Source organism: Microcebus murinus, chromosome 14 (genome assembly GCF_040939455.1).
Source record: "Microcebus murinus isolate Inina chromosome 14, M.murinus_Inina_mat1.0, whole genome shotgun sequence".
In the NCBI taxonomy this organism is placed as follows: domain Eukaryota; kingdom Metazoa; phylum Chordata; class Mammalia; order Primates; family Cheirogaleidae; genus Microcebus; species Microcebus murinus.
In genome coordinates, this window is record NC_134117.1 from 79,786,583 (window position 1) to 79,930,761 (window position 144,179).

General features: G+C 40.0%; 2 protein-coding genes, 1 long non-coding RNA gene, 1 other non-coding gene and 1 pseudogene across 12 annotated transcripts; 2 read left to right on the forward strand and 3 right to left on the reverse strand.

Annotated features, from left to right (window-relative positions):
- The first annotated feature begins 11,001 nt into the window (after positions 1–11,001).
- LOC142875777 (U6 spliceosomal RNA) lies at positions 11,002–11,105 on the forward strand. Its single transcript, XR_012923067.1, has one exon. It is a non-coding gene; the product is annotated as a U6 spliceosomal RNA (small nuclear RNA).
- Positions 11,106–11,779: 674 nt separating this feature from the next.
- Positions 11,780–78,772, reverse strand: LOC105879010 (BMS1 ribosome biogenesis factor). Of its 3 annotated transcripts, none has more exons than XM_012778945.3 (23): positions 78,688–78,772; positions 76,687–76,896; positions 75,299–75,489; positions 73,682–73,761; positions 68,639–68,827; positions 67,602–67,744; positions 66,781–66,902; positions 66,191–66,384; positions 64,954–65,093; positions 62,374–63,143; positions 62,079–62,180; positions 60,820–60,974; positions 57,045–57,126; positions 28,902–28,975; positions 28,093–28,269; positions 25,483–25,671; positions 25,214–25,394; positions 24,946–25,004; positions 24,042–24,164; positions 22,955–23,102; positions 22,431–22,606; positions 12,769–12,930; positions 11,780–12,300 (listed from the first exon to the last, which is right to left on the reverse strand). In XM_012778945.3, the coding sequence occupies exons 2-23, from the start codon at positions 76,860–76,862 to the stop codon at positions 12,070–12,072; spliced, it is 3,864 nt and encodes a 1,287-aa protein (XP_012634399.3). In that variant the 5' UTR covers positions 76,863–76,896; positions 78,688–78,772; the 3' UTR covers positions 11,780–12,069. The 3 variants fall into 3 exon arrangements, with proteins under 3 accessions (XP_012634399.3, XP_020136026.2, XP_075866461.1); XM_020280437.2 differs by lacking the exon at positions 78,688–78,772 and adding an exon at positions 78,520–78,677; XM_076010346.1 differs by lacking the exon at positions 78,688–78,772 and adding an exon at positions 78,498–78,677.
- A 19,363-nt stretch (positions 78,773–98,135) lies between these two features.
- On the forward strand, positions 98,136–102,457 carry LOC142875609 (uncharacterized). Its single transcript, XR_012922932.1, has 3 exons — positions 98,136–98,303; positions 102,099–102,167; positions 102,375–102,457. It is a non-coding gene; the product is annotated as an uncharacterized LOC142875609 (long non-coding RNA).
- A 3,847-nt stretch (positions 102,458–106,304) lies between these two features.
- Positions 106,305–106,423, reverse strand: LOC142875697 (uncharacterized; annotated as a pseudogene).
- A 557-nt stretch (positions 106,424–106,980) lies between these two features.
- On the reverse strand, positions 106,981–136,265 carry LOC105879011 (zinc finger protein 248). Of its 7 annotated transcripts, XM_012778951.2 has the most exons (8): positions 135,813–136,265; positions 135,014–135,115; positions 134,876–134,918; positions 134,344–134,367; positions 133,404–133,471; positions 120,598–120,724; positions 120,228–120,323; positions 106,981–111,190 (listed from the first exon to the last, which is right to left on the reverse strand). In XM_012778951.2, exons 5-8 carry the CDS (start codon positions 133,404–133,406, stop codon positions 109,689–109,691), a joined length of 1,728 nt encoding a protein of 575 aa, XP_012634405.1. In that variant the 5' UTR covers positions 133,407–133,471; positions 134,344–134,367; positions 134,876–134,918; positions 135,014–135,115; positions 135,813–136,265; the 3' UTR covers positions 106,981–109,688. The 7 variants fall into 7 exon arrangements, with proteins under 7 accessions (XP_012634405.1, XP_075866462.1, XP_012634400.1 ...); XM_076010347.1 differs by having other exon boundaries at positions 134,876–135,115; XM_012778946.2 differs by lacking the exons at positions 133,404–133,471; positions 134,344–134,367.
- Positions 136,266–144,179: the final 7,914 nt, after the last annotated feature.

Sequence of the window (144,179 nt, forward strand, 5' to 3'; positions counted from 1 at the left end):
TTGGATATAGGCATTTATGGAAATAAACTTTCCTCTCAGGACTGCTTTAGCTGTGTCCCACAGGTTTTGGTAACTTTTGTCACCTTTGTCGTTTAGTTCAAAGAATCTTTTGATTTCCATCTTGATTTCCTCGCTTATGAAGTGATCGTTCTGGAGGTTGTTTAGTTTCCATGACTTTGTGTAGAAATGAGGACTCCTATTAGGATCAATTTCTACATTTATTCCATTGTGGTCTGAAAAAATACATGGTATAATTTCAATTTTTTTAAATTGTTTGAGACGTGCTTTGTGTCCTAGAATTTGGTCAATCTTAGAGAATGACCCATGAGCTTATGAGAAGAATGTATATTCAGTGGTTTTGTGGTAAATGTCAGTCAGGCCCATTTGTTCTAGGGTTCTGTTTAAGTCCATTATTTCTTTGTTGATTTTCTGTTTGGAGGATCTGTCCTGTGCTGTCAGTGGAGTGTTAAATCTCCAACTATTATGGTGTTGTTGTTTATCCATTTGTTTAGATCCAGTAGAGTTTGATTTATGAATCTAGGTGCACCAAGGTTGGGTGCACATATATTTAGAATTGTTATGTCCTCTTGTTGGACTGTACCCTTCACCATTATATAGTGACCTTCTTTGTCTTTCATTACTTTTGTTGATTTAAAAACTAAGTTATCGGCCGGGCGCGGTGGCTCAAGCCTGTAATCCTAGCACTCTGGGAGGCCGAGGCGGGCGGATTGCTCGAGGTCAGGAGTTCAAAACCAGCCTGAGCAAGAGCAAGACCCCGTCTCTACTATAAAAATAGAAAGAAATTAATTGGCCAACTAATATATATATATAAAATTAGCCGGGCGTGGTGGCGCATGCCTGTAGTCCCAGCTACTCGGGAGGCTGAGGCAGCAGGATCACTTGAGCCCAGGAGTTTGAGGTTGCTGTGAGCTAGGCTGACGCCACGGCACTCACTCTAGCCTGTGCAACAAAGCGAGACTCTGTCTCAAAAAAAAAAAAAACAAAAAAATAAAAAATAAAAAAAACCCACTAAGGGGGCGGAGCAAGATGGCGGACGAATAACACCGCCAGACAGAGGGTCTCTGCAGAAAAGACCGATTCTAGCAGAAACTAGAGGAAAGAAGCAAGAAGACGAGCATACAGCGGACAAGGGCCGGAAGGAGGGGTACCTGAGACCCCGGGAGACTCCACGGGAGGAGGCTGCGGAGGAGAACTGGAGGCTGAGACCACCGGAGCAGCCCGGAGACCAGCGGCAAGGGTAGGTGGATTTGCTGTTCCCCCTCCCCTGCATTCGGGACTGCTGGTGGGCTCCCCAGCGGGTGGAGAGACCTGCGGACATCAGCCCAGAGACTGCCGCCGCCTGCCAACGGTGAGCCTGTAGCAGACGTGGCACCAGGTTCCCAACTTCCTCCGGGCACCTCCGTGTGCACGGAGAGCCGCGCGGCAGGCGCCATATTGCCTCCTCCTCCCCTCTGCCGACCCTACCGCGGCTGCCCAGAGAGACAATACAGCCACCAGCCGGAGGCACCTCCAGGGAACGGGACCTTCCCGTTTGGGACCCCGCCCGCCCTCCCAGGTGCTGCTGGCACCGTGTTCCCAGGAAAACGGTGCCGACTCAGAGGCTGAGAGACATAGACCCAGCTTGGGCTCCCTGTGGGTGAATTAGGACCGGAAACCCTCTCCCTGGTGGGAATACAGTTTGAACTCTGGGACCCAGAGGTCGGACCTGCAGACCAGATCCCCTGCACCGAGGGCTAGCATTGCCCGGGGCACAGAAGGATTATACGTGAACAGCCTACTGAGGTCTGTGTGCCTCCAGGGGCGGATCGGCGTCCTAGAGGTCTGTGTGCCTCCAGGGGCGGATCGGGCGGAACGGCGTCCCAGGAGGAGGCTGTGCGCCCAACCCAGGTGGCGTTCCTGTGCAGGGAACCTCCCCGCCGGCATCACAGTCCGGGGAGGCCTGGTGGCTTGTGGTCTGGCCTGCTGGCAGAGGCTCAGGAGTAGCTGCGGAGTTGGGGAGGGTAGAAAGAAGCGAGGCCTGCTGCAGACTGTGGGTCTCAGACAGCCCCACCCCCACACCCAGACTTTCTGGCTGAGCGGGACCATTCCAGCCCCGCCCTGACAGCAGAGAACAGAACTTTGACCCCTGCTAACGGCCTGAGGGCAGGCTTACCCAACCCAGCTCCGCCCAGAACGAGAGCTGATAACAGGACTCAAAATCAACACCATAGCCTGTTCCTCCAAGCAAACGCCACCTACTGACAGGGACAGCATCTTGCACAGCCTTTCCACGGCACCCACTGACTCAATATACAGGGAGTGGTCCAATTTCACCCACAGGCACCACCTAACGCCTCAGAAACTAAACAAGGTGTGTGAATACCCAAACAATAACCTAAGGAAAGAAACAACAACTGATCGACATGGGAAGAAATCAGCGAAAGAACTCAGGAAATATGAAGAACCAAACGGAAAACACACCCCCAAGGAGGAGCACCAGCCCCCTAGAAACGGACACCGACCAAAATCAGGCAACCAATATGACAGAAAAGGAATTTCGTATGTGGATCATAAGAACACTCACCCAGCTGCAACAACAACTCAATAACCAACACCAAGAAAACACAAAAAACCTCCAAGAAATGGAACAAAGGTTCAACAAAGAGATTGACACAGTGAAGAAAACTTTAACCGAAGTCCTGGAGATGAAGAATCAACTCAGAGAACTACAAAATACTGTGGAAAGTCTCAAGAACAGGGTAGATCAAGCAGAAGAAAGAATCTCAGAGCTTGAAGATAACACCTTCCAATTAAATAAATCAGTCACAGAAATAGAGCAGAGAAACAAGAGAAAAGAGCAAAGTCTACAAGAGCTGTGGGATTATGTGAAAAAACCTAACGTGAGGGTCATAGGTTTAGCCGAAGGGGAGGAAGACAACACTCAAGGGCTGGACAAGCTTTTTGAAGATATAATAGAGGAAAATTTCCCAGGTCTTGCTCAAAATCTCGATATACAAGTTCAAGAAGCCCAGAGGACCCCTGGGAGATTCAACGCAAACAGGAAGACGTCACGTCATGCAGTCATCAGACTGACCAAAGTATCAACTAAAGAGGCCCTTCTAAGAGCTGTAAGACAAAAGAAGCAAGTGACATACAAGGGAAAGCCAATTCGAATAACATCAGACTTCTCTAATGAGACTTTACAAGCAAGGAGAGACTGGGGCCCCATTCTCACTCTTTTGAAACAAAACAATGCCCAGCCTAGAATATTATTCCCTGCAAAACTAAGCTTCATATATGAAGGAGAAATAAAAACATTCGCAGACAAGCAAAGGCTCAGAGAATTCACCAAGACAAGACCAGCCCTACAAGAAGTACTTAAAACAGCGTTATGCACGGAACATCATAATAATAATCCACGGATATAAAAACAACCAAAACCCAAAGATATTAAAGGCCAGATATTACAATGGCTCAAGACACAAATCATAGCAACAACATCCAACCCAACAGAATGATCAGTAATCTACCTTACCTATCAGTTCTCTCAATAAATGTGAATGGCTTAAACTCTCCACTCAAGAGACATAGGCTGGCTGAATGGATAAGAAAATACAGGCCAAGTATATGCTGTCTTCAGGAAACACATTTAACCTGCAAGGATGCACATAGACTAAAAATAAAAGGGTGGAGATCAATATTCCAAGCAAACAGAAGCCAAAAGAAGGCTGGTGTGGCAGTTCTAATTTCAGACGATTTAGTTTTTAAGCCAACAAAAGTAGTAAAAGACAAAGAGGGTCATTATATAATGGTGAAGGGCACAGTCCAACAGGAAGAGATAACAATTTTAAATATATATGCACCCAACTTAGGTGCACCCAGATTCATAAAGCAAACCTTACTGGAGCTAAGCAAATGGATTAATAGCAACTCCATAATCGCCGGGGATTTCAACACCCCACTGACGGCACGAGACAGATCCTCCAAACAGAAAATTAATAAAGAAATAATGGACTTAAACAAAACTCTAGAACAATTGGGTCTGACAGACATCTACAGAACATTCTACCCAAAATCCACTGAATATACGTTCTTCTCATCAGCTCACGGGACATTCTCTAAGATTGACCATATCCTAGGACACAAAGAAAATCTCAAGAAACTTAAAAGAATAGAAATCATACCATGTACCTTCTCAGATCACAGTGGAATAAAACTAGAAATCAACCCTAACAGAAACTCACATTTCTACACAAAAACGTGGAAATTAAACAACCTCCTACTAAATGATTACTTCGTAAATGAAGAAATCAAGACGGAAATAAAAAACTTCTATGAAGAAAACGACAATGGAGAGACAAGTTATCAACTCCTCTGGGACACAGCTAAAGCAGTTCTGAGAGGAAAGTTTATCTCCATAAATGCCTATAACCAAAAGGCAAGAAGATCACAAATAGACAATCTAATGAAACGACTCAAAGAGCTGGAAAAAGAAGAACAGACCAACCCCAAACCCAGCAGAAGAAGTGAAATCAACAAGATCAAATCAGAACTAAACGAAATTGAAAACAGGAAAGCTATTCAGGAGATTAATAAAACAAAAAGTTGGTTCTTTGAAAAAATAAACAAGATTGACACGCCGTTGGCTAAGCTAACGAAAAGCAGAAAAGAGAAATCTCTAATAAGCTCCATCAGGAATAAAAAAGGAGATATCACAACTGATCCCAAAGAGATACAAGATACAATTTATGAATACTACAAAAATCTTTATGCACACAAACTGGAAAATGTGGAGGAAATGGACAAATTTCTAGAAACACACAGCCTCCCTAGGCTCAACCAGGAAGAAATAGATTCCCTGAACAGACCAATCTCAACAGCTGAAATAGAAACAGCAATTAAAAATCTCCCTAAAAAGAAAAGTCCCGGTCCAGATGGCTTCACACCTGAATTTTACCATACTTACAAAGAAGAACTAGTACCTATCTTGCAGAAACTATTCCACAACATCGAGAAGAACGGAAACCTCCCCGACACCTTTTATGAAGCGAATATTACTCTGATACCAAAACCAGGAAAGGATGCAACAAAAAAAGAAAACTACAGACCAATATCCCTAATGAATATAGATGCAAAAATTTTCAACAAAATCTTAGCTAACCGAATCCAGACACTTATCAAAAAAATAATCCACCACGACCAAGTGGGCTTCATCCCAGGGATGCAGGGATGGTTCAACATACGTAAATCTATAAATGCAATTCACCACATAAACAGAAGCAAAAACAAAGACCACATGATTCTTTCAATAGATGCAGAAAAAGCTTTTGACAAAATTCAACACCCTTTCATGATACGAACACTTAAGAAAATAGGCATAGAAGGGACATACCTAAAAATGATACAAGCCATATATGACAGACCCATAGCCAACATCATACTGAATGGGGAAAGATTGAAATCATTCCCACTTAGAACTGGAACCAGACAAGGCTGCCCACTATCTCCACTTCTGTTCAACATAGTGCTGGAAGTCTTGGCTACAGCAATCAGACAAGAGAATGGAATCAAAGGTATCCAAATAGGGGCAGAAGAGATCAAACTTTCACTGTTTGCTGATGATATGATATTGTATCTAGAAAACCCCAAGGATTCAACCAAGAAACTCCTGGAACTGATCAATGAATTTAGTAAAGTCTCAGGATACAAAATTAATACACAGAAATCAGAGGCATTCATATACGCCAACAACAATCTAATTGAGAACCAAATCAAAGACTCAATTCCCTTCACAATAGCAACAAAGAAACTAAAGTACCTAGGAATATATTTAACCAAAGAGGTAAAAGACCTCTACAGGGAGAACTATGAAACACTGAGGAAGGAAATAGCAGAGGATGTAAACAGATGGAAATCCATACCATGCTCGTGGATCGGCAGACTCAATATCATCAAAATGTCTATACTACCCAAACTAATCTACAGATTCAATGCAATACCTATTAAAATCCCATCAGCATTCTTCACAGATATAGAAAAAATAATTTTACGCTTCGTATGGAACCAAAGAAGACCCCGAATATCAAGAGCAATTCTAGGCAACAAAAACAAAATGGGAGGCATTAATATGCCAGATATCAAACTATACTACAAAGCTGTAGTAATTAAAACAATATGGTATTGGCACAAAAACAGGAATATTGACCAGTGGAACAGATGTGAGAATCCTGATATAAAACCATCCTCATATAGCCATCTCATCTTTGACAAAGCAGACAAAAACATACGCTGGGGAAAAGAATCCCTCTTCAATAAATGGTGCTGGGAAAACTGGATAGCCACCTGTAGAAGGCTAAAACAGGACCCACACCTTTCACCTCTCACAAAAACCAACTCACGCTGGATAACAGACTTAAACCTAAGATATGAAACTATTAGAACTCTAGAGGAAAAAGTTGGAAACACTCTCCTAGACATCGGCCTGGGCAAAGAGTTTATGAAGAAGTCCCCAAAGGCAATCACAGCAGCAACAAAAATAAATAAATGGGACATGATCAAACTACAAAGCTTCTGCACAGCCAAAGAAATAGTCATGAAAGTAAACAGACAGCCTACAGAATGGGAGAAAATTTTTGCATCCTATGCATCCGATAAGGGACTGATAACTAGAATATACTTAGAACTCACGAAAATTAGGAAGAAAAAATCAAATAACCCCATTAAAAAGTGGGCAAAGGACTTGAACAGAAATTTTCCTAAAGAAGACAGAAGAATGGCCAACAAACATATGAAGAAATGCTCAACATCTCTAATCATCAGGGAAATGCAAATCAAAACCACAATGAGATATCACTTAACCCCAGTGAGAATGGCCTTTATCAAAAAATCTCCAAACAATAAATGCTGGCGTGGTTGCGGAGAGAGAGGAACACTCCTACACTGCTGGTGGGACTGCAAACTAGTTCAACCTCTGTGGAAAGCAATATGGAGATACCTTAAAGCGATCCAAGTGAATCTACCATTTGATCCAGCAATCCCATTGCTGGGCATCTACCCAAATGATCCAGTGACACTCTACAAAAAAGACACCTGCACTCGAATGTTTATAGCAGCACAATTCATAATTGCAAGGCTGTGGAAACAGCCCAAGTGCCCATCAATCAAAGAATGGATTAATAAAATGTGGTATATGTACACCATGGAGTACTATTCAGCTCTAAGAAACAATGGTGATATAGCACACCTTATATTTTCCTGGTTAGAGCTGGAACCCATACTACTAAGTGAAGTATCCCAAGAATGGAAAAACAAGCACCAGATATATTCTCCAGCAAACTGGTATTAACTGAGTAGCACCTAAGTAGACACATAGGTGCTACAGTAATAGGGTATTGGGCAGGTGGGAGGGGGGAGGGGGGCGGGTATATACATACATAGTGAGTGAGATGTGCACCATCTGGGGGATGGTCATGATGGAGACTCAGACTTTTGGGGGGAGGGGGGGAATGGGCATTTATTGAAACCTTAAAATCTGTACCCCCATAATATGCCAAAATAAAAAAAAAAAAAAGGTAATAAAAAAAAAAAAAAAAAAAAAAAAAAAAAAAACCACTAAGTTATCTGTAATCAGCACTGCCATGCCAGCAGTGCTGATTACAGATAACTTTCTTTTGGCTTCTGTTTGCTTGAAATATTGTTCTCCACCCCTTTACCTTTAGTCTAATTGCATCCTTCCAGGTTAGATGTGTTTCCTGAAGGAAGCAGATACTTGGCTTGTGTTTTTTTTATCCATTCAGCCAGCCTATGTCTCTTGAGTGGGGAGTTCAAGCCATTCACATTTATTGAGATAACTGATAGGTGGGGCAGATTTCTGTTCATTATGTTGGGTTGAACTTTGTTGCTTTGTTGTCTCTCTTGACCCATTGTAGTATCTGGGCTTTGATCTTTAGCTTCAAGTAGATTTACATTCGTGTTTATTGTGCTGATCCATGGGTAACACTGTTTTGAGTACTTCTTGAAGGTCTGGTCTTGTCTTGGTGAATTCCCTCAGTCTTTGCTTATCTGAGACTATCTTGATTTCTCCTTCGTATACACAACTTAGTTTTGCAGGGAATAAGATTCTAGGCTGGGCATTGTTTTGTTTCAGGAGAGTGAGAATGGGGCCCCACTCTTTCCTTGTTTGTAAAGTCTCAGTAGAGAAGTCTGGTGTTATTCGGATTGGCTTTCCTTTGTATGTTACTTGCTTCTTTTGTCTTACAGCTCTTAGAAGGGCCTCTTTACTTGATATTTTGGTCAGTCTGATGACTGGATGTCATGAAGTCTTCGTATTTGCATTGAATCTCCCAGGTGTCCTCTGAGCTTCTTGAACTTGTATATCGAGATTTTGAGCAAGGCCTGGGAAATTTTCCTCTATTATATCTTCAAATAGCTTGTCCAACCCTTGGGTGTTTTCTTCTTCCCCTTCTGGTAACCTTATGATCCTCACATTAGGTTCCTTCACATAATCCCACATCTCCTGTAGGTTTTGGTCTTTTCTCTTGTTTCTCTGCTCTATCTCTGTGACTGATTTATTTAATTATAAGGTGTTATCTTCAATCTCCGAGATTCTTTCTTCTGTTTGATCTACCCTGTTCTCCAGGCTTTCCACTGTATTTTGTAGTTCCCTGAATTGATTCTTCATTTCCAGGAGTTTGTTAAACTTTTCTTCATTGTATCGATTTCTTTAGTGAACTTTTGTTTCAGGTCTTGGAGGCTTTTTGTGCTTTCTCTGTGTTGGTTATGGTGTTGCTCTTGCAGGTCGTTGAATTTTCTTATGATCTACATTTGAAATTCCTCTTCTGTCATTTTGGTTGCCTGATTTTGGTTGGTGGGGCCCTGAGACTTCCAGGTGTGTCCTTTTCTCCCCCAGTGAGGACTATTCTGGGATTCAGTCTGGGTGGAGCTGGGTTGGGTCAGCCTCCCTTCAGGCACCACAAATGCCATTCTGTTCTCTGCTTCCGGGAAAAGCTGTCAGGGAGGGGCTGGAATGGTCCCGCTCAGTCAGAAAGTCTGCGTGTGGAGGTTGGAGCTAAGACCCACAGTATGGAGGGGGCCTGGCTTCTTTCCACCGTCCCCAACTCCGCGGCTACTCCTGGGCCTCTGCCAGCAGGCCAGACCTCACGCCACCTGGTCTCCCCTGGCTGTGATGCCGGCCGGGAGATTCCCAGTGCAGGAACGCCACCTGGGCTGGGTGCACGGCCTCCCTTTGGGAGGAGGGTTGCCATCTAGGATGCTGATCTGCCCCTGAAGGCACACACACCTCAGTATGCTGTTGGTGTATATCCCTTCTGTGTCCCGGGCAATGTGAGACCTGGGTGCACGGGATCTGGTCTGTGGGTCTGACCTCTGGGCCCCAGAGTTCAAACTATATCCCCACCAGGGAGAGGAGTGCCAGTCCCAATTCACCCATTGGGAGCCCAAGCTGAGACTATGTGTCTCAGCCTCAGGGTCTGCCCCATCCTCCTGGGATCACCGTGCCAGCAGCACTTGGGATGGCTGGTGGGTAGGGAGCTCACCGTTTGAGTTCCCCTCTGTCAGCTGTAGGGCCCCAAAAGGGAAGGTCCCGTTCCCTGGATGTGCCTCCGGCTGGTGGCTATATTGTCTCTCTCTGGCAGCTGCGGATAGGGTTGGGGGAGGGGAGAAGGAGGCAATTTGGCGCCTGCCGTGCGGCTCGGGTCTGTGCACTGGGAAGTGCCCTGCAGGAGTTGGGGGCCTGGTGCCGCATCCGCCACAGGCTTACCGCTCACTGGCGGTGGCTGTCTCTGGGCTGGTGTCCTTAGGTCTCTCTACCCGCTGGGGAGCCCACCAGCAGTCCGAGATTCAAGGGAGGGTATAGCTAACCACTTCACCTACCCTTGCCGCTGGTCTCTGGTCTGCTCTGGAGGTCTCTGCTTCCAGTTCTCCTCGGCTACTTCCTCCCGTGGAGTCTCCCGTGGTCTCAGGTACCACTCCTTCCGTCCCTTGTCCGATGTTTGCTCATTTTCTTGCTTCTTTCTTCTAAATTCTGCTAGAATCTGTCTTTTCTGCAGAGACACCTCTGTCTGGCGATGTTTCTCATCCGCCATCTTGCTTCTCCCCAATTTCGTTTTAAACAACCTTGATGTACAAACTTCTCATTTCCCTTGCTCTCCAAATATGATGAACTAAGATTTTTAATGTTAGCAGATATAATTACACATACATTATACTGTCTTTAGAAAAGACAATTATCTGCAACTGTGCTTAAACATTATTTCCCCCATTACTAAAGAATTTCACTTTTGGCTAAAATATGAGACTATACAATTATATATGCTTTATTATTTGCAATGCTTACTCTTTTAACAAATTTACTTGTATAATCTTATATAATACACTTTTTTTTCTCATTTGTGGATTCAAGTTATTATCTGGAAACATTTCTTTAGCCCCTAAGACCCTTTTAAAGTTAGGTTTCATCTGTTCTGAAGGACCCTGTAAAAGCTACCTTAGCTGCAAAACATGGTATGACTTAGAGTTCCTTGTATATTTTTAATTGAATTATAGTTTCATATTTCAAACTACAGTATCAATTATGCTATAACAATTATGCTATGTATATAACAAAAATTAGTTTTCAATTATTTTATAATTTTTATGGGTCTATTATGTATCAATCCCAGACCTATCAGTACACTGGATGCTGATATTCATAACTGCTCCTAAGGAACAAAGGAAAATTTACACGCAGAGTTCATTCCTTAGTAGTTCATTACTCTGGGCACATTCTGACTGTCCCTTCCTAGGTAGAGTGAGCCCTGGCAGAATTCTCACATTTCCATCACTTGTTATAGAGACACAAGGCTGAGCACTCAACCAATGATAGTTTTAGGTTTTTATAATCCTCTCAGACTAGGCCAATTGTGCACAACCCTCTTAGGAAACCCACTGGTTGGCCTCAGGTAAATTTTCTTTGGTCCATATGATGTTTTAAAAGGCAGTGTGGCGCTCACATTGGCAGCACACATACTAAAATTGGAACGATACAGAGATTAACATGGCCTCTATACAAAGATGACATGCAAATCCACGAAGCAGCCCATATTTTTACACACACACACACACGTGTGTGCGCATGTGTATGCCTACATACAGGAAATTTGAGCAAAATCAGTGGATTACATCAAGGTCAATATCCTGACTGTGATATTTGCAAAACATTAGCATTGGGAGAAAATAGGCAAAGTGTACAACTATATGTGAATTTTTGGTTATATCATATAGGATTAGATCATGTGTGATTATGTTAATATATAATCATAAAATATATACACCCTATACATAATAGTATGATTACATCAATAAAAGGTTCCATTAAAGAAGGGCAATGTAGGTAGGCAGGTATAATTCATGAGCATAATAAGAGCCGTCTGCTTCATTAATATATATTAATACTATTTCCTTGGTCTCTGTATCTGAGATAGCAATCTCCTGGTCTAAAGTTTTAAATAAGTATTTACAGCTACCTAGCTATTATACTAATATGTAAAACATATGAAATATGATGTAAAATGTCCATTAGAGTCAATTATCAAAGAAGACAACAACAGACCAAAAAACAAAAACCACCACACACCCTTCTCTAAAATTTTACATTAAAGCTTAGGGTTCAGGTAAACATTTCTTTCCCTTCTGGAAGACTACTCCTAAAGGTGGTAGAATAAACAACTATCCACAGTTAACTGTCAGGCATTCATCCCTAATGAAAACTACTAAGCCAAAATTAACAGAAAAAGATTTTAATGATATCTTTGTAGCACAAAATAATTAAACTGAGATAGGTAGAGGAAAGTAAGAGAATTCATATAACCATAGCTGAGAATGAACATGTGTCCTACCAGTGCTGTCTCCTCCCTCCTCCACTCTTCCTCTCAAAGGCACAGTCGGGGTGATGTATCCCACAAAGATGTCTCTCTGGGGCTCTGGCCCCCTGACTTGCTATTTACAAGCATGGTGATATTTGAAACCATCTGTCTCTGCAGATCCAGAGGACAGCCCCTCCCTTCCGAAGGCTCACTTCAATTGTTCCTCAGCCCCCTTCAGACTGGACTGCTGATTTCTTCTTTCCTTCTGACCCTGAATTCGGAAGAGCTTCTTCCTGAGGTCCTTCTGTCGCTTCAGCTTCTCCTCCTCCTCCTTCTGCTTTTCTTGGAAGTGCTCTTTATTGTGCAGGTGCCGCTGCTGTTTGGTCTTCTTCATCTTCTGGCTGTGCACTGTACTCAGAGCATCCAGCAGTGCAAGGATCTGACAAGACAGACACAGAATATTCCCACAGTCACGGCATGCTTGCATTCCATGTTTCAGTGGCTAACACCTTGGCTGATGGTATCAAAACTAAAGGCAATTCATGATCCACATAAATATTAACTCAGTGAAAACCACCCTCACCCAGGAAATCACAATAGGCATGGAGATACATGTGTGAGTGTATTTTACCTTTACCACAAAAGCACCTTGGTTAATCACTCTGTGGATACTGTGTGCAGCTAGTGAGGACAGAGCGGTTCCCTAGATATGTGCCTGTTACTCCTTATTAAAATGCACAGGGACTCTGGCCCTTCCTCTAACTTCCAATCCTATTGCCTTGAATAACTCTGGCCCTTACCCTTTTCTTGATGAAACCGAGAATGTAGTAGAAATGCCAAGTGTGCTACTAAGAGCACTATTTTCATAACTAAATGCAACATGTGCTAAGCCACCTGGCGACAGTACCTTCCTTTCGTGAGGTTCACGTATGACGGCCGGTCTCCTCCTGTCCTTCGGCACTTTGCCTGCCTTTGCTTGGGTCTTGGGCTTGTTCTTAAATGGCAATGCCTTCTGCAAAGCTTTTGGAATGTGCAATGAATTAAAATGTTTCTTTTGCCTCAGAACTGGCTAAAAAGAAAAAGAAAACAAAGACTGTGACATATATAAACTATGATATATGTACTATGTGCATTTAAAACTTTTGCATAAAATCTCATTAACTTTTCCAGAAGATCAGTAAGACTAGTCTGCTGTCCCTCAGAAACCAGGACTCAATCATTCATCAAATACAGACCACCTCAGTGAACATTCACAACTCTAAGCAAACAGAGGAACAGATTATATTTATTTATAACTTCCAAAAAATCAACTGTGCCCATTTCTTTGGCATGGAACTATGGGGTCTCAACAGAGCAAACTGAACAGATCCAAAGTTTTTGTTTGTTTGGTTTAGAGACAGGGTCTCACTCTGTCACCCAGGCTGGAGTGCAGTGGCACAATCATAGGTCACTACAGCCTCGAACTCCTGGGCTCAAGGGATCCTCCTGCCTCAGCCTTCCAAGTAGCTGGACTACAGGTGCCCACACCCAGCTAATTGCTCTATTTTCTGTAGAAAGGGGGTCTCACTCTTGCTCAAGCTGGTCTCAAACTCCTGACCTCAAGCAATCGTCCTGCATTGGCTTCCAAAGTTTCTTTTAATGGAAAATTCAGGGCATTTATCTTTGGAGCACTGTAGTGGTTGTTTTCCACCCTGACAAGAATAATCTAGCTTTTCATCTCGACTATCAAACTCTCTTGATTTAAGGACAGAGTTCTTCCTCTAATCAGTAGCCAAAGTGTCCCCATCTCTGGTTCTAATTAAGAAGTTTAACTTTATTCTGTTTCTAATAGAAAGCTGGCTGAAAAAAAGTAAGATTCAAACAATAGATGAAGGCAAAATGTTTTATACTGAATTTTCAAGGTAATCTAAATTCCGTTTAAATTATGCAAAATGACAAATATTCAGAAGCACTGTTAAAGTGGCAAGTTTTGCCCTTGGCCTTTACAAGGTCAGCATCAACTATATACAGAATATTTCTCTTATGTCTTTAAATTTATTATTAAAGACATCATCCACAATAATATTCAAAATTGTCTATTAAGAAACCCAAATTGCTTTAAAAAACTCAGAGAAATGTTCTCACAAAAGTATAAGCACTGCACCTGGATAATTAATGGTACCACATCTTGAAGTATACTTGAATAAAAATTCATGTAAGTTGAACCAAAATTTTATTAACTATTTTATAGAAAGAATAATGCCTGCTGACTTCCGTTTCTAGCAGAAGAACAGAATGAAACCTCAAACTACCATCTTATTACAAAACAACTGAATAAAATCCTGGATTAAAACAAATAAATCTTTTCAAATGCATTGTTAAGCTGTGAAGAAAGTAATGAACTTCTGAGACCAAAATCTAAATGAAAGTGGGAATCCAGACAGGGACTGAAAACCTAAAATAAAACAATACTGACTGGCCAACTATTGGCAAGGCAGTGGAAGGATGAGCACTCTATGGAGCTACGGGTCGAGGCTAAGCCGCTGTGACTCCAGAATGAGCACAGGCCTCCTGCACTGAAGCTGAGTGCACACACCCTAGAGCCCGCAACTCACCCCTGGGGATCTTCTAACAGAAGTGTGTGCACCAAAGAGCTCACACACCCAAGACCTAGTGTTCAGGGCAGCGTTATAATGGCCAAGAAATGGAAATCATTTCTATCCATCAATGGATAAACTATGACACTGTCACATAATGGAACTCAACAATAATAATAAATGAATATCTGCCATATACAAGAATATGGCTGATGCCTATAAAATCGAGTCAAAGAAGCTAGGAAAAATAGTATGTGCTATATTTTAGAAAACTCAAAATCAGGCAAAACTAATCTATATGTCAGGAGTTGCGACAGTGGCTATCATCGAGGAGGAGCTCATAGTGATTGGGAGAAGGGGCTTCTGGTATGCTGGTAATTCTATTGCTTGGTCCAGGGCATGGCAGCTTCAGTGTGCTACAATTCACTGAGCTGTACACTTACGATTTGGATATTTTTCTGTATGTTAACATTTCAATAAAAAGTTTACTAAAACATTAAAAATTTAATTAAAACCCATATTCCTTCAATAAATATGAGCACATTAACATTTTTAAAATAAATGTATATGGTGGGGGGGAAAAGCTCAAAAGAGTATAAAGTTCAAAAAAGGATACAATGAAAAGTTTAACAGGGAGTGATGTCAGCAAGATGCCAACCAGAATCCTCTTGTGCTTGTCCCCCCACCACAAGGACAACCAAAGCAACAAATAAACAACTATATTTTGATGAAAATAACCAAAGGAGAGTGCCAGCACATCAAAGGGGTGGCAAAAATCTGGCAGAACACAGAAACCAGGACGGTCACATAAAGAAGGGAAGGAAGCAACATGCCTCTGGCCTGGCATCTCTCAGTCAGGATCAGCTTGAACCTAGAGGACTGCTCCCTATAGGGACAAGGTAAGCAAGAGGACCTCAGCACTCCCTACAAGTGCTAACAGAGCCACCTGGAGTCCAGACAGCAGTCCAGACAGCTGTGCTTCCCCCAAAACCCATGCTGCAGTGCACTATGCCATCTTGGACCTAGAAACTCTGCAGGAGTGTGTCCTGCTGCAGGGGTAAATAGCCACTGCACCCTTCCATCCCTGAGGCTTTCTCACCCCATACCACCCCAACCTGGTGGTCCACCACCCCCGAGCTGCTGATACACTGTCTTAGTCCATTCAGTGCTGCTATAAAATACCTGAGATTGGGTACTTTATTTTAAAAAGATGTTTATTTGGCTCACAATTCTGGTGACTGGAAAGTCCAAGACCCGGGAGCCCATCTGTGAGGCTCTCATACTGCTTCAATTCATTGCAGAAAGTGGAAAGGGAAACAGATGCATGCAAAGAGATTACATAGCAAAGAGAAGAAGCAAGAGAGAGTCTAGGAAGCTGAACTCACATTTATAACATTGCACTCTCTGATAACTAATCGCTGGCACAATATATTCATGAAGGATCTGCCCCATGACTCAAACATTTCCCACTAGGTCACACCTCCCAAACACCACCACATTGAGAATCATTTCAATTTAAGTTTTGGCAGGGACAAACCACACCCAAACCACAGCATACATCCTATCCTGAGGGGCCAGGCTGCCATGCTCAGCCCCTCAGGGCCAGAATTGACTTGGCACCCTACCTCCTAGTAAATCTGTGCCTTGGTCATCCAGAGCAGTCACACTCCCTGGCACCAGAGCTGAAGCAGTACCCCACTTCATAAAGAACAGGTGCTCTGGCTGAGCCAATGTGCCACCCTATATCCCAGGGAAACAAAGCATTGGCTGAGCTGGTGTACCCTGCCCTTCTGGACAAACAACTACAGCACCCTGCTCCCTGGAACTGAACTGACCCTACAATCTAAACTGCTGAGGCACCCTGACTCCTCAGGGAGTAAAATGGTTGCTGTGCTGCACCCTACCTTCCTAGAGCCCAAGCCACAGCCACACTCTGCTGTTCCTGAGTACTTCCTGATGCTGCATCTGGCCTCACAGAGCCCAAGATACTGCCATATCCCTCCATTGCAGGGTCCAAAGGCACTACTATGTGGTGCCTCGTCCCCTGGGACGTATGTTACCACTATGCCCTACTGGCTCCAGTTTCCAAATTGCAGCTGTGCCCTACAATCTAGGGCCTGAAATTCCAGAGCACACTTTCCCAGGGCCAGGCCAGTACTGTGTCCTGCCCCCAGGATCAAAGTCATAGCTGCAACCCAGCTCTGTAGGCCTAAGCAGCTGGAGTCTACCTCAGAGCCAAAGGCCCCAGCTTTGTGGGATACATGCATCTACCTGTGCCTTGGAGTGAACCTGTGTCCCAAATCCCAGGTGCCACAGCAGGTTCACAAGACCCTAAGCCCAGGACCTGGACTCCACAGCTGCTCTGGGCACTGCTCTGGGCAGCTGCCCTGGAACCCAACACCACTGCAGCTACTTGTGGGTCATGTCAGATCCAACGCCCAGAAGGATCACCTAAGACTCTCATTGTGGGGAAAATGAGAATAAGAAGACCCTAAAAGCCTGTGACACTGAGGACTCTAACAGCACACACTGCCACAAACTCCTTCAGCCTAACTAAACCTCTGAGGCACCAGCCGTCATAGCTGATGTTAATCGCAGCTGAAGAATTTGCACAGAGGCAGATTCTGTACAGATGCAGATCCCATTGCATCCACTTGGAACCTAAGCCATGGCATCCTTCCAACCTGCACCCAAAGACCTCTGTGGGACAAAAGTCTCTCCCTAGGAAATACGCTCTGTAAAGTTTGGAAGACGTGACTATTCTATCAGATTTGCAGACATCAATGCAGGTGGATAGGAAACATGACACTGCTGAAGGATCACAGTAATTCTCTAGTAACTCATTCCAAAGAAACAAAAATTTACAAATTGCCTGAAAAGGAATTAAAAATAAGGATCTTAAGGAAACTCAGTGAGATACATGAGAATACAAAGAGATATTTCAATGAAATCAGAAAAATAATTAGTGATCTGAAAAAGAAATTCAACAGAAATAGAAATCATTAAAAAAAAACAACAACAAACTGAAATCTTAGAGCTATAAGAATTCAATGAATGAAATAAAGAATACAACAGAGTTTCAACATCAGACTAGATCATGCACAAGAAAGAACCTCTGAACTTGCAGACAAGTCTTTAGAAATAACCCAATCAGAAGTTGGGGGGGGGGCCTTGAAAAAAGCCTATTGAACTTATGAAACACCATTAAGTAAACAAATGTTTGCATTATTGAAGTGATGGAAAAAGGTACAGAAAGATTATTTAACAAAATAATTGCTGAAAATGTCACAAATCTTGGGAGAGATATGGACATCCATATTCAAGAAGCTCAAAGATCCCCAAACAGGTTGAACCCAAAGAGGTTCTCACTGAAGCACATTATAATCAAAATGTCTAAAGTCAAAGAGAAAGAGAATTTTAAAAGTAGCAAGAGAAAAGTATCAAGTCACATACAAGTCCCTATTGGATTATCAGTGAATGTCTAAACAGAAACCTTGCAGTCCAGGAGAGAATGGGATAATATAGATAGTCAAAGTACTGAAAGGAAAAAATCAAAAATTTGTCAACCAAGAATATTATACCCAGCAAAGCTGGCCTTCAGAAATGAAGGAAAAATAGCTTTCTAGAAAAACAAAAGCTGAGGGAATTTATCAACACTAGACCTGCATTACAAGAAATACTTAAGAGAATTCTTTGATGGAAATGAAAGGACGATAATTGCTGTCATAAAAACACATGAAAGCATAAAACATACTAGTAGAAGTAAATTTACAGTCAAATTCAGAATACTCCATTACTGTAATGGAGGTGTGTAAATGTTTCAAATCTCTAAGATGAAGATTAAAAGTCAAAATGGTCAAACATAACTATAGCTACAACAAATTGTTAAGAAATGAATATACAATATAAAAAATTATAAATTGTGGCATAAAAATATAAATTGTGAAGGGGAGGATAAAAGTCTAGAGCATTTGTACGTGACCAAAATTAAATTGTTATTGACTTAAAGTTGTCTATTATAACCATAGGATGTTTTATGTAGGCCCTCAGAGTAACCTCAAAGCAAAAAACTACAGTAGATACATAAACAAGAGACAGAAATCAAAGCTTACCACTACAGAAAATCATCAAATCCCAAAAGTATACAATAAGAAAGGATGGAAAGAACAAAGAATACCAAACCACCAGAAAACAATTACAAAATGCAGAAGTAAGTCCTTACCTATCCATAATAACCTTGAATGTAGATGGATTAAACTCTCCAATCAAAAGAGAGAGTGGCTGAGTGAGTTTTTTAAAAAGTCAACTATATGCTGCCAACAAGAGACCCATTTTAGCTTTAGAAACATATATAAGCTAAAAGTGAAGTGATGAAAACAGATATTCCACGCAAACAGTAATCAAAAGAGAGCAGGGGTAGCTTCAAGTCAGCTTCAAATAGCCTTCAAGTAAAAAACCGTTACAAAAGGCAAAGGAGGTCATTATTTAATGATAAAGGTTCAATTTATCAGGAGGACATAACAATTGTAAATATATATGCACCCAACATCAAAGCACCTAAATGTATATAGCAAATATTAGTGGACATGAAGCAAGAAATACACAGCAATACAATACTAGGGGACTCCAATATCCCACTTTCAATGATCAACCAGATAGAAAATTAATAAGGAAATACTACATTTGATCTGCACTTCAAACCAAATATTCCTACAGACTTACATAAAACTTTCCATCCAACAGCAGCAGAATATACATTAAATATTCCCCAGGATAGACCATACGTTAGGTCATAAAACAAGTTTAAACAAATTCAAGAAGACTGAAATCACATCTAGTATTGTTTCCAACCACAACTGTATAAAACAAGAAATCAGTAACAGGAGGAATCTTGAAAAATTTAGAATATGTAGAAATTAAACAACATGCTCCTGAACAACCAATGGATCAAAGAATAAATCAAAAGAGAAATTAAAAATATCTTAGGCAAACAACAATGGAAACACAACATATCAAAACCTATAGGATGCATTAAAAATAGTTCCAAGAGGAAAGTTTATAGCAAGAAATGCCTACATTAAAAAAAGAAAGAAAGATCCCAAATAAAGAGCCTAATATTACATCTCAAGAAACTAGAAAAAGAACAAAATAAACCCAACATTAGCAGAATGAAGAAAAGAATAAAGATCAGAGCAGAAATAAATCAAATAGATATAACAGAAAAACCATGGAGGGAGGAAAAATCAATAAAACCAAGAGTTGATTCTTTAAAAAATAAACAAGAATTGGAAAATATCTAGCTAGATAAAGAAAAAAAGACTCAAATAAATAAAATCAGAAATGAAAGTGGAGACATTACAACAGACGCCTAAGAAATAAAAAGGATCACAAAGGACTATTATGAACAATTATATGCCAACAAATTGGATAACCTAGAAGAATTGGATAAATTCCTAGAAAAATAACACCTGCCAGATTTAATTAGGAAGAAACAGAAACAGAAGCTTGAACAGAACAATAACAAAAAAGGCCTTCTAACAAAGAGAAGCTCAGGACCAGGTGGTTTCATGACTCAATTCTACCAAATATTCCAAGAAGAATTATTACCAATACTTCTTAAAACCTTCCAAAAACAGAGCTAGAGGAAATATTTCTGAACACATTTTACTAAGCCAGCATCACCTGTTATACCTAAGCCAGACAAAGAAACCACAATAAACTATAGCCTGATACCTCTGATAAATCAAACACTGATACAAAAATCCTCAATAAAATATTAGCAAATGGAATTCAACAACACATCAAAAATCAAGTGGGATTTATCCCCAGCATTCAAGATTGGTTAAGCACATGTAAATCAATCAACGTGATACATCAGATTAACAGAATGAAAGATAAAAACCACATGATCATCTCAACTGATGCAGAAAAAGCATTTGACAAAGTTCTGCATCCTTTCTTGATAAAAACTCTTAACAGTACAGGTATAGAAGGAAAGTTCCTCAACATGATAAAGGCTATTTATAAAAAACCCACAGCTAACATAATAATCAATGGGGAACAACTGAAAGCTTTTCTACTAAGATTGAGTGCAAGACAGGGATACCCACTCTCATCATTTTTATTCAACACAGTACTAGAAGTACTAGCAAGAGCAACCAGACAAGAAAAAATAACAAAAAACAAAAAGCATCCAAATCAGAAAAAAAAAAAGTAAAATTATCTCTATTTGCAGATGACATGATCCTCTACATAAGAAAATCCAAAGATTCCACAAAAAACCTTATCAGAACTAATAAATGAATTCAGTAAAGTTGCAAGATATTAATACAAAACCAACATAAAAATCAGTAGCATTTCTATGTACAAATAATATTATACTTAGCTGAAAAATAAATCAAGAAAACAATCCTATTTACAACAACATCAAAAAAATTAAAATATTTAAGAATAAATTTAGCAAAGGGGGTGAAAGATATGAACACTGAAAACTATAAAACACCAATGAAAGAAACTTAATAATACACAAATAAATAAAAATATCCTATGTTTGTAGATTGGAAGAATTAATATTGTTAAAATGTCCATACTACCCAAAGCAAATAGAAAGATTTAATGAAATCCCTATCAAAAGTCCAATGGCATTCTTCACAGAAATAGAAAAAACAATCCTAAAATTCATACAGAACAACAAAAACCCCAAACCACCAATGCAATAGTGAGAAAAACAAAGTTGGAGGTATCACGTTTCCTGATTTAAAATTATATTACAAAGCTATAATGAAAACTGTATTGTATTGGCATAAAAACAGAAACACAGGCCAATGGAACAGAACAGAGAGCATGTAAATAAATCCAAATACATTTCATAGCAACTAATTTTTCACAAGGACAACCAAGAGGACACAATGGGGAAGGAATCTCTTTAATAAATGGTGCTGGGGGAACTAGATTTCCACATGCAATGAAAATGGACCTTTATCTTACACCATATATAAAAATCAACTCAAAATGGATGCAAGACCTAAATAAGACCTGAAGCCATAAAACTCTTACAAAAGAACATAGGAGAAAATCCCCTTGACCTTGGCAATGATTTTTGGATATCACACCAAAAGCCAGGCTATAAATTGAAAAATAAATAAGGACTATATCAAACTAAAAAGCTTCTGCACAGCAAAATAAACAAATCATCACAGCAAAATGAAAAGGCAACGTAAAAAGAAAAAGAAAAAGAAAAGAAAAGAAAAGAAAAGAAAAGAAAAGAAAAGAAAAGAAAAGAAAAGAAAAGAAAAGAAAAGAAAAGAAAAGAAAAGGCAACCTATAGGATGGAAAAACGTGTGTGAAAACCACATATCTGATAAAGGGTTAATATCCAAAATCTATAAAGAACTCTTACAAACTGTTTTAATAGCAGAAAAATAACCCAATTAAAAAATGGGTAAAGGATCTGAACAGACATTTCTCCAAAGAAGAAATAAAAATGACCAACAGAAAATGGGGAGAATAAAGTAAAAAATATATAAAGTAGATATGTAAGATGAACAAGTCTAGAAATCTAATGTACAAGAAGACTATAGTTAATAAAAATGTATTCTATTGGGGATTTTTGTTAAATATGTACATTTTAGCTGCTCCTGTCACACAAAAAAAGTAACTATGGGAAATAGCAGATATGTTAAGTTGCTTCACGATAGTAACCATTTACTATCTATGTTTTCTATATCATGTTGTAAACTGCAAATATATACAAAATTTATTTTTTAAAAAAGTTTAAGTCTACTTTTCAATCCAGAAAAAAAACCCACTATTACCATTTTTTCATGTTCCTTTTCCAAAATATTCGATGAATATACAACTGTTCAAATTTAATGTTAGATTTTATACTTTAAATTTCAAATCACGTAAGATATTACATATAAAAACCTCTGTCTGACTCCCTATCTGTAAGAGCAGATGCTGTCATCTGCATTAACACACACACAACCTGTACCTTATACAGAGAATCCTTGTTGGGCTTTAGTCTGATGCCGTGGGCAAGCCTAAGTTGACCTGTTGTTCGCATCCCTGACCAGGTGTCTTTCTCACCCACTGGTTTCAACAAAGATGTTACAGGGTTATAGAAGGCTGGCATGGAGACAGGATACCACGTTCGCATGAAGACAATATCTGGAAGGAGAAGAAATTAACTTTTAACATTTTCAAAAGAGATTCATATCCATTTTGCCAAGGAAAAAAACCCAAAATTTCACCACAAACTTCTATACCTCGTTGCACAGTACTTGAAGAGGGACTTCACTAAGTAAATTACTCATCTATCACAGCACTTTTACTGAGGGTGACCAAGGGGCTGCAGGCGCAACGTGAATGATCACACTGCATAACGTACTCTGACCAGGGAGAGCTGGAACTGACTCTGACTTTCTAGAGATTCAAACTCCAACCTCTACTCAACTCTGGCTAGAAAACAATAATGAATAGTCACACAATCTGGAACACGCCACAAAGGATATCTACCACTCATCAGCAACTTATCCTCGAAGGTGGCCCGGAAAGCTCCTTCTGGAGCCCGGAGTGCTTTCTTGATCTGTCCCCTTATTCCACTGACAGTTCGAATCACAGCACCTTCAAATTTGGCCACTTCCAAGGTAGAATTAAACATTCCCTACAGGCATATAAAAATAAAAATACAAACACATAGAATCATATATTTTACCTCTATGTTCATAAATATAGCCTTGGTTGAAAAAAAAGAACAATTAATTTAAGGATGATATAATAATCAAAATGTATTTTGCCCCCTAAAAGTGAAATTATTACCTCAGAAAGAATACAACTCTATATTATTTTCCCCAAAATAACATTAATCAAGACTCTACTGTGGGCTCATTAGCATACTCATCACTGGTTTCTCTGTAGAAGAGAAAGTCAAAGAAGTATTTATTAGACTGAACCAGCCCAGGTAGCCTTTGCTGGCACCTCACAGGTTGGACTGCAGCTCATATCCAATTACTTAGGTGCATGCACTTATAAACTAAAAAGAGCTAGACAAACGCTGGTGGTATTATTAGGTTATAATAAAAGAACCTTTTATGATCTTAACCCTGTTTTTAATGGAAACATCCCCCCCTAATGAAATTTTCAATAAAAGCTGCTCAAACTAATCTCCCAAAATACTGCAGAACAGTGTGTCCATTTCTCTGCACTCTTGCCAAGTTTTCTATAAATTGCTTTGTCTATTTTTCTACTGAATGGTTAAACATATGATTTTTTCTCCTTTCTTAACACAAACCAAAAAAGTAGAAAATAAAACCCAGTGGATGAAATTACATATTTTCAATATCAGTTCTGCGGCAGCTTCACATGGGAGCAATAAGCAATAGCCTCAATTATTAAATATGTTTTACTTCACCTTAAGATTTTTCAGCACATTTAAGTAACACGGAGACTAACATAAAAGAGTAAATGAAACAATATTAAAGATCCAGTTTATAAAAGATTTCAAATACTTTTCTAAAAACATTAGACCCATAATTTAGAGTATTTCATTCCTCCTTTAACAATATATTCATTTATAAATATGGGAATATGGAGATATACAGACCTTAATAAATGAAGTGTTCTTGAAAATTTTATATGGAAAACCAGTTAGCTTTAATTTCTTCACAATTTTTATGGACTTATCCAGATCAAGGACAACTCCTGTGGCAGCTATCCGGAAATCAGGCTAAAAGGAACCCCAAAATTTGAATATAGGAATAATATCAGCAAGACAAAACTACAATTGTCTGTGATACAATAAATCACCAAAGTGTACTTCACTTACAATCAGTTAAGAAAGAATAAGAGAGAACATCTGAACATGAAACACAGCATTTTAACAGAAGCAATCTAAAATGTTAATACTGGTAAGCCAAACTAATGATGATGACTTGAGTACTTTCCTGAGAGTCATTTCATAAGAACTTAATTTCACAATCTATTTGGAATGAAATGGAAAATAAAAATACAGTTGCAATGTTTAAGAAGTTAAATTTTGGCCATCTAGGGCAGATTCCATCTGCTCATTATTTTGTTTTCTTCTCTTTTAAATGGGGCCAATAAAACTTGCTCTGATGGGTCAAATGAAGATGAGTGAACACACTTTGTTAAGCCAGCATGTCTAGGAGGGTCATGTCTAGCTGGTCTAGGATGATACGTATCCTCAGTACCCAGTATAGTGCTTATTAGCACATGATGAACACTGCGTAAGTACTTTCTTAGCTAAATACCTCCAAAAATGCACACTAAATTATCTTCGGTATCATTGTAATTCTTCTACTTCACCATATCTACTCCCATACCCTACTTAAAAGGATATAGGAAGATCAAAAGCAAAATGAAATTTACTTTATATTACACATTAAAAATGAGCAATCTTCAACTTAACATTTCATGTACATAATAATCCATATTCAAGATGCATTTCTGAAACAGAATCTATAAAGTAAATCATCCAAGGCAGTTACCATCATGTCACTGACAGACTGTATCGCCAAGAACCCAGTTCCCTGCGGAGTGACAGGACCTTAAAAGAAAATAGGAAAAAAGGAAATACAGTAAACCACAAATTCTGGATTCTGTCTTATATATATTTACTCCAACATTGCCCACCCCCCAAAAGGCAGAAAAATCTTATGAATTGGGATTTTATGAAAGGAAAAGAGCAAAGCTATAGTGATAACAGCCTAAAGGTTTAAATTAACCTATAAGCAAATTCTTCTAATCACATTTTACCCCAAAAGGTTGCTCCACAATGCATGTGCTGTGGGGTATATTTTAGAAGCCTTTGTCTTCCATTGTGGTCTTCAATATAATAAAGAGGTATGGTCTGAAACCTTCTCCATCCTACAGAGAAAATTATTGGATCTCGGGACTTGAGAATTTTCTTATACCAGCGATGTTTCTTCAGACGCATCTGAGAGAAGAGGAGAGTTCAGTAAGATGCCTGGTGCAGGCACATCCCAAGACCCTCAGCTGCTGAATGTGCAGCACAGGGCACCTACCTGCACATATCCGACACTGCCTTCGCTGTTGCCCAGACCACCCAGAATGACTGGGTAATGGGGGTCAAAATTCAGCACAAATTCACAGGGTACATTCTTAATCTCAATTCGGACATACATCCCAGGTCGAAAACCCTCATATTGAACTCTGGCTTCATCATCTTGATCTTCAAATTCTGCCCGATTAAGCTGTGTGTAAGGGGGAAAATTCATAATGCCGTTATTAATATTAAAAAAATGAGTACTCCCTAAGTAAGCCATGGATAGAATTATTTAGCCTTAACATATTAAAAATAACATAAATTATTTTTATATTTTATACAAATTTTATCCCTACAATTTGTTCAGAATACGTCCCAACTGTTTTCTTCTCAGTTGCTCCAACATACAGCAAATGTAAACAGCTCTGAGAGGAGCCCTGAATGTCCACACTCAAAGCTTCTCCAGTCCATGCCTTCTTTTCTTACTCTCCAAACAATTATTTCATTCTTTTTCTCGTCCTTAAACACCCAACACCTCCTCCCTCATTCTCACTCTCACCTGATGCCTGTTTCCTAACTTACCTGAAAACCTAAAGAACTCCCACTATGAATCCTGTACCAGGGTTTACACCTGTATCCAGACTCTGCGCTGCCAGATAGGGTAGCTATGTGTGGATATTTAAATTAAAATTAAATAATATTTAAAATTCAGTTCCTCAATCACACTTGCCACACTGCAAGTGGTCAACACCAACACGTGGCCAGTGGCTATGATATTGGACAGCACAGATATGCATGTCCATGAAGGCAGAAAGTTCCACCTGGCAGCTCTAGCTTAGATTATTTATCCATGCCACTACTTAATGCCAAACTAAAGCACACTACATACCAACCATTCTTGTTGGACTTTATTCCATCATACCTTCCCTCTGTTATTTCTCTCATCTTAAAACCTTCTTTTGACTCCACTTCCTCTATCAACCTCTGCTCCATTTCTCTGCTTCCTTCTGCAGCAAACCCCACAAATGTTCTCTACAGTAGCAGTCTCCAGTTCCTTTGCTCCCATTCTCTTAAATCCACGAGAATTGGACTTTCACTCACCACTCTATGAAAATGCTTGTCAAGGTACTAAAGGCCTCCACATTGCTATTCCAGTGGTTAGTTCTGTCTGCATCATGGTCAACAAACAGAACTGAGCAATGTTTCACCTCCTTCTACAGCTGGCTTCCAGCATGCCTGGCATTCTCTGGAGATTTCTTCTCCCTCTTGGGCACTCCTTGGGTCCCACTGATGCTACCTCCTCTCACCCACAGTCCTGCTCTGCCTGCCCCATCTCTGCACTCACTCCCCAAGCCATCTTATGGCTTTTAAGAAGCCATCTATATGCTGAGGACAGTACAGCTGAGTCTCTCTCCAGACTTGACACTCCACTTGTCTGAACATACTTCAAACCTACCCAACCCCACAAATCATCTTCTCAGACAAGGCTGCACCAACTAGGGGCTTTCCTGCCTAACTAATAATAATCACTCCTTCCAGTAACTTCTACTCATCCTCATTTCCTCTCACACACCCCACATTTACTCCACTAGGAAATCCTACTGATTTAGCTTTCAAATAAAGTATATCCAGATGACTTTTTGTCTCGCCGCTACTGCCATCTCCCTGGTTTGCTCCACGTCACTGAACTTTTGCCAGAGCGATCCTTTCAACGGGAAGCCAATCGTGAATATCTGGCCTCTGCTCAAAACTGTCCAAGGGCCCCCCTTCACTGAGTGAAAATTCAAAGTCTTTTACAATGGTCCATAACGCTCTAAATAACCTTAAATTGTAAATGGGCTGAAGCAAAGACTTCAGAACTAGTTTTACATTTCTTATTCACATCTGTCAAAGATCAACACAGACTTGTAATCACTAAGTTAATGACTAATCAGCAGATACTTCTTTGACTAGATGAAGGCCAAGGTTGAGCAAAGCCTTTCAACGACATTTTCACAAATCATATATTTAATTTGTATGGTCCAGCTTACAGAGATGCTTGGTGGCCCCACTAACAAAGCACAACTCAGACACTCACTATCAACTGTAAACACATCTTTGTATCTCCTTCAGGGTGAGATCATCATCTTAAACAGCCTACTCAACACCCCCAGGCAGGAAGGCCACACTATCTCCCTTTATCTCCACATCTGACCTTATACTCAATATGTCCTTCTGAACTCTGACCAAGAAGGGCTTCCAGAAAACTTCCCCTGAATAGCACTGGTGTGTGCATAAGCCACACAGGCCACACATCAGGGAGCAGCAGCTGGAATGTAAAGCCAACACTTACACTGAAGTGATAATAGACTGTCTCAAATCACTACACTGTGAGATCCTCAAAAGTGACTACCATGTCTCAGTCACTTCTCCTTCATCTGCACCTAATGCTTAGTATAAAAAAATAGGTAATGATGTTTTTCTGGTGAACTTCTGACTGAAGGAGCAATTAGATCACCGTATGAATAAACACACTCACGTGCATCTTGACCCGGGAGTTATGATGAAAGACACAGAAGCAGGCCAGAAGCAGAGACCCAAACAAATTTAGGTCTGTTACAGCCTTGAAAAGAGACTAAGAGGAACTTACCTGTGCTTGTTTCTGCATTTCTCCTTTAAGATCATCAAAATATGTGCTTTCTCCTTCATCATATTCTGCATCAAACATCTCCTTCAGTTTTCTCTTCTTATCTAAATGCTTTTTCTTGGCATTTTCCTCTGCGTCGCAGTCAATTTCTTCCTTAATGTCTTTCTCTACATCTTCAATCTTAAATTTCCAAAAAAGAAAATTTTGTAAAGTTTATGGAGATCTTTTCTTTAATGATTAAAGCAGATTTTAAAAGTTCTATTTGAGCTGCAATAATCTTAGTTATGATCATACTGAATAAAACAAAACACAGCCTTTATCTCTAAATAAAATGGTACTGCTACAGAAGACAGACACCTGCATTATGATTAACTATCATTCCTTAATCTGGCTGGGAATGCCAAACAGGAATAAAAACAATAGTAAGTGTCCTCAACTCAGATGCTCCCAGACACTGTTCTAAAGAAGTCTTAGGGAGAACAGGGAATTTGCTTTTTTAAATGATAGTTAAATGTACGAAGAGAAAGATGATGGCAAAAGGAATGGTGGAGAGGAAGACCCAGGGGCTAAAACTTCCATGAATAAAAAATCATAAGAAATTTGGTAAATGAGTATGGCAAGAAAGGGTAGTAGGTGTCGTCAAAAGACCACAAATAAAAAATAAATAAATAAACTTTTATCTGTCCCCACATCTCTACACTTTAAGGAAGGAATCTATCTATCCAGTCTATAATCTTCACAGATAACAGGTAAGATTTGCATTTCTCAATATAAGCCTCTTGAGCTGACAGCCGGCCACAGCAAAGTCATACCTTGGTATCTAGGCCTGATTTTTTCTTGTGCACATCTCCTGTCTCCAGGTCTTCAAAATCGCCGTAGAGCTCCTCTGAGAAAAGAATATCCAAAGGGTCCTCTGTGAATGGGGCCTGTAAGAGCCACCAGGACCACCTGTCCAGGCAGACAGTGTGCTCTACATCACAACCTTAGTCTTGCTGTCTCCATTACCACATATACCATGAGGGCTCTGCACTTACAAAGGCTCTTTAAAAAATTGTTAGTATTTCATCATCTGTTTAGGTAAAGTAAATGGATCCAATCTACACTTCCATACTTTATTTCGAAATCCCACTTAGCCAACAGCTATTAATGGACACTCTAGACGAGAGAGACACAGAAGTGGCAGGCACAGGCTGGCAGGTGAGTCCCCAAAACCAACAGTTCAAAGAGTGAATAGAAAAGTCCTGGCTTGGCCGGGCGTGGTGACTCAGGCCTGTAATCCTAGCACTCTGGGATGCTGAGGTGGGAGGATGGCTTGAGGTCAAGAGTTACAGACCAGCCTGAGCAAAAGCAAGACCAGGTATGTACTAAAAATAAAAAAATTAGCTGGGCATGGTGGCATGGGCATGGTGGCATGTACCTGTGGTCCCAGCTACTTGGGAGGCTAAGGCGGGAGGATCACTTGAACCCAGGAGTTAGAGATTGCAGTGAGCTATGATCAATCACTCCACTGCATTCTAGCTGGGGTGATAGAGCGATACTCTCCCTCTCAAAACAAACAAACAAAAAAGCCCTGGCTTGATAACAGCATATAGGAAGAAGAGTCTTGAAGTGAGTTCAACATAACACAACTGTGTAAGACACCTAGGGAAAATCTCAGACTCTATAAAGTATAGGAATTAAAATAAAAGCCCCCAACAGCACCAGGCCCACAGGAAGTGCTCGTTCACTCAATTCATTCCTTCATTCATTTCTGGAGCTCAGTTATAGGTCCTACTCTTAAACAGACAAATTGAAACTCCTTTAGGAAGGCAACATTTAAAGAGGTATTAAAACATTTTAACATAAGATAGAACCAAAGAACTAGGCAGAAGATATAATAGATGGGAAGCTCCTATTTGTATAATAATAAAAATTTAAATTCCTGTGAACACTTTCGGGGCAAATTGTTGGGGACTGACATTACACTTTCCTGGTTTAAGAATTAAATTTAGTGAGTAATGTACGTGCTCTGCCCAGAGCGTTTGAGAGTAATGTGTTCCAGACAGGGTGCTTGTGACAAACAAGGTTGCTGCCTAGAGGCATTAACAAAGGACCTGAGTTTCTGCAAGTAAGCAAGAGCTGCCCAGCCCCACGGCAGTGGGGATCTGGAGACCACATGATAAACACATTGCTCCTAGGATTGCTGCTTAGCCCCGTAAGATGGCTGCTTAGTCAATGACAGGTAAGATTCCTCAGGGAGGTACGAACTAAGTCAGACATAGCTGCTGCGGGTCAGCCTAGAGGAACTGGGGACGGAAAATGCCCCCCAGTGGCTGCCTTGCCCATCTTTGCTAATCTTGGTCTGTGATCTATGCCTGGTGCCTAGAGCAACCACCTGGACACCTTGAGTCAGGGGACATCTGTGTCCTTAAGGCTACATGTTCCAGAATTTATGGCCATTGCTGTAATGCCTGTGTGGTCACGTATAAGGAACTAACTTTGATTTTTTAAAGTATAAAAATAAACTGACCAGTGCACTCGGCACTAGAGTCTTGTAACTGTCTTTGTGTGTCTGTCTCTCTTTGTGTTCTGTGTTCATCCCCCATCCTGCAAACGGGCCACAGCAGCAAATAAAAAAAAAAAATTTTTTTTAAAGGATGTAATAGGAATAAATCTAACGAGAATGTGCTGGAACTTCATTTAAAAGATAAAATTAAAGTTTTAATATGCTACCAAAGCAAACAAGAAATAGCATCATGAGCTAATGCTTCCAAGTGCTCTCCATACCAGGCACTGCTTTCAGTACTTTACTTGCCTTAACTGCATTCTGCAGCATAACCCAAGGAAGTAGGTACTGTAAATATTAACTGCTGAACAAATAATGACATACTCTAGTTTGTAAAGAAAGACTCAACATCACAAACATGCCAGTCCTCTTCAACACAGTTCTAATACAAAACCACCAATAAGGATTTCTGGCTAAAAAAGAAACACAGTGTTCTCTCCTATAACCCAAACTCAAGAAATATTACGAGAGACAGACAATAAAGGAACTCTGAAAGGTAGAAAGAAAAAGATGGACTGGTGAGGGACCCTGGGACACAGGAATGACACAGTAGAGCAGTATGTTTCACAAGACCCCACCCAACAGAAAGGTGACCCAGGCCCAGTGTTTCCCAACCTCTAATCTAGCAGCAAAAGGCAACCAGGCAAGGTCATTCTTCTCCCAGATTGAAGGAGGTAAACCTGCAGCAGTCTTGGCAGGGGGACAGGGAGGCTCACTGACAACAATGGTGTAGAAGGCTCTCTTTCCCTGAGGGCCTGGGCCAACTGCCCCTTTTTTATCAAAACAGCAGGGTGGCCAAAGGTTACTGGCAAGGGCAATTCTGCCTGGTCTGATGCGCTCCTCCTGCACCCCAAAATTATGTGGGGCCAGGCAAGCCCAGCAAAGGATATCCCCTGACAATAAGCAACACCCCCCCCACCAACAGGCCAAAACAACCTCCTCCAACCCAGTCACAATAGGTGGCCCAGCCTAGGGCAGCTTGCCTATTCCCTCAAGTGGGCACCAGGAGAGACCAGGTGGAGTCCCAGTGGCACCAGATAAACCAAGCAGACCAAAATAGCACCATGAAGGCTCTAAAACTAAATTGTCATTGGAACCTCAGCCCACAAAGTAGACCAGTAATACTAAACCTAAACAGGAGTACTGCCTGTGAAAACAAAAACGTTATGTGGAGCCCAGTCTCCTAACATAATAACCACGTATGTTAAAATACAACAGAATATAACCTGTCATTACATGAACCAAGAATACTATGATTTTAATGTGAAAAGATAACTGAAGACACCTACGCTGAAATGGATAAGATGTTGGAACTATCTGACTTGTATCTTAAAGCAGCCATTATTAAAATGCTTTAACAAATTACTAAAAGCGACTACAAATCCTATGGCAACATACAAAAAAATTGAAAACTTCAGCCAAGAAACTGAACAAGAATCAAATGGAAATTAGAAAATTGAAAATACAGTAACAGAAATTAAAAATTCTCTGGATGGGCTCAATAGTAAAAGTGGAGATGACAGAGGAGATAAATGGAGAAACTGAGGCCCAATCAACAGAATTCACCCCTACTAAACAACAGAGAGAAAATAGCTGGAAACAAATGAAGAGAGTATCACAGACATACGGGACAATAACAAGAGGCCCAACATTTATGCCAAGTCCCAAAGGAGACAAGGTCTGAAAGAGTACACAAAGAAATAATGACTGAAGCTTCTCAAATTTAGTAAATGTAGAAACTTACAGATTTGAGAAGCTGAGCAAACCTCAAAGTGAACCCAAAGAAATCCACACCAATTCAAGTTTTGAACACTAAAAACAAAGACAAAATCTTGAAAGCAGCCAGAATGAAAGGTAGAATAACTGTAAGGGCACACACATTCAAATGACAATATGTTTCTCCTCTGAAATCATAGAACCCAGAAGGAGGTAACCCAACATTTTCCAAGTGCTTAAGGAAAAGAACAGTCAGCTGTGAATTCTACACCTAGCAAAACTATCCATTGGAAATGAAGAAGAAAATACATTCTCAGAAGAATGAAAAAAACTACAGGAATCTGTCACTAGCAGACCTATCCTTGAAAAATGGCTACATAAAGTTATTAAGCAGAAAAGAAATTATAAAAGGATGAATATGGGACCATGAGGAGGGGGGAGAAACAGCAGAAAGGCCAGAACTATGGATATATACATTTGACTATTCTTCTTCTTATGAGTTTTTAAAATCATATTTGATGACTAGAACACTATACCAGCATCAAATACTCAAGCCAATGATATTTAAAAGTGGGGAAGGTAAAGGGACTAAATGGAAGGCAGGTTTCCACATTTCAATGTGGTAAAATGTTGGTACTAATAGACTATTATATTACAACATGCACATTGTAACACCCAGAGCAACCACTACAAAACTACACAAAGAGACACACTCAAAACACTATAAATAAATCAAAGTGGAAGGAAAGGGAACCAGAGGAAACAAAACAAATCATAAAATATCAGACTTAAGCTATTATGTATCAATAAGCACCTTAAATGTAAATGGTATAAACACACCAAAAGACAGATTGATGGAGAGGATCTAAACACATGGCCCAACTAGACACTGTTCACAAGAAACTCACTTCAAATGTAACCCCCTAAATAGGCTGAAAGGATGAAGATTTACCATGCAAACAATTTCTTAAAGAGACAAGAGTAGCTATATTATTATCTCATGAAGTAGACTTGAGAGGAAAAAAAAATTACTATAGGGAAAGAGGGTCTTTGCTCAATTTTAAGATCTAAAATTGCGTGTGCTGGCTTGATATCTTTGAGCCTCACAGGGTGCCAAAGGCTTAGCTGTGAGTTTCCCTGCTCCTGTCAGATAGGTCCTGCACCCCCCAGCAGGAAAGCCTCCCTGCCCAGCTAGTTCTTTTCTTCACCTGTCTGCCAGCTTGTTATTCAAATAAGCCAATCACATCTTCCCAAGGGAACCAATGGTCATCCTATGTTCTCCTTGCTACAAAGCTCACCTCCCACAGCGCTTAGCTTTTCACTCTGCTCCTGAGTACAATGCCATTGTGGCCCTTCTTGGTGTGCAGTGTCACCCTCCCCTGAACTGTGAGTATATGTGACTGAAAAACTGCTGTCAATTTCATCTCTCCAGTTTGGGTGTCATGTGTTTGGGCATCTCATACTATTTAGGGCGGAGAGCCCTCCCTCAGGAGCAAAAGAGGTGAAAAGGAAGTGACCATAACAACTACATAATGGCAAAGGGATCAATCTCCGAGAAGATATAACAATACCAAATGTTGTATGCACCAACAGAGCCTCAAGTAAATGAAGCAACAATTCATAGAACTGAAAGAAAATGTAGATAAAATCCACAATTATATTATACTTTGCAACTTCAATATCTTCCTCTCATCAACTGTTAAAACTAGGTAGAAAATGAGCAAAGATACAGAAGATCTGAACAATACAGTGAACATGAAGAAATCTGACATCTGCAGAACACTCCATCCACCAGCAGCAGAATACATCAATTTTTAAAGTACCAATGGAACATCTACCAAGACAGAGCACATTCTGAACAATAAAACATATCTCAACAAACTTAAAAGAATTCGAATTCTAAGAGTAGGGGGACGATCAAGATGGAGGACGAGAAACACCGCCAGACAGAGTGTCTCTGCAGAAAAGACAGATTCTAGCAGAAATTAGAAAAAAAGAAGCAAGAAGACGAGCATATAGCAGACGAAGGCCCTAAGGAGGGGTACCTGAGACCATGGGAGACTAGACGGGAGGAGGTTGCGGAGGAGAACTGGAAGCTGAGACCACTGGAGCAGGCTGGAGACCGGGGGGAAGGGTGGGTGGATCAGTCACCTTTCCCCTCACCTGCATCTGGGACTGCTGGTGGGTTCCCCAGCGGGTAGAGAGACCTGCGGACACCAGCCCAGAGATGGCCACCGCCAGCGAGCAGAAGGCTGTAGCGGAGGCGGCACCAGGCTCCCAAATCCCATGGGGCACCTCCGTGTGCACAGACCCGAGCCACGCGGCAGGCGCCATATTGCTTCCTCCTCCCCTCCGCCACCCTACCGGCGGCTGAACAAGAGACAATATACCCACCAGCAGGAGGCACCTCCAGGGAACAGGACCTTCCCTTTTGGGAACCCACAGCTGAATAAGGGGAACTCAGACGGTGAGCTCCCTACCCACCAGCCATCCCAGGTGCTGCTGGCACGGTGATCCCAGGAGAACGGCGCAGACCCTGAGGCTGAGACACATAGTCTCAGCTTGGGCTCCCAATGGGTGAATTGGGACTGGCACTCCTCTCCCTGGTGGGGATATAGTTTGAACTCTGGGGCCCAGAGGTCAGACCCACAGACCAGATCCCGTGCACCCAGGTCTCACATTGCCCGGGGAACAGAAGGGATATACACCAACAGCATACTGAGGTGTGTGTGCCTTCAGGGGCAGATCAGCATCCTAGATGGCAACCCTCCTCCCAAAGGGAGGCCGTGCACCCAGCCCAGGTGGCGTTCCTGCACTGGGAATCTCCCGGCCGGCATCACAGCCAGGGGAGACCAGGTGACGTGAGGTCTGGCCTGCTGGCAGAGGCCCAGGAGTAGCCGTGGAGTTGGGGACGGTGGAAAGAAGCCAGGCCCGCTCCAGACTGCAGGTCTCAGACAGCCCCACCCTTACACACAGATTTTCTCATTGAGCAGGGCCATCCCAGCGTCTCCCTGACAGCTTTTCCTGGAAGCAGACAACAGAACTTTGACCCCTGCTAATGGCATCGGTGGTGCCTGAGGGCAGGCTTACCCAACCCAGCTCCGCCCAGACTCTCTCCTAGACCAGCCCTCACCGAGGGGGAGAAAACGACTCACCTGGAAGTCCTAGGGCCCCACTGACCACCTGAGGCACTAGAGTGCCTCTCTACAGGAACAAGAGCTGATAACAGGACACAAATACAACACTTTAGCCGGTTCCTCCACTAAAGCACCATCTACTGACAGGGAGGGCATCCTGCACAGCCTTCTCATGGCACCTACTGACTCATTATACAGGGAGTGGTACAATCTCACCCACAGACACCACCGAACGGCTCAGAAAATAAACAATGCGTGTGAATACCCAAACAAAAATCTAAAGAAAAGAAACAACAACTGATCGACATGGGAAAAATCAGCGAAGGAACTCCGGAGCACCAGCCCCCTAGAAACGGACACCAACCAAAATCAGGCAACCAAAATGACAGAAGAGGAATTTCGTATGTGGATCATAAGAACACTCACCGACCTGCAACAACTCATTAACAAACACAAAGAAACCACAAAAAGCCTCCAGGATCGGGAACAATAGTTCAGTAAAGAAATACAAACAATGAAGAAAAGTTAAACCGAACTCCTGGAAATGAAGAATCAATTCAGAGAACTACAAAATACAACGGAAAGTCTCAAGAACAGGGTAGATCAAACAGAAGAAAGAATCTCAGAGCTTGAAGACAACACCCTCCAACTAAATAAAACCGTCACAGAGATAGAGCAGAGAAACAAGAGAAAAGAGCAAAGCCTACAAGAGATGTGGGATTATGTGAAGAAACCTAATGTGAGGCCGGGCGCTGTGGCTCACGCCTGTAATCCTAGCTCTTGGGAGGCCGAGGCGGGTGGATTGCTCAAGGTCAGGAGTTCAAAACCAGCCTGAGCAAGAGCGAGACCCCGTCTCTACTATAAATAGAAAGAAATTAATTGGCCAACTGATATATATATAAAAAAAAATTAGCCGGGCATGGTGGCGCATGCCTGTAGTCCCAGCTACTCGGGAGGCTGAGGCAGGAGGATCGCTTGAGCCCAGGAGTTTGAGGTTGCTGTGAGCTAGGCTGACGCCACGGCACTCACTCTAGCCTGGACAACAAAGCGAGACTCTGTCTCAAAAAAAAAAAAAAAAAAAAAAAAGAAACCTAATGTGAGGGTTATAGGCTTAACAGAAGGGGAAAGAGACAACATTCAAAGGTTGGACAAGCTATTTGAAGATATAATAGAGGAAAATTTCATGGGCCTTGCTCAAAATCTCGATATACAAGTTCAAGAAGCTCAGAGGACCCCTGGGAGATTCAATGCAAACAGGAAGACCTCACGACATACAGTCATCAGACTGACCAAAATATCAACTAAAGAGGCCCTTCTAAGAGCTGTAAGACAAAAGAAGCAAGTAACATACGAGGGAAAGCCAATTCAAATAACACCAGACTTCTCTAATGAGCCTTTACAAGCAAGGAAAGAGTGGGGCCCCATTCTCTCTCTCCTGAAACAAAACAATGCCCAGCCTAGAATCTTATTCCCTGTAAAACTAAGTCTTGTATATGAAGGAGAAATAAAGATATTCTGAGATCACCAAAGTCTCAGAGAATTCACCAAGACAAGACCAGCCCTACAAGAAGTACTCAAAACAGTGTTACTCATGGAACACCATAATAAAAACTCACGAATATAAAAACAACCAAAACCCAAAGATTAAAGGCCAGATAATACAATGGCTCAAGAGAGAAATCAAAGCAACAACATCCTACCCAACAGAATGAACTATCAGTTCTCTCAATAAATGTGAATGGCTTAAACTCTCCACTCAAGAGACATACGCTGGCTGAATGGATAAGAAAATACAGGCCAAGTATATGCTGTGTTCAGGAAACAAATCTAACCTGCAAGGATACATATAGACTAAAAGTAAAAGGGTGGAGATCAGTATTTCAGGCAATTGGAAGGCTGGTGTGGCAGTTCTAATTTCAGACGATTTACTTTTTAAACCAACAAAAGTAGTGAAAGACAAAGAGGGACATTATATAATGGTGAAGGGCACACTTCAACAAGAAAAGATAACAATTTTAAATATATATGCACCCAACTTAGGTGCACCCAGTTTTATAAAGCAAACCTTACTGAATCTAAGCAAATGGATTAATAGCAACTCCATAATCACCGGAGATTTCAACACCCCACTGACAGCACGAGACAGATCCTCCAAACAGAAAATTATTAAAGAAATAATGGACGTAAATAAAACTCTGGAACAATTGGGCCTGACTGACATTTACAGGACATTCTACCCAAAATCCACTGAATATACGTTCTTCTCATCAGCTCACGGGACATTCTCTAAGATTGACCATATCCTAGGACTAAAAGTAAATCTGAAGAAATTTAAAGAAATAGAAATCATACCATGTACCTTCTTGGATCACAGTGGAAGAAAAGCAGAAATCAAGCCTAACAGAAACTCACATTTCTACACAAAAACGTGGAAATTAAACAATTCCCTACTAAATGATTACTTCATAAATGAAGAAATCAAGACGGAAATAAAAAAATTCTATGAAGAAAATGACAATGGAGAGAAGTTATCAAATCCTCTGGGACACAGCTAAAGCAGCTCTGAGAGGAAAGTTTATCTCCATAAATGCCTATAACCAAAAGTCAAAAAGATCACAAATAGACATTCTAACAAAACGACTCAAAGAACCGGAAAAAGAAGAACACACCAACCCCAAAATCAGCAGAAGAAGTGAAATCAACAAGATAAAATCAGAACTAAATGAAATTGAAAACAGGGAAGCTATTCAGGAGATTAATAAAAGAAACAGTTGGTTCTTTGAAAAAATAAACAAGATTGACACGCCACTGGCTAAGCTAACGAAAAGCAGAAAAGAGAAATCTCTAATAAGCTCCATCAGGAATAAAAAAGGAGATATCACAACTGATCCCAAAGAGATTCAAGATATAATTTATGAATACTACAAAAATCTTTATGCACACGAACTGGAAAATGTGGAGGAAATGGACAAATTTCTAGGAACACACAGCCTCCGTAGGCTCAACCAGGAAGAAATAGATTCTCTGAACAGACCAATCTCAACAGCTGAAATAGAAACAGCAATTAAAAATCTCCCTAAAAAGAAAAGTCCGGGTCCAGATGGCTTCACACCCGAATTTTACCACACTTACAAAGAAGAACTAGTACCTATCTTGCAGAAACTATTCCACAACATCGAGAAGAACGGAAACCTCCCCGACACCTTTTATGAAGCAAATATTACTCTGATACCAAAACCAGGAAAGGATGCAACAAAGAAAGAAAACTACAGACCAATATCCCTAATGAATATAGATGCAAAAATTTTCAACAAAATCTTAGCTAACTGAATCCAGGTGCTTATCAAAAAAATAATCCATCACGACCAAGTGGGCTTCATCCCAGGGATGCAGGGATGGTTCAACATATGTAAATCTATAAATGCAATTCACCACATAAACAGAAGCAAAAACAAAGACCACATGATTCTTTCAATAGGTGCAGAAAAAGCTTTTGACAAAATTCAACACCCTTTCATGATACGAACACTTAAGAAAATAGGCATAGAAGGGACATACCTAAAAATGATACAAGCCATATATGACAGACCCATAGCCAAGATCATACTGAATGGGGAAAGATTGAAATCATTCCCACTTAGAACTGGAACCAGACAAGGCTGCCCACTATCTCCACTTCTATTCAACATAGTGCTGGAAGTCCTGGCTACAGCAATCAGACAGGAAAATGGAATTAAAGGTGTCCAAATAAGGGCAGAAGAGATCAAACTTTCACTGTTTGCTGATGATATGATATTATATCTAGAAAACCCCAAAGATTCAACCAAGAAACTCCTGGAACTGATCAATGAATTTAGTAAAGTCTCAGGATACAAAATCAATACACAGAAATCAGAGGAATTCATATACGTCAACAACAGTCTAATTGAGAACCAAATCTAAGACTCAATTCCCTTCACAATAGCAACAAAGAAATTAAAGTACCTAGGAATATACTTAACCAAAGAGGTAAAAGACCTCTACAGGGAGAACTATGAAACACTGAGGAAGGAAATAGAAGAGGATGTAAACAGATGGAAATCCATATCATGCTCGTGGATCGGCAGACTCAACATCATTAAAATGTCTATACTACCCAAACTGATCTACAGATTCAATGCAATACCTATGAAAATCCCATCAGCATTCTTCACAGATATAGAAAAAATAATTTTATGCTTCGTATGGAACCAAAGAAGACCCCGAATATCAAAAGCAATTCTAGGCAATGAAAACAAAATGGGAGGCATTAATATGCCAGATATCAAACTATACTACAAAGCTGTAGTAATTAAATCAATATGGTAATTGGCACAAAAATAGGAATATGGACCAGTGGAACAATGTGAGAATCCTGTTATAAAACCATCCTCATATAGCCATCTAATCTTTGACAAAGCGGACAAAAATATACGCTGGGGAAAAGAATCCCTTTTCAATAAACGGGAAAACTGGATAGGCACCAGTAGAAGGCTAAAACAGGACCCACACCTTTCACCTCTCACAAAAATCAAGTCACGCTGGATAACAGACTTAAACCTAAGGTATGAAACTATTAGAATTCTAGAGGAAAATGTTGGAAACACTCTCCTAGACATCGGCCTAGGCACAGAGTTTATGAAGAAGTCCCCAAAGGCAATCACAGCAGCAACAAAAATAAATAAATGGGCCATGATCAAACTAAAAAGCTTCTGCACAGCCAAAGAAATAGTCATGAAAGTAAACAGACAACCTACAGAATGGGAGAAAATTTTTGCATCCTACGCATCCGATAAGGGGGTGATAACTACAATATACTTAGAACTCACGAAAATCAGCAAGAAAAAAATCAAATAACCCTATTAAAATGTGGGCAAAGGACTTGAACAGAAACTTTTCTAACGAAGACAGAATGACCAACAAACATATGAAAAAATGATCATCTCTAATCATCAGGGAAATGCAAATTGAAACCACAATGAGATATCATTTAACTCCAGTGAGAATGGCCTTTATCAAAAAGTCTCCGAACAATAAATTCTGGCGTGGATGCAGAGAGAGAGGAACACTCCTACACTGCTGGTGGGACTCCAAACTAGTCCAACCTCTGTGGAAAGCAATATGGAGATACCTTAAAGCGATACAAGTGATTCTACCATTTGATCCAGCAATCCCATTGCTGGGCATCTACCCAAAAGATCGAATGACACTATACAAAAAAGACACCTGCACTCAAATGTTTATAGCAGCACAATTCATAATCGCAAGGCTGTGGAAACAGCCCACGTACCCATCAATCCAAGAATGGATTAATAAAATGTGGTATGTGTATACCATGGAGTACTATTCAGCTCTAAGAAACAATGGTGATATAGCACATCTTATATTTTCCTGGTTAGAGCTGGAACCCATACTATTAAGTGAAATTTCCCAAGAATGGAAAAACAAGTACCACATATACTCACTAACAAATTGGTATTAACTGAACAGCACCTAAGTGGACACATAGGTACTACAGTAATAGGGTCTTGGGCAGGTGGGAGGGGGGAGAGGGGCAGGTATATACATACATAATGAGTGAGATGTGCACCATCTGGGGGATGGTCATGCTGGAGCCTCAGACTTGTGGGGGGAGGGGGGAAAAGGGCATTTATTGAAACCTTAAAATCTGTACCCCCATAATATGACAAAATAAAAAAGAAAGAAAATTCTAAGAGTATATTCTCAGAATATAATGTAATCAAACTAGAAATCAGTAATAGGAACACAAGAAGAAAATCTTAAATATTTGATAATTATCAACATATTTCTAAATAAGGCATAAGCCAAAAAGAAGTTCCAAAGTAAGTATAAAACCGCACAGAACCGAATGAGAATGAAAATGAAAATATGACACATGAAAATTTGTGCTAAGCAGTGCTGAGGGAAATTTATAGCATTAAATGTTTACACAAGAAATGAAAAAAGGTCTCAAACCAATAATCTGAGAAAATTGAAAAAGAGCAAAATAAACCTAAAATGAGCAAAAGAAAAGAAAGAATAAGGAGCAAAAATCAACAAAATTGAAAATAGGAAAGCAACAGAAAACCAATGAAAGAAAATGCTGGTTATTTGAATAAAATTAACAAAATTAACAAAATTGAACAAAATTAACAAATCTTACAATGACAAAAACAGAGAAGAGATAAATCAAGAATATCAAGAATGAAACAGGGTATTATCAAAAAGGATCCTACAGTCATTAAAAGAGTGAACATCACTCTTTTTCTCAGAATACCCAAGTTGGCCTCTTGGAGAAGACATTCAGTGGAACTTCCACTTCCCTAACAGGCCTTGAAATTCCTTGAAAATCATAAACTACCAAAATTCAGGAAAGATGAAATGGATAACCTAAATCATCCTACAATCATCAAAGAAATATTAATACAATTGTAATTAAAAGCTTCTGAACAAGAAATCTCCAAGTCCAGATGGTTGCACTGGAGAAATATACCAAATATTTAAAGAATTCAGCCTAATTCTTGGTGAACTGCTACAGAAAACAGAAGAATAGGGAACACTTTCCACCTCATATTATGGGGCTATGATGCCAAAATCAGATGAATACAGTACCCTTCAGAAAGGGAAACAAAACAAAAAAACCACTATAGACCAGTATCTTTCATGAACTCAGACACAAAAAGTCCTCAACAAAATACAATCAAATGGAATCTAACAATGAAAATATTTGTATACAAATTTTCATATGTTTATTTTCATTTTCATTCATGACCAATGTGAGATTTATTCCAGGTATTCAAGGCTGGCTCAACATTCAAAAATGTAATGCACTATATCAAAAGGGTGAAGAATAAAATTCATACGATCATATCAATTGACACTAAAAGGCATCTGACAAAATTCAACAGCCAGTCATAAAAAAGACACAAAAAACAGTGAAAATAATCAAGAACAATGTGGGAGGTCACTCTTATTCAACATAGTACTGAAAGTCCTAGTCATTGTAATAACTCAGAGGAATAGAAGGGAGCGAAGGAGAGAGGGAGGGAGGGAAGGAGGGAGGACGGGCCCCACAGGTTGAAAAGGAAGAAATAATGCTGTCGCTGTCCTTATGTCGCAGGTAACATGAATGTCTATGTAGAAAATCCCAGGCAATCCACAAAACCTCCCAAACCTCCTAGAACTAATAAGTGAGTTCAGCAGGATAAAAGATAAACACATAAAAATCAATCAAAATGAAATACTTTTTAAGTGTAAACTTATTAAATATATTCACAACCAGTATGCTGAAAATCACAAAATACTGATGAAAGAAATAAAAAACTTAAATAAATGGAGAAATATCTGTGTTCATGGATTTGAATACTTAAAATAGAAAAGATTCTCCCCAAACTAGTCTACAGGTTTAATGCAATTCCTATCAAAATCCCAGCTGAGTTTTTGTAGACATAGACAAGTTTATTCTAAAATTTATATGGAAAGTCGCAGGCCCTGGGATAGCTAAACCAATTTTGAAAAAGCATAAAGTGAAAGGAATCACTCTACTCAATACTGATGTTTGCTACAAAACAGCAGTAACCAAGACCATGAATGTGATATTAGCCAAGCGATTGTCAAATGATGTCAGAAGAGAGATCCCAGAAACAGACCCACACAAAGATGCTTAAGTTATTTTTGACAAAGGTACAAAAGCAATTCAATGGAACAAATAGTGCTGGAAAAATTATACACCCATAGGCAAGAATATAAACTTTGACCTTATTTTTTAAAAAAATCAAAATAGATCATGGACATAAACAGAAAACAAAAAACTATATAACTTTTAGAAAACAATGCAGGAGAAAATCTTCAGCATCAAAGAATAAGAAACAGCTCCTAGACTTGACAACAATTGCACAATCCCTTAAAAAAAAAACCTGATAAATTACATATCATCAAAATTAACAAACGTTTGCTCTTTGGAAGGCCCTGTTAAAAAAATGACAAGAAAAACTAAAAGCTAGGAGAAAATATCTGTAAACCATTCTAAAGTTCATGTGGAAAAATAAGCAAAATCAGGACAAAGCAAGACTATTTATTTTGACCACTTTTAATCAACACTGTACTGGAAGTTTGAGCTAGTGAAGCAAGGCAAGAAAAATTAATAAATCACCCAGATAGGAAAGAAAGAAGTAAAATTATCTTTATTCACAGATCATATATGATGGTCTTTGAAGAAAATTCTACAAAATATATAAAAAAGCCAATTAGGACCAATGAGCAATTTAGCAAGATTACAGGATACAAGACCAATCAACAAAAATCAATTGTATTTCTATATATTAGCAACACACAAATACAAATTGGTAATATCATTTAAATAACATTAACAATATGAAATACTTTGGGATATATTTGTTTAGAGTTGTACAAGACTATATTTTAAAAACACTGAAAGATATTAGAGAAGAACAAAATAAATGAAGAGATATTGTTAAGATGTCAACTTTTCCAGTTTTACAAATTCCATGAAAAACCTATCTAAATTGCAGTGAGCATTTTGTGTAGCAAATAACAAACTGATTTTAAAATTTATATGAAAATGCAGAGAAGCCAAAATAGCCAAACCAACTTAAAAAGAAGAGTAAGTTTGAAACTTAAACTACCTAATTTCAAGACTAATTATAAAGCTAAAAACTGAGACACTGTAGTATTGGTATAAAAATGAACAAATGTATTGATGGTATAGAACAAAAGTCCAGAAATACCCATATATGGTCAACCAGTGCAAGGCAATTTGATGGGGAAAAAGACAGTCTTTTCAACAGATGGTGCTGGAAAAAGTGGATTTTCATATCCCCCCCCAAAAAAAGAACCTTAATCCGTATCTAACACCATATAAAAAATTAACTCAAAATGGATCATACACCTAAATGTAAAACCTAAAATTGTAAGACTGATAGAATATATGGGAAAATCTTTGTGAACTTGGGTGAGGCAAAGATTTCTTAGATATGACATCAAAAGCACAGTCCATAAAAGAAAAATTTAATAAATAGGTCTTCATCAAAATTAAAAACTTTTCTCTATCAAAACCCTGTTAAAAACATGAAAAGATACATTCCTGGGTGACTATGAAAAAAAATATGAAAAGATAAGGCAAAATAATCGCAAATCACATGACATAGAACTTATAACAAGAATATGTAACAATTCTTAAAATTCAATAAGGAGACAACCAGATTAAAATAATGGGCAAAAGATTTGAACAGACACCATTAAAGAAGAAATAGACAGCAAATAAATACATTTAAAAATGCTCAATACCATTAATCATTAAAACCACAAGATACAACAACTTTACACATAAAAGATATCTACAAATTTAAAAGACTGTCCATATCAAGACTGGCAAGGATGTGGAATGGAACAACTGGAAGTCACATAAAGTTCTGGAGGAAACAAAAATGGTACAACCATTCTGGGAAACAGTTTGGCAATTTCTCTCTCTCTCTCTCTTTTTTTTAATCATCCAGCTCAAAATGTCAGTTTGGCAATTTGTTAAAAATGAAATGTACATCTATTACATGGCCCATTCAGTTCACTCTGGTATCTACCCAAGAAAAATAAAAGCAGTTGTTCATATGAAGACTTGTACAAAAATGTTCACAGCATCTTTACTTGTAATAGTAAAAAACTGGGAATTGTCCACCAGCAGGTGAACAGATAAATAAATTGCAGTACATCCTACAATGGAATACAATGGAATACTATTCACCAGTAAAAAAATACAACAGCATGATGAATCTCAAAATAATTACACTGAGTAAAAGAATTTAGATAAGAGTACATACTGCATGATCCCATTTATATAAAATTCTGGAGGGTACAACCTACTGGATACTGACAGAAAGCAGATCAGAAGTTACGTGGTGATGGGTGAGGACAAGATGGAGGGGTTATAAGGTGGCATAAAGACACTTAGGGAGGTGACAAATGTGATCATTATTTTGATTGTGGTGATGATATATTCATATATCAAAGCTTATCAAATTGTATACTTTAAATAGTGCAGTTTAAAAAATGAAACCCATTAAACTTCCTTTTGGAAACAGAAAAGATGATTCTTAAATTCCCATGGAAAAATAAGCAAGTGAAAATACTCAGAATTCTAAAACAGTAGAAAGGTAGTGGTAATACACAGTTTTTTAAATATGTATATATTTACTTATTTATTCTTTTTTTTTTTTTTTTTTTTTTTTTGAGACAGAGTCTCACTTTGTTGCCTAGGCTAGAGTGAGTGCCGTGGCGTCAGCCTAGCTCACAGCAACCTCAAACTCCTGGGCTCAAGCGATCCTTCTGTCTCAGCCTCCCAAGTAGCTGGGACTACAGGCATGAGCCACCATGCCCGGCTAATTTTTTCTATATATATTAGTTGGCCAATTAGTTTCTTTCTATTTATAGTAGAGACGGGGTCTCGCTCTTGCTCAGGCTGGTTTCGAACTCCCGACCTCGAGCAATCCGCCCACCTCGGCCTCCCAGAGAGCTAGGATTACGGGCGTGAGCCACCGCGCCCGGCCCTACTTATTTATTCTTGATACAAGTCCTTTATCAGATAAATGGTTTAACATATTTCCCCCAGATTGTGGCTTTTTTTAATTCTCTTAAAAGTTTTCTTGTTTTTATTTTATTTCAAAATATTAATGGGCTATAAGTATTTTTGCTACATGACTTGAGTCAGGGCTACAAATGTACCCATCACCTGAATAGTGTTCATTGTACCTGTCAGGTGGGTTTTTGTTCCTCCCCTCCTCTGCCTCCCACCTGCTTGATTTTCAATGGCTTTAACTTTCCTCTGTGCATCTGTGTGCCCAACAGTTAGTTCCAATTTATCAGAGAGTACATGTAGTGTTTGTTTTTCTATTCTTGAGATACTGCACTTAGGATAACAGTTTCCAATTCCTTCCAAATTGCTGCAAAAGGCATTAATTCATCCTTTTTTATGGCTGAGTAGTACCTCATGTAGTAATTTGCAGTCCCACCAGCAGGATATAAGCATTCCTTTTTCTCTACATTTGCACCAGCATCTACTGTTTTGGGACTTTTCTAATAGAAGTAAGGTGATATCTCATTGTGCTTTTAATCTGCATTTTCCTGATGATTAGTGAGGCTGAGCATTTTTTCATGTCTGTTGGCCATTTGTCTATTTACTTCTGAAAAACTTTTGTTCATGTCTTTTGCCCACTTTTTAATGGGTTCTTTGTTGTGTTTTTTTATTTTTTATTTTTTGCTGATTTATTTGTCAAATTCCATCAGACCTACAAAAGAGAACTGGTACCTATACTGCAGAAATTATCACATAACATTGAGAAGGAATGAAGAAATCTATGAAGCCAGTGTCACCTTGTTACCAAAGCCAGGAAAGGACACACACACAAAAAACAAAACCAAAGATCAATTTCCCTTATGAACATAGATGAATATAGATGTGAAAATCCTCAATAAAATATAAGCAAACCAAATTCAACAACACATCAAAAGAAATAATCCACCATGACTAGGAGGGCTTCATCCCAGTGTTGCAAGAATGGTTCAACATATATAAATCAATAAATGATTGACCGCATAAACAGAAGCAAAAACAAAGACCATATGATCATCTCAATAGACGCAGAAAAAGCATCTGACAAAATCCAACACCCTTTCATGATAAAAATTCTCAAGAAACTAGGCATAGAAGGAGCATATCTCAAAATCACAAAAGTCACGTATGGCAAACCCACAGCCAACATCATACTGAATGAGGAAAAGTTGAAAGCATTCCCCCTAAGAACTGGAACAAGACAAGGATGTCCACCATCACCACTTCTTCTCAAAATAGTACTGAAAGTCCTAGCCAAGGCAATCTGGCAACAGAAAGAAATAAAGGGTATCCAAATTGGGAAAAAGGAGATCAGACTATTGCTGTTTGCTGACAATATAATCTTGTACCTAGAAAACCCCAAAAACTAGGGGTTCTCTTGGTACCAAGAGACTACTGAATTGATAAATAAACTCAGCAAAGTTACAAAATCATTGTACATAAATCAGTAGCATTTCTATATACCAATAACATCAAGCTGAGAGTCAAATCAAAGACTCAACACCATTCACAATAGCTACAAAGAAAATAAAATACCTAAGAATATACTTAACCAAGGAGGTGAAAGATCTCTACAAGGAGAACTACGAAACACTGAGGAAAGAAATTGCAGAGGACACAAATGGAAATCATACTCATGGATTGGTAGCGTCAACATTGTTAAAATGTCCATACAACCTAAGTAATTTACAGACTCAATGCAATCCCCATCAAAATACCAACAGCATATTTTACAGATCTAGAAAACTAATTCTATGCTTCATTTGGAACCACAAAAGAGGCTGAATAGCCAAATCAATCCTAAGCAAAAAGAACAAAGCTGAAGGCATCACATTACCAGACTTCAAGCTATACTATAAAGCTATAGTAACCAAAACAGCATTGTATTGGTACAAAAATAGAGACATAGACCAATGGAACAGATTAGAGAACCCAGATACAAAAACGTGTACCTACACCCAACTGATAAAGCAGACAACAACTTATACTGGAAAAAAGAAACATTATTCAATAAACAATGCTGGAAAAACTGGATAGCAACATGCAGAAGAATGAAGCAGGACTCCTATCTGTCACCACTGACAAAAATTAATTTAAGATGGATAAAAGACTTAGTATGGCATGAATCCATAAGAATTCTAAAAGAAAATGTAAGAAAAACTCTTCTATTAATAGATATCTGTCTAGGCAAAGAATTTATGACTAAGACCTCACTAGCATTTACAGCAACAACAAAAATAAATAAATGGGACTTGATTAAATTAAAAGTTTCTGCACAGCTAAGGAAATAACCAATAGAGCAAACAGACAACCTGCAGAATGGGAGAAAATATTCACAATCTACACATCGATAAAGGGCTAATATCCAGAATCGACAAAGATACACAACTTTCATAACTGGTGTCTCAATAACATACAATAAAGCTATACTAATGATAAAAGAATCAAATCAACATAGACAAATGATATAAACTAGAAAGGCCAGAAAAATACATATATATGAAGAATATGACAAAAAGGGCATTTTAATCAGTTGGAAACAGAACAACTGTATTAGGAAGAACTTGCTGACCACCTGAAAAAAACTGTATCTATGCTTCTCAACTTACACCAAAAAATGTAGATAAATCAGTTATTTAAATTGAAAAATGGAATCAAGTACTAGAACAATGAAATCTTTTAATGATTTTTTTTACAAAAGACTTTTTGAAGTATAAGATATAGCCCAAAAGCCATTTAAGGTAAAACTGACAATTATAACTTCATTAGAAAAGAAAATTCCACATGAAAGAACCATAAACAAAGTTAAATAGAAATGTTAAACTAGGAGTGGGGGTGGTACCTCATATCACAAAAGGCTAATTTTCTTAATATATATAGAAGTCCTACAAATAAGTAAGAAAAAGATCAATAATAACCCAATAGAAAAGTGGGCAAAGTATATGCAAATACAGCTCATGGAAAATGAAATACAAATGGTCCTTTAACCCATGGAAAGATGTTCAGATTCCCAGAGATCCAAGATTTTGTCAGCACTCTGTTCATTAACTGTGACAAATGTACTATATGCACTTAACATGATAATAATAGGGGAAACTGGGTGAGGTATTTGGGAACTCTGTACCATAGTCACAACTTTTCTATAAACCTAAAACTATTATGAAATAAAGTAATTTTTTTTAAATGAGTAAAAGACTTAAACAGACACCTCACAAAAAGAAGATATTCAAATGGCCAATAAGCACTTGAAAAGATGCTCAACATCATTCTCATTCATCAGGGAATGCAAATTAAAACCCCAATGAGATATTATGTGATGCCCACTAAACTATTTAAATAAAAAAAGACTGATGATTACCAGATAGTGGTAAAGAGGTGAACTGAAACTCTCACCCACTGCCCAGTTCTCTTTGGAGAACTGTTGGGCAGTTTATTTTGTGGTGGCCCATAGAGACATGATGGGCCTCCCCAACAAAATTCGGTTTGGATGTTGAGACTGAGACAGTATACATGCAGCAAGAGGGTATGGGAGATTTATGACTCACATAATGAGGCTTTCTGAGGAGAGAAGGGCAGACTTCCCAGGCTAGTTCAATCAAAGAGGGAACTGGGAGGGAAAGGAGAACTTCCAGGGCTTCAGTGGATGTTTCAGAGGGTGGGGCTTACGTGAGGGCAGGTGTTTACATGGAAACTTCCTGTTGGCACAAGACGGAGCACCTGGGCCTTCTTATCAGCTTACCGGGATAGGACAGAAGGAGAAGAGGGAAGGGGCTCGAAAGCTGTCAGCAGCCAAATATTAAAGATAGAATCAGACCTTCTTACACAGTTTCTTATAAAGTTGGGCATTCATCTCCCTTATGGCCCAGCCTAGATCTTTACCAATGAGAAAGAAAAACTGATTTCCACAAAAAGACCTATATGCAACATTCAGAGCAGTCTTATTGTAATAACCAAAAACAAACAGAAATGGCCATCAAGAGAAAAGTGGATAAACAATTGTGGCATATCCATGCAACAGAATTCCACTCAGTGGTAAGAAGAAACTACAATATGAATGAATCTCAAAAACGTTATGCTATACATACATAATGAGTGAGATGTGCACCATCTAGGGGATGGTCATGATGGAGACTCAGACTTTTGGGGGGAGGGGGGAAATGGGCATTTATTGAAACCTTAAAATCTGCACCCCCATAATATGAGGAAATAATAAAAAAAAAACAAACGTCATGCTAAGTAGAAGAATCCACAAGCAAAAGAGACTATACTTCATTGTGCGATTCTAGAAAAGGCAAACCTAATCTATAGTGACCGACAGCAGATCACTGGGTGACTTGGGGCTGGTGGTGTTGTGAGGGCACCAGGGTGCTTTCTATGGTGATGGGAATGTTTTATTTCTTAGTTGTAATGTACATGAGTGTGTACATTGTTCAAATTATCCAAACTATGTTGTCATAAATAAAACAGGTACAAAATATATCTCAAAGGTGATTAAAAATGAAAACATTATGACGAAGCAAAGAACCTAGACACTGAAGAATACATGCTGATTACATTTGTATGCAGTCCAAGATGTGGCAAAACAAATCTGTGGTAATAGAAATTCTGAAGTGACTGCCTAGGGCTGCCACTGGATCTAACAAAGCAGATAATTTACAAAGCTAACTTTAAGAAAAAGAGAGGAACAAAATTGGAAATGAGAAAATACGTAACAGATGAAAGCTTTTTTATTCTATAATAAATTTAAAATTCAGTAAAACATCTTTAAGAAAAATTATAACTAATAAAAATGTTAAAATATAAACAAAAACTACAAGTACTACCACAAAAATACTCAACCTATAATCATAGAAGAAACTGAAAATGTTACCTAAAACTACCTCTAAGACAACCTTCTATTAATAGATACATATACCTGCACACCTGCCAGAAATGCTTACTTGAATCTAATCAAGCCTTCCACCCTAACATGTAGTTTACAGGAATTTGGGGAAACAGAGGAAGAACATGTTAAATGACACTAGAAGAACAAGTTAAAGGACACTAAAAGAAAACAAAGACCCAGATTGAGGGACATTTTCCAAGACAACAATGGGCCAGTTCTCTTCCAAAAGTCAACTGTCATTTAAAAAATGGGTGGTAGCCACTGGGGATTGTCTTTAATATAAAAAAAAAAAAAATAAAATAAAATAAAATAAAATAAAAAATGGGTGGGCAGTTGAGATATTGCTCCAGATCAGGGTTTGCCAAAGTTTTTCTGTAAATGGCCAAGTATTAAATATTTTAGGCTTTTCTGCAGGCCCTAGAGTTCCTGTTGTAACTACTCAACTCTGCTGCTGTAGCACAAAAGGAGCCAGAGACAATATGTAAACAAATGCACGTGGCTGTGCATTTGTTATACATTTATAACAAAACTTTACTCATAGAGACTTAAATGTGAATTTCATATAATATTCACATCATAAAATATTATTCTTTTGAGGCTTTTTAGCCCTTTAAAAGTATAAAATCCATTTTTAACCCACAGGAAATAGGTGGTAGGGTGAATTTGGCCTGCAAACCCAATTTGGTGGGCACCCACTGGAGAGGGAGAGTAAAAGACCAAGGGAGACACCAGCTGAATGTTATCATCAAACCTAATCGTATCCAATAAGAGGGGAAAAAACAGATTTAAAACATTTGAGATTGGCCGGGCGCTGTGGCTCACGCCTGTAATCCTAGCTCTTGGGAGGCCGAGGCGGGCGGATTGCTCAAGGTCAGGAGTTCAAAACCAGCCTGAGCAAGAGCGAGACCCCGTCTCTACTATAAATAGAAAGAAATTAATTGGCCGACTGATATATATATAAAAAATTAGCCGGGCATGGTGGCGCATGCCTGTAGTCCCAGCTACTCGGGAGGCTGAGGCAGAAGGATCACTCAAGCCCAGGAGTTTGAGGTTGCTGTGAGCTAGGCTGACGCCACGGCACTCACTCTAGCCTGGACAACAAAGTGAGACTCTGTCTCAAAAAAAAAAAAAAAAAAAAAAAAAAAAAAAAAAAAAAAAAAAAAAAAAAAAAAAAAAAAAAAAAAACACATTTGAGATTAACTGGAAAAATCTGAACATGGATTAAATTAAGTATTATTATATTAATAGTTAATTTTCCATACAGATATTATAGTTAGCAGGTGCCTGCAGAGGTATTAGTTTGCTATTTACTTTCAAATGGTTCAGAAAACCATGTACACGCGGAGAAAAAGCACACATAGCAAAACATCAACAACTGTTGAAGATAGATACTAGATACATTTGCGTTTATTGTACCATTATTTCAACTTTTCTATAGAAATAGGTTTAAAATATTTCATTAAAAAAATTCCCAAAGGAAAAAGAAAGCATATAATCCCTTCTACCAGAGAGAGAAGAGGGGAGGAAGGATGAAACCAGAGTTTAACCAGTGAATTCTTTCATATTTGTGATTAAGATAAACCCCTTGCCATAAAAACTTTTAGTTTACAAAAAGATTCAAAGAAAACTATTTAACTTATTTTATGAACCTATCATCTTGATATCAAAACCTGAAAAAGAATACATTCAGAAAGACACAATAATCCAACTCATTGATCGATACAGATAGATACAAATGAAATAGAATAAAGCAAACCATATGCATCTGTCTGTTACAACAATCATCCATTTGGCTTAACCCAGGAGTTTAAGGATGGTTTAATAAGAGCAAATCTATTATGCATCACACCAACAGACCCAATAAGGTAAAACACATCATTACCAATAAGGTAATAACAAAAAGGCATTTAAAAAAAATGTATCAAAATATAAAATGTCTAGGAATAACCATAATAAGAAATGTATGGTGATGCATGACACTTTAATTAGAGATTGAAAGGTTTAAATAAGGACAGACCATATTTCTGAACAGAACTGAATACTTCAAGAAAATTTCAATTATTCCCCAATTAATTTTTCAGTTTAAGGTAATACCAATTATAAAATATATATATTTTGTAATTCACCAAAATGGCTTTCAAAGTTAATTTGGACCACTGCTGGTCTATCAATCCAGCAAAACTAAAAACTAATAACATTCAGTTTTGGTCAAAATGTAAAGACAACTACTTTTCACATACTGTGGGCTGGAGTATGATATTTGAGATTCGTCTAGGGCAACTTAATTTCTATAGTTAAAATGTATATGCTCTATGACAATGTAATTCTCTATTTCTAAAAATCTACTCTACTGAAAAATCCCCACACATTAAGGATGTTCATGTAGAAGAATAAAAAAATTGAAGCAAAATTTAATGTTAATCAATGGTTAATAAATGAGGGCACATCAATGGCCATCAGAAAGAATGAAGGTGCTGTTACTGCTGCTGCGTGTGACACAGAAGAGTATCTATGACACATATTTGAGTGAAACAAGCCCACTGTAGAACAGGTTAGGTTAAACAGTGTTTTTGTTAAAAGAAAAAAATGGTATCATACTCTTTTTTTTTTTTATTTTTTTTTATTTTTTTTCTTTTTTACTTAAACCTAAGGTATGAAAGGTATCATACTCTTAATACTGGCTAGGACCCCTCCACCAACTCCCAAGCTGGGAGTAGTAGCTGGGAAAAAGTAGGATTCAGCATATTTACTGTTCAACTTTATAAATTTCTGTAGTAAAAACTTTTTTGTTTGAAAAATTTGCAAATATTGCTATTATTTAAACAAAAATATAAAAATTAAATAGAAGTTAATCTAATAAAAGCCCTTAACAATTGTAAATGTTAAGAAAATTAAGAAAACAATACAAAATGAAATGTTGCCTTACAAGGTTTTAAAAACTATAATGAAGATAACTCACAGAGAAAATAGTATGATATTGACATGAGATTAAGAGATCAATAAAAGAAGAGATGGCTTTATTTATTTATTTTTTGATATAGTGTCTCGCTCTGTTGCCTGGGCTGGAGTACAATGATGCGATCATAGCTCGCTGAAACCTCCAACTCCCAGGCTCAAGCGATCCTCCTGGCTCAGCCTTGGAAGTAGCTGGGACTACAGGCACTCGCCATCATGCCCAGATAACTTTTTTATTTTTTGTATTTCTTGTAGAGGTCTCGTTATAGGCCAGGCTGATCTCGAAGTCTTGCCCTCAAGCAATCCTCCTACCTCAGCCTCCCAAAGTGCTAGGGTTACAGGTTTGAGTCACTGCACCTAGCCTAAATGGCTTTTTAACTGACTCCAGATGTACATGTACACACACTATAAGCATGTATCACAAACCAATATTATTCAACCAACTGTGATTGAAAATGATCTGTAAATAAAATTAAGTTGATCCTTATGTGAGTTCCAGAAGGGATCAAGTTAAATGTACAAAATGAAACCATAAAAAACTATTCTAGGGCTAACCATCCAAGGTGTAAGTGCTTCAGTGATTGTGCTATAAGGATTCATTCCAAGCGTCTGGAATTAGCCTGAGCTGTTTTGCTAAAATTCCTTTAAGGCATGGACCCCTGATTAATGCATGAAATATAATTAATCAGCCTCTTGGTTTGGAGTCACAGGTACGAGTTTGGGAGCCATCTGTTCTGGAGCTTGTAAGCACAGTTCACTGATAACAGTGGGATGGAAGAGGTAAGACCTTCGGAGGGCTCTACTATGGGAGGCTGGCTATGCAGCAGATTATGCCTACAAGATAAGCAAAATGTGAAACTCCAGCCTACATTCCATTTAGTTCCCTGATGCCTGGGTGCTCAATGAAAGTGTGTCCAGCCACAGCTTTCACAAAGGGAGGATAGCTGGAGCTGCATCTGGCCTCTGTAAGCCTGACCTGGGTGGCAGCCTGTACTGATATTGCTACCTGCACCCTTTTCCTATAATGAACTATAGATTTGAAAGCACCATCATTTGGGCCATGTGAGGTTTTCTTTTAGCTATGAAAATCTGTTAAACCGCTCTAGCTAACGCAGTGATAAAAAAGGATTACTACAGAAAAAATAAAAGGAAAAAAAATCCTCCCCAAATGATTAATGGATCTAAGTATATAATCTTTTAAAATGTTTACTATAATACTAAAAAATTGGAAACTAAATGGTAAAATGCAGAACAATATTTACAACAAAGGATAAATATCCTTCAGAGAGTAACTCTTTAAAGATGAATCTTACAAATTAGTAAAAGTACATTAACACTCCATTAGAAAAATGGGCAAAGGACACAAATAAGCAATTCACCAAAGAAATGTCACAACCAATACACCTTACATAAATATTATCACTTACAAGTAATCAAAGAAATGCTAGTTACAAATGTAAGAAACCATCTTTCAAATGGCAAAAAACATTTTTTAATAGATAGTACTCAATGCTGAATGAATACAGTAAAATAAGCACTAAGATACACTGCTCACGGGCACGTAAATAAGAATGACCTTCTGAAAAACCATTTGGCAACTGAGATCCATAAAAATTACTCAATTCTAATGTTGATGAATCTATCTTACAAAAATAAAAAATGTGATCCAAGAATTATGTCAAGGTTGTTCAGGGTGGAGTTCTTTATAACATGGATAGAGTACAAAAATGCTCAAATGTCAGACAACAGAATTGTAACTTGAATTATAGGATGAAATTTAAATCACAAAAATAAAATCTTTGTAAAAACTTAATGATAAAATTCATATAAAGTATGATTATAACCAAAAGAATTTATATACATACATACAATTTTTAAATGACAAGAAGAAAAGACTTCAAAAGGTTAACAAAGGTTTTCTGCAGGTGGTGGAATTCTGGTATGATACATGCTTTTTATTCAACATTTTCCACAATGCATACTACCTTTTATCAAAAGAAAAATATAAACATTACACTTGAGTATACTTTTCATGCACACAAAATCTATATAAGAAATGGATGATAAAATTTATAGAAAGCTTCCCTCTTTTCTAAGGTCTGTATCTAACAAATCAGTTAGCCAAGGGGAGAAAATAAAATCATCAGAAAGCAAAAACCAGAATATTACCCTTACCTCCTATTGGAGTTCCCCAAAGTATTTCACTATTGGGAAATACGACTAAGAGACATGAAAAGTTTCAGAAGTTTTGCAGGGCTTTACCTTGAAGGAATCTGTGGGCGTGTTAGTTCACAGACCAAAATCTGCTTAGCAACAAGGGGGACATCTCACTGGTCAGGGGCAAATGCAAAGCAACGCCTGTCTCAAGACCTGCAGGCCAGCACCTGATGCTTGTGCAAGGCAGAGCTCGGCATGGGGCCACAGGTTAAGGACTGATCAAATAATATCAGCCCAGCAGACACCTGCAGCCAAAACCAATTAGCCTCACTGTTTCACTCCTGACCACATATCTCAGCTAATGAGAAACTAGATAAGGAAATATATGGTCTCTATATTTCTATTTTAGCTTTTCTGCTAATTGGCAATTTAATCTTTAACTGTATACTCAGCTAGGTCTGTTCTTAACTTAGGGCTTAAGAAGTTTATCTTAGAAAAATTTTGTAACCATTTGCTCACATACATAGAATTAATTAAGGGATGTCGAGAAACTTTTTGGGAGCCTTGAAATCTAAATGAATAATCTGTACACATAAATCTGTAACCACTAACAATAGCTGCACGAATAAATACTGATGGGGGATTTCACTCAGGGGCCCCAAGCTCACGGGAATGCTGAAGGACTCCTGACTCCCCCATCACTTTAAACTACACTCTTTTCTCTGTCTCTATTATTTCTCCATCTCTACTATTTCCAAATCTCTTGTGACGATCCTCCCTGGGACCTGTTCTGCTGGGAGAGTATCTGACTCCCGGCATTTCACAATTGACTATTTCTAACTTGACTATAACTTTAAATATGAAAGAAAATAAAAGTATAGAGAAGCTGGTCTTCTCTGAAGAAGGCAGCTGTTTACTTACCATCTTCTGCTAAGATCTTGGCTGCATCTTTATCATCTTCCCACTTCCCAGTCACGAAGCAATCTTTGATACTGTTCATAACCTTAAGCAGAAAAGTCGGCACTTAGCTGACATGCTCCAATCACTCAACAAAACAACTGCTATTAAGCAGTTGGGCTTAATAGCAGTGGGCAACAACTTGCCTTTAAATACTTCTCAAGACATTTTCACGGATATTCTCATTCCAAGTGGGCCTATGGAATAACTCTACCTTTGATGTAGACAGTATAACCATAAAGATAAAACATATCATAACAGCAGATAAGGAAAGTACTATTAGTCCTCTGACCTCATAAGTAAACAGATATTTACTAATTCAACCAATTTTCAAGTTTTAATAAGGTTTCCAAGGCAATGCAGTGAGACACTATTTTATTACAAAGCTGGTCTTGCTATTTGTTAATTCAAACCTATCATGCCTGTTTGAAAGCTTAATTCCTACAGAATGGGAAAAGATACTTCCAAATCATGTATCTGACAAGGAACTATTATCCAGATGATATAAATAATTCATAAAACTAAATAACCCACTTAAAAAATGGGCAAATGATAAGAAAATATTTCTTCAAAGAGTAAATAAATGGTCAAGAAGCCACTTGAGGTCACAGATTTAAATATAGCTGATGTGCTTCATTCTACTGCACCCGTTATCCTTACCGGTTCTCACACTGATCCCGTCTGGGATGGGAATCTCTTCATGTTGGCCATTTGAAGTCATACATATAAATACATGTAAATATACATAAATAGCCATATATAAATATAAATGGCCATACAAATATAACTGGCCAATAAGCACATGAAAAGATGTTCAACATCCTTAGCTACAAGGAAAATGCAAATCAATACCATAATGAGATAGTACTTCATATGCCCTAGGATAGCTATAATCAAAAAGACAGAATGACAAGTGTTGGTAAAGACCTGGAGAAACTGGAACCCATATACACTGCTGGTGGGAAAAGAGAAATGACAGAGTATATGAGAAAAGAAAACTTTAACTGTTTTCAGTAATCATATTACCCTGACATTGTTTTGTGTGTAAATGGGATAATGCAAATGAATAATTATGTGATTTTCTAATTTCATCATCTTCAGATTCAACCAGAGAATAATTCTCCAGTGGGAAAATGGACACAGATGTAAGATGTAGTCCTGATGTGAGTTGAAAATGTCTGTATGAATTCTCTTAGTTCTGGTCACTGAGAAGGCCTAGAAACAATGACCAACTTATGGCAGTAAGCTTTGCTATGGCTAGAGAGTGAGGCTGAAATACCATTTTCTCTAAAACAAATGAGGACTTCTTATGGCTGATTCCAAGTCTGGTATCAAAAATGTACAAGATGATGTGGATATCTTATCACACCACAATGCAAACAATCGATCAAAGATGACTAGGATCATGTCAAAAGCACTCAGGTGCCAACGTGAAAAGACTCCCACAGGCCACGGATGGGATCGATATGAGCATCAGTAAGGATAACAGGTGCAGTAGAATGAAGCACATCAACTATATTTAAATACATGACTTCATAATGATACTTTAAAAAAAAAAAAGGAGTCACCTTTGGAGAATCATTCCAAAAACTGATTTTTAAAAAAATCAAGCATTTACCCTTACCCTGCTTATATGGGAACTGGGTAACCAAATAGTAGATATGGGCAAGTTTCTCTTTATAGATGTATTCCGGCTAATAACAGAAATGATTGAATAGAACATCACTAGTCTTAAGAGATTAACGATGTTCTAGGCATTGGACAACAACAATTGCTAACATCATAAAAAGAGACAACTAGACCTCATGTGCCTCTTAATGATAAAACACCATCAACTATGAAACAGTGTTGCCAAAAATCAAAATCAAACCTAAATTCTATCAAACTTCTAGATGTTTTGACCATAGAGCAACTATAACCATGTGTCTATATAAGTTAATCTTAATTAAATTAATTTAAATTAAAATTAAAGTTTAAATTAAAAGTTTGATCATCCTCACTACCCATAATTAAAGTGGTCAATTGCCACAAGTAGCCACAGCTTAGATATTTATATCATCACAGAAACTTGTTAGTATTGATATGCACCAATTATAGGAAACACAGAGGAAAGAGTCTGATAAACTGCACACAGGGTTGCAATACAGAAAATCAAGAATATGAGAAACTCTACCCATCAAATACTTAATATCTTAAAGAAATAATATCTAACTTAAAAGAAATGGGGAGGGGGAGGACTGCCAATTAAGAAATTTAAAAGGCAGAGTGAAAAACAACAAAAATCAGGTAAAAGTAAACTATGGTATTTAGTGATAGAAACATTGAAGAAGAAATTATGAAGAAAAGGAAAGGATTACCCTAAGAGTCTGAATCATGGTTCCTCCCACAGGGAGGAAGAAGACACAGCTGGGGTGGTCACACACAGTACTGCTGGGTGGCAGCAATGCTTGATTTCTTGGCCAGAGTGGTGGTTTCATGGGTATTCACCTTCTAGCAATTCATTGGGTTAATTATTTTTATGTGGTCTTCTATTTCTGTAATAAATCTCACCATAAAAAACAAACAAACAAAAAACGGCCAGGCACAGTGGCTGATGCCTGTAATCCCAGCTCCTCAGGAGACTGAGGTGGAAGGATCATTTCAGTCCAATTCAAGACCAGCCTGGGCAACATAGAAAGACCCCATCTTTAAAATAAAAATTTGTAATAGTTAAATAAAATCTCATAGTGTATTAAGTGCTTCCTAGCAAATTATTCTAGGTAACATGATAATGATTTGGCCTCTCTGAGGAGAGACACCTAAACTAAACTGAATGACAAAAAGAAGACAGTCTTGGAAAGATCAGAACATTCCAGAAAAGAAAACAGGGGGCCGGACACAGTAGCTCATGCCTGTAATCCTAGCACTTTGGGAGGCCAAGGAGGGAGGACTGCTTGAGATCCAAAGTTCAAGACCAGTCTGAACAAGAGAGAGACCCCCATCTCTGCTAAAAATAGAAAAATGAGCCGGGCATCACAGTGTGCACCTGCAGTCCTAGATACCCAGGAGGCTGAGGCAGGAGCATTGTTTAAGCCCAGAAGTCTTAAGGTTGCAGTGAGCTACGATGACACCACTGCACTCTGCCCAGGGTGACAGAGTGAGACAAGACAGAGGGAGAGGGAGAGGGAGAGGGAGAGGGAGAGGGAGAGGGAGAGGGAGAGGGAGAGGGAGAGGGAGAGGGAGAGGGAGAGGGAGAGGGAGAGGGAGAGGGAGAGGGAGAGGGAGAGGGAGAGGGAGAGAAAATAGAGAAGGGGGGAAAGGTCTAAGATGGGATTTAAGCCTTGGCAAGTTTGAGAACTAAATGAATTCCAGTGTGACTAGAGAATGGTGAGCTGGGGGAAGAATGTTTATAGGTATCATAGCTTTTTTGGGTTACAAATAGTAGAAACTATAAATGTTAAGTAGGGCTACAAAATATTTCACGTGCATAAAAACTTTTGTGTGATGTTTCAAAACAAAGATTAACACTACTATCCACACTAAAAATTGAACGTCTTCCTTTCCTCCATAACACATGCACACGGCCTAACTAAAATCCGAATATTACGGCTTAGGATACACGAAATATCTACCGTAGTATTTATGAAAATGACCTGTTATCTTATAAAAATAAGAAGCCTACAACTGGTAAGCAATGTTGAAATCAGATAATCTTTTAGAACAATTCCCCAATTCTCTCATACATACTAGTCAGCCTTACCTCTTCTAAATCCCAATCATGGGGTGCCTCCACAAAAAACCTAGAGCAGTCCAAAGAGTCGGCCTTGTGCTTACACCCTCCATCAGGCTGGCTGACATGAAACAACCCTCCAAGCTCTTCTTGGGTATCACCCTCCTCTTCATTATCCTCTGTCACTAAAGAGACCACCATGATAGAAAAGTGAGAACAAAATTACAGCTCTAGAGGACTCATCATCTTTAACCACTTAAGCCACATGTCTTAGAAATCAGGGGACTAAGTTTGTGGTAGGTGTGGTGATAGCCCCAAGTGAGTCAGCTACAGAGAAAGCAGGTTAGCGACAGGGGAAGAAAGGCCAGGAAGCTACTGCTCAACATGTATAGAGGACTCCTGATCTCCTGCATTGAGGCGTGAGAATATTGGGTTTTGGAGGAGGGAGGGGATATTAAAAGCAGAGCTTTAAATTACCATGGAAGACTTTCTTTCAAGAGTTTTGAGTCTCTGATCACTAAGAGTACTTAGGCAAAACCTGAATGAAAATCAGTACCTAATAACCCTCCAATTTGATGCTCCTCACCCAAATGTCTAATCATCTTGGTAATTAGGCAGCATAATATAAAGCTCACCACTTTAAATTTATTTTTGCATTATTTTTTCCAAAAACAACCTATAGACAAGTTTAATAAAACATAAAATCAGAGGATAAGGGCAAAACAGAGAATGAATGCATTACACAGGGTTCTCACTCTCAGCAAGGAGAAAAAGATTTTTTACAGGCAAAAATATTTTCCTGGCAATAAATTCTATAAAAATTTCTCATGAAGGACTTTTAAATAGGGGTATAATATGAAATAATGGACAGTATTCACATCAAAAAATTTATAGCAAACCAGTAAATCTACTTCAAATGGTCAATTTGCAGTCCTCATGAGCTTATGATTAAAACCATCTGCCAAATGTAAGCCATGCACTGTGGCTCATGCCTGTAATCCCAGCACTTTGGGAGGCTGAAGTGGGACGATCACTTGAGCCCAGAGGTGGAGGTTGCGGTGACCTATGAGTATGCCACCGCACTCCAGCCTGAGTGACAAAGTGAGACCCTGTCTCAAAGAAAAAAAAAGGAAAAAAAGTCTGCCAAATATAAAATGTTACAGTGTGACGGCCAGGAATTATGGATGACAAAAGTACCATCACAATCCTCCAACCAACTCCTTCATTTCCCTTTCAGAAAATAATCTAAGAAACTAAAACATTTCTAGCTCTGAACCAGAGTTCTTTACCTGTCCCATAAATGAGCTTTAGGAGGTTTGGAGTTGCCTGTTGTTGCCTCAGAAAGGCCTCAGCTGCCTTTCTGGAAAGTTCTTCCTTCCACTTGAGGTCACCTTAAACGACAATGCCAGCCTCCAGTTAGGTCTGTTTACTTGTCCCCCTTCCCTTCTTCAAAACAGTCATAATGCAACATTTGAACAGTTAACAAAATCTCCAAAACAGCAGACCCCCAAATGTAGACATTCCACTTATAGCAACATTTTGAGTGGCAAGTTTAGAGTAGCAGCCAATCAATTTTAAGCATACCTAAAGTTTCTGTGGAATAGTTATTTTCTTCCTTGTAATCCTCTTCCTCTTTGAGTAAATCTTCTATATCACTGGTCTCATCAATTAAGTTCTCTGACTCCAGGTTCTGACCACTGCCCACCTGAGAAGGTTTTGGATACTTTTTCCTAAAAACATCTTCATTTTCTGAGTCCTCTTCCTCTGAACTGAGTGAGGAACTTCCTTCAGATTCATTTTCAGATGCAAATGCCTCTTCAGCTGTAGAGTGACCGGAATCAGAAGTGGGGAGAGCTGCTTTTTCTAACAGCAAAGACTTCTCCAGATTCACATGGTCACCGCAGTGACTAGCAGGCCAGAGTCCTGTTTCACCACTTTCTTCAGCCTTCGACTCCAAAATGCCCTGCTTTCCTTCTGCAGTGGCATCCTCTTCTTCACTGCTTTCTTCAGCTTCCTCCACTTCCCCTTCTTCCCCAGAGCTTCTCTCAAGGTCATCGTCGCTATCTGCAAATGCAGGCAAGTCCACCTCACTGTCTTCTTCCAGCTCTTCAAGTTTCTGCCGCTTGATGCCCTTAACTGTCACGTACTTATACTTATTAGTCATTTCAGCATCTTCCTCCTCTTCTGTTTTGTCATCACTAGAGTCATTTTCCAACCTGTCACCTTCAGATATTTCATCATCATCTTCATCACCACTATCTCCAGACTCATCATCTTCATCTCCAAAAATGGCTTTCCGACGCACTCGACCAGTTTTCAAATCCATGTGCTTTTCCTCTTTTGGCATCCACAGCCTATGTTACCAAGTAAACGCAAAATAATGCAATTTATATAATAATCAGCTAATGGAGAAATGACAATACAGTCAGTAAGAACACAAAGAAATAAAAATGTCAAGAAATAGTTTAAGATGGCATAGCATAGAAAAAATGATTTGATAAACATTCCAACACTTAATAAGCAAACTCATGCTTAGTTCCCTAACACCATACTTCAAAAGAGCTTACAGAGAATAAAGAAATCAACCTTTCTTAATCCAATTTTAGAAAAAAACTGCTCAAAAGGGAAGTTAGTGTTTAGTAGATCTTTTGGAAGGCTGATTCATTTCTAAGCTGGAAACACATGATGCTAAAGAGAAATTGGCTGACTCTAGGCCCAAAGCAGAGAGAGGACAAAGTAAACCCAGATCACCCCATTGTTTTAGAAAGCAAGAACAGCTCAAAGACTAATGGGGACATGCTGAGAGAACACATGAGACAGGCTAAGGGCTCCCACAGCTAAATCTGGGACAATATAGGCATCAGAAAGAATGACACACAGAATGAAAGTCCATTAATCAACAGTAATACTGAAATAAAGGAAGAAGTGAAGCAAAAGATCTTGCTGGCTGGGAACAGTGACTCACACCTGTAATCCTAGTACTTTGGGAGGCCGAGGCAGGAGGACTGCTTGAGCTCAGGAGTTCAAGATCAGCCTGAGCAAGAATGAGACCCTGTCTCTATTAAAAATAGAAAAATTAGCCAGGCATGGTGGTGCATGTCTGTAGTCCAGCTACCTGGGAGGCTAAGGCAGGAGGATCACTTGAGCCCAGGAGGTTGAGGCTGCAGTGAGCTATGATGATGCCACTGCACTCTAGACTGGGCAACAGAGTGAGACCCTGTCTGGGAAAAAAAAAAAAAAAAAAGATGCTAAAACCACAGGTTGAAATAAAAACTTAATGTAGCACTATGTATAAAATTACAAAAACATCAATTAGCAAAAACCAAAAATTGCGCCATAAGGAAATGGATAAGTTAGAATATACCATTAACCAAAGGATGATCGTATAAACATTGTATAAAAAAAGGAAATGCTAAGGATGAAAAAAATTTTACCATATATTATAACTGTAATTATGTTAGGAGAGTAACCATATAGACAAAAATGACTAGAAAAATATACAAAAATAAAAACAGCTAATAACACTGATTATAATAATGATCTTTAGTGGATACTTCTTGTCTGTAAGGCATCATGCTAAGTAGTTTATGCACATTATAACAAATTACATGCTAGATAATCTCAGTCATCTTCAGATTGATTTTTACTGGGAATCATAAACCAATACAACAAAACCAATGTTTTGCATCCATTATGTATAATTACAACCCAGACTAAAATATAATTCATATATTCCATACATCAATGGAAATCTACCCACAGGAGATACTATAATAGAATCTAAGTAAAACTTTCAGAGACAAGATATGTGGCTTCTGGACAGCCACCTAAATAAGCTCTAGTATTAATATTTTGGTCACTTTTCAAAAGAAAGCCAGTGGCATCAGGTCTCACAAGAAACAAAAAGCAACCTATAGAAAAGATTTTGTGGTATTTGAGGAATATTTTGGGTTTGTTGAAAACTGAATCCTTTATTTTATTTAGAAAAAAAATACTCTAATGTAATGTTCCATAAGTGAAAGACTCTCAGAAACACATGTATATGCAAAGCAAAACAATCTAGAGTGAATCCCACCAAGATTTGTTATGATGGCAGAGTTATGGCTGATATAATCTTCTGTAATATAGTATCTTTTATTAAAAACAGAAAAAAAACAGACTTACCCTTGGTTATCTATATCCTCTGATGCCAGTGGTTTGGAATCAGAAAAAAGTGTCACTCTACTTGAAGCCATCTTGGCATCAATGGTGGAGTGGGTGGAGATGAGACTCTGGACCAGCTCACGAGTGGGCCCTGCCTCGTCCTGCCAAGGCCACCAAAAAAGGGAAAGTAAGGAATGCACAAGCACTCTGGAGGAACACATGGGTTTCAATGTTTCTCAAAATTATCTAAACACAGTTCCTGAGAACCTTTGTTTTACGTCTCAAAAAGAAGAGAAGAAAATTCTTACAACAAAGCTTGAAATTGCTCTCCCTCTTCACTAAACTTTTACAAAGTGCATTGCGTATATAACCTCATAACCTAAAAAAAACCTTACGTCCCAATGCTATAGAAATGCTAGTTTTTCTAGCATTTTAAAATATCATTTTAACCCAATAAAATCTCATTCAGAATTAAGAAATAAAAATAAGAATAAATTTTTCATTTTAAAAAGCAGAATGAGACCATTCTGAATAGAAAAGTAGAATGAAAAAAAAAGAGAAAAGACCAACGAAAGCTGGAAAACACCAATTTTGTATAAGGAGAACCAGGCCACATGTATGCCACAGTGCCTACACTGGGAGCCATGGCAGAGAGGCACGAAGGACTAGACCTTGACTTTCTGCTACAATGGTACAGAAGTATTATTATACAAAGTACTCTGGGAGTCCACTTGCTCAAGACTTCTTGGGCATGGCTCCTGGTAAAAAAATTAGAAAAGGAAGAAAAAAAAAAGGCCAGGCGTGGTAGCTCATACCTGTAATCCTGGCACTCTGGGAGGCTGAAGTGGGCAGATCGTTTGAGCTCAGGAGTTCCAGACCAGCCTGAGCAAGAGCGAGATCCCATCTCTACCAAAAATAGAAAAAATTAACCAGGCATGGTGGCGCATGCCTGTAGTCCCAACTACTCGGGAGGCTGAGGCAGAAGGATCGTTTGAACCCAGGAGTTTGAGGTTGCTGTGGGCTAGGCTGACGCCACGGTACTCTACCCTGGGCAACAGAGTGAGACTCTGTCTCAAAAAAAAAAAAAAAAAAGAAAAGAAAAAAAGAAGTACTGTAGTACAATGAAGCGTTCATGATATTCTGTATATTTTTGATATACATATGGGCTTTTATCATAAATATAAAGAGGAAAAGCTTCAATAAATAAAGGCTGAATACATTACTTTCAGTAATAAAAAAAAGCAGACTCCCATCTCACCGATGCCTGAAAACCATGGCTGCCACCAAGGTCAACATAGACAGCATCTTTGTCATACAGCACACCACCAACTCCAGAGAGAGGTGCATAAACTAGCTTCTCTTTCTCATTTAAACAGCGCTTCTTTTGTTGTTCAGGAAGAGCACATGGATCTGGGAGGAAACTGACATCACTCACAGCAAAATCTCCTACACCTGAAAGACAGAACCCAGGAAGCCAGCTTTAGCTGAGAAGGCAACAAGCATCAACTGTTGGTAAAAATGCCCCGCAGGTCACAGGCTTACGCCATGGCGCTAACAAAGGGTATAATGCAATACTGGAACTGTGGGTCTCTAGCTGGATGACACCAAAGTCACAGAATAGGGGATTCAGTCCACTCAACACCTTTACAGGTCGACAAATGGCTGGGTTACTTTTTTAACCACCAGCAAGGCAGCTCTCCCTTGTTTGGTCATTTTTCAGTTTTCCTAAGAAATTATTAAAAGCCATATGTAATCTAAGCATTGTACCCCTATAATATGCTAAAAGAAAAAAAAGCCACCCCAAAAATTCTACATGTATTTCTAGTATGTTTTACAACAAGAGGATACCTGGCATATGAATTTGGCTTTTATTTTTCAAGTGTGCTCCTCTTAAATAACCATAAAGAGACACCTTGCGGTCACATTTGATGTTTGTTCGGATATCCTCTGGGTTTGTCAAATCTTCCATTCTAGAAAAATCATATGGCAGAAATGAATGTTAGAAGTTCCTATACCTCCCTTCGTGTGTTAGTGACTCATGTCATATTCTTGTTCATTAAGCATGTTGTTTAGAAAACTAGAACATAGAGAAATAAGGAAGCCCAGTTCACCTTCCACCAGAGGAAGAAGACCAAACACACAGATGAATCTCATTCCATAAGACACCAGAAAGGGAAATGATGGCCACCTGGGGTCAAGAAAGGGTGAAGAACAAACTCAGAAAATCCCTTTATAGAAGAGGGTAGGCCTGTGACCTGGGGTTTTTTAGTTTGGCTTGGATTCCAGCAGGTGGAGGAAGAGTACTCCAAGCTAAGAAAACCACTTAAGGAAAAACACTAAGGAAGGAAAGTCAAGGCATATTTGAACGACTCGCATGCCAAGGAACAAAGACAGTGTCACTGAAAGCTAAGGTTGAAAGTAGGACGGGGACACATCCTATAATCTTAAATGCTTCAAAATCCTCCCATTTTCCTAAATATCGTGTAAGTGATTTACTCCCAAAGGCACAGCACTTTTAAGTGATTATAAAAGTAGACATTTTCCATCAACTATACTTCTCCCCACACTGTTAAAATAGGCACAAAATAATTGTTATCAGTGTTCTTTCTCTAACCATTTCAGCTTTGATATATATGTGCCAGGAAGAAAAGTTTAGAACCATTTTTTACCTGTCTGCCAGGATATAAGGGTGAGAAGTTTGCCATGTGAGAGGCCTAAACTTCATAACTGTAATAAAACGGCCCAGATTGTGGATTTCTTGGTTTTGATATTCTCCATGTACCATTCCAGAAAGGTAGAATAACTTGGCACCCTAAACATTAAAACAAAATTTAAAATTAACTTTCAATTAAATTCTTGTTAATACTGAACCAAAATAAAGGTCCTAAATAACAAGCAATCCTAAGAAGGGAGACTTCTAGCAAAGCCACTGTCCAGATGCTTCCAGAGCCCTGCTGGCTTCTTTTAGGACTTATCTTGCTAGGGTCTCAGAGGGGCAGAATGCTCTCCAGCAGAGCAGTGGCATCAGCCTGTGCATGATGCTGGGAGGGAAGTGAGGCTTCTGAGCACAGCAAAGGTTCTGTGGGCACAGAAGGCTGGGAAGAGTAGCAATGCCTAATCCTGTAACTGGAAGGAAATTCTGACATACTCTATTAACCACTTCGGTACGGTGCTCACTGGCCACGAAACCTTGCCCACAGCCGGCACTCAAAGTCCGCACGATAGTTTATGCTGTGCATCGAGGATGAATCCATTTTGCTCTTGTGTGATGAGGAAAGCTTGAAAGCATGAAAGCTTGTTTTACTTTACAGGCAGCTTTACTTGTAATGTAAATCAGAATAGGTAACATATACATATATGTTTTTATTACGTTATTTTTAAATGTTCACAATTTTATTTTGATAAATGAAAAATTAGAAAAGTCATATCATGGCTGCCGGCTAAAAACAGCAATATCACAGCTGTTGGCGAAAGTCCATGCTCGGCTGTGTGCGTTTATCTGTGGCCAACACTACAGTCGACCCTCATACTGAAGTGGTTAAATGACAACCCAAAAATAGAGCCAACACTGCCTGGTACAGGAACTGTGAATAGATACATAAAGGAAACTCAGGAGGTGAATCCTACAGAGATGTTTATTAATGTGGCTTCATTCTATTTTAAAAGGATTATAGTGTTAGTATCCAATAATTATTTCTCTTCCTACCGGGTAGACTTCTGTCCAGAACCTGTGTTTTAATCGCTTCTTTGTCTTCTTCAGTTGTTTATTATGCTTGAAGGAGTCTAGGTGGGTGAGAACTCCCATAATTTTAGGAAAGCCATGAACTTGACAGATGTTTAGAAACTCAAATGTTTCCATTTCAAACCCAAAGCTGGCATCTATAAGCATCAGCACCTAAAAACAGAACACAAAATCTAGACCAAGGGTCAGCAAATGGGGCCAAATCCAGCCCATTACTTTTCTAACTTAAGTTTTATTGGAATACAGTCATATTAATTCATTTGCATATTATGTGTGGCTGCTTGTGCACTAAAAAATGCAGAGGTAAGTAGCTACAACAGAAACTATACGACATAAAAAGTCTAACACACTTACTGTCTGGTCTTTGACAGAAAAAGTTTGCCAACTCTTGCTCCAGAGTCTAAACCAAATGACTATCTAGGCATCACCCCAACAGAGAAATCACCACCCCTGACTTGCCCTAAAAAGCAACCATAAGACAATGCCCACAAGGATATAAACTTCCATTTCAAGAACACAGATGTATGAGAACTCAGAAAAAGCTGTGTCTAATTTGGCTGTTATTGACTTCGGGAAATGAAGTTTTTTGTAAGGTCTTTTTAGGCCAATAACAAGTTTCAAACAAGGAAACCAAATAATAGGTCTCTGACATTCAAAAAAAAATGCGAAGTGATAATCAATGAAAAATATTAAAAAGAACAGAAAAACCAATCTTTTGTTTCAATCTTCCTAAAAAAAACTCAATCTGTTTTTTAATGGGAATATAATGGAAAGCTCTATCTTACATGTTAATTTGTATAATTCAATTGCTCAGACAATTCTTTTAAGGGCCACCAGTTTAGAATTGAGTCAAAAAATAGTAAAGTTAAGTATGAGTGGCGCGTCCACCCGGGCCGGGTATTTTTTTTCCTTTTGAATTTCTGCTTTACAGACAGCAATGGCAGCCTAAGTACTTGTAATTGGCAGTGGAGGAAGGGAACATACACTGGTCTGGAAACTTGCAGTCTCATGTCAAACAAGTGTTGGTTGCCCCAGGAAATGCAGGCCCTGCCTGCTCTGAAAAGATTTCAAATACTGGTAATCATGTTTTAAAGTAGGGAGTGATAGTTATTATTTGTTAGTGATAAAACTGTCAACCATGTCTGTCCTTTATAATAAGAAAGGTAGATTGCTATTCTAAAAAAAAAAAAAATAGTAAAGTAACAATGAATGGTAATCTACAAGAAAATATAAGCAAATTGAATCAATTTTTAAAATTTAAGACTCTTCAAATATGCAAAATCATTTCACAATTGATTCCTGGAGATTTCTAGCTTAGATATTAAAGACAGCTCTGCTCTCATCTTTCTGTAGCTAACAAAAATAGAAACAGAAATATCTATGTTTGACTAAACTAGGGAATATCCATATCCTAAACTACAGAATACATGAAGGCGAGCAACTGAGTGCTGTGAGAAAGCTGATGCAGATGGAGCCAGCAAGCAGAATTTAGTGACGCTGGAACAAATCAAAGGTCAGGTAGACTATCCAGACACCCGATTTGATCCTGCAGAGTCCCAAAGGGCAAGCAATTAGCTGTAGGATCAGGAAGAAAAGGTAGCAAACAGTCCCTCAGTTGGCAATCTTTGTGAACTAAATCACTCGCCAATGCACTCACATGCACAACACACTCAAACCCATGTACTAAGTTTGCCTTTGTTATGACTTAGTAAGCTTTATGACAACCCAGAGCAGAGCAGTCAGCATAAGCCACGTTAAGTCACAGTGTCATGGAACACTGTATTAAAAAGAAAAAGGTTGAGCTATAGTACTTGCTGGTTATGTATCTCTAAGATACATTACATGAAAAAAGCAAAATGCATAATAACAGTGTGCATAATAAATTACAGTGTGTATAATAAATTACACTTTCTGTTTTTAAGGTTTTGCATGTGTTTCTACATATGTGGAAGGATACTGCTCTGAGTAGAACTGAGACACCGGGGATCAGAGCAAAGAAAGAGAAAACATATATAGTATGTACTCCACAGTATAACTTGAATATTTTATCAAATTCGTGTGCTCCCTTCTAAAATCTTAAAAAGATTTAGACAAAAGATATCTCTATTAATAGGTATGTTTTTAAAATTAGAAACTTGCTATATTTTACATAGAAGAGAAACTAGTTAACTTCTACGCTGAACTATTTCAATTATTTCAAACACACAAGATTTAGTAAGTTAACAACTTAGTGGTAACAATAATAGTTATTTTTACTAATGGTAACATTACATGTTCAAATTTTGAACAGTGTTTAGTTTTATGACATTAAAATGACAGCTTTAAAATCTATATTACTTTTTATATTTTAGGACCCTTCCTGGGCCAAAAGATAAAACTTATAGCTCTTTGTCACCAAACAGCTCTCCAGAAAAAGCTGAATCAAAAACAAAAACAAAAACAAAACAAGGTATGTGTCACCCACACTTCAATGGGGTCAATATAGGTTAATTTTTTTTGGTTTTATTTTACTTTACTTTTGCTAATTTAAAAGATAATGGAATATCAATGAACACTACCATTTCCGTAAACACAATTGAGGCTGCACATTTTTCATATGTTGAGTACTGTCTAAATATTCTACTGATACAACTTCTTCAGGATAATCTATGTATGTAATTTATCATAATCATTAACAATGGAGGTTCTGTCACTGTCAGGAGCAGGGTTCCCATCCTCGGACAAGTTACTTAATTGCTGGGAGCCTCAACCTCATCATTCGCAAACTGCAGATAATACCTATTTACCTCACAGGTGTATTGGGAGTTACATAAACTAAATTCGTAGAAAGCAGTTAGCACGGTGTCAACAAAGATGCAAGAAATGGTATTTACTACTATATTTTATACATACTGTGTTTCCCCAAAAATAAGACCTATCCATAAAATAAGCCCTAGCAGGATTTCTAAGCATTTGCGCAACATAAGGCCTACCCCCAAAATAAGACCTAGTGATGGGGTTGGCTACATAGCATATCTGCACAACTCATGCATTTTGTCACGGAGCAGTAAAGACGAGCAGCCCTTCTCATCTGCTCTGTGAGAGCTCTATTGCTTGACATTAGAGACTGGGGTCAATGGTTCTAAAGGAAAGAGTCGCAAGACATTCAGGATGGAATTCGGGGTTTGGAGAGTTATGATGATGTTCCAGAAGACGACTTAACTATATTTGAATAAATGTAGATTGTTGTACTGTACTTAAAAAAAATAACACATCCCCTGAAACTAAGCCCTAGAGTGTCTTCTTGAGGAAAAATAAAAATAAGACCTTGTCTTATTTTCAGGGAAACACGGTATGTATGTATAAGCTAGTGAGCTCTTTATTTTATTATTATTATTTCAGGGTATTATGAGGGTACAAACATTTTATGTCTTTAAAATAAAATTACATTTTATTTTACATTTTATGTCTTTGCCTCACCCAAGCAAGGATTAGAGGCATGGCCTTCACCTCTACAATGCTCATCGTGTCCATTAGCTGTGAGTTTGCCCCTCATAATCCCCTAATTCCTGGAGAATACTACCACATGAGCACCACAGTGTTGATCAGTCAGTGCCAATTTGATGGCAAGTACATGTGAAGTACATTCTTCTGATCTTGTGATACCTCATTTCGGATAATGGGTTCAAGCTCTACCCAGGAAAACGTAAGAGGTGCTAGATCACTGTCATTTCTTATTAATGAATAGTATTCCATTGTATACATATAGCAAATTTTAATAATCCACTCATGAATTGACGGGCACTTGGGTTGTTTCCACATCTTTGCAATAGTGAATTGTGCTGCCATAAACATTTGGGAGCAGATGTCTTTATTATAGAATGTCTTTTGCTCTCTTGGGTAGATGCCTAATAGTGCTATTGCTGGATTAAACAATATTTCTATTTTTAGCTCTTTGAGGTATCTCCAAATTCTTTTCTACAGAGGTTGGCACTAATTTGCAGTCCCACCAGCAGTATAAGAGTGTTCCTGTCTCTCCACATCCTCGCCAGCATTTGTTTTGGGATTTTGTGATAGAGACCAATCTCATTGGGGTTAGGTGGTATCTCATTGTGGTTTTGATTTGTATTTCTCTAATGATTAGAGATCTTGAACTTTTTTTTATATGTTTGCTGACCATTATTCTGTCTTCTTTTGAAAAGTTTCTGTTCATTTCCTTTGCCCATTTATTGATGGGGTTGTTTCATTTTTTCTTGTTGATTTTTTTAAGTTCTAGATAGATTCCCTTTATCAGGTGTGTAGAGAGCAAATATTTTCTCCCATTCTGTATGCTGTCTATTGGCTCTAATGATAGTTTCATTGGCCGTGCAAAAGCTTTTTAATTTGATCAGATCCCATTTATTTACTTTTGTTGCTGCTGTGATTGCTTTGGGGGTCTTCTTCAAAAATTCTTTGCATAGGCCAATGTCTGAAAGGGCTTTCCCAACATCTTCGTCTAGAATTCTTAAGGTTTCATGCCTTAGGTTTAAGTCTGTTATCCATCTTGAATTGATTTTTGTGAGAGGTGGGGATCCAGTTTCAATCTTCTACATGTAGCTATCCAGTTTTCCCAGAACCATTTATTGAAAAGAGATTCTTTTCCTCAGTGTATATTTTTGTCTGTTTTGTCAAAGATTACATTACCATACGTGGATGGTTTCATCTATGGATTCTCAGTCCTGTTCCAAAGGTCTACGGTCTCTGTTCTTGTGCCAGTATCATGCTGCTTTAATTAGCTATGTTCATTAAAAGTTTTCTCCACCCTGTGGTTTGCTTTTAGATTTTAGAATACATTTCATTGTGCACATTCCATTTTTATTAAGGTGACAATAATTATCATCAATTCAATCACATTTATTATATCCCTGATGATACTGATCATTCCTTTAATAATCATAAAATTCTCTTCCTTCAACACAGGATAAATAACCTATCACACTGCTTGCTATAAGTCTCTATCAACATCCCAGGCTGTCCCCGCTGACTTACCAGATCTGCTACTTTAGCCAGATCAATCATCATGTTAATGTCACACCCACATTCAATAATGGTGAGTCTGCGCTTTTTACCTGTAAGTGAAAAAATGAAAATTTTACTTTAAAAAATCCTGAAAAAAACTCTATCCATTAACACTCTATTTATCATTTTTTAATTGCATCCAGTAAAACAACATATATGTTTATAAGAAAGTGCCAGAAGTTCATTTCTATAAGAGAAAACTAGTAAAATAAATTCCATCTTGCTCTCTTGCTATGTTCTTTTCAAGTTCAAAATAATATCAAAAGTCTACATACTCAGTTTGGCATACCACGTAGTTATTTTTGGTCAGAAGAGGCTTATGATTTTCTGTGCTTCAGTGGACCTTATTTAACATAATATAAGCAACAATAAATTCTCTGTCATGAGCAAAAGATGAGATGAAATCATGGCAACATTTCAAAGAAAACGAAAAAAAAAAACCTCCTGTGTTTGTTGCTTTTTTAATATATTGAATAGCAAAGGACAAAGTGATATTCACTTGTTGCAAAGGATAAAGGAGTAAAAAACTTAAGTATCAGCAAAACTGCTTTATCATTAAAGACTATCCTATCCTTTCCACTAGGTTAATGTTAGCCTGTCCAGAGACTGAAAAATTGTAATAAGTAATGGGTTCAGAGTGATTATTATTTATCAGGCACTGTTCTGTCACTTTATATGTATTTTTTTTTCAATTTGTGTTACCCTATGAAGAAAATGCTCTTATTATTCACATTTTATTGGTGATAAAATTCACAGATTTGATGTGACTTGCCTAAGGTCACAGAGCTAGTAAAAAACAGAAGTAGAATTGAACACAGGAATAAAAAAAAAAAAAAAAAAGTCTACATAAATGAATATGTGCTCAAACAGGGAAAATTCTGACTGGCCAGTCTTCATGATGACCTTGTTGGTCAGCTGCAGGCCAATGCTTTTATCTCTTATCAAATTTTCCCATACTCTCACTATAGCTAAAAATATCATCAAATCTAATGCAACAGAATATTCATGGAACAATAACTATTTCTAAATTATAGTTAAAAGAAAATAAATGGCCAACAAAATAAAATAAGGATACTCTAAAGATAAAGCAAAGCTTTAATCCCACTACATTATCACCATTAATAGGATTTCAAATTCTACCATTGCCATTTTGGGAATCTGTTTCAACTTCCCTCAAGCTTAGAAAGGTCACCAGCTCCCAAAGCAGACAAATTCTCACAAGAAAAAGAGAGAAAACTCTGTCCCATTTCCATAAGAATGTGGCTTCATGACGGCAAGCAGGTGCATCTGGCACACAAGAGATACTTATGGTCTGTTAAATGAATGTACTCATGGTAACCAGGCCTGCTGAGCCTTTCCAAGGAACACACTTGGCAAAGTTACAGAGCAATCAAAGTAAGGTACACATCTACATCAGTATCTCTAGGAACCTATGCTTTTTTGAAGCTACAGCCAACTTAGTAAAAACACAAGACAGGTAACATGACAACATTAGTTTAACATTTTCCACTCAAGAAAGAAACAAAGACATGCATGTCCTTCAGACAGCAATATCTACCACACCAGCTCTGTGGCAGCATGCCTTACCTGACACAATCGTCACAGGGCCTCTGATCTCAGTCAACTTTTGCCTAGTAAAGTTCCAAATGAGGCACTGTATCAAGGTGCTCTTCCCAACTTTTGGAGGCCCCATGACCACTACCACTATTGGTGGGGGCTCAAGTGGAGTACGATCAACCACTGGAATATGATGCTTTTTTGTCTTCAGATCCTGAGTCCTATTTGTAAAAAAGAATTTAAAAAAGCAAACTCACTTTCAAATATAAGAGAATAAAAGGTATTAATACTTACAAGTATTAATATTATAGAGAGTAGAATAGACAATATACAAGTACAATCACTTGTTAATTGTTAACTTTTGGCCCCAAGTAAAATATCTGGTCTTCAGTAAAGATATAACAAGACGACTTCAATAGTATAGAGGGTAATTACATATTCCTTAATCTAATTGTTTTATGAATTGATTTTAAGAGTCTAAAAGAAAACCAAAGGCAAACACTGAGATAAAAGTTTTTGCGTTAAATTTGGCTCTCCTACTTACTGGTTAGATGACTGGGGGTAACTTGCTCTGTGAGCCTCAGTTTTCTTATCCATAAGATGAGGACAAGAATAATTCCTACTCTCAAAAGGCTGTTGGAAGAATTTAATTCAATAATGTTTAAAGTACACTGCTGGGCATAATGCAAAGACTCACTAAATAAAGCCATTTTAGTATTAAATATTACAATTTTAGTATTTGATATTACAACTATACAAAACATATCCAGACGGCCGGACACGGTGGCTCACGCCTGTAATCCTACCACTCTGGGAGGCCGAGGTGGGCGGATTGCTCAAGGTCAGGAGTTCGAAACCAGCCTGAGTAAGAGCGAGACCCCGTCTCTACTATAAATAGAAAGAAATTAATTGGCCAACTAATATATATAGAAAAAAAAAAATTAGCCAGGCATGGTGGCGCATGCCTGTAGTCCCAGCTACTCAGGAGGGTGAGGCAGGAGGATCGCCTGAGCCCAGGAGTTTGAGGTTGCTGTGAGCTAGGCTGACGCCATGGCACTCACTCTAGCCTGGGCAACAAAGTCAGACTCTGTCTCAAAAAAAAAAAAATAAAACAAAACAAAACATATCCAGAAAACAGAAAGAGCACATTTATCACCATAGAAATTGTTTAAAGTTTAGGAACAAATTCTACAAATTAAATTCTATAAATTCTTTCCTCTTGGGCAAAAACCACCAACCAGTGTGCAGATGCTGGAGGCAAAGCAACTTTCGTGGGGAAGGTGTCTCAGGTTTTAGCAAAAGCCATTCTGCATGCATCTCCACATCCTTTGTAGCTGGACTAGAGTCATAAATCCACATGTTATCTGTGAGAGGCCCCTACCACTTAAAAAAGAATAAATGGAAGAATAACCACATACCTGTGAAAGGATCGAGCCATCCGCACAGCAGACTGAACTGCAAAAGCTTTGGGGTTTCTCTTACGAGCATCATCTTCATCTCCAAGTTGGAGATCCTGCAGATGCCGTTTCCTTTTCTTCTCAGCTTTCGGCCCACTGTTTTTCTTTCTGTGTTTCTTTTGGTCCTTAGTCTCCATAGTAGCTTTTTACCAATTCACAAATAACTATAACCTAAAGGAATGGGGTAGGAGTGAAAGTGGGGGAAGCATTTTACAATCTGGGCAACACCCAGGGGAAAAACAGTAAATTTCATTTATGAAAAGATGATATACTAAATATTTGCTGACCCAACAGGAGTAGAAATTGCTTAATCAGCCCCAATTTCATTTCTTTCTGTTATGCTATAAATTAGATGACTTACCTCTGCTAAATTTACTCTTTATGGTTAAGTTACTTTTTAACTCATCTTAAGTGTCAACATCATGAGTGTCCATTTCTGCAAGGATTAAATATTCTATATCTGTACTTTTTTTTTTTTTTTGAGACAGTCTCGCTCTGTGGCCCCAGCTAGAGTGCAGTGGTGTCATCATAGCTCACTGCAAACTCAGACTCCTGAGCTCAAGTGATCCTCCTGCTTCAGCCTCCCAAGTAGTGGGTACTTGTGGCCTTGTATTTTCCCATACAGTAACCATTAACCACATGCAGCTACTGACAACATAAAATGCATTTGGGGAAACTGAATAAAAAATTAAAATTAATTAATTTAATTCTAAATTTAAATAACCACATGTAGCTGCCACACTGGACACCTCCGGCCTAGATGTCAACTGGACTAACGAGGTAACTCATCTAATTTACAGCACAACAGAGAGAAGTGGGATTGGGGCTGATTAAGCAGTTTCTAAATATTTGCTGACCCAACAGGAGTAGAAACTGCTTAATCAGCCCCAATTTCATTTCTCTCTGTTATGCTATAAATTAGATGACTTACCTTTGCTAAATTTATTCTTTATGGTTAAGTTACTTTTTAACTCATCTTAAGTGTCAACATCATGAGTGTCCATTTCTGCAAGGATTAAATATTCTATATCTGTACTTTGGTTGGTTGAACTAATATTTAATATAGCATTTCTTCATAAAGAAATAAATGAAATTTATGGTTATCCCTGGTTAAGTTACTTTTTAATTCATTTTAAGCAGTTTTCTAAGTTAAACTAAAACTTAAATTTCAATAAAAAAATTTAAAACATTTTAGGCCGGGCCTGGTTGCGCATGACTGTAGTCCCAGCTACTCGAGGATGAGGCAGGAAAATCATCTGAAATCCAGGAGTTCAAGGCCACAGTGAGCTATGATGACACCACTGCACTGCAGCTAGAGCAAGACCCTGTCTCAAAAAAACAGATGGATACAGCCATGATCTGATTAGTGGAGGAAATCCCAATGAGTATCTTCCAACACATGATCTTAGGGCCATATGGGAAGATTGCACAGAGTGCTACTGGAGCACAGAAGTCAGTCAGTGGCTTCCCCAAAACACACACCAGAGGAAATAACTCGTTATATATCAGCATAGTGTCAAGAACACTGGCAGGGAGTTAGAAGAGCTGAGCTCTACGAACGCTCTGAAACTAAATAGGTGTGTGATTTCAGAAAAGCTATTTTTCATCTCTACTACATTTTAAATGTCTTTCTTTTTTGGTGGGAAAAAATAAAGAACAATTTGGAGTCAACAGATCCACCTCAGGGTCTAAGTCACCTGCTGGGACAACCCGGCCAGGAAACCTCTCCCCACCACCTTCCCTCCCAGTCCGGAATCTCCGCACGAATTCACCCAGCCACTCTCCCAACGTCACCCCTGCAGCAGCAACGAAATATGTCTGGCCAGCGCATGAGACACTCCTTGGGAGCAAAGACTGTCCTGGAGGACCGAGGGAGGACATTCCGCGCGCGAGACTCGTGCTCCCAGAGCCGCAGCCCCAGGGACCCCAAAGCCTCCGCTTCCCCCAGCCTGCAGCAGTTACCCGCTTCACAACCGCTGCTCCTCAAGCACGCATGGACACCGCCGGAAACGGAAATTCGCACTGCCGCAGACTGGCCGGAGGGAAACGAAGGCAGAAAGAAATAGACTCACGGGGTAGGGGGACGACTTTCGGGAGAGAGCCGGAAGGAAGGCTCGTGATTGGCTGAGTGCGGCGCAGGCGCCGTCAGCGCGGTGTGGTCCACCGGAACCTCGCCCTCTCGGGACGTTCCGCCCCGGGAATGCTTGGCCTGGCCAACGGCGGGACCCGCCCACCTCAAATCCCGCGGTGGGACTCCTGAGCAGCTGGTTCCCGCTGATGGCCAGGGCGACTCTGCGGCCTGGCGGTGGTTACTTGGTGCAGTACAAAAGCCGGAAGGAGACATTGAGTCCTGGTTGCCCCAGGGTCACTGGGCTCCTGCTCCCGAAAGCCCCGGGCACCCGATTGGGGGTCCACTTGCTCATCCTTAAAGAGGACATAGCTGGGGGGCTTCTCGGATTCTTTAGTGCTCTAACACCCTGTTTTGTCCGGATTAACAACTCTGACTCAGCCTGAAATGCCTCGCCTTTCTCTGTTCCCGGGAAATGGGCTTTCCCCATGAAACGCAGGATCTTGCAGTTTTCTTCGTGCATAGCTTTGCCTTCCCAGAGCTCCGCCCATTTCACCTAAGGAGATGATTTGGAGTTCATCTAACTCCCATCCCAGCTACTTGAGCTGCCTACAAAGCTTGACACATTTTCAGAATATGTATTAATGTATTCCTCTTGGTCACATGTAGCCCACTCTTGTCCTCTGCCTTACCTTGGCTTCTCACTGCCCCCATGATCAGACCTTAGACCTTGTCAGGTCCAAGGACTGCAATCCGCCACGCCCCCCCACACACACCTCGCGTCATCCCACTCTGACTAACCGTCTCCTACCTTTCCACGTGTCTCCCTGAAACCAGAACTCCGGTAACCTCACCGGCCTCTCCACTCCAGATCTCACTACCTGTTCTCTGTTTCTTCCTCCCTTCATGACCTCTCCCTCTCTAGTAAGCTAGCTTCAGCTCCGTGGTTAATCATTCTCATTTGTCCCTTTCACACCTCCTCAACTCACCCACCTCCCTGACACCCACCTCATTATATCTGCTTGGCAAGGTGAGAGCCCTGAATTAACCATTCTCTATTCCATGCTACAGCACTGCAACTAAACATGGCTAGAGGAAAACATGACCATGCCAGCGGTCCTCACTTTAATAATTCTATCTTTGGAGCCTCTTACTGCTTGGTTTGAAGTTTTCAGAATATTGTTCTATACTTTCTCTTATTATATGACAACAAGCTTTTAAATTTTTTCCTAACTTGGTCTGGCTTTATTTTTGACATAGCAAACGTTTTTTCATAAGGCTTCTCCTTTCTTCTTTTTCTTTCTTTCCTCCTCCATCTCCCTTCTTCTTTCCCTCTCACTCACCTTCTCTCTGCCCCCTACCTCCGGGGTATAGGAAGAAATAAAAATAAAACTACAAGTAATAATAATAATAATTCTATCTTTGCCAATCTCCCAATGAAAATTTCAAATGAAAATGAAAATTTCACACTTCCTCTATTTTTAAAAATCCTTTCCATTCTCCCTTCCTTGCTTCCTACCTCACTAAGAAAATGGAATTTGTCAGAGAGGTCTTCAACAGACTCCCCTTCTACATCTCCTGCTCCTGATGCCAGCCTGTTACTGTAGATGAACCACTGCTGTGTCCACCCAAGGAATCCTGCACTGGACTGCTGCATCCCATCATCACTTACTGCTCCACAGTGTCACTCCAGCCAGTCTATTCTCTCTCCAACATCATTAGTTTTTCCCTCTCTACTGGACTATTCCATTTACCATACAACATACAGCTATTTCTCTCATCTTCAGAACAAACTCTTCTTGACCCTATTTCCTATGCCAGTAACTGTATATTTTCTTTGCTCCCCTTGGCAGCAAAATGTCACCAAATAATCGTCAATACATTCTCCGCTCCACTCCTCCTGTTATGTCTTAGATTCACTTGGCTCCCAGGACACCACCTACAACCCTAGCTGTGCTGTGGCAGCCGCCTTGGCTGTTTCTGCTCCTGACTGGCCTGTTTAAGTTAAAGAGAGACCGCAGAGCTCAGCCTTCAGCCTTCTTCTCTTCTGCGTCTGTATGTATTCCCTGGATGATCTCATTCTGTTTTGTTGTTTTATATAACATCTGTATCAATTATCAGTTTATTTCATCCCAGTCACAGATTCATTCTTCATTGCCTGCCATGTAAAAGTGGCGCTGGGTCCTTTAAATATTTTTCCTCCAGCAAAGGCATGATGTTAAGTTTTGTCAGTAGAGGGCAAGAGAGAGACTTTGAGGAGTAAGCAGTGGTATTTTTTCCCCTGGTTCTCGTATTCTCCCTGGCCAGGCTTCTGCAGAAGAGTGACTTCCTAGGGACATGGTGGCCAGCAGCTCCCCCGCCATCCATCTCCAGGCAGCTTTGTTATGGTGTGACTCTTCTGAGATACCTTCCTTTCCCCTAGCACCAAGAAGAAGAATTTCCCACAAGTTCCAGTGGTAAAGCACCACAGGGACTTTGCTGACACCCAGTGGGCCATGGCTGCAGCAGCCCTTCCAATGAAGTGTGGGAGGAAGGTACTGGGAGAGACTCTTCCTGGGGCTCCCCCCCTCACTTCAGTCCTAGGCTAGTCGCTGCTCCACCTATATTCTTTTGAATTCTCTTGACTTCCTACTAGCCTCATTGCTGCATTCCCCTGTTGCAGTTAATAATTCTTTATATAACCTTTTCCTGTTCAAATTACTGTGTGGTTTCTCTTTCCTGATTGGACCCTGACCAATACACCATCATTTGGAAACAACTCCAAAGTGTAGATCAATGTCAGACCTCTCACCTGAACTCCAGCTGCCTCCCTGAAATATCCATTTGTATGTCTAATGGACATTTCAGAAGTAATATTCCCAAATAGAACTCAGGATCTTTCCTCTAAAACCAACTGTCTGTTTGATCTCAGCTGATGGCAATTCCATCCATAAAGTTGATTAGCCCAAACACCTCAGATACATCCTTGTCTCTCTCTTTTTCTATCCTCCATATCCAGTCAGTCAGGAAATTCCTATTGGCTCTAACTTTAAAATATAACCAGAGTACAACCATTTGTCACCACCTCCATTGCTACCGCTCTGGGCTGTGCTCCATCCAGTCACGCAAGGATGGCTGCAAAACCTCTTGACTGGTTGGTTTCCTGCTCCCACCTTTGCCCTTGAACAGTCAGTTCTCAATGAAGCAGCCAGAGGGATTCTATTAAAATATAAGACACTCACGCCTGTAATCCTAGCTCTCTGGGAGGCCGAGATGGGAGGATGCCTCAAGATCAGGAGTTCGAAACCAGCCTGAGCAAGAGTGAGACCCTGTCTCTACTAAAAATAGAAAGAAAGTAGCTGGACAACTGAAAATATATATAGAAAACATTAGCTGTGCATGGTGGCACATGCCTGTAGTCCCAGCTACTCGGGAGGCTGAGACAGAAGGATTTGCTTGAGCCCAGGAGTTTGAGATTGCTGTGAGCTAGGCTGACGCCACAGTGCTCTAGCCCAGGCAACAGAGTGAGACTCTGTCTCAAAAAAACACAAAAAGGCCGGGCGCGGTGGCTCACGCCTGTAATCCTAGCTCTCTGGGAGGCCGAGGCGGGCGGATTGCTCAAGGTCAGGAGTTCAAAACCAGCCTGAGCAAGAGCGAGACCCCGTTTACTATAAATAGAAAGAAATTAATTGGCCAACTGATATATATATATAAAAAATTATTATACCAAGACAAAATTTAAAAAAAAAAAAAAAAATTAGCCGGGCATGGTGGCGCATGCCTGTAGTCCCAGCTACTCGGGAGGCTGAGGCAGAAGGATCGCTCGAGCCCAGGAGTTTGAGGTTGCTGTGAGCTAGGCTGATGCCACGGCACTCACTCTAGCCTGGACAACAAAGCGAGACTCTGTCTCAAAAAAAAAAAACAAAAAACCACAAAAAAACAAAAACAAGAAAACACATAAGGCACTATTGGTAATTTATATTGGTAGAAACACTTTGGAAAGAATTCAGCATATCTATTACCACTAAGCATGCACTTAACCAACAAGCAGCAGCAGAAGTGGATACTGAAAGACACATAAAGAATGTTCATAGCATTAACCAAGGTGGGGAAAACTCAAAGTTCCGTCAACAAAAAGATGAAGAAAAAACCTGAATACGTGCATACTGTAACCGTGGGAGGAGGAGCAGGGAGAAGGCCTTTTGTTGTTATCCCAGGTGGCACCAGCCCCCAGGTGGGCAGCTGGTGGAGTTCACAGACTTTTCTTTGACAGAAATGGGATGATCAGAATCATCAACTGTAGTTGAACAGTAATTGTCTGAAGCTGAGAATCCATCCTTTAAAAGCTGGGTGTTTCTGCTTATTATTAGGATAATCGCATTTCAGACAGGAGTCTCGATCTTCCTCCTTTTGCTGGCAAATTAATAAAATGTCTCTTTTCTTCCTCCTCAAACCACTGTTCTAGTTCTGATTTGGCCTTGAGAACAAATGTCAAGCTTTCTGTAACAATACAATGAAAATAACTACCACATAAAACATGAAAGATGTTAAGCAAAAATAGCCAGACACAAAGAAGAATGTGGTGTATGCTTTGATTTAAAGTTCAAAACCAGACAAAATTAGTGTATGGTGATGAAGTCAACATAATTGTGACTTTCAGAGAGGAAGGAATGTATTATCCAATAGGGAGAGGGCCTGAGGACAGCTTTCGCAGTGCTGGCAATGTTCTGTTGGTGGGGCTAGCTGATGGGTTTGTTTACTTCTTAAATATTTATTGAGCTGTAATATGGATAATTGTACTCCTAAGTATTTAGCCAACTGACTTGAAACTTACATCCACACAAAAACTTGCACATAAATGTTTATAGCAGTTTTATTCATAACTGCCAAAAAGTGAAGTCATCAAGATATCTTTAAATAGATGGATGGATGAACAAACTGTAGTATATCCATACAATGTAAAATTATTTGGTGATAAAAAGGAGTGAGCTATTGATTCACACAATAACATGGATGAATTTTAAATGTATTTTGCTAAGTAAAAGAAGCTAGCCCAAAAAAGATTCTATTCATGTGACATTCAAGAACAGAAAAAACAATAGGGATGGAAAACAGATTGGTAGTTGCTAGAGGCTGAGGGAAAGGAATGATTAACTACAAAGGAGTTACACAGGGGAATTTCAAAGAAGATGAAACTGTTCTGTATCATACTGAGATAGCGGATATGTGACTCTACCCCTGTCAAACCCATAGAACTGCACATCATGAAGGTGAACTTTAATGTATGAAAAAATTAAAAATCAGCCAGATGTCTGGGGATCCCAGGACGGAATGCAGGCTGACAAATGACCTGGCAACTACAAATGACCTAAAAAAAAAAAAAAAGATACAACATCACTGAAGTGGGTAGAGGAAAAAGGAGCTGGCCTAAGTAACTTTGGACAGTGATCTCTTTACTGGAAACTGAAAAACTAAGGACAAAAGGAACTGTACATATACACTGTACTCTAGGTGGTAAATTTGTTTCTCAAAGGGGTATGCACCAACGACTCAGAAATGGCTTTACTTGTTTATTGATGTTGAGTGGATGGACAGCGGTGGATGGTGAGAACGAGATTTCTCACTGATGGAGAGAGATGTCACAGATGAGCAAGGGAGAAGATTATTAGCATGAACACTGTGGTGCTGGATTAGAGTCAAGATGTGTGTGTGCTTGTGTATGTGTGGTGTATATCCTAGCACTCCCTGCCTAGAAGGCCTATACACAATTCCACTGCAGCAGCAGTGAGCACACCCAGCTTCCAGATCTTGATTTCTAACACCATTCTCCAGTAAAAGGGACCAGGATTCCTCGGATACATGGCTGACCTAGCACTGGGGCAGGGAATATATAAGGAGAGCCTGGAGCATATTGTAGCCCCAAGCAGTAAGAGAGTGCTACAAACCAAAGATGGGGATGTGTCAAAGGGACCAGATGCTCCCAGTGGCCAAGTGAAGGAGCGCCCAGTGGCCAAGCTGGAACAGTCTGAGCTGGTGGGAGGCAGGGTCTGGATGGGAGGTGTGGTGATTGACCAGGGGAATCTGCAGAATGGGAGTGAGGGGCAGAAACAAGAAATTGGTGAAATGTGTAGGGGAAGCACATGTACGGTGGACATTTACCCTTTGAGAGGAAAAATGAAGGGGTAAGGTACTGGTCAGTGGCAGGAGAAGTGGCGAGCAGATGAGGCTTTCTGAGAGCTGGAGTTGGGGACGGGTTTTGGGGAGAGGCAGCCGCCTTGAACTAGAGCCAAGTGATGGGCCAGGAAGGAGAGTTAGGGAGCACATGGGGTTCATGTGGATCAAGAAGGCAGATTGCTGGGCAAAGTGTGGGAGTTTATTCTCATGGTCTCTGGGAGACAGCGAGGGGCCAAGGTATCTTGTAAAGGGACCTCTGATTAGTGAATGGATGTGGGCCCTTGACCATAGGTGGAGAGCCAGCCAGGCTGCTCAGGAAGGCCTGCCTCTGGGGAGGCAAGGACTAATCAGAAACCAGGGAAGGGATTTCCACAGGGTGTGAGAATCTCCTGGGGGCTAATTTGAGGTGTCAGGTAAAATGCTGTCCTTTGAGGAGGGATTGATTCAGGTGAGACAGGTCGTGGACCTCATCCAAAGGCTGTGTCAACAAGTGTGTGAGCCAAACTCCACTCACCTGTGTCCTAGTCCATTCTGGCTGCTATAGCAAAGCACCACAGACCAAGTGGCCTGTAAACAACAGAAATTTATTCTCACAGTTTTGGAGGCTGGGAAGTCTGAGATCAAGGTGCTGGCAGATCCTGTGTCTGGTCAGAGCCTGCTTTCTGGCAGGTGGTGCCTTCTAACTGTGTCCAGAAAAGTGCTCTTTTTTACCCTCGCACATCGATCCATCACAGCCCAGGTTATGGATTCTTTTTTGGATCCTGCTTCTGAAATCTTCAGGAGGCACCTGTGGAGAGAGGCTCCAGTGCCCAGTCCCAGAGGGCCTGTGAGCAGGAAGGGCAGCTTCCTCTGCATTCTCTATATTCTGGGCAGGGGCCAGGTGTTCTCAGCTCAGGGGGCAGCCCCTGTGGAATGGGCTGTCAGGCAAGGCTGTTGAACCAGCGTCACTAGGATGAGTGCTGGGTTTATCATGACGGTGCTATGGCTGGGCAGGGGCACCGAGCACAGAGTGCACCAGTCTGTGTGGCCAGAAGTTCCACCCCCCTCAACAGCATATAGATGCTCTGCATGAAGCACAGGAGCATCTTCACATCCTGAGACTTCTGTTTGCAGGAAAAGGACTTGTGTCCCTGGTAAAAAGCAGCACCAGTGGTGATAGAAGACAGTGCATGACAAGCTTCTTTGGAGCAGTTCCACAAACAGGCTGGAGTCAGCAGATACGAGGACAGGGTACTAGAGGGTCCGATGGCCCCAGTGAGTCAGAGGACAGCACCCCCAAGGCTCAGGAAAGCTGCCTATGGTGTCTGGGCACCCTTGAGGGCCTCAAATCCTAGTATGTATCAAATGCTCTGGAGGTCTCATTAAAACATAGGTTGCTGGTCCCACACAGGGCTCTGATTCAGTAATGCTTGGGTCAGTGCTGGGGATTTGCATTTCAACAAGTGGCCTCCAGGGAAGGCCCACGCTGCTGTTCCTGCGACCCCACACTTGGAACCATGATGGGGTCTACAGGGTTTCAGATTTCCAGGGTCCCAGCCCCTTCAGACATGGTACCCAGCTGGTTCAATTTGGAGACATGGGTCTTGCCCATAACTGTGGCTTATCAAACCCTTCTGTATGTCACAAATCATGACCTGGAGCTAGTAAGAGCCACTCCTTGATGTAGCAGAAACTAGCCTCAGGTTCCTTGCAGGACAATTCCCCGGGTGGCCTTGGACTGACCCAGTCCTCACCACTTTTTCACTTGTAGTTCTCAAGAATAACTACAGAATATGCTGGGAATGCAACATCCTGAGACAAGGAGGAACTGGCAGGAACAGTCTAGGCTGTTCCTGTTCTCCCTAGAAACAAGATGTTCTTCAATCCTTTAGCCCAGCGAATCCCATCCCCCAGGGTATGAAACCCAGGGCCCACTGCTTCCCAGGGTCTCTTGCTTGTGGAACAAGTGGGCATACACAGTTGAGACTCTATCCACCCTGGGCAGCTTTCCTGAACCTTGCAGGACTGGCATGCCCTGAATCCTAGGCTTCTACTGTCCTTTGCCACCTATCTGTAAGTAGTAAGTTCACTTTATGTAAACTTTATGCATATCACACCAGACTCAGGCAAGCAGTAAAAGTGTAGCCCAGGACGTGGTGGGCCACAATGGGGACCAGTGCACAGGGAACCCACCTCACACTGCTACCTACACAGCTTGCCTTGGCCTCCTCTCCTCCCAAAGGCACCACTGGTGGAAGGAGTATGGCCCTGGCCTCCAGAACCAGCCCGGCCATTCACCATGGGTGGCAGGTCACTCATCCCATCTGGCCTTGGGTCCGACACATCAGGTGGGTGAGGGCACCTGCCACCCTCCTCAGCACAGGATCCATGGAGGCTGGTGCAGGCAGGATCAGACATGCACACATGAGCCATCACTTAGAGGTCACAGAAGCATGACCAGCAGCTCTGGGGCCTGGATTCTCCTCTGACCCCCTGAGGCAGCAGTGCTACCATTCACAGAGAGGGAAGTGAGGCTAAGAGGGGCTGAATGCTGCTCGGACATCTTAGTGCTCTGTGATTTTGCGCACTCTCACTCAAGCTAAACACCTTGCTTTCCCCATCACTCTCTGCACACCAGGGCAGACTGCAAGGAGTGAGGGGACAGAAGGGCACAGAGTAGTCACCTGCTGGCTGGAGTGTGTGCCAGGGGGCAGGGCCTGCCACTTCCTGGAGTCTGGATGGATCTAAAGGGGAATGCTCTGGCCACACCTGCCAGCCAGGCCCTTCCTCTGCTTTCCGTACCTCCTACAAACACTTGTGGACACCCACATGGTGCTGGGCCCTGGCGATCCACGCTCATTCTGACAGTGATGACCCTGCCTTGCAGAACCTCACAGCCTATTGAAAAACGCTTTGTCAATGGATACTAGAAAATGAAGCTGAAATGAAGCAGTACAGAAAAGCGTCATTTATTTTGGGAGCATCCAGGTGTGCCTTTCAGCCCCCTCCTATGGCTGCCGAAGTCCCCAGAGGGGAGGAGGAGGGTGATCCCGGGTGGAGGTGGGGAACCATTTGAGGCCAATGGTTCTTAAAATATATTCTGGGGTCAGAGCAAAAACACCATGGACTGATGGAATAATAATGATAATGTTGATAAAAATAATAGCACCCATATGAATTTGGGGGTTTTCTATTTCCGAAAAAAAGTGACCCTGGGATTTTGACAGGAACAGCATTGACTCTGAAGCACTGTGGACATTTTAACAATATTAAGCCTTCCAATTCATGAACACAAGATGTCTTTCCATTTATTTGTGTCTTTTTAAATTTCCTTCATCAATGTTTTGTATTTTTCAGTGTACAAATCTTTCACCTTGATTAAGTTGATTCCTAGGTATTTTATTCTTTTCAGTTATATTGTAAATGGAATTATTTTCTTAATTTCCATTTCAGATAGTTTGTTGTTAGTGTATAAACATGAAAATGATATTCGTATATTGACTTTGTATCCTGAAACTTTACTGAATTTGTTATTTCTAACAGTTTTTATGTGGAGTCTTTAGGGTTTTCTATATTTAACATCATGTCATCTGCAAACAGAGATAATTTTACTTCTTCCTTTCTAATCTGAATGCCTTCTATTTCTTTTTCTTGGCTATTTCCTCTGGCTTGGTCTTCCAATACTATGTTGAATAGAGGTGGTGAGAGAGGACATCCTTGCCTTGTTCTTGATCTTAAAGGAAAGACTTTTAATTTTTCACTATTAAATATGATGTTATCTGGATGGCACATCCTCTAAGAAAAAAAAGTATATTAGTTGTGGGCTTGTCATATATGGCCTTTTTATGTTGAAGTATATTTCTTCTGTACCTAGGTTTTTCGAGTGTTTTTATTATGAAAGGGTGTTGAGTTTTGTCAAATGCTTTTTCTGCATCTATTGAAATGGTTATGTGATTTTTATCCTTCACGGTAATAGTGTAGTAAATTGGTGTATCACATTTACTGATTTGCATATATTAAACCAACTTTGCATCCCGGGGATAAATACCACTTGATCATGACCCAGAATCTCAAGTGATCTTGAGACAGAAAAACAAAGTGGGAAGCATCACACTTCCTGATTTCAGTATATATTACAAAGCTACAGTAGTTGAAACAGAATAGCACTAGCATAAAGACAGACATATAGACTAATGGAACAGAATGTAGATCCCATCAATAAACCCAGGGATATACAGTTAGCCAATTTTTGACAAGGGCATCAAGAATACTAATTGGGCAAAGGATAGTCTCTTCAACAAATGGTGTTATGAAAACTGGATATCCATAGGATATGCAAAAGATTAAAACAGGGCCTCATATTACACCATATACAAAAGTCAACTCAAAATGGAGTAAAGAATTAAATGTAAGACCTAAAGCTGCTAGAAGAAAACACAGGAGAAAGCTCCTTGATGTTGGTCTTGGCAATGATTTTTTGATATGAAACCAAAAGCACAGGCAACAAAAGCAAAAATGGACAAGTAGGGCTATATCAAACTAAAAAGATTTTGCATGAAAAGACAACCTACAGAATGGGAGAAATTATTTGCAAACCATATATCAGATAAGTGGCTAATATCCAAAATAAGTAAAAGATGCCTACAACTCAACAGCCAAAAAAAAAAAAAGGTTAATAAATGGGCAAAGGACTTGAACAGATATTTCTCCACAGAAAACATACAAATGGCCAACAGGTATATTTAAAAATGCTCGACATCACTAATCATTAGGAAAATGCAAATGAAAACCACAATGAGCTAGCACCTCACACCTGTTAGGATAACTATTATCAAAAAACAAAGAATAACCAGTGTTGGCGAGGATGTGGAGGAATTGGAACCCTGACACATTGCTGGTGGAAATGTAAATTGCTACAACCACTATGGAAACCAGTATGGTGGTGTTGAGGGTCAGGGTCAAAACATGAGAACCCCACGAGTGGGACAGAACTTTGCCAAAGAGCAATCTGTGGACATGTCAGTTCATTGAGCAAAAGCTGCTTGACCTTGAGGGGGACATTCCATGGATCAGGGATAGATATCTGCAAACAGACCCTGCCGTGAAGCCCGAGAGCTACAGCCTGGATGTCTGCAAATGGACTGGGCTTGTAATCCGGGGGAAGAGAGAATGATCAAAGGATGTCAGCCCAGAAGATAAGAGCAGCTTGCTATTCTAAGCCTGAGGCAATGTTCCTATCTCTCTCCTGAGTTCATGTCTCAGGAAATGAGGAACTAGATAAAGTAGAAAGAAGTACTGGTTTCTTTTTGTTCCCATTTAGATTATATCCTTTACTGCTAACCCATTCACGTGAAATCACTGTAATCTATAACATGAAAAAGAATAAAAATGGGTGCTAGACTTCAGTCAATACCACTTGGCTCACGGGAATGCTGGAGGTTGCCTGACCTCCCCACACCCTCTCACCTTACTTTTTGTGTCCGCGTCTTTGTCTCTCCTATCTCTTGCAATGCACACTGTCCGGGGACCCAGTTATATTGGGGGCGTCATGAACCCCCGATATGGTGGGTCCTCAAAAAATTAAAAATAGAACTGCCACATGATCCAGCACTCTCACTTGTGGGTATATACCCAGAGGAATTGAAATCAGGATCTCAGAAATGTCTGCATTCTTATGTTCATTGAAGCATTATTCACAATAGCCAACAAAAGTATCCATTGATGGATGAATGCATAAGGAAAATGTGGTATACTTATGCAACAGAATATCATTTGGCCTAAAAAAAAAGAAAAGGAAGGAAATCCTGTCATTTGCAACAACATGAATGAACTTGGAGGACCTTATGCCACGTGAAATAAGCCAGTCACAGAAGAACAAACACTTCCATGTGGAAACTAAAAGAGCAAAAATCATAAAAGCAGAGAGTAGAATGGTACTTTTCAGGGACTGGAAGGAGAGAGAAATGGGAGATGTTGGTCCAAGGGTACAAAGATCCAGCTGGGCAGAATTGGCCAGGCATGGTGGCTTACACTTGTAATTCCAGCACTGTGGGTGGCAGAGGTGGGAGGATTTTTTTTTTTTTTTTTTTTTTTTTGAGACAGAGTCTCACTCTGTTACCCTGAGTAGAGTGCCCTGGCGTCAGCCTAGCTCACTGCAACCTCAAACTCCTGGGATCAAGGGATCCTCCTGCCTCAGCCTCCCGAGTAGCTGGGATTACAGGCATGTAACCACCACGCTAATTTTTTGCCATTTTTAGTAGAGATGGGGTCTCACTCTTGCTGAGGCTGGTCTCGAACTCCTGACCTCAAGCGATCCTCCCACCTCGGCCTCTCAGAGTGCTAGGATTATAGGCGTGAGCCACCACACCTGGCTGAGGTGGGAGGATCACTTGAGGTCAGGAGTTTGAGACCAGGCTGACCAACATGGCAAGAGCTTGTCTCTATAAAAAAATACAAAAATTAGCTGGGCGTGGTGTCAGGCACCTGTAGTCCCAGCTATTCCAGAGGCTTGAGTCTGGGAGTTTGAGGTTGCAGTGAGCTATGATCATGCCACTGCCCTCATTCCTGGGCAACAAAGTGAGATCCTGTCTCCATAGAAAAACAAAAATTGTTGGGTTTATTGCCTGAAAATTCTCCCCTTCAGGGCAAAACACTCTGGGAATCTCTTACCTCACAGATACCCAAAATGTAAATCAAAATCAAATCACACATCTCCAAACATACTAAGACTACAGTACAAGGCCTTGCCTGGACACTCCTTATTCCTTTCAGAGTTAAAGACATTATGGTAGTAGCCAACACACATATTTTCACTTTTCAAAATATATCATGCTGGCTGTATATATCTATATCTATATCTATATCTATATCTATATCTATATCTATATCTATATCTATAGATATATATCTCAGAGGCATTCAATAGACCTCTCTGGACCCTGATTGGTCCCAGATAACTGGTTAAATTGAGGGACATAATGATGTCCTCAAACAACTCCTTTTCAAATTCTAGTCCAGCAAAGAAACTCCTAAAGTTCTGTCCTGCCCCAGGCCTTAACCTATTTCTTATACATCTTCTATCTTACCCCCATCCCATAAACACTGGAGGCCATATTGAGGACACACACCCTCCTGGGACCCATTAGCCATAGATTGTACCACAGGCCAGGCAGGTGCTCATCCAACGTGGGACCCACTGGAACCTAAATGTCCAACAAAAACAAAATTAAAACCCTTGTTAGGTGCAGCTTCACACCATTCCAGTCACTGCTGGTCTTGTTCCTGCTGGTCTGGTGCTTTCACTGGTTTACAATCCAGAGACCCACATCAACTTGAGTACATTTCCAGTTAAAAAAGATACCCCAGTCCCACATCACGACAACACTGCCCTAGCCTAAGACCTCACACTGGAGATGCCTTCCTCTTCTGTGCCAGAGATGAATCCAATCTGGACACTAAGATCTTTGCCCCAGTGACACTTGTGGACTGCCTTTCCTAATACACAAATTGGACACGCACATGTTTTTGGTTTGTTGGGTGTTTTGTTTTGTTTTTGTTTGGGTTTTTGTTTGTTTGTTTGCTTGTTTTTGCTGAGCTTACTGTCTGCTTTGCTCATGGTCCTGGTATACTTTTTGCTGTCTGCTAAAGTGTACACCTTTACCCTTCCATGCCTAAAGGGAACTCTGCTAGATATTGCTCAAATTAGTGGAGATTACCACTTTCCACAGGGGCCATCTGTCTCGGATCCGTCAACCCCTCAGCCCTGGGAAGGGACCCACCATTCCCTGACACCTTGTCCTACCAACCCCTGCAACTCTTGGCCACAATCTCTTACCTTGTGTTACCAACCATGACCACCACAACCACTATTTCTCCTTGGTTAAACATACCACATTCCCATGGCTACAGTATGCCCTGAATAAAGGTGACTTTGGTTTCTATCACGGTCTAGACTCATAGGCACAGCACCTTGTATACTTTCCCTTGCTGCCTCTGCCTCATGTTTTCCTTAATGAAACTGTACACCAGTGTGCAGTAGTTTCAGTGGGGATTTGCATAGTTACTTATCCACTGGGTACGTCCATGTTTTCATCAACCCAAGGATACTTGGCAAAATGCACAATAATTTATTCCTATCTTATGAGGACTTGTGATAGCCACAGGAGTCACCAGCATTGGCACCAATACAATAGCCTTTACCAAACAAAATCAAGTCATAACTGCCAACCAGCACCTTTTGGTGGCCCTTTCAGATCATACTCAAAGGCTTCACAAAATATTGTCCCCTATACAGCAAGCCCACGAGTCTCTAGTCCAAATGGCAATGGATAACAGCCTGGCTCTTGACTACTTGGTAGCCAGGAAGGAAGGGGTCTGTGCCACTCAGGGCACTTCATTGTGTGTGTTTAATATGAATTCTGGACAGGTGCAGGCCAAAATACATAGAACAGAACAAAAGGCAAAACCCTTCACAATATAACCAATATCTTCCAGCAGATTCCCTTAACTTCAGAGGCGCCTGACCTATTCTCTTGGCTCTTGCTCACCAATGTGTCCGGCTGTGGACTGGGTTCCACACCTGACCATGTGCCTAACAGGACTCTTCCTGCCTGTCACAAACTTCCCAGAGTTTTCCTTTGGTGGCTACGTCCAGTGTTCCAATCCCTTTCAACATCTCTACAACCCAGATGACAAGTGTTATCCATTCCAGTTAGTATTGTTAACAATGTTGAGGCAGGATGGGATTAATCGCATTATAAATTTTTAAAATTTGGTATTTTCCTGATGCCTCAACATCCCCACAAACAGACTGAGTACCCACCCAGGCAACCAGATGCACCAGATCCCTCTTATTGCCATCCCCTGCCTAGGACCCAGGGACATTTAAACTCTCCAATGCAATCCTTTACACCTTTTGCTTTTGTACATCTCCCTGAGCCCAGTAAAGGTCCTCACTGTCCCCACAGGTCCTCACTGTCTCTCAGCTCCTCACTTGCTTGGTGGAGCCACTCCCTAAGAGCTCCTCCCAGATGGCCCCCCACATGGCAAGCCATGCCTCCCACTCCAGGACCTGTGACTGTAATAAATCTCTCCCACTCCACATGTCTCTCCAGGTGTTATTCTGTGTCTGCATCAGACTGATCATAAAAAAACATCCATTTTTAAGTATATAATTATTCCTGCAACACAACACACAATGCCTCCAGTTAACAGCACTGTAATGTGCACTCAAAATTTTTTTAAGAGGATAGGTCTCATATTAAGTGTTCTCACACACATGCAAACCCAAAAAGGCACAAGGACACCACTTTTGGAGATAATTGCTATGTCTGTTGCCATGATTGTGGCAATGGTTCCACAGATGTACACCTATGTACAAACTCATCAAACTGTATGCATTAATAATGTGCTGGGTTTTTATATACCAGTGTTACCTCAATAAAGCCATTAAAAAAAATAGCTACCAATAGCATACTTTCCATCTTGCTAGGGAGTCTGCTAAGAACTTTACATTATCTCAAGTAATTCTCACCAAAGCCCTATGAGTAAAGTGTTATCATTGGTATTTTGCAGATGAGAAAATTAAAAATCAGAGAAACTTGTGCCAGTGATTCAGCATGTAACAATTAGAGTCTAGGTGAGCCTGAAGCCAAGTGCTCTTCACTATCCTGCAGATGCCATTCTTTCCCATGGACTAGGAGAGGCTTTAGGAGCAAGTAACACTCTTGGGTTGCAGGTTGTGTGTGAAATCATCAGCATGTAGCACTGAAGCCCATCCAACCAGATGTAGCAGTTGCTTTCTAACTTCCCTTCTTACTGTTGTCAGCTCATAACATTTGTTTTAAAATTGCATAGATGAAAAAATGAAAGAAAATACTAGCCCTGCTGTTATTTTCTGTTATTTAGAAGGAGACCCAGCATTCTAAGGGAGCAGGGTCTGAGTGCCACGGCTCTAGAGGCTGGTGCACGATGGTAATGGTGGAAGAAGTTTCCTGTGAAGAACAGGAAGGGAATGGATGGAGGAAAGGCCTGACTAGAGACCCAGAGTAATACTGCCTGGTGCAGGGCAGCCCTGGAGCCTCTTAGGCCTTAGACACTTGGTCATTGTACATACAGCATTAAATATGCAATCATTATAACTCATTTTGGAAATCTAATTTCTTTTCCAGATGTCTATCTCCTAAAATCATTGAATATGATATCAGAGAGGGAGAAGAGCCCAGAGTGACCCCTGACTGTGTAAACGACATGCTGGTGGTTGTCCCTGGAAAGTTCTAGAAGGATCAGCCCCACATTTACTGGATTTCTCACCTCTGGGCCACTGGGGCTATTCTCTGCTCTTGTGCCTCACAACATTCTAGATGCCTCTCCTGAAGCCACCCTCTTCATCACAGAGGAGGCTTCCTTTAGTCCCCAGCATGTGGGCAGCACACACCTCTGACCTGGCCTGCCTACCAGGGCTGGGCGTGTGCAAAGGCACAAAGTTGTGCACACAGGTTGTAGCTCTAGTAGGGCTGCAGATCCACTAGATTCAGGCACATCGCTTTCCCTCTCAAGGTCACGGCTTCCTTCTATAACACAAGAGGACGTCATGGCTATGCAGCCACACAATTATGAAATCCATAGGTTGTGGGGCCGTTTCCCTCAGAGTTGTGGCCTCGGCCCTACTCTTCACTCCTTACATTTCCTGGGCAGGAGCCCCAGGCCTGGGCCAATGCTGTCGCTCTTGGGGGAGATGGAGGTCAGAGAGGGTGGGTAGAGCTGTGATAACTGCCATCCCCATCCAGGGTGTCCATCGCCTGCCCAGGCCCCTGTGGGAGGCTCCACTCAGGGTCCCTGCTCTGACTTCCTGATGAAGAGACCACTTGGCCGCAGTGGCCCCCAGGAAGGGCCACCAGGTGCTGTGGCCCCGACACATGCCTTAGCCTCACCCCACACTGCTTCTGCAGAGCCAATGCTGTTTTCTCTCAGGCAGGCTGCACACACTTTCTGGTCTAGCCAGGACAGAGGACTGCAATCGCCCCATCCCTACCAATAATTTTCAGCTGTGAATTGTACCCAGGTTTGTTGATGTTCTTGATTTCACATTTAAATATTCCCTCAGCCAGCATCATGTCAGCTGCTCTCAGCCTTCCCTAACACAGGCAGGAAGCCTGAAGGACATAGGGTTTCAACGTGCTCTGGCATGTCTGCCTTCTACTTGGGCGTCTTTATCTTCAACTTTAGACTTAGAGCCTTAGAAATTCATGAAGAGTGTGGTTAAAAGCCAAAGCCTTCTCACTTTAGCCCTGGTGTGTTCTGGAGTGTGTCCTCCCAAAAGTCTTATGTTGAAGTTCTAACTCACAGTACCTCAGAATGAGACTGTATTTGGAAACAGGGTCTTTAAAGAAGTAATTACATTACAATGAGGTCATTAAAGTGGGTCTTAATTCAATATGACTGGTGTTCCTATAAGAAGAAGAGGTTAGGACACAGACTCACAGGGAGAAAGACCACATGAAGACACAGGGAGAAAGTGTGAGCCCAGGAGAGAGGCCTGGGAAGAAACTGAGCTTGCAGACACCCTGATTTCAGATTCCCAGCCACCAGACCGTGAAGAAATAAATTTCTGTTGTTTATGCCATCCAGTCTGTGGCATATTCCATGGCAGCCCAAGCTGAGGAATACAAGCTCCATACCACGGAGCAGCCAGGCCAGGCCTGCACTGAGCTACCCCCTTAGCCCCATGCTGTGCCTGGGAAACTGAGGCCCTTGGGGTCAGGCTGCTGTAAACACCTAGGGCCTGGCCAGTCTCCAGGGTTCCGTCTGGGTCAGCACACCTGGGCTGGGGCTCAGGCCAGGCTCCACGAAGGGCAAGGATGGTAGGGTGCAGTGGAAGGGTAGAGATTTTCCATCTGGTAAGTGCTGGGAACTTGCCAGGCCAACATTTCACACAGAAGTGACCATGAGCACATTAGTTCCTTGAGAATTCACAGGGATTTTGGGGAGGGCCTTTCATTTCCACTGTCAATGGAACTGTGAACCAATCTTCTATCAATCTCATTGGGCTGACAGGCTGTCACAAGGAATAAGGAAAGCCCAGTTAAAAATTTATATTTTTCTGTCATAACGAGGTCACAACAAAGGAAAACTCTTAATATGTCTTTTGCCATGGTTTAAGACCTTGCGTCTGTTTGCACTGGGAGCAGCCAGTTCGGGAGACGCTGGGGACCTGGTGAGGAGCAGGGCAAATCGCAGGGGCTGCCTGGGGGTGGGGCAAGGCTGTGCGTGCTAGGAAGGCAGGCCGGGAGAAAAGACCTGGTATGGCAGAGGGCACCGGCCCCCGGGGGTGGTCAGACCCCGTGAGAGGTGAGGTTTGGGTCCTGAAATCAGCAGGGAAGGGTGCGCAGGAGTTTCAGCCTAATGCCTTGGTGGCTGAAGAACTGTTCCGGTCAAATTTGCCTTTGAATCCCAGATCCCGGTGACCCGTTTTCTCTCGGCCCGTTCTGTGTGTTGCCGTGTTCTGCAGCCATGCGGGTGTGCCTCACCTGTGGTGAGGGACGTCCTGGGACACTTGGGGAGGGGCGCTGTGTGGGGCCCGCGGCTCCACAGTTCAGAGCTGGTTCCTCAGGGTGTAACACCAAGAGGTGAGGAGGAACTCAGTCCTCGGCCTCGGAATGAATTCAGCAGAGAGTGATAGTCAAAATGCAAACACTAAAGAAAAAATAAACCACTGCTCGCCCCTCAGCAGCCCTGGGAGTAGGTGCTGACTTCCCAAGAGGACGGGGCTGGCAGCTGCAGAGCAAGATCCGCACGAACCGGAGTCCGGCCACGCCCAGGCTGGGAGGCCGGGTAGCAGGCAGGTAAAGTCTCAGTGTCCAGCCTTGCCATTTGTCTCTTAAATGGGACACACAGACATCAGGTATGACATTCGCTCCATGACCCTCACGTTCAGAAATCTCACGTAACTTTATGTTCAGAACCTACGTCAAGCCCAGCCATGTTTGCGGGTTTCCGTGGGGTCCCAGAGGAGCAGGGGCTGGTCCCCGTCCACTGTGGGGACCCCGCTGCTCAGCAGCCGCCGTGGCCGGGTGGCCGGCCGCGGGCCGCCGGGCAGGGGAGGCCGCGGCTGCGGCGGCGGCGAGAGCGCGAGGCGCCTGTTCCGGCCCTCCGCACGCACGCGCAGGCCGGGCGCTCCCGCCTCCACGCGGTCCCCCCGCCGGCAGGCGGCGCCCAGCGCGGCTGCCCGCGGGGCGAGGGGCGCCTGTATTCTCTGGTCTGGGCCACTCTTTTTTTCTCCTTTTATTTCATTATATTATGGGATAACAAACATTGTTGGGGTTACATCTATTGCCCCTGCCACCCCTCCTCCCCTCTGTGCCAACACCACACCCATTATGTAAGTATACCCTCTTCCCTTCCTGGGCCATTCTTAAGGGCGGGATCTTAGCAACAAATTCTCTTATTTTTCCTTCCTGTGACGTTGTCTCTTTTGTCCTTAATTCTTGAAACGTATTTTTTCTGTTGATGGTTTTCTCTCAGTAATGGAAAAATGTGCTACTTCCTCTTGGCCATCAGTTTCTTATGAGAAGTCTATCGTCACTTGCAATGTCTTCCCCCTCTAGGTGTCATTTCTTTCTCATAGCTTTCAGAAGTTTGACTGTGATGTTTCTTGGAGTGTCTTTGTGTTTATCCTGTTTGGTGTTTGCTAAACTAAGCTTCTTAAATCCATAGGTTTAAGGTTTGTCTTTTGCCCAATTTGGTAAGTTTTCAGTCATTACTTCTTCAAATACTTTTTTCAGGACCACCTACTCTCCTTCTGTGACTCCAATGGCAGAAATATTAGATATAGTCTCACCTGGCCCTGCAGCTCTGTTCATTTTTTTTCACCCTGTTTTTCTCTGTTGTTCATATTGGTCTATCTTCAAGTTCACCAGTTCTTTTCTTGTCACTTCCATCCTATTGTGGAGCCTATTAGTTGAGTATTTTAAGTAAAACTCTTTATACTTTAGTACAGTTTTAGATTTACAGAAAAACTGAGCACATAGCATATAGAGTTCCATACACCCATGGCACTCCCCTGCCAGTTTCCCCTATTGTTAACTCTGGCATCCTGGTGGAACATTTGTTACAATTAATGAACTATTACTGACACATTAACTATAGTTCATAGTCTACATTAAGGTTCACTCTGTGTTGTACAATTCTCTGGCTTTGACAAATAAATAAATGTAGCTACCTTTACAGTTAATTTTACCACCATGAAAATTCCCTGGGCTTCAATCATTTATACCTCTCCTCTCCTCCTTCCCCCCAAATTTCTGGCAACCACTGATCTTTATACCATCTGTATAGTTTTACCTTTCCCACTTTGTCCTATGTTGGACCCATATAGTATGTTACCTTTTCAGATTGGCTTCTTTCACTCAGCAATAGGCATTTGAGGCTCCTCTATGTCTTCTCATGGCTTGATAGCTCATTTCTTTTTATTCCCGAATAATATTCCATTGTATGGATGTAACAGCTTGTTTATCCAGCCAGCTATTGAAATACATCTTGATTGGTTCTGGTTTGGGGCAATGATGATTAAAGCTGACATAAATGTTCATGTCCTGTTTTTGTGTAGACACAAATTTCCAACTCACTTGAGTAAATAACTAGGAGCACAACTGCTGGTTTGTATGGATGGTAAGAGTGTGTTTAGGTTTGTAACTGCTAAACTGTCTTTCAAAGTACAATTTTCCATTTCCACCAGCAATCAATGAGTGTTCCTATTGTTCTGCATCTTGCCCAGAATTTGGCATTGCTGGGTTTTTGTTGTTGTTGCAATTGTTGTTGTTAGCCATTCTAATGGGTATATAGTGGTGTCTCATTGTTGTTTTAGTTTGCAGTTCCCTAATGACATATGATATTGAGCATCTTTTCATCTGATTAATTTACCATCTATATATCTTCTTCAGTCAGGTGGATGTTCAGATCTTTTACCATTTTTTAATCATCTTGCTCATTTTCATTGTCAAGTTTTAAGAGTCCTTTGTGTATTTTGAATATAGTCCTTTACTGAATATATATTTTGGAAATATTTTTCTCATCTGTGGCTTCAATCTTCATTCTCTTAACAGTTTCTTTAGCAGAAGTTTTTAATTTTAATAAAGTCCAAATTACCAATTTTTTCTTTCATGCATTGTACTTTGGTGTTGTATCTAAAAACTCATCACCAAACTCAACGTCACCTAGATGTTCTTCTGTGTTATCTTCTAGAAGTTATATGCTTCTGGATTCTACATTTAGATCTTCGATCCATTTTGAGTTAATTTTTTTTTTTTTTTTTTTTTGAGACAGAGTCTCGCTTTGTTGTCCAGGCTAGAGTGAGTGCCGTGGCGTCAGCCTAGCTCACAGCAACCTCAAACTCCTGGGCTTGAGTGATCCTTCTGCCTCAGCCTCCCGAGTAGCTGGGACTACAGGCATGCGCCACCATGCCCGGCTAATTTTTTATATATATATATCAGTTGGCCAATTAATTTCTTTCTATTTATAGTAGAGACGGGGTCTCGCTCTTGCTCAGGCTGGTTTTGAACTCCTGACCTTGAGCAATCCGCCCGCCTCGGCCTCCCAAGAGCTAGGATTACAGGCGTGAGCCACAGCGCCCGGCCTAATTTTTTTTTTAATAGAGTAAGGTCTGAACCTAGATTCTGTATTTGTGTGTGTGTGTGTGTGTGTGTGTATGTGTGGGTGTCCAGTTGTTTAAGTACCACTTGTTGAAAAGACCATTGCCTTCAATTCTTTGCTAAAGATCAGCTGACTATATTTGCATGGGTCTATTTCCGGGCTCTGTTTTCATTGATCAATTTGTCTATTTTTTCATCAATGTCATGTTGTCTTGTTTACTGTAGCTGTTTACTGTAGCTGTATAGTAAGTCTTAAAGTTGAGTAATGTCAGTCTTCTGAGTTTTCCTTCTTCACTACTGTGTTGACTATTCTGAGTCTTTTGCCTTTTCATATAAACTTTAGAATGAATGTGTTAATATCTCCAAAATAACTTGTTAGGATTTTGATTTGAATTGAGTTGAATCAATAGGTCAAGACAGGGAGTGTTAACATATTAACAATATTAAGTCTTGCTATCCTTGAACATGAAATATCTATCAATTTATTTAGATCTTCTTTGATTTCTTTAATCAAAGTTTTGAAGTTTCCCTCATATAGATCCTGTACATATTTTAACTTTATGCCTAAGCATTTCATTTTAGGGGTACTAATGTAAATAGTACTGCATTTTTAATTTCAAATTCAAATTGTTCATTGCTGATATATAAGAAAGCAATGAACTTTTAATGTTAACTTTCTAAGCTACAACCTTGCTATAATCACTTATTAGTTCCAGGTTGGGTTTTTTTTTTTTTTTTTTTATTCTTTGGGATTAAATGTGTAGAGAATCATATCATCTGTGAAGAGAGACAGTTTTATTTGTTCCTTCCTAATCTATACATATTTTCTTTTCTTTTCTTGTCTTATCACATTTGCTAAGACTTCCAATATGATAATGAATAGAAGGGATGGGGGTGATATCCTTGCCTTGTTTCAAATTTTAGGGTAAAAGCATCTAGCTTCTCACCATGAAGTGAGAAGCTGCATGGTTGTTTTCGTAGATTTTCTTTATCAACTTGAAGTTTCGTTCTGTTCCAAGTTTCCTAAGAGTTTTCATCATGAATGGCTGTTGGATTTTATCATGTGCTTTTTCTGCATTTATTGATATGACCACATGATTTTTCTTTTTGATATGGTGGATTACTTTAATTGATTTTCAAATGTTGAACTAGCCTTGCATACCTGGAATAAATCTCACTTGCTGTGATGTATAATTATTTTTATACAATGTTGCATTCAATTTGCTAATATTTTGTTAAGGATTTTGCTTCTCTGTCTATAAAAGATATTAGTCCACAGTTTTCCTTTCAACCAGTTCTGTAAGCAAAAAACAAAAAATGTTTTCTCATAATGTTTTTGGTTGCCTCATATTTCAAGTAAGTTTTCGGTATTCACATTATGGCTGGAGCTGGCAGCTCTAAGTGGCCTTGACAAGATTTATTTAGCAGCTGCCGTCTCAATTAGGCAGAAAATAGAGAACTCTTTAGCAAAATTTGCTAACCAGAACATTATAACTTTCTGTTGTACTGATGCATTTTCTTTTGAGTTTCTTTCCCAGGAACCAGTGGACCCTCCTACAAAGCTTCACACCACCTGCTTGTCCAGAGAAGACAAGGTAAGCCATACTCCACCACAGAAGATGCGGGAAGACTCACTGAGCCTGCACACAATGCTGAACTAACAACCAATATTAACCCTGGCTCATTATAATACTAAAATCTCCACCCAGCGAGGGACTTATCCGCCACTTTTTGATCATGGGACCTATGTGCTAACATGATTTCTCGCTGTGCTTCCGCCCTGCACTCCACCCCAAACACAGGAGGATGCTCACACCCCTTCTGCATTATTCATCCCACCTACAGAAGAACTCCAGCCCTCTTGGTGGGGAGGCGGATCCCAGGCAGTTCCTGCCTCCCTTGACCAGTCCTGGAAATAAATGCTTTCCTCCTGACAATCCTCACTGTCCCAGTAATTGGCTTTTTGTGCCCCTGGCAAAATTGAACCTTCTTGTGGGTTTGGCAACACTAAAGATCTCTGGTGGAAAAAACATCGAAATATAAATATACTCTGTTAGGGCTTAGGGCCCGTAGGTAGCCAATAACCAGCCATTACCTTCTGTATTAAGCTTGCTTGCTGGCTTAGGAGAGTGGGAAATTTCCAGTTGACCCTTATCTGACTCCGCACCTGCTATCTCGCCTCTGCTAGTGTGATTAAGTTTAGAAACTAAGGGGAAGGGCGGTGGTGCACGGCACAACTTCCCACAAGATATAGCCGCTAGCCCAGGGTGCAAGGGCCCTGGACCCCTGAGGCGCCTGACATGCTTCGTGTACCCAGTGGAATGCCCTCGGGCTTAGATCACAGGATGCAGGATGTACTTCAACTAAGATTAATGCTGTCCATAATTAGGATACTTCAGAGCACGAGGGAGGACGGGGGGGGGGGAGGACGCGGGGGGACGGGGGAGCACGGGGGAGTATGCGGGGGGAGGACGGGGGGGACGGGGAGAACGGGGGAGGATGCGGGGGGGATGCAGGGGGAGCACGGGAGGAGGACACGGGGGAGGACGTGGGGGGAGCACAAGGAAGGCCACAGGATGGGGGGAGGATGGGGGCACGGGGGGCCACAGGGGAGGACGTGGGGGAGACGTGGGTGGAGAATGGGGGGAGGACATGGGGGGAGCACAGGGGGGAGGACACAGGGGAGGACATGGGGGGCACGGGGGGAGGATGGGGGAGACGTGGGGGGAGCACAGGGGGGAGGACACGGGGGAGGATGCAGGGGGAAGGACGTGGGGGGAGGACACGTGGGAAGACACGTGGGATGCAGGGGGAGGACGCGGGGGAGGGCATGTGGGAGGACGTGGGGGGGAGGTGGGGGAGCACAGGGGGAGGACACGTGGGAGGACGGGGGTGGGGACACGGGGGAGGACACGTGGGATGCAGGGGGAGGACACGTGGAAGGATGGGGGGATGCGGGGGGGCACGGAGGGATGCGGGGGGGCCACGGGGGGATGCGGGGGGCCACAGGGGGGAGGACACATGGGAGGACGCGGGGGGGACGCAGGGGGAGCACAGGGGGGAGGACGTGGGGAGGACATGGGGGGAGCACAGGGGAGGACGTGGGGGAGAATGGGGGGAGGACGTGGGGGGACGTGGGGGGAGGACGTGGGGGGGACACGGGGGGAGGACGTGGGGGGGACGCGGGGGGAGCACAGGGGGGAGGACACGGGAGGACGTGGGGGGACATGAGGGGAGGACGTGGGGGGAGCACAGGGGAGGACACGCAGGGAGCGCAGGGGGGAGGACGCAGGGGGGACGTGGGGGAGGACGTGGGGGGAGCACGGGGGGGATGCATGGGGAGGACGTGGGGGGAGCACGGGGGGAGGACTCAGGGTGGGGGGAGGACGGGGGGATGTGGGGGGAGCACAGGGGGATGTGGGAGGGATGCGGGAGGAGCACGGGGGAGGACACAGGGGAGGATGGGGGGACGTGGGGGGAGCACAGGGGGAGGACGCCAGGGGACGCGAGGGGAGGACGTGGGGGGAGCACACGGGGCAGGGGGAGCACGGGGGAGGATGTGGGGGGAGCACGTGGGGCAGGGGGAGCACGGGGGAGGACGTAGGGGGAGCACATGGGGCAGGGGGAGCACACGGGGCAGGGGGAGCATGGGGAGGATGTGGGGGGAGCACGCGGGGCAGGGGGAGCACAGGGGGGAGGACGCGGGGGGGAGCACGGGGGGAGGACGCGGGGGAGCACGGGGGAGGACGCGGGGGAGCACGGGGGGGAGGACACTGGGGAGCACAGGGGGAGGACGTGGGGGGAGCACGAGGGGAAGACATGGGGGACGCAGGGGGGAGGACGTGGGGGGAGCACAGGGAGGACACGGGGGAAGAACAGTGGGGAGGATGCGGGGGAGGACCCAGGGGGGAGGAGCAAGGGGGGGGGAGGACGGAGGGGAGGACACTGGGGTAGGACATAGGGGGAGGACAAGGGGGGAGGATGCGGGGCAGGGACGGGTGAGGGATGGGGGAGGGGGGACGGGTGAGGGATGGGGGAACACGGGGGGAGGACATTGGGGGGAGGGTAGATGGGATAACTACCCCCATTTTGTAGATGAGGAAACCAATCCGAGAGAGAATTGACCACCCCAAAGTATGGACTCGAGACATGAGAGAACTGGATAGTAATCTCTTCTCACCTCCCAAAGAATCTGAGGAGATCTTGCTCTTAAGAAGTTGTATCTGAGAGAATTCGGTTCCTCATCTGAAAGAGAAGCCTGGGAATGCAAGATATGACAGGAGGGGCAGGCTAGGAAAAGTGAGGTGAAGTTCCTCAAATAAAAGGAGGCTGAGATTGTGCACTTTCCAGTCATTGAGTGGCAGGTGAGGATTCAGTAGAAATGCAGGACTTGGAATAGGTAAGTCTTCCTCAGGCAGACAGAGATGCAGTGGAGAGGTCCAGGGCCGTTGCAGCTGCAGTGTCTGGCTGAGGGCATCAAGGATACCCAGGGGCTGAACCCTCCTAGAAGCAACAGCTCCACACTTCCATGCCAACTACAAGCTGGGTATGAAGTGACAGGGCACACCAGACCAGGGAGGATGAGTTGAAGACAGAAAATAGGCCCAATTCCAGAAATAGGCTTGAAACAGTTAATCAGAAAACAATTTGCAGGCACTAGAAGTGATTACTTAGTCATTTCACAAAGTACAAACTGATAACCCAGCAATTCCCATCCTGGTTTAAACACTAGTGCCCTGTGGCATATGTTTGGTAGTGAAATCAGTTTAGTATGTGTGAAAAAGTATTTCTTTAAATGAAATGTAGTATTATGCAGAAGAAAATATCAATGTATATTGCAGGTACTTACAGTAAGTGTTTCATGAAGCAGAAACTGACATGAAGGTGTTGGTCACACATGCATGTGTGCTGGATGTACACATGCAGGCACACTCAAACATCCACACAGCTCTACCCTCCGTGTGGCCTCCTCAGTGAGCTCTTTTTGTATCCACCTGATATAGTTTGGTATTTGTCCCCTCCAAACCTTATTGTTGAAATTGGATCCCCAATGTTGGAAGTGGCGCCTGATGGGAGGTGTTTGGGTCACGGAGCCAGTTCCTTCATGAATGCTTGCTGCCATTCTGTTGAAGGATCTGTCTGTTTCTCTCCATGTGATGCTTGCTCCCCCTTTGCCTTCAACCACCAGTGGGAGTTCCCTGAAGCCCTCACCAGAAGCAGTTGCTGGCGCCATGTTTCCTATACAACCTGCAGAGCCATGAGCCAAACAAACCTCTTCATTGTAAATTACCCAGTCTCAGGTACTTCTTTATAGCAATGCACACAGACTAGGACACCATCCTATATAAAATCACACCATTCCTCTGACAACTTTTCCTGTTTTCATTTTTTTTTTAATTAAAAAAAAAAAGCCTACCTGCCTATAATCCTAGCACTCTGGGAGGCCGAGGCGGGAGGATCGCTCGAGGTCAGGAGTTTGAGATATGCCTGAGAAAGAGCAAGACCATGTCTCTACTAAAAAAAGAAACAAATTAATTGGTCAACTAAAAATATACAGAAAAAATTAGCTGGGCATGGTGGCGCATGCCTGTAGTCCCAGCTATTTGGGAGGCTGAGGCAGGAGGATTGCTTGAGCGCAGGAGTTTGAGGCTGCTGTGAGCTAGGTTGATGCCACGGCACTCTAGCCCAGGCAACAGAGTGAGACTCTGTCTCAAAAGGAAAAAAAAAAAAAAAACCAACAGCACCCAGTAGTTCCAGGCGGTCTCTCATCCAAGTACTAACCAGGCCTAACTCTGCTTAGCTTCCAAGATCTGACGAGATTGGGCACATTCAGGGTGGTATGGCTGTAGACTTTTCATTTTTCTTTATAGCACTTTATAGCATTTTTGTGTGTGTGTGTTGAGGACTGTCTTTTAATAGATCACACCACAAGTGTATTTTCTCAATAAGACTGATGGCAGCAACAAAGCTACAAGCTATCTGATCTACGACAACCTCCCAATGGCCTATTTGTAACAAATAATTATTCCTGGATCAATACAAAATGTGAGGCCAGGGCTAGGGTAAATGCCAACCCTATGATCACAAGGACAGGTTCCATTAATAGAATAATGTAGAAAAGTTGCATTGAGCAAATAGTCCCAGTGCATATTTAAGTACATAATAAAAAATGCCATATTAAATCAAGGAAAGGGCTGAATTATTCAATGCAGGGAAAACTGGCTATGTGGGAAAATAAAGCTGCTTACCTCTATCACATATGACAAGGAACACCAGAGATGAGAATAGTGCAATTTCAAATAATGTCTACTTTATCATGTCAAAGGAGACATACCTGCCACAATGCTTGGTTCCAAAGAGAATTTCCTTATGCCAACACAAAAGCACAATGAACGAGAAACACTTAACTTTCAGCTAGCAGAATAACTTTATTTTTAATTCTGAGCATTCTACATAGGAATTTACAGAAATGAAAAACACTGTGCTACTTATTCTCCATGTACTTTACCCAGATTCTCTCCACCTTTCTCTGAACCCACCTGGGCTCTCCTACAGATGCATCTCGTTGGGTTCACAAAAAGGGAGGCACTGGCAATTTGGTGCCACAATTCTGGTGGTGACAATGTTTCTGACACAGTGGCCCTTCCTCCATGACAGCAGCTCTTGCTGGGGTCAGGTAACACTGCTTCCATCCTTGCCCCTTGAGGCCTCAGAATGGTGATGGCTTCCTGCTGACGCTAGTCTCTAGGTGTTTCAATATCCCTTGTTTCTGTCAGGCACCACTGTGGTAAGTCTGCCATTAAAATCTGTTTAGAGAATTCTGTTGTCCACCAGAAAGATCCATGGCTGATACAAATAGCAATCCCTATATCAACCTGTCAAAAGAAACAATTCTTTCCCCAAAAGCAATGTATAGAACATTAACACTTAGCAAAATTTTTCTGTGTCAGGTGGAATGCCTTCAGCTCTAAGTATCAGACAGCCCTAAGAATAAATAAGAGACAGTTATTATCACGGTAATACAAAGTCCCAGTAGAAAGCAAGTGTGGAGATCTGAGAAGCTCAGCAACATCACCTCTGAGATGGCTTTTCCACCTTGTGCACTGTCATCTTCAGGCTACTGCCCTTCAGAGCTACAAACTGTAAGCTAGTATCACATACAGACATGAAAAAGTCCAGCAGAAGATAGACAATCTCTTCTCATGTCCTGACAATGTATTATCAGGGAGATCTTTCCCAGAAGTATTGTAGAATATTTTCCAACACCTCATTGCTCACAGGTTCACCCCAACAAAAAAGCATTAGAATGGAATTTCCATTAGCTGTGACTAATCTGGACTTATCCCCTAAATCATCTGGGAGAAGGATGGACAAAGATATAAAACTTAGCTCAGCAAGGAAGACATAGGGAATGGCCATTGGGTGAGCAGTGTCTCTCAGAACTGCTGACCAATGTGTTCTAATGAAGTGTAGGAAACAAGGACAAAAGAGGTAGAGACACTATATGACATTCTACAATACTAAATACAAAAACATAGTTTCTGGGTTACATAGACCTAGAGTTACATATATCATGCCTAAATAGATGCACATTGAAGTACCAAGTATGAAAAGAACATTTCATTACATACCATCACTTTTTATATGTAGAGAGCAAACTATTACTATTTATAACTGATGTTAACCTTTACATAATTTATGTAAATATCATTCTTATTAACAGCATTTACATTATCAACTAACTCAGAGGTAGCTCAAAAACCTCAGAAAAAATAGTGTTTGACTTGTTTATTGAACTGGTAGTTCAGTAATAATGGCCATACTCATTCATATATGGCAGGAAACAGGAAAGGTTATGTGATATGATTCTCTGTGAAATAATATTTCACTTAAGACATATACTGGCCAAGCTAAAAAAAGACTCTGGTAGCATTTACAATAGGACTGATTCAGAGGTAGTTAAAAACCTCGCAAAAACATTTTTTTGGCTTCTATCCTGAAGAGGCAACTCAGCAATAATGGCTGTAGCCATTTATTTATGTCAGGAAATAGAAAAATGGGTATGTGGTTTGTACTTTAAATCTGCTATATATTTCTTATATATACACAGTGGTATGCTGGTAAATATTTCACAACAGGTTCTCTGAGAAAATGAAGACCTTGATTTATAGACTTTGCCAGTTTCCATAGTGTAAATACTCCCATTAAACTACCAACAGGGTAGCACTGAATGTGGAGTCAGGAAGAGATGTGCAGTGGCACTCCAAGATATAGTATTTTCACCATACAGATTCAATAATATGAGTAACCTAAACCACAAAGATAAAAGTAAAATGTAGCAAAATAATTTGGAAGTGATGAGTGTTGAATATTTAATAACTTTGTTTTTAATATGAATAAATTGTAAATTTATATAATTTTAAATAATGACTGTGTATAATAACTGGCTCACAAAACTCCTGAAATTTTAACAATCAACAGCACTTTTAAATCAGTATGAGGTGAAGGTAGCAAATCATTATACATGTGAACAAATATATTTACATACACATACATATGTACATATACAATTGTATCAACTTATAAAGACACCAAACACCAATGGCATTTAGTGTGGAAAATATTAATATATACCATAATAGTTACTAAACTAAGTATAAGTATTTTTTCCTCACAACCATGTTGGGCCATAATATACACATCAAGCACACCCAAATTTCTGTTATATGAGCACACTCACATAAGGTCTACAAACATGAGGGGCTCCTCACACATGTGCTTAATGCTGCTGTCATTCACTTTAAGCTTTAGATTCCACTGTAAATATGGGTATAAATGAAAACTGTCCATTATGTTTACAATAAAATTTTGGTATCACAACTGGAATGACACTAAACAACATAAATTCTAGATAAAGATTTTACCATATTACTTAAATGAATAGATTTTCCCTCAATACAAATTTTCCAATGAAAAGTTTTTATTTTTCTTGAAAGTTTTCATTATTCAAATGAGATACCATTTTCTAGTAATTTGTGGTATTCTTTGGCTTTCTCTAATTTCATTTTGTTTAACTGTACAACAAATTTGACAGGTGTATGAAGGTTTCTGAACATTCAGGATGTGGAATGAGCTTTTGCCCTTGTGTGAATTCTCTGATGTTTGGTGAGTACTGACCTCTGACTAAAGGTCTTCCCACATGCATCACACTCATAGGGCTTCTCCCCTGTGTGAGTTCTCTGATGTTTAGTGAGAGCAGATTTTTCACAGAACGTTTTCCCACATTCATTACATTTATAGGGTTTCTCTCCAGTGTGAGTTCTTTGATGTACAATGAGATTTGACTTCACACAGAAGGATTTTCCACATTCATTACATATAAAGGGTTTCTCCCCTGTGTGTGTTCTCTGATGGACAGTTAGTGCAGACCTGTGGCAGAAGGATTTTCCGCAAGCATTACATTTGTAGGGTTTCTCTCCTGTGTGTGTTCTCTGGTGTTCAGTGAGGTTTGATTTCACACAGAATGTTTTTCCACACTGCTTACATTCATAGGGTTTTTCTCCTGTATGCGTTCGCTGATGGTTGGTAAGGTGTGGTTTCTGGCAAAAGGCTTTCCCACATTCAGTACATTCATAGGGCTTCTCTCCTGTGTGTGTTCTCTGATGTTGAGTGAGGTTTGACTTCTCCCAGAAGGTTTTCCCACATTCACCACATTCAAAGGTTTTTTCTCCTGAGTGAGTTCTCCGAAGTTGGGTGAGATGTGATTTCTTACTAAAATTATTCCCATTTTCATTGTATTCATAGGGTTTTTTCCCCATGTGTACTATCTGATGTTTAAAGAGAGCTGACTTTTCCCAACTTTTGTCACTCACTTTATATTCATGGGGAATCCTTTTTGTGTAAGCTCCCTGATGGATAATGAAAGTTGAATTGTCACAGAAGATTTCCCCGTATTCATTACATTCATAAGGATTGCCCCCTGTAAGAGCTTTCTGATGTCCAAATCTTAAATCCATACAGAAGGACTTCCCACAAATACCACATTCATATGGTTCCATTTCCAAATGAGCTCTCTGAGATATGTTGAACTTTAAACTTTCAACGAAGGTTCTTCCACATTCATTATATTTACATAGTGTCTCTCCTATCTGAGATCTCTTATTTGTTAAAAAGGCTGCCTCCTCATGGAGGCTTTGCCCATTTTCATTATACTGGAAAGGCTGGTCAAAAATTGGCTGAGTGAGAGCCTGGCAATGATTAAGAACATTTCTTTTTTGATCATATTTATAAGATTTCTCACCAACAGGAATTTTCTCATGTCTAATATCAAGGAGCAATTTCTCATATACATTAAATTTATCAGGCTTCTTTCTGGAACAGTTCTTTTTACTAATAATTAAGCCTGAAATATTTTTCAAACTCATTTCACATGAGTCACATATTTTATAGGGAAAATTTCTTGAAGAAACAGGGTCTGTGACAAGATCAAAAGTTTTCCTTCCTCTATCACCACTTTCTACACTTACTATCTTGTTGTTGGTGAATATAAGTTCCCAAAAATGTTCATCTTGATTTTCCTGGCTGTTCTCTAGTAGGACATCAACTTTCCATTTACTTTCTAGAAATGAGAAAAATAACCACATCTTATCAATCTTAATACATTCTGATGGAATTGGACTTTTACACAAATGCCCCAGTACACAGTCAATTCTTTTGTTTTAGCCTCAGTTTCCTGGCATGAGCTGAATTCAAGTATACATTTCCTTTATCCTTCTGGTTTAAGTGGAAAACACAAATATGCTGCAATACAAACAGGAGGGGAAACTGACATTTAACACTTTATAATAACCTTTAAAACTGGAAATAAACAGGTGAAATAAAATTCACAACACAGCGAACCAGAGTGGCTGATTAAGAGAGAATGGGGTGGGCCAAACAGAGACAATAAACAATGAATAAAGTGATAGTAAAGATTAGTAGACAAAGGGTTTCAGAGGCTGAATTATGTTTGGTAGAGACAAAACAGATGTTAGTCCTAATCCTCTAATACAATTACTGGGCTAGGATTCCCACCAGAGTACAAGCTTCTTTTCTATTCTACACATGAACATCAAATTAATGTCCTAATGGCCGGGCGTGGTGGCTCACGCCTGTAATCCTAGCTCTCTGGGAGGCCGAGGCGGGCGGATTGCTCAAGGTCAGGAGTTCAAAACCAGCCTGAGCAAGAGCGAGACCCCGTCTCTACTATAAATAGAAAGAAACTAATTGGCCAACTGATATATATATAAAAAATTAGCCGGGCATGGTGGCGCATGCCTGTAGTCCCAGCTACTCGGGAGGCTGAGACAGAAGGATCGCTCGAGCCCAGGAGTGTGAGGTTGCTGTGAGCTAGGCTGACGCCACGGCACTCACTCTAGCCTGGGCAACAAAGCGAGACTCTGTCTCAAAAAAAAAAAAAATTAATGTCCTAAAACATCAACTTCTTAGGTTCAAAAGAAATGTTCTGTACTTTGGATCTAACATATTCTTTATTTTATTTTTTATTTTTTTGAGACAGAGTCTCACTTTGTTGCTCAGGCTGGAATGAGTGCCGTGGCATCAGCCTAGCTCACAGCAACCTCAATATCCTGGGCTCAAGCAATTCTACTGCCTCAGCCTCCCAAGTAGCTGGCATGCGCCACCATGCCCAGCTAATTTTTTTGTATATATATTTTTAGTTGGTCAATTAATTTCTTTCCATTTTTAGTAGAGACAGGGTCTCGCTCAGGCTGGTTTCCAACTCCTGACCCTGAGCGATCTGCCCGCCTTGGCCTCCCAGAGTGCTAGGATTACAGGCGTGAGCCACCACGCCTGGCCCTATATTCTTTAATTTTATTGACAAGGAATACTTTTTTTATATGCTGTAGTAAATAAACTCAAGACATGATGAACAGGGGATGGAGATTTTCTGAGTTGTTCATTCAAAGAACAGAACCTCATAGAGAATGAGTTCAACAAGAGAGTTGTTTTTTATACGAAAATAGAAAAAACATTTGAGAAATATGAGGTTTGAGAGAGGCAAAGCATGGTTTCCATCTTCATCCTCTCCTAGATTGATTACTGTATTATTTATGTCTGCTTATACATTTGGGTTTTTAAATCTGATTTTATATCTAGGTTTTTCTCTCATATCTAGGTTTCTCTGCTTTAACATTTAGCCTCATCTGGGGCTCTTACCAACTTGTGAGGCCCATAAGGATCATATTTCTCTATATGGTACTGAGACATTCAATAAACTTTATCATAAAACTTCTTGGGTACACTTCATTGTAGCTACCCCAAGGGATGTTAATCACACTAAAAAGAAAATGAATGACAGCCCTGAGCTCATTGGCCCAAAGACCAACAGATTAAAGTTATTATCCTGGCAAAAACAAATCAAAACAGGATAAACAAACCTTTACACCAACTGATTCTCATTAAGTGTTCGAGCCAATATTCCGCAAGTCCACTAAAAGTATCTCTGTGCAACTCTGGCCAGGTATTAGCTCATTCCCAACAAAACACCTTTTTACTCAACTAGAAGCATTCCACCCTTGGCTATCCTTAGAACCTGGACATCCTTCAGTGAACTACTGCTTCCCTTAATTAAAAAAAAAAACAAACCACTATCAATTCCAGTAGCCGAATGGCAGAATCTTTGGGGTTTTCTAGATATGAGATCATATCATGAACAAAGAGCAATAGTTGGACCTCTTCTGCCCTTATTTGGATGCCCTTGATTTCTTTCTCTTGTCTGACTGCTCTGGCTAGGACTTCCAGCCCTATGTTGAATAGAAGTGGTGATAAAGGGCAACCTTATCTGATTCCAGTTCGAAGTGGGAATGCTTTTAATTTTTCCCCATTCAGTATGATATTGGCTGTGGGTTTGTCATATATGGCTTGTATCATTTTTAGTTAAGTCCCATCTATGCCTATTTTGTTAATAAGTGTTCTTATCATACAAGGGTGTTGAATCTTGTCGAATGCTTTTTCCATGTCTATTGAGAGGATCGTATAGTCTTTGTTTTTGCTTCTATTTATGGGGTGAATTACATTTATAGGTTTGCATATGTTGAGCCATCCCTGCATGTCTGGGATGAAGCCCACTTCATTGTGATGGATTATTTTTTTGATAAGTACCTGAATTTGGTTTGCTAGTATTTTGTTGAGAATTTTTGCATCTATATTCATAAGGCATATTGGTCTGTAGTTTTCTTTTTTTGTTGCATCCTTTCATCGTTTTGGTGTCAGGGTGATGTTGGCTTCATAAAATGTGTTGAGAAGGAATACTTCCTTCTTGATGTGGAATAATTTCTGCAGGAGAGGCACCAGTTTTTCTTTGTAGGTCTGGTAAAATTCAAGTGTGAAACCGCCTGGTTCAGGACTTTTCTTTATAGGAAGGTATTTTAACCGCTATTTCAATTTCAGTAGTTGATATTGGTCTGTTCAGGAATTCTATTTCTTCCTGATTGAGCCTAGAGAGGCTGTGTGTTTCTAAGAATCTGTCCATTTCCTCCACATTTTCCAGTTTATGTGCATATAGATTTTTATAGTACTCATACAAGATATTTTGTATCTTCTTGGCATCAGTTGTAATTTCTCCTTTTTCATTCCTGATGGAGCTTATTAGAGTACTTTCTTTTCTGCATCTCATTAATCTAGCCAGTGGAGTGTCAGTTTTGCTTATTTTTTCAAAGAACCAACTTTTTGCTTTATTAATCTTCTGTATAGTTTTTTGTTATCAATTTCATTTTGTTCTGCTATAATATTTGTTATTTCTTTTCTTCTGTTGGGTTTGGGGCCGGTTTGCTCACCCTTTTCCAGTCCTTTAAAACGATTCACTAGATTGTTTATTTGTGATCTTCCATCTTTTAGATGTAGGCATTTATGGATATAAATAATCCTCTCAGGACTGCTTTAGCTGTGTCCCACAGATTTTGATAACTTGTGTCTCCTGTATCATTTAGTTCAAAGAATCATTTGATTACCATCTTGATTTACTCCTTAATGCAGTAATTGTTCAGCAGAAGGTTGTTTAGTTTCCATGACTTTGTGTAGGGAAGAGAGTTTCTGTTGGAGTTGATTTCTCATTTCTTTCCACTGTGGTCTGAGAAGATGCATGGTATAATTTCTATTTTTAAAAATTTTTGAGACATGCATTGTGGCCTAGGATATGGTCAATCTTAGAGAATGTTCCATGATGAGAAAAATGTACATTCAGTGTTTTTTGGGTAGAATGTTCTGTAAATGTCAGTCAGACCCATTTGTTCCAGAGTTCTGTTTAAGTCCATTGTTTCTTTGTTTAATTTCTGTTTGGAGAATCTGTCCTGTTCTGTCAGAGAAGTTCTGAAATCTCCAGCTATTACAGTGTTGCTGTTTATCAATTCATTTAGATCAAGTAGGATTTGCTTTATGAATCTGGATGCACCTGAGTTATCTGCTTAAATATTTAAAATAGTTATGTCTTCTTGTTGTATTGTACCCTTCACCATTATATAGTGACCCTCTGTCTTTCATCACTTTTGTTGATTTGAAGACTAAGTTATCTGAAATCAGAAACGCCATGGCAGCTTTCTTTTGGCTTCCGTTTGCTTGAAATACTGTTCTCCATCCCTTCACCTTAAGTCTGAATGCATCTTTGTGGTTTAGATGTGTTTCCTGAAGACAGCAGATACTTGGCTTATGTGTATTTATCCATTCACCCAGCCTATGTCTCTTCAGTGGGCAGTTCAAGCCATTCACATTTATTGAGAGAATTGATAAATGGGGTAGATTTCTGTACATCCTGTTGAGTTGAACTTCGTTGCTTTGTTTTCTCTCTTGAGCCACTGTGGTAGCTGGTCTGTGATCTTTAGCTTTTGGATGATTTTACATTGCTGAATGTTTACTGTGCTCATCCATGTGTAACACTGTTTTAAGTAAATCCTGGAGGGCAGGTATTGTCTTGATGAATTCCCTCAGTCTTTGCCCGTCTGAGAAGGTCTTTATTTCACCTTCATATACAAAACTTAGTTTTGCAGGGTACAAGATTGTAGGCAGGGCATTATTCTGTTTGAGAAGAGTGAAAATGGGGCCCCAGTTTCTTCTTACTTGTAAGGTTTCAGTTGAGAAGTCTGATGTTATTCTGATGGGTTTTCCTTTGTTGTTTACCTGTGCTTCTTTTGCCTTACAGCTCAAAGGAGGGCCTCTTTGGTGGTTATTTTGGTCAATTTGATGACTGTGTGTCATGGTGTCTTCCTGTTTGCAATGACTCTCCCAGGAGTCTTTTGAGCTTCTTGTACCTGGATATCTAGATTTTTAGCAAGGCCTGGGAAATTTTCCTCTATTATATCCTCAAATAACTTATCTAAACCTTGTGTGTTTTCTTCTTCACCCTCATGGATGTCTATGATTCTCACGTTAGGCCTCTTCATATAATCCCACATTTCTTTAGGCTTTGCTCTTTTATTTCTCTGTTCGATCTCTGTGATTGATTGATTGATTGATTTAATTGAAAGGTGTTACCTTCAATCCCTGAGATTCTGTCTTCTATTTGATCTACCCTGTTCTTGAGGCTTTCCACTGTGTTTTGCAATTCCTTGAACAAATTCTTCATTTCCAAGAGTTCAGTTTGATTTTTCTTTAATATTTCAATTTCTTTAGTGAATTTTTCTTCCAAGTCCTGGATTTTTGTGTGTGTGTGTGTGGTTTCTTTGCATTGATTATCCATTTTTTTTTTTTTGCATATCACTGAGTTTTCTTACAATCCATGTTCAAAATTCTTCTGTCATTTTAGTTTCCTGAATGTGGTTGATGTCAATTGCTAAAGATCTGGTGTTCCCTTTTGGGAGTGTGCTTTGCATTTGATTCTTCAGACTTCCAGAGTTCTTTCACTGATTCCTTCCCATCTGGATAGTCTGTTGCTTCTTACCTTTAGATTTTTGTTTGACTAATGACATACCCTGTTAAGTCCCTGAGCCAGTAGGTGGTGTTTGTGGGTGAGATTGGACCACACCCAGTATGATGAGTCAGTAGATACACTTAAAGGGTGTGCAGAGTGACCTCCCTGTCAGTAGGTGGTGCTTGCTGGGAGGAGCAGGCTGGAGCAAAGTCTCAGGTCACAAAATCAATGTACAGAAATAGGTAGCATTCCTATATGCCAACAACAGTCAAACTGAGAACCAAATCAAAATGCAATACCTTTCACAATAGCAATAAAAAAGTAAAATACATATGAATATATTCAACTAAGTAGGTAAAAGAGCACTACAGGGAGAACTATGAAACACTGAGGAAGGAAATAGTAGAGGACTTAAACAGATGGAAAACCATACCATGCTCATGGGTCAGCAGAATCAACATTGTTAAAATGTCTACGTTATCCAAATGATCTACAGATGCAATGCAATCCCTATTAAAATACCAACATCATTTTTCACAGATATAGAAAAAATAATACTGTGCTTCGTATGGAACCAGAGAAGACCCTGCAATCTTAAGCAAAAAAGAGCAAATTGGTAGGCATCAATTTACCAGACTTCAAGCTATACTACACGGCTATAGTAATTAAAACAGCTTGTGACAAGCATAATAACAGAGACATAGACCAATGGAACAGAACTGAGAACTGAGATATCAAACCATCCTCATATAGCCATCTAATCTTTGAGAAAGCAGACAAAAACATACACTGGGAAAAAAATCCTTATTCAATAAATGGTAGTGGGAAAACTGGATAGTCACATATAGAAGACTGAAACAGGATCCACACCTTTCACCTCTCACAAAAATTAACTCATGGTGGATAACAGACATAAACCTATGGTGTGAAACTGTAAGAATTCTATAAGAAAATGTCAAAAAAACTCTTATACACAATGGTGTAAGCAAAAACATTTATGAAAGAGACCTTAAAGGCAATCACAGCAACAATAAAAATAAATAAATGGGATCGGATCAAATTAAAAAGCTTCTGCACAGCCAAAGAAACTATCATGACAGCAAATAGACAACCTACAGAATGGGAGAAAATTTTCACATATTACACATCCGATAAAGGGCTGATAACTAGAAGCTATATGGAACTCAGGAAAATCAGCAAGAAAAAATCCAACAACCCTATCAATAAGTGGGCAAAGGACATGAACAGAAACTTTTAAAAGATAGACTAATGGCTAACAACCGTATGAAAAAAATGCTCAACATCTCAAATCATCAGAATGCAAATTAAAACCACAATGAGATATCACGTATCCCAAGTGAGAATGGCCTTTATCAAAAAAGTCCCCAAACAGTAAATGTAGGTGTGGATGTGGACAGATAGGAACATTCATACACAGCTGGGACTGCAAACTAGTGCAGCCTCTGTGGAAAGCAATATGGAGATACCTCAAAGAGACCCAAGTATAACTACCATCTGATCCAGCAATCCCATTACTGGGCATCTACCCAAAGAACAAAAACATTCTTTACAAAAAGACATCTGCACTCGAATGTTTATAGCAGCACAATTCGCAACTGCAACGATGTGGAAACAACTGAAGTGCCCATCAATACATGAGTGGATTAATAAAATGTGGTATATGTATACCATGGAGTACTATTCAGCTATAAGAAACAATGGTGATATAGCACCTCTTGTATTAACCTGGATAGAGCTGGAGCCCATTCTACTAAGTGAAGTATCACAAGAATGGAAAAACAAGTACCACATGTACTCACCATCAAATTGGTATTAACTGATCAACACTTAAGCCCACATATACTAATAACATTCATCACGCGTCCGGCAGATGGGTGGGGGAGGAGGGGATGGGTATATTCACACCTAATGGGTGCAATGTGCACCGTCTGCGGCATAGACATGCTTGAAGCTCTAACTTGGGTGGGGCAAGGGCAATATATGTAATCTAAACATCTGTACCCTGATAATATTCTGAAATAAAAAAAAAACAATAATAATAAAACAAATAATATCTACAGCATCCCTACCACTTCATGGCTCCACTTTCTCTGTCCTTTAGAAGTTACTGCCCATATCATTCATTGTAACATAAAATAAATACCTTGCTCAATGCTACAGCCTCTGCTGTGACCAGAATCTGGTTCTTGGCAGATGTTACTACAGTCTTGTCTCCTCTGACCCCACTGAGGAGGCAGTACATTAATGGTTCTTCATAGTAATGTGCATGCAAATCATTTCCAACCTGCACCTGATGAGCTATTATACATGAGGACAAAAATAGGAATGTGCATGTAGAAAGAGTATCACAGAATGCTATCTGACTGAATGAAAAAGAATGGCCTCTCCTAAATCTGGCTCCCCAGACAATCAACAAAGTAATTATCAAAATACCAGATTTAGGCAAAGTAAGAAAGGGCCTTTTTTTTTTAGAGACAAAAATCTCAATAGAGAACCCCTAATCAGCAGCCATATGATCAGGCCTGAGTTCTTGGCATACAACCACCAGTAATTCAGTCATACAATATGAACAATTTAACTTATAGTAAAACACTGAGCTCTAACTTAAAACAAGTGAAATACCACCAATAAGCCATTACCATGCACCATGCAATGTCTAAACATTTTATATGCAATATTAATTATCTGAAAAAAGGCAAAGAAAACAAGAATGAAAATTTCATATAAGTGAGAAAATATAAACAAAATTTAATATATAGGATGGGGTTTATTTAATATAAATTCTCCAGAGCAGAAAGAAAAAAATTTTAAGACAGGCAGAATAAGACCACAATGTAATAGTCAATAAAAGGGGATTTTCATTCATTAAGTAGCAACTATAGGTTCCTTTGTCAGGCTAGTGATGATAAATCAAATGATTTGGTTAAAAAGAAAAATAACTAATGAAGAATGAGATCAAGTTAGGAATCAGAAAACACATAATTCTGCTTTTGAATGGTATCAGTGAAGAGAGAGAATATAAAGAGATGGAGAAGATGGTTTTGAATGGAAAATAACAATGAGATCATGAAGAGACCAGTAAGAGGTTTCGTACAGTGAGCCCACTGCTGCCATTTAAGGCAGCATTAGGACAGCAGGATGCACCTTATTTGACTCCTGGGAATTAGACTCTCTGGTTTTTGTATAGTGCACAGTTGCTCCTCCTCAATCTCCTCTAATGGAGGAATTTAATGCCTTCTAAAGGTGGTACTGTTCCAGGACTACTCTGACCTATATACAACCACACTCTAGAAAAGGGATTGGCAAACTATGACGGCAAGGCAATGGCCCTTGAGCTAACAACATTTTTACATTTTTAAAGGGAAAAAGTAGCAGTAGGGAAGAGGAAAGAAAGAGAGAGGAATGAGAAAGAGGAAGAGAAGGAAAAAGAGGAATAAACAGTAAGAAAAACGAACAGCAGCAACAGCAACCAAGACTATATGTGGCCCACTAAGCCTAAGAGGTAAGTCATTCTGAAAATGTCGAAGGAAAAGGAAAAGCATTATAGTGAGAGTAATGTATGGAGGAATGACAAGGTAATAGGGATGTGGACCAAGTATCCCTCGTTATTTCCAAAGGTCTGAGACTAAAAGTAGAAATTTCTTAAAAATATTGCAAAGGTGACAAACCCTAAACCAATGATCTATTTTCTAATTTCCTCTGGCTTTCATCTGCCTTGAACTCACTAACTCACCTGGATAGCACTGCCTTGGGAATCCTTTCTCTAAGATCCAGGGCTCTTCTCCTTGCTCTATCTTGAGGATCACTTCTGGCTTAGTAACACAATGCCCTGTTAAGAGAAAATAACACAGGACTGGGCTAAAGCTTCAAAAGCAGAAAAAAATGATAGAGAAGAAAGATATAGCTCCAGGAGCTCAAGGAAGGTACACAAATGAACCAATCCCTAAGGAGGGAAGAGGACATTCTTCATGGGGGCCAAAAGGTATTGGTCATCCTAGAGCCTTGAATCTCAAGCTTCAAATCAGAAAACTACAGGGCATTCATATGTTTGAGCAACTAAGAAATGGATGCTATTGGCCGCCATGTGGGGAAAAAATCCTTACCTACAGAGACAAGGTTGCTATAATTTTCCAGGATCACATCTCTGTATAATATCTTCTGAGCAGGGTCCAGAAGAGACCATTCTTCCTGGGTGAAGTCCACACATACATCCGTGAATGACACTTGTTCCTGTAACAGTATATTCCTTATCAATATGAAGTAGTCATAACTAAATAATGTAGAAAAGATTTAAGAGAACTAATCTCTTTATAGTTTACTGAAAAATGACATATAGGATATCTCCCTTTGTGCTATACTATATAGCATAATACAGGCTGGATGGGGAGGCTCACGCCTGTAATCCAAGCACTCTGGGAGGCTGAGGTGGGTGGATTGGATCATTTGAGCTCAGGAGTTCGAGACCCGCCTGAGCAAGAGCAAGACTCCATCTCTACTAAAAAATAGAAAAAATTAGCTGGGCATGGTGGCGCATGCCTGTAGTCCCAGCTGCTTGGGAGGCTGAGGTAGGAGGATCGCCTAAGCCCAATAATTTGAGGTTGCTGTGAGCTAGGCTGACGCCATGGCACAGAGTAAGACTCTGTCTCAAAAATAAATAAATAAATAAAAGAATAATACAAAATATCTTGTACAAATTCAGTTTCCACTAAGGGCTTAGAATTGTCCTAAATGCTGTGAATGGTATTGATGAAAACAAAATGGTTCCTGTTCTCAAAGTGCTTATGACCTGATAAGAAGAAATATAGGCCGGGCGCGGTGGCTCAAGCCTGTAATCCTAGCACTCTGGGAGGCCGAGGCGGGCGGATTGCTCGAGGTCAGGAGTTCGAAACCAGCCTGAGCAAGAGCGAGACCCCCGTCTCTACTATAAATAGAAAGAAATTAATTGGCCAACTAATATATATATATAAAATTAGCCGGTGTGGTGGCGCATGCCTGTAGTCCCAGCTACTCGGGAGGCTGAGGCAGAAGGATTGCTTGAGCCCAGGAGTTTGAGGTTGCTGTGAGCTAGGCTGACGCCACAGCACTCACTCTAGCCTGTGCAACAAAGCGAGACTCTGTCTCAAAAAAAAAAAAAAAAGAAAGAAGAAATATATATTCACAGTTATTAAATTGGACATCGTAGGAAGTAGCAGTGTGTAAAAGGTAGACTAGAGTTTCAGGGGAAAAGTCAGTTCTTTCACATTATCTTTTACATTATCAAGTTTCATCAAGGAAGTTAATACTTTCAGTTGTTAAAATAAATAACGGGATTGAGGTGAATATGGCACAGGCCCTGATCACACTCAACACATGACTGATTAAAGTGACTGCCCTGCAGTCTATCTGCCCATCAGAGAAAAGACTGAATCCTCTATGCTTGAAGAGATCATTTTCTGGAGCCTTTAATAATTTTTTTTGGTTTTAAACACAATATTTGGCATCTAGTAAAAAATTTCATGGTATGTAAAGAAAAAGGGACCAAGAAAAAAAACAGATTACAAAAGCAGACACATAGGTTACCCAGACACCATAATTAATAAACAAGAACTTCAAAATGAATGATTAATATGTTCCATAAAACAAAGGAAAATATGAAAATAAACAAGAAGATGGGAGAAGTTCAACAGTGTATGGTATGTGTGTTGTACAGAAAAAGGGTTAATAGAGAAGGCCTGAAACTGCTATCCTTTGAAAGGATAGCAAGTGATCATGTTTGACTGGCATCTGGAAACTTGGATTTCAGGGGGGTTCTTATAATTTTCTGATAAGAATGGCTCACTGAGCCTGAACTGTTTGTGTAAACAATATGGTTTATGCAAAATATGTGCATTCCTTCTGGGAGTCTAGAATTTTGGTATGTGCCAGGCCAAGAGTACCTATGTGATCAGCCCCTGATCAAAATTCTGGACACCAACTATCTACTGAGCTTCCCTGGTATACATTTCAGATATGTTGTCATATGTCACAGTTAGAGGACTTAAGTGTGTTCTGTGAGACTCCACTGGGAGAAGACTTAGAATCTTGCTGATTTTGCTTTGTCTCTTTTCACTATATGCTGAGTCGTCCCAGGGAATCATTAGACCTGGGTATGGTCTTGAGGACCTATTATACATGTATACATAGACACACACCCTAAACAATAAAATATACATTCTATCATTTTATTTGTACTCACATGGAACATTCACCAACATAGACCATACATATATATATATATATATATATACAGGCATAAAATGGGTATTCTAGAGCTGAAAAATAAAATATCTGGAATTAAGAGCTAATTAGATGGTTTCAAAATCATATTCGAAGAAGAAAACAAAATCTGAAACATGTATGCATCTAACAAAAGACTGTCAAAGTGTATATATAAGGTAAAAACAGAACTGAAAGGAAAGCTTAGAAATCTATACCACAGCTGGAGACTTCAACTCTCCTCTGTCAGTACTGATAGATCAGCAGGCTGATAATCAGTAAGTATATAGATAACCTGAATGGCACTATCAATCAACTTGATCTGACATTTATAAAATACTTCCCACTCTAATCAATAAAATATACATTCTATTGCTTGGAACAGGTTCTCAGACTTTCCTTGTTTTGATGACCTTGACAGTTTTGAGAAGTATAAATCCAGTGTTTTGTACTCACACGGAACATTCACCAACATAGACCATATTCTGGCCTATAAAACACACCTTAATGAACTTGAAGAAATAGCTATCATACAAAGTAGGTTTTCAGACCACAATGGAATTGAACAGAAACCAATAAAGCAAGAAATAGCTAGAAAATCCCTCTAAAACTTGAAAACTAAACAATATACTTATAAATAATCTATAGGCCAAAGAAGAAGTCTCAAATTTTTAAATATTTTAAATGAAATATAAATGAAAATATCAGTGTTCAAAATTTGTGGGATGCTGAGAAAGTAGCATATATAGGGAAATGTATAGCATCAAATGTATATTTTGTTCTCCAAAAGACCCTTCTACAAAAATGAGAAGACAAGCCAAAGACTGGATGAAAATATTTACAAAACACATGTCTAATAAAGGAGTTATATCCAAAATATACAAAAGAACTCTCAAAACTCAATAATAAATATACAAGCAACCCACTTGAAAAATGTGCAAAAGATCTGAACACACGTAAACAAAGACATACATACAGCAAATAAATAATGAATAAACATTCAATATCATTTGCCATTATGGATACCAAAATGAGATACAATGACATTTATTAGAAGGGTTAAATCTAAACTACTCATAATATAAATATATGATAATGTATAAATAAATAAAAAATAAATAAATGATTAAATAAATGGGAGAGAACAGATAAATCTACTATGCAGAATTACTAACAATTTATGTGGATACTCTGCCATCAAGGAGGTATAACTCTCCACTTCCTTCCAAAGAATATAGTATGAAAACAGAGGAAGAAAGGGTAACTTTACAGTGAAGAAATGTGACCACACTATCTCAACCAGGTAACTAACAGTAACATATCAACAGTGATAAGTCAAGTTGATAGCATTTTCCCTTGATATGATGTTACCAAATGGCACATTACCTCTGTGGTCTTCCTCTAAGAAACTCTAACCCCAGTCTAATCCTGAGAAAAACAGCAGAAAAATATCAACTGAGGGACATTTTACAAAACACTGGATTTATACTTTTCAAAACTATCAAGGTCATCAAAACAAAGAAAGTCTGAGAACCTGTTCCAGTCAAGAAGTCTAAGGAGACAAGATAACTAAATAGAATATGGATATCCTGAAATAGAAAAATTGTATTAAGGAAAAATTAAGAAAATCTCAATAAAGTAGTCATTACTTAATAAATCAATATTGTCACATTAGTTGTGACAAATGTACTGTATTAAGATGTTAATAACAGAAGAAACTATGTCTGTGGGGATGTATATGGGAATTCTCTACTATTTCACAACTTTTCCATAAATCTAAAACTCTTCTAAAGCAGAAAAGTTTATTAGTAAAAATACTGAACAAATAAGAGGACAAGATTAATGAAGTGGAGTGATGCCAGCAAAATGGAGAATTGGGCAGCATGATGCTCAGGGCCCTCTCGGAGACATCAAACAACAAGCAGGAACTGTCAGAATAAACTTTGTCACAACTCTAAGAAGGTCAAAGGCTCACTGCAACCAAGTGAATGCTGAATCAAGAAAAAGACAGCTTCAAAATGATAGGAAAGCTTTGTGGCATTTCTATTTGCTACAACCCTCCTAGGTTACCCAACCCTCCTTGGTTGGTGGCAGCCTTGAGATGGCAGCCCATGCTCCAAGTGTGGGACCCTGGTCCTTGATTCTGGAGGGATCATAGCAGACCTTATTCACAAAATTGTGTTTGTCTGTTCTAACCTGTGTGGGAACTACCTGAAGAACAGATGTAAGACGCTCGCTTCTGTTTCACCTAACTCAGAACTCACTTAGGGCAGAAAAGAAACAGGCATTGTTTGAAAATATTGTAAGGGGAACAAATTACCTGCAGCCACCTGGGGCAAAAGATTATGGTTGAGATATACAGTATGCTACCTGAAGCCTGGGAATAAAACTGGGGGAAAGATTCTTTGTGAAATCAGAGCTTTCAAAAAACCCCAGATACTGGGGAATGTGGAAAGCAATGTATATACCTAGGGCAGGATGGAAACCCACAAGCCTTAAGAAGACCTAAGCTGTCACCTCTGGCAGACCTCTATGTTCAGCGTGATCAGGATGTGAAGGCTAAAGCAGGCTATAAAGAGCCTGGCTAAGTAAGCATTGAAGAGCACCTCAGCTTAGAGCCAAGCTGCCAACACAGGGAGAAGTGGGGTTTTTGTTTGTTTGCTGTTCTTTTTAGCAACTGGTATTCAAAGAAATCTCTGTAAAAACATTAGCTCAATACAAGCCCAGGAACAGAGACTTAGACCACACACAACAAGGAAACAAGTCTTTACAGAAATAGTATGGAAAGGCTATTAAACTAATAGACAAATGCAGCCTTCAAGAATGAAAAACAGCAAACCCTGGGGAAGGGTAGGAATCTAATTTCCAGTTACCACATTATTCAAATGTCCAGTTTTCAACAAAAAAGTAAAAGGTATTAAAAGATACAAGAACATATAGCCCACTCAAAGGAAAAAAACAAACCCCTCCTTGAGGAAGCCCCGACATTGGACTAGATAAAGACCTTAAATAAACTGTCTTAAATATGCTCAAAAAGGTAAAGAAAATCATGGACAAAAAGCTAAAGGAAATGAGGAAAACAATGTATAAACTAACTTAGAAGTTATATATTAAAAAAATAGAAATTATAAGGCTGAAAAATAAAATGAGTGAAGTAAAAAATTCACTAGAGGATTCAATAGCCCATTTGAGCAGACAGCAGAAAGACTCATGAACTGGATGACAGAATAACTGAAACAATTTAGTATGAGGAGAACAGGAAGGAGAAGGAGAAGAAGAAGAAGAAGAAAAAAAAAAAACATGAATAGACCCTAATGGACCTTTGAGTGGGCTATCATATACATTACAGGAGTCCCAGAAGAAGAGGGAAAGAGGCAGAAAGATATTTAAAGAAATAATGGCTAAAATCTACCCAAACTTTATTAAAGACACAGATCTTATACCCAGAAAGCTCAACAAACTCCAAGGAATAAAACTCAAAGAGATTTCACTAAGGCACATTATAGTCAAACTGTCAAAAGCCAAATAAAAACAATGAATGTTAAAGATACCATGGAGGCCAGAAAGCAGTGGGATGACATCTTTATAGTACTGTAAGAGGAAAAAACAAAACCAAAAAAACTGCCAACTAAGAATCGTAAAACTGGCAAATCTATTCTTCAAAAAGGAAAGAGAAATTAAGATATCATTCCAGATAAACAAAAGTTGAGAGAGTTCATTATTACAAGTCCTGCCCTACAGGAAATAAATATTATACTGAATGGAATCCTTCAGGTTGAAATGAAAAGATCTTAGTACTAAAAGCTGTATGAAGAAATAAAGATCTCTGGTAAAGGTTAACTATATAAGCACAAAAGCCAGCATTTTGTATTTGGGTTTGGAACTCCAGTTTTTTCTTCCTAAAGGAATTTAAGACAAATGCATAAATGGTAATTTTAAATCTATGTTATTGGGCATACAATGTACAAAGATGTAACTTATGACAAAACAACATAAGGGAATGAATGCAGCTATATAAGAGCATTTTTGTATGAGAAAGCCAGCTAATAAATGTAGAAGGAATGAGAAAATGTGAAAATCATCATTTTGCAACCACCAGTATGAGAGCTAATTGAGACAAAGTATTATCAGTAGATGCTAAAAACACTGGATAAGTGAAGTTGTTGGGAAGAATACCCTTGAAATGAAAACCCAGCATCATCACCTATGTAGTATACCAGCCAATAATGTTTAACATGAAACAACCATGCTGACGTAATCAGACAGGTTCAGATTCTCTAGACTAAAAATGTCAATTTCAGGAAAGACAAAAAGGGCAGGAATCTGCTCTAGATTAGAGAAAAGTAAAAGGACATGAGAACTGAACATACTGTGACATCATTCATTGGACAATGCCTTGGAAAAAAATACATTTTTTAACATCTGGAGAAATTTCAATTTGGAGTGTACCCTAAATAATACCATCTCAATATAAGGAAAACCTTGTTCTCAGGAGAAACATGCCGAAGTGTCATGATGCTTACACAACTTATTTTCAAAAGGTTCAGCAAAAGGGTATAGAATAGATAGCTCAGTAGAAAAAGCAAATGTGGTAATTAGTTAATAATTGGTTTATCTAGGTGAAGTATAGTCAAGTTTTCACTATATTATACTCTCAACTTTTCTGCAGGTTTGAGACTGTTTTAAGTAAAAAATTAGGGGGAGATATTTTTAAATGATTACTATTACATGTACATATTTTGTGGATATGGTTCCTTACTATAACCTCTTCCAATAATAACTTAGTTCTTTCTTTCTTTTTTTTTTTTTTAAAGAGATAGGGTCTTGCTGTGTTGCCCAGGCTGAAGTGCAGGAGTACAGTGGCACCATCATAGCTCACTGCAGCCTCAAATTCCTGGGCTCAAGTGATTCTCTCACCTCAACCTCCTGAGTAGCTGGGAATACAGGTACACCCCCCCATGCCTAATTTTTTTTCTTTTCTTTTCTTTTCTTTTTTTAAGAGACAGGGTCTCACTATATTGCTTACTTCTGGGCTTAAGTGATCCTCTTGCCTGAGCCTCCTCACTCACTGAGATTACCAGTGAGATTACCATAGTACCTGGCTAGTTATTTCTTATTTAAAAATATTGTCTCATTTTGGGAAAGTTTACAGTACAGTGGATTTAGATATTATGGATAACTATAAATTTTCTTAGCATGATAATGGTATTGTGGTTAGGTGAGTAAATGTCCTTATTCAGAAGAAATGTAATTAGGGGAAAGTGTTATAATGTTTATAACTTATTTTCAAATACATTTCAGAATAATATATATATATAGGAGGAGATAAAACAAGGCAAAAATGTTAACTGATAAATCTAGGTAAAAATTATATTGGTGTTTATTTTGTTTGAAAATTTTCATACTAAAGGTTAAGAAAAAGAGACCACATCTTTTAAAGATCCATAACAATATATTTACAAAGAAAATAATTTATCATGAATTTGCTTCAAAATAATCTCAGCAGAAATGGATGAAAGTAAAAAGGAAGCAGTATTGGCTCTGAGTTGATAACTGGTGAAGCTGAAAATGGGTACATGGGGATTAATATACGATTTTCTTATTTTTGTGTGAGTCTGCAATTTTTCAAAATAAAAAGCTAAAAAGAATTGACATTTCTAGTCTGAGGTAAATATGTATCTCTCCTAACTCCAAAAAAATCAGTGTCAAAACATAAAGGTATAAATATATAATGACAGGAGAATACTCCTGGAAAGAGGCACCTCAGCAGAAGAAAAATTTTGAGTAATTTCTGAAAGATACAGAATCAGCAAGATCAAACAGAAGTCAGAGGCATAATGACCATTTCAAGCATAGCAATGAGTAGGGAAATCTTTGTGGGTTCTGGTGGGAAGCCTGTTATATTTCTAATCTATGTATGTTTCCTTACCAATTTACCTACTGTCCTTGAATGAGCCTTTCCATTGTGGGAGAGAATAATAGAGGACAGGTTTCTCATCAGCTGAGTAAATTCACATTAGCTACCTGTGCTGATCAAACTATTTCTTCACGTTTATACATGGAACAGAAAACAAACACCAGATATTTGAGGAAATCAATAGCATAAAGTATAAGTATCAAGATGACTAGAAGTAAATGCTAAGAAACCAAAATCAATATAATTCTAACATCCTCAAACATATTTTTAAGACTATTACATCTAAACTGAGAATAGCCTACAATGACAGAAACCATCAGAGAGAAAGAAAGAGTACTGAGAAATTAAAAACATGGTTCCCAAATTGTGAAAATGTAAAAAAAAAAATAAAAAATAAAATAAAAAAAGGAAGAAAGGACCTTAAAATAAGGCTTGGAAATAGAATGAACATGGAAGATAGTACAAAAAGAAAAATGGAAATGAAGATAAACAAGTTAAGAACACAAATGATGGATTCTGGAGATATAATATTATACCTGAAGAAATTCCAGGGGAAAACACAGGAAAAGAAACAATCAGAAAAAGGATAATAACTATATTTACCAAAATGTCTCTGAGCAGAAGGAATTTCTAAACTCCAAAAATAAAAATACATCCTTCAAAATACCAATACAAATAAAATAAAAAAACAACAGCCCTAAAAGAATGCAAGTGGATGCAAATGTCAGAACCTGACTTTGCATCTGTAGCTCCAAGAGAAACAACAGAGAAAAGTCTGGGCAAGGATCTGGATAGAGCCTTCTAAAGGCAAAGTCTCATTTGCAAGAAGCCCGAAAACATTCAGGCAGGCCAAACCCTAGAGAGGATATCACTCTTATACTCCATCAAAATGACAAAAATATCATCTATGTTTTTTAAAAAAAGGAATTCAAAAGTGGACAATAGCATACAAGTAACAGTGGTAAACTAATGTAAGAGATCAGCATAAAATAGCTTTTGGAGAAGCCACAGCAGATGATTCTGGGAGTTTAAATGGATTTCTTTTAAAAACTGGGAAAGGAAAGTGCTTATGTAACTCAGAACACAAGTTAGAAGAACTTATGTTAGTTTTAAGGGATATATAAACCAAGTTTTTAATATCCAATTATAGCTAAAGCTAAAATATCACGCGGCACTACTACTCCAACTGAGAAGTTCCAGCAGGACATTGTAGTTTACTAACAAGCAAGCTGAAATGAGGTAATACAACAAGCAATGGCTAACAAAGCACTTCAGGGTCATTTTCTTCTATCCCAAATGCTCAGCATGGGGAACCTTAAACTTCTTATGTACCAAATAGCTCTCTTATTCCAAGTGGGCAATTTAAAATTTAGCAATTCTCTTAGAACAGAGTTGGCAATTCAACAACATGTATTAAGACACAGAACAATCATAAATAGTTGTTAAATGAATGAATGAATGAATGACTGGATTAAGTAAGATTACAAGGAACACTAAATTCAGGGAAAGGAAGCTATTAGCTAACAAAGATGACTAATTGAGTCAGTCAATAAATTTCTTACCCTTAAAATCAGTATCTTGATGAAATTTCCATCAATATCCCAACAAGGGCTTTTATAAACAAAGGCTGGCTTATCCTGAAACTTACAATGGAAGGCACAGGCCACAAGAATACCTAAAGCAATTTTAAAAAAGAAGAACAGAGTGAAAGGAATCTCTCTACACAGTTTTAAGGCTCACTTTCTTCCTACTTATTCTCTGGGGTCTCTCATGTAGTTATGAAAATATACATGTTAATAAACTTGTTTGTTTTCCTCTTATTAATCTATCTATTGTTATAGGAGACCACTCCAACTAAAAATCTATGGAGGAGTTCAAGAAAAAATTAATATTCTTTCCTACAGTTAAAAGACATGAAGAACTATTTCAATGAAGAGAATATACAGACAGCAAATATACACTAAAAGATTTTGATGCAAATTAATACCACAATGAGATACCACTACATACCCATCAGAATGGCTAAAACAGAAGAACAGCGATAATACAAAATGATGGCAAGGATGGAGAGAAACTGGATCATGCACACATTGCTGGTGGAAATGTAAGATGGTATATTCATAGCAGCTTTATTTTTAATAGCCAACAACTGGAAATAACCCAGATGCTCTTGAACAGGTGAATGGTTAAACTGTGGTACATTCACATCATGGAATATTAGTAAGTAACAAGAAGCAATGAACTATTGATACACATACAACCTGGATGAATCACCAGAGAAGTGATAAAAGCTAATCCCAAAAGGTTACATACTGCATGATTCCTTTTCTATAATATTTTTGAAAGAACAGAAACAGATTAGTAGTTGCTAGGGTTTAGGGATGAGGATGTAGGAGTGAGGGTGGGGGAATGACAAAGCCAGGATGGACGTGGGTATGGCTATGAAAGGGCAACAGGAGGGATCTTCTTGGTGATGGACTGTTCTGTATCTTGACTGTGGTGGTGAATACATGAAACTACACACATGGTAAAAACCACATATAACCAACACTACACACCCGTGTGCATACACGAATGAGTAAAACTGGGGAAATATGAGTAAGATTGGTGGCAGTACCACAGTTTTGCATGTTATTACTAGGAAAAACTATGTAAAGGGTACACAGGATTTCCCTGTATATTATTTCTTACAAACGAATGTGGATCTACAATTATCTCACAATAGAAAGTTAAATTAAAAAAACCTTCAGTTAAGGATTATTAAAATAGCCATTTTCATTTATTCTTCAGTCAGTTGCGTACTCATATCCTTTGCCTACTATTCGACTACTTTGCTCTTTTTAATGGATTTCAATTTACCCTTTTTATTTGTATTATATTTAATATGGACTGAAATTTTTAAAAATTGTTATATAAATGGGTATACACATACATAATGAGTATGATGCGCACCAACTGGGGGATGGACACACTTGAAGCTCAGACTCGATGGGGGAGAGGGGCAAGGGTAATATATGTAACCTTAACATTTGCACCCCCACAATATGCTGGAAAAAATAAAAGAAGGAAAAAAATTTGTTATATAATTCTCTCAATTTTTAACTTGCATCTTACACTTGTATCATGGAATCTTTTCTTATATATATACAAATATATGTATGTAATTATTTTTTAGAGACAGGGCCTGCTCTGCCACCCACACTGGAGTACAGTGTCATGATCACAGTTCACTGCAACCTGCTAAGTAGCTAGGACTACAGGTGTGTGCCACTACACCTGGCTATTTTTTTTTTTTTGTATAGGTGGGGTCAAACTATGCTGTCCAGGGCTGGTCTCCGAATTCTGGCCTCAAGTGAACCTCCTGCCTCAGCCTCCCAAAGTGCTGGGATTACAGACATGAGCAACCACATGTAAGGATGTAATTTTTATGAAGTAAATATTTTGTTATTAAAAAAAATAAGTACTCAACATATGTAAGAAACTGAAACATGAAGCATGAAGAATTTTATTTTTCCCTGTGTCAGAAACAGGTATTTTATCCTGTCTTCCTGGTTATATTCTAATGATTTTGTTCTAGTTTCTCTGATTTCAAGACGCAGTTTTAGTTTCTTGTTGAGGTCACTGCTTTCTTTGTGACTCTGTTTTGAGAAAAAATAATTCATTCCAAGTAGAAATTATAATATTTAAAATAAAAGAACACAAATTTGTATACTGTTTCTACTTGGAATTTATATTTTTGGACGTTTTCAAATGATTTTATAGTTTGCTGAAGTACTATTAGAGTACCCTGTCTACACTGCAGGTTAGAGATGAATCATGAAACTGTAAGAAGGAGTGAGAGCACAGGAAAAGGCAAATATTTCAATAAATATAAAAGCCTACCAACTGTCTAAAGCCACAATACTAAAGATGTTTTGTGGGGTTCAGAACACAGGGAGGAGGAAAAAATATATCAACACACAGGGTAGAAGTGGTAAATAGAAGGATATTGTGATAATTTAATTGTTCAGTTCTTGCATACCAAGGTAAACTCCAAATGGATTAAAAATTAAAACATATAAAAGTACTAGAATACATGGGCAGATTCTTTATAATCACGAAGTGGGAAGGACTTTCAAACTATGCCTCCAAATGCTATTATAAAATAAGTCCAAAGCCATAAAGCAAATATTGATAAACTAGACAACAAAAACAATAAAATATTTCTGCAGGGGGAAAAAAGCACCATGAGCAATTTTTAAAAGACAAACAATATATCAGAAAATAATGGTTTGTAGCTCACATAATAAATGAGCAGTGTTATTGCTAATATACACAGAGGTAACCAGACACTGGGGGAAAAAGACCAGAAACCTAAGAGAAAAATGGGCAAAAGATATTAATAATTCAAAGAAAAATAAATATAAGACACCCTTAGACACATGAAAAGATATCCAACCTCACTCATAGTGAGTAAAACTGTAGATGCAAATTTTATGCAATACTACTATCAGTTGCCCAAAATCCAAAAGTTGAACCACATATTCTATAGGAGAAGCTGTGGAAAAACAAGCACTCTCATACATTACCAAACGGAAAACAAAATGACACTAGAACAAGGCAGTACCACTATGCTGATCAACTCATGGGAATTCAAATATACAAACCTATACATACATACAAATTATAAATTTATAAGCTTATTCATTACAACATGCTTCATAAGAGCAAAAAGTTAGAAGTAGTTTAATAAACTATGGACATCCACACTTAAGTTACCATGCAGTTGTGACAAAAGAGAGAAGAGGTAATCCACGTTCTGTCACAGAAATCTCTGGAACATGTTGCTAAATGAAAAAGGAAGAATGGAAAATAGTGTGTAAGTTTGCTACTCCAAGGATGGATCCCTGAGCTGCAGAATAGGCCTCAGCCAGGACTTTTATCAGACATTCAGAATTGAGGGCCCTATCCATACTTACTAAATCAGAATCTGAATGTTAACAAGATGCCAAGGTGCATTTAAGTTGAGAAACCCTAAGGATAATGTTCACTTTTAAGTAAAGGGCAGGGACCAGCAAGAATAAACATACATATATTCTTTTACCTGGATAAAGAAACACTAAGAAGATAAATAAGAAACTAGAAAAAAATAGGTATCTGTTGTACATAGGGTAACAATTCCAGTTTGTTTGGAATTGTCCCAATATATGCCACTCGTCTCAGCACAATTATTCATGGAACCTCTTTCACTTAGTGAAAAATGTCTCAGTTTGGATCATAAGTAAATGACACCCTATCTAGAGGAACAACAGGAACAGAGAACAGGAGTGCAAATTTTTACTTAGATTTTTTGTATCACTTCTTTAAACATGTTAACATATTACCAATTCAAAAGCACTTCATTAAGAAAAAAACAAAAAACACATGAAACCAGTCAGGAAAAACAGACTGAGAAGAGCAGCAGGCTAAGGATGGAAACCCAGGGATAAGCAGTGTCTGGGGGCAAACGGAAAAGACATCTCCTTGAGAGTTAGAGAGGAAATCAAAGTTAGGAAAGGATCGCTCTGCAGGCTGGCATCTCAGACACCAATAGAGGAGACTTTCAAAACAGAGACCGTGGTTAATAATATCAAAAGCTGCCAAACAGCTAGTAACAGAATGACAAAACATCAACTGGCCTTGACTACAACTGTAGTGGTCTTTTCCAGAACTGACTCACGTGAGCGGTGGTGAGGGACCAAGGCTGCAGAAACATAAGCGAGAACTGTCTGTGACTCAACCTAGAAATACAAATGAGCTGACACAAACACTTAGGGAGATTTGCTCTGAGGACATGCAGTCCCTCCATCACTCCACATCTTCAAATTTTTATTCCCAGATCAAGCAGGGCCATCAGAGGATTTGCCTCTTAAACCTCAATGTTTGGTTCCCTGAAAAGTATACATACCGAGTTCTCAGGTACTGTGTTTTTTGTTTCTACCAAGAAATGATTATAGACAATTTACTGCATTTATTTTGGGGGTGTTATTAGAAAAATCAGAGAAAACTTTAAATGACTTAGATAATTCTGTAAAATTAAAAATCCTGCACCTAATTTGCTAAATGCCTCACTTTGGATCTGCTACTCTAGCTTTATTTCCCTTGATGTAAATTTTTGCCTGTTTCTATTTTTCCATTTGAAACAATATAAATCCTATAAAATTCAGAAAATCCATTTAAAACAAAGTGGGAATAAATAAGCAAAAACTTACCTGGGATTTGTTCATTTTCTGCTCTTTAGCGGAGGAGGGAGAGCTGAGGGAGAAGGAAGGAAGAATGTCAGGAGAGACGGCCTGCCTTGCAGTTCCTGGATTCACCTGCCTATACAGCTCCACACACAAGATACTCACGTGTCCACGTGTGGCTCCGATATCTGTTGAGCTTAGACATGATACTTTTCACTGAGTGAATGTAAACATTTGTTTCTTATTGATTTATTACCAATTTAGGTTCTGTGACACAGAAAAATTAAAAACATGAAAAGATGAGTTTAACAAATGATAATAATCTAAAAGAGGAAACACAATGGATTTGTCAAAATTTGCTGTAGGAAAAACCCTCAGGCCATATTGTTTACCAATTTACCTGCTAACACCCTTGATCCCTTGAGGTTTGATAACCCAAGAAACCTCTGGAAAAAGAGATGGGGGTGTTTAAGGCAAGATAAATTTTTTAAAAAGTTTGTTCTAACTTGCTTACAATTTCTAAAAAGGATCTTTTAATAAGAAACTAACTTTGATCAAAGAATAACAAAATGGACAGCAGTGGCCCAGGAATCTGCACATCCGACTTCTAATCTTGGTTCTGTCACTAACAAATTAAATGACCTGAGCGAGTCACCTTCTCAGACTCCCCGCCACCCCCATCTTCCAAACAATGTCAAAACAGATCATCTGAAGAGGACCTGCCTGCGCTACCATCCTGTGGGTCTACAAGGCCGGGAGCAGGAACCTCAGCATCTTCTATATGTGCCACTAACAGCAGCTCTCCTCGGTGAAAAGTGAACGGGACATTAACGGTGTAGGGCAGTTGAGGGAGGACTGATGACAGGCTTTCCTTAGCTGTCGCTGGTGAGCCTTTCACGCCCACCACGCCCTCACAAACTCTTCAAACAGGTGACATCTCCCACCCCTCTCAGCTCCAGCTCACCTCTCTCTTCTTAAACTTGTCCCAGACCGTCCACCAGCACACAGACTTCGATGGCTTCAGGATACTGTGTCATGACTATATATATTAGCAAATGAACACATAACAAATACTAACTTCGGAGCCAGGACAGGAGCTAGGTGGCTAGGCCGGCCATGCCCTTCCCTCTCGCTCTGAGAACACCGGGCCCCAGGGACCGGTGTAAGCGCCGGCAGCCACGGCGGTCTTCCGGGGCCCTCCCAGGGCTCCGTGCACTACACGCACCAAATAAACACCGGAGTAGCTAAAAACACGAAAGCGCTCAAAGCAGCCCAAGGCGGCAAGTATTCCCGATGTCCATATTTTATAGCAGAGGAAGACGCATCTCGCGGCGGCCGTTCTGTCTCATTAATTCATTCCCAGCGGACTTGGCGCAGAGGTTCTCGCGGCAGCTCCGCCCCCGGGGCCCTGCGCACAAAAAGCGCACACGCCACAACGCCATGCGCAAGTGCACGTCGCGCACACGTCACACGCAGTATGCGCGCGCGCCGCCACCCTGCTCCGCAGCACCGCTCCCCTTCCTCGGGACCGAGCGCACGCGGCGCGCATGCGCACTCCCTACCTGTGCCCACGCAGCGGCGCTGCCAGGCAGGTTTCGGGGCTGGAAGTGTGCGGGCCCTACAAAGCGGGCGTTGGTGTTTCCACGCTGTACTCGCGCCCTTTCTGACTGAGGCGTCCCCGCCTCGCCGCCCCTTCAACTCCGCCGGCGCCGGGGTCCCGCTCCATCGGGTGCCTCGGCCGCCCGCACCCGGGCAGCGCCAGTCCGCCTCGGCGTCGCCCCACGCTCCGGCGCCCACGCGCGCCCCCTCGCCTCGCGGACCCAGAGGCCAGGGTTTCTTCCCCGCGGGGTCTGAAGGCCGGGGAAGGCCTACCTGGGGGCAAGGGCGGGTGCGCATGCGCAGCGGGAGCTGGCCGCTCTCCTCGGTGGTGCCCTGGGGCTGGTGGCAGTGCCAAGTGGCAGGGTTTTGATGAGAATTAAAGGCGTTTACATTGTAAACACTCCAAACGGAATCTGGCATATAAATTGTTCAGTGTATTTCTGGAGTGTCCCCTTCCATGTGTACACTGTTTGGTCGGGAGCAGAGAGAGAGAGACACACACACACACACACACACACACACACACACACACGTCTCCTGTGCAGGAAAATGCTGTTTATTTTGAGCATCTGGGTGTAGATGGGTGGAGGCCAAAGAGTATCTGCGAGAGAAAAGGGGAGAGCCTTAGGTTTTATAGAGGGCTTCTCAGGGGGCAGTGAGTACCTGGGCCAGAATAGCCATTGTAATAACAAAGGTTTTTAATAACCAATATCTGGGACCTCTGGGTCAGTCTCATCCTGTGGACATAAGGGAGGAGGGTAGTTCCGTCCTTATCAGGGGGATAGGAATGTTGGGTGTAGCCGTTTGTTAAATTTATAACCTCTGCAAACTCTTCCAGACTCCTGCCGCTATCGTTTCACAAACCTCAGTTTTCCATTAACCGCATTTTGTCCCATACATGCTTTTAGAGTTCTCACCTGGAACAAACCTAACATACACCACGCTCCATCTTTTAGAAATCAGTCTTGTGCAGTGGGTTGGGAGGTTACTGTTAGGTTTGCTTTGGGTGGGAGCAGGGAAGAATGTATAGGATGGAAAGCGGTTAATGGAAAACTCAGAGTGATCACAAAGCCTGTGAAACAAGCAGGGGTCTGGAGTCCAGAGGTTGTAAATCTCACTCTGACCGCAGGCGGCTGCAGACCGCTTAATGTTCAGAGCAAAAAATTCACCCTCCCCAGACTTCCATCCAAACCTATAAACCCCCGGCTCTCCCTTTTCTCTAGTGGACGCTCTTTTTGGCCTCCACCCGTCTGCACCCAGATGCTCAAATAAACAGCATTTGCTACACATGAAGCTCCGCGTGTCTCCCTCTCCGCTCTGGACCTAACAGTTATTATCTCAGTTTCTCCTGCCTGGAACCAGCATTCTGGTGGTGACCCAGAGGTTGTGATCAAACCACTGTGACTTTTACATGCAAACTACTATTTGAAATACAAAAAATAAAGTGATCTAAACTAAAATAACATCTGTGACCAGCATGGAATAAGGAAAGAGATAAGCTAGTAATTCAGTGCTAAATGATAATAAAAGAAGATTGTTTATATGTTAAAAAGCTACTTATATACCAGACTTAAAGCACACTCTCATCTCCTGAAACCAACCATACTTTACCCAAAAGCAAACATAAATTCTTCTGTGTATGTCTTCCTGACTTTGTTAGCACACTATGATCATATGGGCATATTATTTTATAATGTCCAAAAGACCTCCAGGGTGGCTAAATAGTAGAAAGGAGAGCTTTGTTGGCAATATCAATTTGTAAATGAGTAAGGGACAGTCCTGTTTTTATTTTTCCACTTATTTTAGTCTTCTTTGGTGGATCTTACCTACAACAATTATTATTGTGGTGTTCTTAATGGTGATTTTCTGTTTTACTTGTTCCTTCTATATTAAGTGGGATTCTTCTGTATGGAACACATTTTATTTTACACATGTATTTATTCAATCATTTATTTATATCAGTATGGACATGTGGGCATTTATTTTGTTCTTAACCATTGTTAGACAACCCCTCTTTTCTCCTCTAGCTCCTGGCACCCACTGTTCTATTCTGTCTTATACATTTAACTTTTTAAGAATGTCAAATAAATGGAATTATATATTGTGCAGCTTCTGGGCTTGTCTTCTTTTACTTACCAGAATTCATTTAAGATTCATTCATGTTGTTGCTCCTTTGATTAGGTCAGCTCCTTTCCCCCTACAATTTTCATTTCATCTAGGGCTATTATGTTATTACTTTCCTCAAATTGTTTCAGTTTGGGGCATTGAGAGCTATCATAGGTTAGCTTTTGGATCTTTTTAATACACGATTATCATTGTACTACAGCACTCCTTACTTTCTGACACCACAAGGTACCCCAGACTTGCTTTATGTTTCACTGTGCTAACCCAAGATTTAGCCATTTTTCCAAGGAACACTGGCACCTTTCATCAGAGAATTCAAGATCTGAGCTCCAGGTGTGATCACTGCTGTTGATGGTGTACCTGTTTCTAGACTAAGCAGACAGAGCTAAGAGATAAATGTATGTTTACTAGCCCATGCCAGTAATCTGTATTACTATGTCTATGTTTTTGTATCCATGTATATACGTTAAAGTTAATACGAATTCACCCTGGTATCTTTTACTCTAATCCAGGCTTCCTTCTAGCCTTTTCCCCAGCTCCTTGCTTATTTTTAACTTCTTACTTAGATACTGAGATAATGGTATACATGTAGAGTAGGTTAAAATTGCTAACCCTTGTGACAATTTACCAACTAGGCTAGTATCTATGTACAGTTCTTTTTATTGTCAATCTTTCAGTATCCTCTGAAAATGTCCTTTCCTCCACTCTTTTCATTCAGATTGTGTGGTACATTTATCTATAATATAGAATCATTTGTCACAGTAGCATACCACCTATACCCTGTTTGACCTTTTCATTTTAATAGAGTTAAATTTATTCTTGGTGGTGTGCAGTTCTGTGTGTGTGTGTGTGTGTGTGTTTTGTTTTTTGGGGGTTTGGTTTTGTCGTTTTTGTTTTTTCTGCGTGTTTTTTGTTTTGTTTTGTTTTTGAGACAGTGATCTCCGTCTGTTGCCCAGGCTGGAGTACAGTGGCATAATAATAGCTCACTGCAACTTTGAATGCCTGGGCTCAAGCAACCCTCCCATCTCAGCCTCCTGAGTAGCTGAGATTACAGGCATGCGCCACCACACCCGGCTACTGTTTGTGGATTTTTGCAGAGACAAGGTCTGGCTGTGTTGTCCAGGCTGATCTCAAACTCCTGGTCTCATGCAATCCTCCAGGCTCAGCCTCCCAGAGTGCTAGAATCACAGTCATAAACCACCACACTGAGCCAAGGTCTGTGGCTTTTGATGAATTCGCAGGCAAGTGTCCATCAGAGCGGTACCACCCATGACAGATCTACTACCATAGAAATTCCCTTGGCAATCCAGGGTTACTCAACTCCTCCTTTCTCCCCCAGCCCTTGACATCCACTAATCTGTTCTCTGTCCCATAATTTTACATTTATCAGACTCTCAAATAACTGTAGTGTTATGCAGCTTAGGGGGTTAGCTTCTTTGACTCAGCGAACGTCACTTACGATTTATTCATATTGTGGTGTGAGGTATTAGTTCGTTCATTTTTATTGCTGAGTTGTATTCCATTTATAGATGTTCCACAATTGTCTATTTATCTGTTGAAGGACATTTGAATTGTTACCTGTTTTAGTGATTATGAATAAAGATACTCTAAACATTTGCGTGGAAGTTTATGTGTTGACAGTTTTTTCAATTCATGTGGGTATACGTAGTAATGGGGTTGAGCAGGATTTCATGATTGTATGGTAAGTGTATGTTTCAATTTATAAGAAATTGTAAAACTGTTTTCCTGTATTTCCTGTATTTCTTTTGCATTCTATCAATGAATGAGTGTTCCCATTGGCCAACATTCACAGCCCCATTTCATATTTTCAGTTGTTTTTCTTTGTTTTTTCCCCCATTCTAATAGGAGTATGAAGGTCTTGTGGTTTTAATTTGCATTTCTCTAATAACTAATATTTTTGTGCATCTTTTCACATGCTTATATGCCAACTGTGTATCTTATTCTTTCTTCTTCTTTCTGCAGACAGAGTCTCTCTCTGTTGTCCAGGTTCGAGTGCTGTGGCATCAGCCTAGCAATCTCAAACTCCTGAGCTCAAGTGATCCTCCTGCCTCAGCCTCCCAAATAGCTGTGACTACAGGTACACACCACCACACCTGGCTAATTTTTCTATTTTTAGTAGAGACGGGGTCTCACTGTTGCTCAGGCTTGTCTCAAACCCCAACCTCACGATTCTCCCACCTCTGCCTCCCAGAGTGCTAGGATTACAGGTATGAGCCACTTCCCCCAGCCTTACACAACTTTTTTTATTGTAAGAACATTTAACATGAGATATACCATTGTAACAAAGATTACAATATAGTATTGCTAACTATAGGCACAACGTTGCACAGGAGATCTTTAGGATTAGTCATTTTGCAGAACTGAAACCTGTTGCATAGCAACTCCTCATTTCTCCCTGCCCTCAACCCCTGACACCTACCATGATACTCTTTGATTCTATGAATTTGACAATTTTAGATATCTTATATTACCAGAACCATGTAGTATTTGTCTTTCTGTGACTAGATTATTTCACCTAGAATAATGTCCTTACAATTTATCCATGTTGTCACATATTGCAGAATTTCCTTCTTTTCTTTAAGGCTGAATGGTATTTGCATGCCACATTTTCTTTATATACTCATCTGTTGATGAATATTTTTTCCCTTTTATTTCATCATATTATGGAGGTACAAATATTGCTAGGGTTACAAACATTGCCCCTGCCCCCTGCCCCCCATGTGTCCAATCCCCGGGTGGTGTGCACCACACACACCATGTAAGCATACACCCCTTTCCTCCTCCTGCCTCCCGCCTGCCCACCACCCGATAAAAAGTTTTTTTTTCCTCCGTTTTCATTTGCTTGTTTTTTGTTTTTTTGTTTTTGTTTTTTGTTTTTTTGACATTTTGGTTACATTGTATATCCTTGCCTTTCCCTAAGAAGGGTTAGAGTTATGCCCTTCCCCTCTAAAATGCTCACCACATCCCTAAGATTGGGTCCCTCCCCCGAATCCCTGATGAGCATTGCCACCATTTGAAAACCATAGTTTTAATCAGTCAGTACTAATTTGATGGCGAGTAGATGTGGGGCCCATGAATATTTAGGTTCTTCACACATCTTGGCTATTATAGATAATGCTGCAATGAGCATACGAGTGCTAACATTTCTTCAAGATCCTGATTTCAGTACATTTGGATAAATATCCAGAAACGGGATTGTGGATCATATCGTAATTCTAATTTTAATTTTTAAAGAAATTTCTATACTCTTTTCTATAATGAATGCACCATTTTGCAGTCTACCAACAGTGTACAAGGGTTCCAATTTCTCCACATCCTCACCAACACCTGTTGTCTCTGTTGTTTTAGTAATAACCATCCTGACAGGTGTGAGATATCTAATTATTGTTTTGATTTACATTTCTCTGATTAGTGACATTGATCATTTTTTAATATACCTGTTGGCCATTGTATTTCTTCTTTGGAGACATGTCTATTCAAGGCTTTAGCTCATTTTTAATTGGGTCATTAGTTTTTGTTTTTTTGTTTTTTACTATTTAATAGGAGGAGTTCTTTATCTATGTTGGAGATTAATCCGTTATCAGATATATGGTTTACAAAACTTGTCCCCCATTCTATATACTGTCTTTTCACTCAGTTCATTGTTCCCTCTGTTGGTCAGAAGTTTTTTACTTTTGCATAGTCCCCGTTGTTTATTATGGTTTTGATGTCATAAACGTGACATTGCCAAGACTGATGTCATGAAGCTTTTCAACTATTTTCTTCTGGTATCACAGTTTCAGATTAACGTTTTTAATCCATTTTGAATTGTGTATGGTGTAAGATAAGGATTCAATTTCATTTTTTTGCACATGGATATCCAGTTTTCCCAGCACCACCTGTTGAGGAGACTATTGTTTCCTCATTGTGTATTCTTAGCACCCTTGTTGAAAGTCAGTTGACCATATATGTATGGATTTATTTCTAGGATCTCTATTCCATTCCATTGGTCTTTATGTTTGTCTTTCTGCCAGTACCATACTGTTTTGATTGCTATAGCTTTGTAATATATTTCAAAACCAGGAAGCATAATGCTTTCGGCTTTGTTTTTCTTTCTCAAGGTTAATTGGCTATGAGTCTTTTATTGGTATGTATGAATTTAAAATTGTTTTTTCCATGTCTGTAAAAACTGTCATTTAGATTTTCATAGGAATTGCATGAAATCTTTGATAACTTTGGGAATTATGGGCATTTTAACAATATTGTCTTCTAATCTATGAACATGGGATGTTTTTCCATTTGTTTGTTGTGTCTTCTTCAATTTCTTTCATCAATGCTTTGTATTTTTCAGTATACAAGTCTTTTACTTCCTCAATTAAGTTTATTCCTAGGCATTTTATTCTTCTTAGTCCTATTATAAATAGGATTTTTTTAAAAAATTCTTTTCAGTTAGTTCCTTGGTAGTGCATAGGAATGCAACTGATGTTTGTATGTTGATTTTATATGCTGAAATTTTACTGAATTCATACATTAGCTCTAAAAGTTTTTTTATGGACTCTTTAAGGTTTTCTACATATAAGATCATGCCATCTGCAAACAGGGACAATTTTACTTCTTCCTGTTTAGTTTGGATTCTTTTTATTTCTTTTTCTTAACTAATTTCTCTGGCCAGGACTTACAGTACTATGTAGAATAGAAGTGGTAAGAGCGGTGATTCTTTCAGTTTTTCACTGTTGGTATAATATGCTATCTCCATGTTCACTGATCCCTTTTTCTCCCTGCTTAAATCTTCTGTTGAACCCCTCTGATGAATTTTTAATTTCAGCTGTTATACTTTTCAGGTTCAGAATTTGTTTGGTTCCTCTTTATAATTTCTCTTTATTGACATTGCCTATTTGTTCATATATGATTCCCCTGGTTTTCTTTCCTTCTTTGTCTATGGTTGTCTTTAGCTCATGGAGCTTATTTAAGTTACATAATTTAAATTCTTTGTCTAGTAAGTCCAATATGGTCTTTCTCAGGGATGGTTTCTGTTAATTTCTTTCTTTTTTTTTTCTTTGAATGGGCCACATACTCTTGATTATTTGCATGTCTTTTAATATTTGTTGATGCTAAGTATTTTAAATATTACAAAGTGATCACTTTGGAAATTAGATCCTCCCACCTCCCTAGGGTTTGTTTTTCTTACTTGTTGAGGTCTACAGTCATGTGTTTGTTTAGTTATTTTTTCAAACAAGTTTGCAAAGATTGTATTCCTTATGTGTGTGGTCTCTGAAGTTTTCTATTCTTTTTTTTCTTGGTAGACATAAATATTCTTAATTGTCTGAAATCAGGAAAAAAATTCTTTAGGTCTCTGCATAATGACTCTACTATGATTTGGATATGGGTTATTTGTCCCCACCAAAACTCATGTTGAAATTTGGTCCAAGATGTAGCAGTGTTGGGTGGTGGGGACCAGTAGAAGGTGTTTCAGTCATGGAGGCAGATTCTTCACCAATGGTTTGGTGCTGTTCTTGTTGTAGTGGGTTCTTGTTCTGGCAGAATAGATTAGTTCTTGAGAGAATGAAATAGTTCCTGAGAGAGAGAGTTGTTCAAAAGAGTTTGACTT

Coding starts and splice junctions, on each gene's coding strand:
- LOC105879010 (XM_012778945.3), bottom strand. CDS start 76,862: ATGGAGACTAAGGACCAAAAGAAACACAGAAAGAAAAACAGTGGGCCG. Junction 28,976..57,044: donor CAAGATCTTAGCAGAAGATG/GTAAGTAAACAG, acceptor TTCTTTTCTCAG/AGGAGCTCTACGGCGATTTT. Junction 12,301..12,768: donor GTGAACCTCACGAAAGGAAG/GTACTGTCGCCA, acceptor CTGTCTTGTCAG/ATCCTTGCACTGCTGGATGC.
- LOC105879011 (XM_012778948.2), bottom strand. Junction 120,324..120,597: donor TAGCAACCTTGTCTCTGTAG/GTAAGGATTTTT, acceptor TTCTCTTAACAG/GGCATTGTGTTACTAAGCCA. Junction 111,191..120,227: donor CCCAAGGCAGTGCTATCCAG/GTGAGTTAGTGA, acceptor TCTCATTTCTAG/AAAGTAAATGGAAAGTTGAT.